Source organism: Phaenicophaeus curvirostris, chromosome Z, assembly GCF_032191515.1.
Source record: "Phaenicophaeus curvirostris isolate KB17595 chromosome Z, BPBGC_Pcur_1.0, whole genome shotgun sequence".
NCBI lineage: Eukaryota > Metazoa > Chordata > Aves > Cuculiformes > Cuculidae > Phaenicophaeus > Phaenicophaeus curvirostris.
In genome coordinates this window covers 62,082,704-62,226,882 of record NC_091431.1, presented here as the reverse complement: position 1 = coordinate 62,226,882, position 144,179 = coordinate 62,082,704, and the positions used below count along the sequence as shown (strand labels likewise).

The window sequence follows — 144,179 nt, the reverse complement described above, 5'->3', positions numbered from 1 at the left end:
ATCAAACTAACTGCAAAATGATATCTGAAATTAAGCCTTCGTTTCTTATTCAAATATCAGAAAGGTATTCTGTACAGCAGTCAGCTCTCAGAAAATGTGAATAGATACATTAAAGGAACAGAGAGAACTACTTAGTAAAAGAAGGCCACAATTTCACCACAGGTAGGTTTGTGCTGAATGCTAAGGGTTATTATTTTCATGTTGACACAGGCAAGAAAATGAAAACCCAGAAAAATGGAAAATTTTAGTAATGTTGGTTACCAGAAAAGGTTGTATCTCCACGGTCAAAAATAAAATATGAAAAAAGCACTTTTAGGATGAAGATCCAAAAGTAACTCTTGTTTCTGAGGAAAAAATAGAAAACAAACATGACAGCCTTATGTGTATTTTTATAACGGCACGAGGAACTTACATGGCTTTACATAATACGTTGGCCTTACTGCATTGAAATAGCGCCTGCCTAATACTGTAAAATTAGAAACAAACTTCAAGTGCATTTCTTTCAGGAAGCACTTTGAAACATTAATGCTGGCATTATAATTTAAAAATTTACCTACATTTTGCCTTCTGCTATAAATGAAAATATTTCCTGCATGCGCTTTCCAGTTTCTCCAGAAAAAAAAAAAGAAAATAAACCCAAAGTATTGTTGCTTTTCTCATTGAAGTCCCATACGCTAGTCCTGAGCCTCCTAGCTGAGCGCCCCCATGCTGCCCTTCAGAAGTGCCCACTTACATTCTCTTACAACAACTAGTCTGAAAACAGGGAATTCACTCATTTTAATATGGTCTGAGGTCTAAGAGAGTTTTCTTTTTTTCTTTAAAATCTCAAACCTACTCTTCTAGTAGGTTTTAGGAGTCCATAGCATCACAAATCACTTCTGATCTATAGCAAGTGAGGAGAGTGATTAGTTACATCTTTAATTTTGCCACTAATAAAAGAAAAGCAGTTCATGAGTGTGTCAGCTACAGTTTATGGTCTTGATATCTGCTGTTTTAAAGACAGTTCATGGTTACAACAAGGGGCATTTCAAAAGGCACACTGCATTTCTCAAAATGAGGTATAGACTCATGCTGAAAAAATCTCCATTCTTGGTTCCATCCCAGAAAACACAGCAATGGTGCAACCTCACAATTGTTTATGGCAAGAAATCCTGCATTTCAATGCACAACATGCTTAGAAGGAAAAACACACCCAGTAACTATAATGCTGCTATCAGAACAGGGCTGAGAGAAGACTTTGCGCCACTGCAATCTCGGGTCCTGTGGATGAGAAGCTCAACATGCACCAGCAATGTGCTCTTGTAGTCCAGAAAGCCACCTGTGTCCTGGGCTGCCTCAAAAGAAGTGTGTTGAGCAGGTCCAGGGAGATGATTCTGCCCCTCTGTTCTGCTCTCACAGTACTTCACCTCGATTACTGTGTTCTGGAGTCCTCAGCACAGAAAGGAGTTGGATCGGTTAGAATGAGTCCAAAAGAGAGCCACAAAGATGATCAGAGGGCTGGCTCACCCCGATAAAGAACAAGCTGAGAGAGCTGGGGATGTTCAAGCTAGAGAAGGCTCCAGGGAGACCTTATAGCATCCTTCCAGTACTTAAAAGAGGCCTACAGGACACCTGGGAAGGGGTGTTTTTATCAGGGAGGGCAGAGACAGGTTGAAGGTGAATGGTTTTAAGGTGAAAGAAGGTAGATTAGATAGAAAGACTTAGATTAGATATTAGTACAAAATTTTTACTGTGTGGGCGGTAAAGCACTGGAATAGGTTGCACAGAAAAATTGCAGAAGCCTCGTCCCTAGAAGTGTTTAAGGCTGGGCTGAATGGGTCTTTGAGCAGTGTGGTCTAGTGGAAGGTACCCCAACTCATGGAAGTGGGATTCGAACAAGACAATCTTTAAAAGTCCCTTCCAACCCAAACCATTCTATGATTCAACATACAAGTCCCAACAATTACACGCACTTCTCCATATGCTTTAGGCATTACAGTAAAAAAAATCAGTCTTCATAAAAATCATAACTTTCAAAGCCGTTTTCCAAGAGTAAAGATTGGACCAATGAAGCACAATACAAAACAGGGTCTATGCCATAATGCAGCTTTGAGCAATTTCTTCCTGTTCTACCTTAATGATCCCCTAAGGTTTCAATATCTGAGTACACAGTAAGAAGCTGCAATTTTCCCTTCATACTGAAGTCCTGGTTTTGACTGGAACAGAGGTTAATTTTCTTCCTGTCTGTTGGTGGTATATTGCCATTTTAGATTCAGTATGAGAAAAATGATGGTAACACATTGATGGTTTTAGCTGTTGCTAAGTAATGCTTGTACTAAGTCAAAGACTTTTCATCTTTCCATGCTCTGCCAGTGGAGAGGTGCACAAAAAGCCGGGAGGGAGCACAGCCAGGACAGCTAAACTGAGCTGGGCAAGAGGATTCTATGATTCTATGATACTTGGATACTTAATACCATATAACATCATGCTCCAAAGTTATGGTCTTGAGATCTGCTGTTTTAAAGACAACTCTTGGTTACAACTTCATCAAGTGGAAGGTATCCCTGCCCATGGCAGGGGGGTGACACTAGATGATCTTTCAGATCCCTTCCAACACAAACCGTTCTATGATTCTATAATTCTATAAAATGTGTAGTTGACCAGGGCGGGACAATTGCCGCTCAGGTGAGGGCTGGACCTTGGTCATTGGGTGATAGGAAACTGTCCTGTGCATCACTTATTTTGAATAATTTATCATCATCATCATCATCAGGTGCTCTTCTCACCTAATGTTTTCAATTTAGAAACAGGCACTCATATTCTGTAGCATCTTTAGGTTCATTTTTATTGCTCCTACTCACACATGCACACAGAGATAAAGGTGAGACGACATCTGTGCAGTTTTACTGCAGATGAAAAATTCAACCATTTCTGGAAGGCCTTAACACAGAACTTCTCGAAAGATTTGCAGGTGACCTGTTACACTTCCTCCAACACTACTTTAGCAAATAAACTGATGCAATACTTTCCGCTTTTAGCCTGGGACTATTAAATGCTTGCAGTGCTGATTTGTGGAGGCATAGATGTGGTTATTAAAGTTCAAATGAATACCATATTTCTATTAACTGGAAAATTATACTGAAACACTTTTTAAACATTAAACGTAGTGAGAAGTTGTTTTAATGGTTAGGAGATCATACCCTATGTTACAAGATGTATGCTGAACGCCTTCTGCAGATGCAGAGAAAAATGGTTAGGATTTCCAAAGCTTACCCCAAACTGCTTTCATCATGAGCTAAGGGTTTTATAAAGAAGATTAACAACAGAATTAGAAGCTGAGACTAGAAGCCGTTATTGGAACTGGTTTTGTTCCATTATGACAAGAATTTGTCTATCGAGATGAGTTGTACACCTATAAACATACATAGAGCCATACATCATAAGTACCATTTTACCAAACTTAAAGAAAGTATTACTACACACAAAAATAGAAGACTAAACAATAAAAATGCAAATTACAGAGCTTCCAGGAGGTATTTATTATGCAGCAAAAATACCCCCATACTCCCATAATCAAGAAAGTTGAACTTTTGCTAAATGTCTGATTTGGCATAAAAAATAAATGAAGAATGAAAATAAACATTAAAAGGGGACTAATTAATATAAATTAGAAGTTAGAAAACACATACAGCAGAAAGGAAAAGCAGGAGATTATAGAGAAAACTGTAGCTATCAGGTTGAAGAATCGGAACAAGATTTCATAACAGTATTTGAAATAAAAGAAACCCTCTCATTGTAATAGTTCTACTTCTGGACAGGTTTAAACCTTCCAGAAGACTCGTTAAGAAGAAATTCTGCCTGCTGATACTTGTTTCTAATAAAGATTAGAAGAACAAGGAAATTTCAGAAACAAGAGGTAAAACAACGTTAAGCAAAAAAAACCCCACTAATAAAGCACTTACTCACCAGGGATAAGAATTACCTGCTTCTTAGATTTCTAAAAGCTGCAGACAATAGGAATCATAACTGGTTGAGGACTTTTTGAGGAAAAGTGTCAGTCACTAGATTTCCAGGATTGGATGCTATCCCACATTTTCAGAAATAATTTTCATTTGAAAATAAATATGAAGTCACCTCTTTGGTTGACACAAAATTAGGGATGAAACAAAAAAATCCGAAGGAAGCAGAGTGCAGCCACAGATCACTTGATTGAGCTGGATTCCTTCAAACTAGAAATTTAAATAGGTGTAGATGAACAAAGGGAGGGAGAGTTTCCTAGAAACAGGAAGTTTGAGGTGGACTGGGTCTAAGTGGACAAGGAATTCCATAGAAATAGCAGAGTGATGTAGTGACAGAACAGTAAAGCAGATGTGACAAGAAAGAAGAATTCAAACAGAGGGAAATAGTGGTACTGCCTCTAGATGTAAACTGCTGACAGATTAATGTCAAATTAATACTCCCTTACAGACCACGTTTTCAAGAGATTGTGAGAACTGACAGGCTACAGGAAGGTACCTCAAAAAGTCTTCGGTGGTGGAAACATGTCATACTGAGGGATTTACTCACAACCGCAGAGCCATTCAAAGCAGCCCAAAAGATGGATCCACTTGCTTCTTGCTCCCAAAGGATTTGAATGCAATGTGTAAGCCTTTTAGAGATGGCCTGAGTGCCCATGGTTGTAATAACAACCTAAAGATTCATTCACACAGTGCTAACCTGAAGGGGATTCAAACGACACAGGAAAAACAACAACTTTGAAGTTTGAATATAATCCTGAAGATCAAAAACTTTTAGGATATAATTAACCCCCTTACAGTTGTTCAAATACCCCAGATGTCGTTCTCACTGTTTGCTGGTCATCTTAAAAGATCTTTATTTTCTCATCCACGATGTCTTCCTTGACCAGTATTCACACAACTACACTCCATTTTCAGTTCTGTATGGTGAGACATCCACCATTAGGTAATCCATTGGGCAAATACTGTAGTGGTTCCCAAGGCATTTTATTACTGCACGTTACCACAAAGAAAACGTGCAGCTATGGGCAACCACCACAGAGTTATTGTGATCCTCTGATCTGTCCCTGTGAGTCAGAATGAGGCAAACCCAGTGCAACCACAAACTCTTTAAAGCACATCTAAGCATCCACTAGATGCTCAAAGGATTAACAAAGTCAGCTACCCAAGAATGAAACAACTCGTCTTTCAGCTTTCCTTTTCTTCCCACGTAGAATGTTTGGGATAGGCACAAGGTAACATTCAATGAGGCTGAAAGAGAAAAATTGATACTATCAAGTTGTCATTCACATATTCTCAGACAGTGCTCAAACTTTCTTCAGAAAAGCTTTTGGATGAATAAAATTGGCAAGAAATTGGATGAGGTAGCATTACAGTCAGAAACAGGAGACAATACAGGTTTGCTGAACAGTAGTTTGCTTTAATATGGAATGATCAAATGAAGTTCTTATTTCTTCTTCTGAGATAATGTTTCACAAGCATGAGTAAGCAAAATAAATGCATTTTTTAATATAAAAGCTATCATTTGTAGTGGTGTAAAAAAGGAATTTACATTAAGCTGAGGGAACTTCTTAATTTCTTCTCTATGTCTGCTAGGAATAAGAACAAAATTATAATACATGTTAAGTTATGAGCTGGTAATTGGGAAGTCACTCAGTGACTGGGATGGCAGACAGAAGTTGATAGTGAAGCAGTGGATCAGTAACAATACACAAAGTATTGCCCTAGCTGATCAAAAAATCACATAGAGTGACAAAGAAAAGAGGAGAAAGTTGTGGAGTGGAAGTGAAAGCAGAGCATATTCCACACAACTGTGTCATCAGCAAGTAAGAGCAGGTGTTTCAATGACGTCAGTGAGTTTAACAAGCAAGTTTTGAGTCATAATTATGGCAGCAAATCCCAGTAATCGTGAGTTCCCTGACATAGTCTTGATGCTACTGTGTACTACAGAATATGAAGAACAATACCTAGAGGAGACAGAGAATGAGGCAAGCCTCTTACCCAGTCAGTAAAAACAAACTCACTGTGTGACCCATTCAGTAGAATTAAGCCAGATATACTAATAAAATAAAATAATAAATAAATTGAAATCTAATTCACCATATTACTTGTAGATTTTTCCAACCTCAAACTGTTTGCTGGTAAATTTGATGGTGCTCAACCTTCTCAGAAATCCACTACAGTTCCCCCACTCTCCTTTCCTGAGGTACCACCACTTATCCTTTCAATTCAATAATGTAGGAATTATTATTGACTACAGTGTCCCATGCCTCTATCTGCAGATTAGATCTAAATTTTAATCACCCTTTCCTTGTGACATTTCTACAACTTTGCCTCTTTTATCTATGTAACTAGCTAAATCTCTGCCAAAGGCTACTGTCTCCCATGTCAGCTACTAATTCCCTCCTCCAGCCTTGCCCAATTTGACTTGCTTATATCAATTTATTACACTATTGTCAGCATTTTGGCTTTTCTTTCATTTTGACCGGTTAGCTTTCTTTCTGTACGGCACCACTGACATTCTTTCTTTGTGATAGCAAGTATGGACAACCTTGTTGACCCAGAAACAAGAGGGCTAGGAACCACAAGAAACTCACCATATCCTTCAGAGAGTGGAGTGGAGAAAGAGTATAGTTCTGCAAAGACGACAGTGTCTCCCTAGGAGACCCACAGCTCTGTCTGTGGTTTGGGGTTAAGCTGGGTTCTAGCACTATCTCACAGTGCCAACTTCAGAAACTCTTGCTGCCTACTTTCTCCCATAGAGAGGAGCTGGGAATGGTCGGCAGCCCTGAAAACATGACATAGACCTAGAATGGAAGCCATGCTTGAACAGGTCAAGAAATGCATGTAGTGTGTTTGCTTCACAGAGCACCTTCAGGCTCATTATCATAAGGATGTTGAAATTTCAGCCATAGCTAGACTGTCATTTAATCCTGCTGCTGCTACTTATTAGATGCCAAGTATGTTTTCTTTGTGCTTCCCTTTCTGCGTGTAATCATCAGCTGTCTTTTACTTTAAATTTCCACAGCTGTTTGGAGTTTGTATTTATTTTGTCCCGTATTCATGCAGGACCTGGCACAGAGGAGGCTGAGGTTCCAGGAGAGAGCTTTCTCAGTAATTCAAGCACTTACCTATTGCTGGCTTTTTCATCAGGATGTATTACCACTTAAATTCCAGAACATTTCCTCATGCACTTTCTGCCTACATCCCTTGTGATTACACAGCACAAAGAGTGTGGACACTGGCTCAGTAAAACTGGCTCAATAAAAATGCTTAAGTAGGAGGTGTTTGCATTTCTAAAGCAGTATCACCTTAGTTCACACTTCTATATTCACCCAGTTTCTTTCAGTTGCAGTTAATCTCCTGTCTAATACTACTGTGACTTTCCTTCTGGTCTAAATCCACCAGAAAAAAAGTTTTGTAGTGGTTGAAAATGCAAAAGTCTGGCATGGCTCTGAAAATTTGAGTAGGGAACCTAGCAGAACATTACCATTGTGGATCTAAACCAACCCCTTCCTTAAGCCCAAGATGGGACTGGCAGATTAGCCAGGAACAAGTTAAAAACATGACCTGTGAATGTTGATACAAGCCATGTGCTGTGATTGTGCAAAATGATCTTGTTAAGCTATTGCACTTGTAGTTCAAGGCAGGGCTTGGCAGCAGCAGCTAACACTAACTTGTCTGCACTCAAGGGAGCAGAGCACATCACACTGAGACACCTGAAGCTGCAGTATGTTACAGTAGCAAATTTGAGGGGAGGGTTTAAATTCACCACATAAAGGTTTTCATGGCCTCTTGCTGCTCTGATTTTACTCTGTCGTCTTCAGCTTTTCTGCTTACCCTTTGTCTCAGCAGACAGGAGGTGTTTTTCTTGTCAGCATGCAGCTCTCAGCCAGGTGTTTACAGAGCAATGGTAACTTCTGAAAGCCATTTTAGAAGTAGAAATCTAAAAAAAAAAAAAAAATTAAAAAAATAAATAATTGAAAGAAGGAAATGGATTTTTCCTACTATCCATTACTGCCTGGATGCTAATAGCTTTATCCTAACAGTGGCTGAGAATCTCCTGAAAGGAAGTGAGTTCCTTCATTATTTTAATGAAATCTGAGTGCACTCAGTGCCTTGGAAAGGCACTTGACACCTCACAGGAGCAGATGCTAAATGCTCAGTACATTAACCGTCTGACTGTTACCCTCAACCTTTTTGATAATTGGGGTTATTATAAATGCCACATGCTGCTGCTCAAATATTGATAACTCCTTTCTGACCTCTTCTAAGGAATATAAATAACTCATTAATCATCTCTTAGTTATCTTCTGCAAATAACAATACATGGACGCTTATCTTGAGCTTTTTATGTAAACAATATTCGCTGTCTGAGAAACTAACAGTCTGCTATAACCTGATTTGGCAAACAACAAATACTCCATTTAATGCTTACTTAGCAGCTTTCTAAAACTGTCCAGATAGTTCTTTTAAGTTTTTCTGAGCAAAACAGCGATTTTTCATTATGAGACAGCTTTCTTCTTTATGGTAGATGGAAGAAGCATTGAAGGCACACTAATAATGTATTTTCAGAACTTTTTCCTTTTCTGTGGAGGAAAAAGCTGACATTGAGGATTTCTTCAAAGTTTGGTAAGTATTTGGAGACAGTGGTTTATTGGTATACAAAACATCTATAAACATACCCCTGTGGTATTGGAGAGGGCAGTAAGAATGAAATAAACTCCAGTTTTCCCAAACAGGAAGCAGCCAAACTCTGTTTACCCTCAGCTACATTTCTGCTTGGGAGGCAATGTACAAAAAAAAAGAGAAAAGTATTTAAGTTGTTTTGTTCAGAAAGTAGCTTGGAAGCTTTTCTATGTGGACTTCTACTTGGACAAGTATGAAAAACTATGAATCAGAAAAGCCTAAAAAGGAATGGTGTTTTCCCACATTAATCAATGCATCGATGTGTCAATAAACCTATGAGGCTGTGGAAATTTACAGGAATTTGCAGACCTTAAAACGCCTGAAAGACCCCAATACATTAACCTACTGCGCCACCTAGCCCTGCCTGGAAGACACTGCCCGCAAAAATCTATTGGGGTAGGACAGTGCATCAACGAAGAAGTGTGTTTGAGTACACACTGAAAAATTTCCCTGGGTATAATACTCTATTATGACGGTTGAATTTTTCTAACTTGTGTTTCTTGTCTTGGAAAGCTTTGTAGCTAAATCAGAAACGCTACTCTTCTAGAAATAGACTTCACCTACAAGTCACAATATAGATGTCAGAGAGAAGAAAAACACCATGCTGTTGAAAACACCATTGCTAAGTGATCCAAGGCCAACCTTGTGTGTGGCCTGCAGCCCAGTGCAAAGAGACTCTACCTCAGCAGAAAAGCCACCGGTCAGCAGCACTTCATTTTCTCAGGGAGGCAGGGTGAACAGTGAAGACAGCAGAACTTTTCTCTAGTAAAAGTTGTGTCATCATCAGAGGCTTGCTGATAGCATTAGGGCTGGGATAAGTGGTGCAGAAATGCCCATAATCCCCTAAAGCATGGACAATACTTGTGAGTACGCTCACAAACAGCTCTAATAAATTCTTTGGGGTGCTCCCTCCAAAGTCTGCCTCCTCCCTAGTTAATGCTTTTCCTCTAGCACTAGCAGCCACAGATCCTGACTCCTGGCACTTCACTGAGTGGACGGATGTTCTCAGTCAGCTACTCCAGAATGTACTTCTAATGGCTCATCTCATGCACAACCGAGACTTGCTCAATGCAACACTGGCTTTGCAAGAGATTCTTCTGTTCAGCATGGCAGATAGGGAACACTGCACCAAATGTCAGCCATCAAACCACAGAATCTAACCATCCAAAGAATCAAAGCTGCAATTCTCTGTAAATCATATAGACAATCTTTTATACATTATGTAAGGCATTCACATTACACCATCTCCTATCGTGAATTTATGAAGGATTTATTATTGATTAATTACCTTACCCATTCTCTCAGTACACACTGAAGTTTCATCCAGTAACTGCACTATTCACAGTGCACATCTTAAATATCAAACAATCTCAGCTTTCTGAGATTGGTACACTAATGTACCTAAAATTTTGAGACCTTCTGCATGTGAATTTGTTCTTTCTTTAAACCTCATGCATCCTAAACCAGACTCTGAATTTTGGGAGCAGAGGAAAGGGATAACTCATTAATTGTCAGTGATGAGAGTGTGAGTTTCTCCTCCTGGTACATCCACATAACACCTAGCATTTTTTTGGTTTTCCTTTAAATGCAGTAGGTTTGTCATTCCGAAGTTCTCAACACCTTATAAAGGAAGGACTCTGTTGATGAGGTATTTTGAGTTACACAATATCTAAGAAAGCTTACCTCTTCTTCTAGGGCTGGCTTCTGCTTTTCACAAACCTTCTACTGAGCAAGACTTTCTAGGAACAAGGCTGCTGAATGCAGAAGATTAAGCCAAGTCATGAAACAAAACAATTTTTTTTTTCATTCATATCACCAAAGGGTTTACGAAGCCTATTTTCAATTCATTTTATTGACTACTATGAACTGATGTATAAGCAGGTATGTAAAGGCAGAATTACCATTTAAAGAAGCTGTTTTCAGTTGTTTATTCATTTGAAAAACTCACTTGGGCTGGAATCTCCTATGCCAGTTGTCTGCTATAGGCTGCTGTATGTTTTTTTTTAAACTCCAGTCCAAGGACTTATCAGCTTCTGAGAATGACATTTAAAGGGATTCCGGAGACTCTTTAGAGCTGTTTCACTATCCTAAATTCCTGACACAGTGGAAATCCCCACACTGATTTTAAATAACTAGCAGAAAGACCTGAAAGCATCTGGCTGCAGCAAGCCCATACAATCTGCTAGTCCAGAGTTCTGTTTAGTCTACAGAATGCTGCAACTGTGTGTAAATCAAATAACTCTCTCATAGGCTAGGACAGCATAGTACTAATTTGTGAAAGTGGAACACCTATGCAAACAACTATTTTTTTGTAGTAAGCCAACACTCACCCTGTGGGAAACAGTCCTTAGCTTCAGTCCAATCTGTGTAACTAACTATCTGGCAGAGAAGCATGCCTGTACTCCATCATGTTCTGACAGTTGCTTGTTGTGTCCCAGAACTCAGAAATGACCTTAGGCTGGTCCCATGCCACCAGAGTGACTTCTGCAAACAAGTAATTTACGTGTTATCTCTTGCTAGCTGCTATATCCAGTTGGAGTGCTGGATTTTTCATCTGGAAGTGTTACTATGCATGCACAGATATGGCCCCAGAGTTCATTCTTACATTCTTTTACCCTGAAAATGCTGGGCATCATTGTCTTCTTGCCTCAATGCCATGTCTGATTCTCCTCTGGTTCCCTCAGTTTAATCTGCGCTGAATAACAATGGGTATCAACTAGAGCTCCTTTTTTATTATTTGCCTTAGTGGGAAATATCCATGATTTCTCCAACAGATACTGGGCAGAAGACTTCATATCTGTTCTTTCATCAAAGTGAAGGTCCACAGCAAAGCAAGAATCCACGGGGAATCTTCTTATCCTCCTTCTGGATATGCCCAGCTCCTTTATATAATCACTGAAAATGTGCTGTTGTATCTGGACATGAGAAACAGTGCTATACATACATCCTGAATTTATTGCACTCTAATGCAACCATCAAGTAGCCTTGCTACCACTATGATTGATGTTTTGCTCACACAGACAGAAATCTTGGTCTCCATTATCATCCTAGCAAACCTTCTCACAGGAAAAAAGCATGTGTCCAGAATATTTGAGCACACAATCTCAATATATGACAGTGGAACAATTATTTTGTTTCAGTACATGTGCTGTTTACTCTCCCATCCTGAATCTTCCATCACACTCTTAATATTTTATTAGTACAATGCTCGGAATCAATTTTAACGTGTACATTCCATGTACGTTCGCTCTTGCTGTCTCTTCCTCCAGCTTACCACAAGATGGTAGGAGAGTTTCTCCTAAGCAAAAATAATTGTAGAATCATAGAATGTCAGGTTGGCAGGGACCATAACGATAAATCTGATCCAACATTTTTAGGTGATATGTAGTTTCAAAGAGATGGCCCAGCATCCTGTCAAGCTGAGTCTCAAAATTGTCCCATGTAGAGGAATCCACCACTTCCCTGGGGAAATTATTCCAATGTTTAACAGTTTTCATGGTGAAAAATTTTCTTCTGGAATCCAGCTGGGATTTTCTCAGGGGCGACTAATACGTATTACTTCTTGTCTTTTCCATGTGATTCCTCGTAAGAATGGAATCTCCATTGGCTTGGTAGACACATTTTATGTGTTGGTACATGGTAATAAGGACTCCCCTAAGCCTTCTCCTCTCAAGGATGAACAAACTCAGTTTTCTCAGCCTTACTTCACATGGTTTAACTTCGACTAGGTTTCCTAGACCCCTGATCATCTTAGTGGCCCTTCTCTGGACTCTCTCCAGCCTGTCTGCATATGTTTTGTATAGTGGGGACCAAAACTGAATGCCTGACAAGTGTTAAGTAGAGCGGGATAGTAACTTCTTCATCATGTTGGACTTTTTTGCTGCTTCAGTAAATTTTGGTCATGTTGAGCCTATTGTGCACCAAACCCCCCAAGTCCTTCTCCACACAGCTGCTCTCCAGCCAGGTAGAACCCAGTCTGAGCTTTATTCCAGGGTTATGTATTCCCAGGTGCAGAACCTTACACGTATCTCCATTGAACATTATAAGCTTCCTGATTAGCCCATTCTTCCAGCCTGTCCAGGTCTTCCAGGAAGGCAGTGCTTCCCTCTGGAGTGTCAGCCTCCCACCCAACTTGATATCATCTGCAAACCTCATCAAGGTGCAATTTGTACAGATCAAGCTCCTGTAACAGTTCACACCAGTTCTTCATTCACTGATGGTGGGTCTGTGTCTGCATCAACTTGCATGTTTGTTCCCATGACCAGGGGCCCAAAAGCACTGGTAAAGGCAGAGATGAAGAAGTCATTGAGCACATCTGCCTTTTCAGCACTGTTGGTGAATAGTTCACCTTTACTGTTTAACAGTGGGCCAAGGCACTCCTGTTTCTGCTTGTTGTTAACATAATCTGAAACCAATACCACTAAGTGTGTTGAATTTGGGAGCCAGAGTGGATATTTTGAATCATAGAATCATAGAATGGTTTGGGTTGGAAGGGACCTTAAAGATCATCGAGTTACAATCCCTCTGCCATGGGCAGGGACTTGTCCCACTAGATCAGGTCACACAAGACCCCATCCAACCTGGCCTTGAACACCGTCAGGGACAGGGCATCCACAACTTCCCTTAGCAACCTGTTCCAGTGTCTCACCACTCTCATTGTGAAGAAATTCTTCCTTATATCATGCCTAAATCTGCCCCTCTCCAGTTTATACACATTCCCCCTTGTCCTGTCACCACAAGCCTTCATGAAGAGTCCCTCTCCAGCTTTCTTGAAGGCTCCTTTCAGGTACTGGAAGGTCACTATACAATTTCCTCGGAGCCTTCTCTTCTCCAGCCTGGACAAGACCAACTCGTTCAGACTGTTCTCCTATGGAAGGTGCTCCAGCCCTTGGATCATCTTTGTAGCCCTCCTCTGTACCTGTTCCAACAGTCCCATATCCTTCTTGTTTTGAGGATTCCAGAACTGGACACAATACTCCAGATGAGGTCTCACAAGAGAGGAATAGAGGAGCAGAACCATTTCCCTCAACCTGTTGGCCAGGCTTCTTCTGATGTAGCCCAGGATACAGTTGGCCTTCTGGGCTGCAAGCACACATTGTCAGCTCATCTGGAGCTTCTCATCAACCAGAACCCCCAAGACCTTCTCTTCAGGGCTGCCCTCAATCACATTGTCCCCCATCATGTACTGGAATCAGCGATTGCACCAATCCAGGTGTAGGACCTTGCATTTGGACTTGTTGAACCTCATGAGGTTCTCACAGACCCACTTCTACAGCTTGTCCAGGTCCCTCTGGATGTCATCCCATCCTTACGGTGTGGCAACTACATCACTTAGCTTGGTGTCATCTGTAAACTTGCTGAAGGCGCACTCCATCTTGCTGTCAATATCATTGATGAAGATATTAAACAGCATCGGTCCCAGTACGGGACCCTGAGGGGCACCACTAGTCATGGCTCTCCATCTGGACTTTGAGCCACTGACCACTACTCTCTAAATACGACCATCCAACAAGTTTCTTATCCATTGAATGGTCCACCCATGAAATCCATATCACTCCAATTTGGAGAGAAGGATGTTGTTGCAAACCATGTCCAAGGCTTTACAGAAGTCTAGATAGATCACATCCATTTACCCATGTCCACTGCTGCAGTTATCCCATCACAGAAAGTTGGTAAGTTGGTCATACAGGATTTGCCCCTGGTGAAGCTGTGCTGCCGTTAATCACCCCCATGTCCTCCATGTGTTTTAGCATAGCCCCTAGGAGGATCTGTTCCATGATCTTCCCAGGCACAGAAGTGAGGCTGACAGGTTGGTAAGTGAGGCTGACAGGTTGGTAAGTGAGGCTGACAGGTCAGTTTGGAGTGTAGTCTCTTTGGGAAGAGTCAGTAAACTACACAGTCATCTAAAGAGGCTCCTACACGGATGCTAATTCTCCTTCTGTAATCCCATCTTGCTATCAGTAACCTGAAAGTCTGAATACACCTGGCATCTCTTTATTCAAGTTTCATGAGCACCTAGACTTCATATAAAGAACATTGTTTAAGCACCAGGAGCATAAAGCTTGCAAAAATGCTTTTAAAGTAAAAAAACTGGGGGATGTGAGGGGGTAGGGGTGGGATTTCCCAGGAATTTCTTTCCCAGAAAGTATGACTATTGAATGTTGCATGCATTTGCCCCTCACAGCAAGATCTTGAGGTCACACACTTTTAAAATGTGAAGACACACAGTCCTTTTACAACAGCCAACTGACCAAAGTGCACAACCTGAAAGTAAAGAGAAAGATTCAATTCTCTCTTTAGTGGAAAGATGTTCAGCACTGTTTCTCATGTACAGATACAACATTTGGAACAACATCAGAGAATTACTAAAGGCATAATTTAAGGATGGTGTAAATGGAGACAGTCACTGCTCTCCAGTGAAGGCTATGTCATCTTAAGAAAGACACAGGAGCTCTTGGGAGTTAGAGAGGAAACCTACTTGTTCCTTGTGTAATCCAATGGGAAAGAATGGTTCTGGAAAATGAGCAAGTCAGAATTTATTTACTCAGAGAAGAACTTAGAACTTAGAACCCCAAATAACCTCAAGGCCATAAGAGCCTAAAATGTGTAAGTAGTTACTAGTTAATGATGAATTCATTACTGTGCTCAGCTGAACACATTTCTAATACCACTAGAAAACTTTTGTAGCTCTGCCATCTTTAGTTTCCAAATAGTCAAAAAATAAACATGGAAGGTCTAAAAAACAAATGAACTTCACATATCTTAGTGTTCACTGGGGAAGTGAGCCTTGTGAATAAAACCAGAACTGAAATTATTAAGCTTTACGTAACAGTTTATATACATTAGAAAGTGACTTGACGTTACATATTAAAGATAATGTTCGCATTTCCTTACATTTCACTGTTTTTTCATCTTACTAACAATTGTTTAACTTGGACATTTTTGTGCAATTATTACTTAATGGCAAATAACTATTTTCCCTTCAGTAACCTCATAACTTACTTTTGCTATTGTGCATTTCACTTTTAGAACAAACTTGTTACATATTAGCTGAGATCATATAAGATTATATACATATAACACTTTCACCACCTCTTGTTAGGAACCACGTTTATTACATATCAGAGATGTGCCTGGAGGAGAGACTGTTGCTGGGACCACGTAAGTTTGGGTAAAACATATTGCTATTCAATATAAGCTCAGGCCTTGCCCTGCAGTCACCTACCACAGGCACAGTGGGAATGTCTAACAAAAGCTAGAAGCTTATTTGTGTATGACGCTTGGAATGCACCCACACAACAAGTGCAGAAAATTATGCTGTTGCACTCTCTTACATTTCATGAGGCTGTTCAGGTTGCCAGTGAGGAATCCTAGCTTTGATTCTAAGCTAAGAAGCCTATTGAGAAGCAAGAAATCTTAGCTCAGTCCAACATTAATATGGCTATACTATTTCAATGATATTCTTCTACAGCTGTAAAATGACCCAAATTAATCCCAGAGGAACTCTACAGATACTGCTGAAAACCTTGTCATTCTGTCTGCACTACAAAGTACACCTGAGATTCTTCAGTTCAGTGCAGTTCAGCTCAAGGACTTCACTGTCCTTTGGCTTGAAAAAAGTATCCCTGCAACTATTGACTCTAAATAGAATTTGTTACTAGCTGGAAATTAAATCTCACTTGAGGAACACCGATTATGAAAAACAATGATTTGCTTTACTTTGATTTTGGAAGTTGCCACTGTGCAGTCAGAAAGCAGTTAGCAGTGGCTCACTGTTGAGAAGGAACAGTGTCTTGAGTGGAGTTGGAAAGATCTGCTCTGACTCATAGCAGTCAACTACCTGGTAAAACAAAAGATGACAGGAGGCTAGAAGTGATTACAAGCACATCAGAAAACAGGATTAAGATTCCAAAGAAAAATTGTGTCTCAATAAAAGAAGTGGAAGGTTGCAGTTTTAAGCAGAAATAATTGAAACGAGCAGGGAATAGCTGCCAAGATAAAATTATTTGTGGCTTACAGAACATTACAGGTGAATCCTTAACAGTGCTCTGCTTCTGAGGATATGGCAAGTACAAAGACAGATAGGAACAGAAGTGTAATCAGTAAGTAAATCTAGTGTGGATAAGGCTGGAAGTACTGTGTTCTCCATTTCTTCTTTCAGAATTGGACTTGAAAAGAGATGTGAATAATGGTGATCATGATCAGCATTTTTTAAACCACTGAAAGAATTGAGCTTGTTTAGTCTAGTTAGTAATCTTCAGTATTTCAAAGGCCACTGCACAAAAGGAAAGAATAACTTGGTCTCCGTTAGTTTGTAGGCAGATAGTAGTGGGTATAAAGAACTAGTAAGTACTTTTGGTTTACATTTGAGAGAACTTTCTACCACTAAGGATAACTAGATCCCAGGCAGAGAATGCCTTGGAAGGCAGTGGAGTTTCTGGCAGTGGAAGTTTTTAAGCAAAAATTCTGAGAATTAGGATGCGAGTGTGGTTCATTTTGCTTTGGGGCTAAGGAGGGCCTCTTTCACACTATGTTAGATGTAAATTTATAACAGAAAGGACTTCCTTTTTTTTCACATAAATTACTGGTTTTAAATAAAAATAATCAACTTATCTAATAAACCGTCTGGAAACTTATGTGGATGATAATTAACTAACTAGAATCCAAACCTCTTAAAATACAGACTAATATTTCTGCTTCTACTTTGGATAACATAGTAAAGGAAAAGTTTTACATCGTATTAGTCAATAAGGAACTTTTCAACTACCCCATTTCCCTTGTTTCATGTCTCTAATTCAGTGCCTGACAAAGGCACTCTTTTGTACATTCTGTTTTCAGATATGTTTTTTTTGTTTTCCTTTGAAGTGGTTCTGTTAATGTAGATCACATTGTTCTGATAGTTTACTTTTTTCCTGGCGGATGGGTAAACCTGAAGATTACCTTTTTATTACTCATCAGGGGCAAATTTACCACACTGTGTAAGTCATTATGAGTGGAAAAATTGTTAGCATACCATTACCAGAGGTAGATTTTGTAATGATGGAAGTAGATTGTGTAACACTATGAACTCCTTGTTTAACATGGATCTCAATAAAAAAAAAAACAGTTTAGATGCCAAGAGGCTACAAACCTTCATGTGTGAAGAGGGAAATACTCTATTTTAGGTATAGATGATAAAAAAATAATGAAAAATGTAAAAAGACAGCTTCAGGAGACCCTGACTTCTAAAGAGGTCTTGCAACTCCTTAAGTTCTGTCAGATATTCATGACAAAAGGGTGCTTTGATCTCACCTATGGCTAACTCTGGCTAGGGAGAATGCTAGAGAGATGTCTAGTTTGGTCATCAGAACTCTGATATTTATAGGGACAAAATCTTGAATCCCCAACTGTGTTAAAGCAGGGACAAGCAGCTTCTGCGTGCAATTGGTTGGGAAATGGAAACTCCCATGATAATGAAGGCTGGAAGCTGCTAGCACCAGGATGATGTCTGCATTCCTGGTTGCAGATCTGTGACTACAGAATAAGCTCTGTGTCTGAGATGCAGATGAGGGCCTGTGTAACAAAGCATGAGAAGAGCCAGCTGAGCCTAGGCATGTAGAGGGTGAATCATAGTGGGAGGGTCCCTGCTATGGCAGACAGAAGCTCTTATCTGCTGATCTTGGATATTATCTAGATAGGTCTTCTGCTTGCTGGGGGCTTGGATCCAGGAGGTTGTGGAGAGACTGCTCAGGCTTCCCTGGCACTGAGATCAGTATCTTATGCTCATCTTTCGGGCACTGAGACTAATATCCTGTGCTGACCTGCCATGTGGGCACCAAAGTTACTGTGAGGTGAGACACTGAGTGTATCAAGCGTGGCCACCTGGCTCTGGAGGTTAGGCCCAAGGGCAAAAGGGCTCACCCCAATCCTGTAAAGTGAAAGGGAAATGTGTCCTCAGTGAGTGGAGAATTCTGTGCATCAGAACATGTTTGCACAAGTGGTGTCAACAGTGAGGAATCTGCTTTTATGACCAAAGGACTTTGGCTGATGAGAGCAAACCGACTAAGTGGGGCCAAAGAATCTTTGCCAATAGGTTACCCATCCTGACAAGAGCTTTAAACTAGGAATGATGAGGAGACAGATGGTGACTGACAATTAAGCGAGGGAAGTGGTAGACTGTGTTGGCGATCAAAAGGTACTCACCCCAAGTTTATGCACACAAGTAAGCAAGCTGAAAGACCAGCATTATGGGGAACACCCACACACTTTGGGGGGAATTATCACACCTAGGACCCATCTGTCTGTTCACACCAATGAGCAAATAGAATGCATTAGACAGCCCTTTGTGCTGATACAGGGCTATGACACTGCCTTTATTCATCAGCAAGAAGGCTGTAACACTATTTGGGCTCCCCAGTTCAAGAGAGATGTTGAGAAACAAGAGAATATATAGCAGAGGGATACCAAGGTTATCAGTGGCCTAGAGAATATGAGCTAGAAGCTCAGTTAGTTTGCCAAGAAGAAGGTTAAGGGACCATCTAAAGGCAAGACAACTACCTGAGAAAGCAAAGTAGACAGGCAAATTTTTTGGTGGTGGCATATAGCACAAGGTAACAAGAGGCAACAGTCACAAAGAGTAGCTTGGGATGCTTAGGTTAGAAATCTTTGCCCCGAACTCACCTAGGAAGGTTCTGAAATTGTCTTTCCTGAAGGTTTTCAAAATCTAGAAGACAGCTTTAGTCCTGCTTTGAATAGGAGTTGTGTTATGGCTTCTCTTGGTATCAGGAATGGATGATATAGACCACTTAAAAAAACACCACCAAAGGTTTCTGCAGAAGTGTTTTTATTGAAATATGATGTTGTAAAAGTCTGACTTAAAATTTGATGGTAAGGTTCACTCTATTAATTACAGCATAAAGGAAATAACTATGATTCAAAGTCATCAAGACAACCAAAGTTGCCAATACAAAAATCTTACAGCACTGTAATACCAGCTAATGTGCGGTACTGGTTACTTATCAGAGATCTGCTGTTAGTAGGAGGTCTCTCCACCTCAAGAAGCAACCGTGAGAGGTGTCTCAGCTCAAGGGGATGCCATTAATATGCATCTGTCTGCCTAGCAGAAAGAGCTCAAAGAAAGCTCACTTAGGCTGTCATATTTATGAAATAAAGTGGTTGGCTTGTACTTAAATTACATGTAGTTGGAAAGGTATACATGAGACTCCTTGTACCCATAACTATCCAAGTTCCTTGATAAACAGTCTGGGAAAACCCACACTCTATTCATGCATTATTTGCATGATCGGTGTTCCAAACTCCTATGCATCAGTGCTTACCACTTCACTCTGATCCTTTGTGGGTTTTCAGAGAATTGATTGGAACTAGAGAAGTTCTTGACCTCTTTACATCTTAGGCATTCTTCTCTTTTGAAGCCCATACCAAAATACTGCCAGTGTGGTTAATGGATCGAGTGCATCCATCACATTCACTCAGTTCATTCAGGTACTTTTAGCCAGGCACAGAGTATCTGTAAGAAGAATATATATAATTCAAAATAAAGCCATTAGTTATCGGCTAACACAACAGAGAAGCTAACTAGGGTTTAATGAGCTATTAGACTAAGCATTAGCATACTTGCCACTTGTGTTAAGCTACCAACAAGTCTTTGCTGAGCAGGCTTATAAGTCAAAAGGGGAAGGGTCACTTCCCATGGCTCTCTGGAAAGGATTCCTAGCATCGCCAAGCCGCCATGCTCCACCAGCTCCATCAACACTATGATTCCCAGCTAGTACCCAACTAGACCACCTAGCCTGACCACGCCTCCCCAGGTGATTTTTTTCCTTCAGGATTTTATGATTTTTCACACCGATACATTCCCTCCAAAACTCTTGAACTACCAACAATCTCATGTCAACAGCCCTACTTCTGATTGTACTTTCAACTTTATCTTCCTCGAGATGTTCTCAGAGCTCTCATAGCAGTATGGACCAAGCTTAGGTAGAAATAAGCCATCACAGTTTATTGCTTTAGTTTTCATTACTTGATGATACACCATTTTCCCCATCATATCCCTTAAGGTACAAAGCCTCCATATTTTATTTATTGCACATTATTCAAATACAGAATTGATAAAATTTCAGTAAGCTTTTCTACTTATGCTGTTTAAAACATTAGAGGAAAGAATTTACTAGGATATTACACACAGCTGTTAATAAGCAGAAGGAGAAAAAAACATTCCAAAATTTTGGCATCCAAGTTTAGACATCTGTGATTTGCATTTTCAGTAAAACTAAGCAGTCAGATGACCTTTCATGTACGTACTACTCTGAGTTCTGATTCAACAGTTAACGTGCCATTTCAGTGCCTCCTAACTGGCACACAGGCAATGAAAAATGAGTAACTAGTGACCCTTTGTGAAAAGTTCGGTTTACATGACTCACACAACAAGCACAGGAACTCTGTGGAAGAAATATACGTAATTCTCCACAATAACGTTCTGAAGAATAAAATTGTCCTTTCACTAGAAGTCAATTGCTTGTCTAGAAAGGAAAAACATCATAAGAAAACGGAAAACCTAGGTAAAGAAGCAGGGTGTTGCTCAACTGATGGAAGCATGAGTCAGCAGTGCAATACAAAGATGGGGGGAACAACTGGTTAGACAGCAATTCACTGGAAAAGGATTGAGTTGCAGAAGTGGATCACAAGCAAACTACAGTTTGGGCAACACTACGCTGTTACCAAAAAAAAAACCAAAAAAAAGGCAAACTATTTATCAGGAGGTATAAAAAGTAATATAGCCTGCAAGGCAGAACGTTTCCTAGTCCACATCCTTCTGAGGAAAAGCAACCAAGTTTTGAGAATTTGAGACAATTCAAAGGAGAGTAAGGAAAACAGTGCCTTAGTAGGTATGTTATGTTTACTCTACAAACTTAGCTGAGGTAAAAGGAATTAAGAGACAGAAGACCTCTTCTACGTAAAAGTGCTACAAACTGGAGAAACCTTCATCACAAACACCCTGAAAAGGATAATAGGTTTTAGTAGAATGTTCTTATGGCGTCATCTTTTGATGGAAGCAGTGACCAAGGCATCTTGCAGCACACTCTACCTCTCGGAATGTCTTGCCTGTCAGATGGAAAGCCACAGCTGAAGGGCAGAGCAGAAGGTTCAGTGAACTCCTGATCTCCCTTCCTGCCTTACGATCCTGCGATCTGAGCAGGAGTTTGGCTGTGTGAGCCATAACTTTCTCTTACGTGGTTTCTGAGAGGGATTTTGCCCGACAGCTGCATGCAAGACAGTGACACAGCACCAGACCCGCTGTGACCTCAACCGCAAGACCTGCTGCCAGCACCAAGCCACCTCCTCACTCTGCCTTGGTGGCCAGAGTGTCCATCCCTGTCCTCCAGGGCCAGAGGAAGGAAACACAGGAACTCTGATGCTTGGTGACACCAGAGGCACAGGCGCCTTTGAGACACCACTCCTACGTGTGGTTTCTCACTGGCGTGGGAATGGGAGTGATACAATATATGGAATATTTTGATGTAAGCTGAAGTACAGTTAAGTTTTGTCTAAGCAGTTGTGGTTTGAAAGTTAGACAGAGTGTCCCTCTGATAGCATGTTTTCTTTCTCTGATAGCACATTTTCCTTAAAACGGTGTTTTTCAGACACTGTCCTTCTTTGAAAATGATAACGTATTGTGCGAGAAACGATTTGTACTAAACAGATGTCTCTTCTGTAACCACCTCTGTTTGGAATCTGAAAGGCAAGGTCAAGTAGAACCAGAGCCAGCTCCAAATTGGCAAGAATTTTGACTGTTGCAAAATTTCATAGAATCATCAGGTTGGAAAAGACCCACTGGATCATTGAGTCCAACCACTCCTATCAAACACTAAACCATGCCCCTCAGCACCTCGTCCACCTGTCCCTCAAACACCTCCAGGGAAGGTGACTCAGCCCCCTCCCTGGGCAGCCTGTTCCAGTGCCCAACGACCCTTTCTGTGAATTTTTTTTCCTAATGTCCAGCCTAAACCTCCCCTGGAATGATCTTGTAAGCAATTTGGAAAAGGATGGGTCAGGGATATGAAATTTCACAGATTTCACAGAATAACCAGGTTGGAAGAGACCCACCGGATCACCGAGTCCAACCGTTCCTACCAAACACTAAACCATATCCCTCAGCACCTCGTCCACCCGTGCCTTAAACACCTCCAGGGAAGGTGACTCAACCACCTCCCTGGGCAGCCTGTTCCAGTGCCCAATGACCCTTTCTGTAAAGAATTTTTTCCTAACGTCCAGCCTAAACCTCCCCTGGCGGAGCTTGAAGCCATTCCCTCTTGTCCTGTCCCCTGTCACTTGGAAGAAGAGGCCAGCACCCTCCTCTCTACAACGTCCTTTCAAGTAGTTGTAGAGAGCAATGAGGTCTCCCCTCAGCCTCCTCTTCTCCAGGCTAAACAACCCCAGCTCTCTCAGCCGCTCCTCATAAGGCCTGTTCTCCAGCCCTTTCACCAGCTTTGTTGCTCTTCTCTGGACTCTCTCCAGAGCCTCAACATCCTTCTTGTGGTGAGGGGCCCAGAACTGAACACAGGATTCGAGGAGCGGTCTCACCAGTGCCGAGTACAGAGGGAGGATAACCTCCCTGGACCTGCTGGTCACGCCGTTTCTGATACAAGCATTTCCTAACGTTTCATAATATTAAAATTAGAGCTTGGAAAGTAATAGAATATGCATAAGATTTCTGGGATAATTATACCTATGCATGTAAGTGGGAAATACATTCAGTAACAGCCTTTGTCTCTTGCACACGATCGGTGGAGATCACTCCCGCACGGTGCCCAGGTCCCATGCAGGATGCTTGCTTTCTAAAACTCCGAAACGAGCCTCGGAGAGCTTTATTTGCCGACATTTTTCGGTATGGGGAGCACCGTGAACTCTCCCGCTCGCCCTCCCTCGGGCGGGCAGCTCCAGGCGCCGTTCCCGGTGCCGGGACGGAGCGGGGCGTGGGAAATTCCCGAGGCGCTGGCTCAGCCGGCGGCGGGAGGAGGCGCCGCCCTGCCCCGCGCCTCCCTTCCCGGCACCGACCGGCCTCCCCGCCGGCCCCGACGGGCTGCTCGGCGGCACTAGGTCGCTTCTGCGGGGCTGCCCCCCCATTCCCTCGCCGATCCCCCCCGTTCCTGCGGAGGAGACCCTCTCTGAGAGGAGCTCAGCCCCCTTCGCGGAGCAAAATCCACCTTCTCCACCCGGGCGCCTGTGAAACGCTCTGGAGGAGCTTTCGCTTTGAAGTTCAGCCTTTCTGGTGCCTGTTAAGCCCCTTTCCCCGTCTTTTAAGCCCTTTTACCGGGCATTCCCTGGCACGGCGGGTGTGGGAGGGCTGGAGGGAGGGGAGCTCCGTCCTCCCGCTGCTCCTGCATTCTCCAGGATGCCCGGCGGCACCTAACGCTGAATTTAACTCGTTTTAGGAGCCCCCCAGCCTCCTCTGTCTTCAGGATGTCACAGCTTAACTACAGCAAATAAGCTGCTGGTGTGACGTGAGTGAAGTTTAACGAGGTAAGTTGCGTCGTGGGGTGAGGGGGCTGCTTCTGCCAGGTGATTAGGTTTGGGTTTAGCATCTCTTGATACTAGGAGGAGTTTACTTGCTCGGAAATGCAAGCCTGGACCTTTAAATCCATCTTACAAAGAAAACTGTTGCTCCTCTTTCTTGCTTTCTTGCTTTCTTTTCTTTCTTTCTTTTTTTTTTTACACAGCTGAAATCTGCTGTTTAACCTCAAACCCATAAAAACAAATGCAAAACCATAATAAATTCCAATGTGGTTCCTGCGTTCTTTAGAGTCTGATTCTTTATTTGGTATAATATTTTTATCTCTCTTTTTATCTAAATATTGCATGTCTGAACAGTCCCGACTTCAACAGGGTAAACCAGATCCTTACAGTATAATGAGTGGATTGTGCCTGAAAACATTGTAAAATTATTCTTCCTGTAGCTATGAGTCACGCCACCATGTTATGTGATTCCTTCCCTACAGTCCTTAGCATTTGCTTTCTAATGGGGCAGGAGTAGTCTTTCAAAGTTTGTTGAGCACTTCATATATTTGGATCCCATTTTTTTACTGTTTAATTGCTTCATATGACCATGAAATAATTGATGTTTTTGCATTTTGGCAAAGCTTTGTAGAAAACCAATGGCATGTAGGAAAAAGCTTTTTAATTATTGAAAAAGAACCCAACCAAAACCATAAGATGAAGCTTTCCCTAAGTGATCAAATGGTTGTATGCCTGTCAGAACTTAATTATGGAAATTCCTTTCTTCTACGTGCGGCTTTTTAAACTTGTTGCTGACACATTAGATTGCAAAGGCATACTGGGAGCATTCAGTGTCTCATTTTTTGTCCTAAGTGTAATTGAAATGGACTTTAAAATTGCTTGGGAGAAGAAAGCCTAAGTATAAGGACTAAAGGAAGGGTTCATCTTTAGAATTTGGTATCTCATCTATTCTTTTTTTCAGAACAGTTCCAAATTATATTTTATATAAGTAGTTGTGATGTTTATTTGCAAGAGGGATCTATTTAGTAGTAGGATGCTCTGGCAGATGCTGCTTTACCAAAACTCAGTAGTTATTGAGTGGTTTGTCAGTGCTCCCTGTTTCAAGTGAAGCTGCCTCAGTTGGATGTCAGCTCTGAACTGTTGATTTTGCAAGGGGTATCATATTGGGAATTGCACCAGTCAGGAGAGACACACTTCAGAGTGGAATCTTTGTACTACTACAGTCATTGCCTTGGGGCATTCTAGCTCATTTTGGCACTTACCTAGTTATCTGATCATTTAAGAGGTAAAAAAACCAAACAACCACCTTCAGGGTGTGAGTTAGGCTTCTTATGGTCTGGTTTACTTTCTTAGGGGTGCCTCTTTCTCTTTGGTGGCTATGGAAGGAGTTTCTTAGGTTTTGGCACTGAATACATCAGTTATGTTACTGACCCTTTACTGCATGCTGTGAATTTGAATTGTGACTCCGATCCTCAGTCTATCTGTCTATGAAGTAGTGGGAATGAGAACGTAGGATGGAAAAACAGGATACAAGTCCAAAGTTTGTAGTGCAGTCTTGGAATTATAGAATAGTTTGGGTTGGAAGGGACCTTAAAGATCATCTGGTTCCAGACCCCTTATGATAAGAAGGGACACGTCCCACTAGATCAGGCTGGCAAAGACCCCATCCAACTTGGCCTCCTCTTCCATGTCTGGTTTAGGAAAATTTGTCCAGTCAATAGTGTTGATGACTTGGTGTACTCTCCTTTAAATAAAGAAAGTTTTCTGCACCCTAGCAGCTGAAAATATTTATTTTCCCAGACTGTGTACAAACTTCAGTTCATTTGAGGATGTGAGAGATGAGTTGCAACTGGCAGCTGTTTTAAATTAGGAAAGTAAAAGACACAAAAAAAGGAAAGTTATCTGAAGTATGCCTTGAAATATGTAGCTTTAGGAAGATTGATACAAACCAGATTAACTCAGTAATCAACTAGTACTAGATGTTCATAGCAGAGGCTTCGTTTTCTTAGATCCACAGGTATTCTAGGGACTGCAGCAGTATGTGCACCATAAAGCTCCAGCTCCCAGCCAATTACTCCTGAATACTATGAGCCTGATCTTTAACGAGGTTTCTTTTGAAAAAAATCTGAAAGATTTTGAAATGTTTCTTAGGCATATTTGCGAGATGAATAATGGGAATTTTTTTTTCTCTCATCCATGACATCACCAAAGCATTGGCCTGGATGCAACTTGGGGGGTCGTCTAAGGTAGCCTGTTGCTTTAAAGAAGGAACAGTTTATCTGAAGATATTTATTTAGACTATTCATAAACTCCATTCTGAAGGAGATTTCACCTCTTCACCTCTGTGCTGTTTCTACTTCTTGAGTGATTGCACTGTAATTGTCAGGTCTCAGGACAATTCCTGAGGCTGAATATTGTTGCAATTGCCTCCAGGTCTCAAAAAAATTGCTCTGCTCTACTGATTAATTTCAAGTTAGGCTGGGGAGTCATGAATCTATCTGTACCTGTTTTATCACACCCCAGGTTGCATTTTTCCAATGGGAAGAACTGCAAGTAGAGTATGTATTCATGAGTTAAAAAAATTTATCAGTTATTCATGATACAGAATAGCAAGACATCTTGTCTGCTTTATATCCCCCACAGATGTTGAATTTTTAGAAGGGGGAAGAATATAGAATAAAATAAAAAAATTCTTACTCTCCTAACTTCTATAGCGCTGACAGATCATCCTCAGTTCATGGCTTAATATTATCCCCTCTTTTATAGATAATTTCAGAGTGCATCCCAATAATCATATTAATCACAGAAACTAGTATTGTAACTGCTGTTGTTAATTATGACAAGGAATAAGAGCTTAAAGGAGTGATTATCTCCTTCTGTTTGGCACTTATGATGCCGGTATAAATAACTGTGTCCAATATGGAGCTCACAGCACAATGAAGACTGACAAGCTGGACTGAATCCAGCAGAGAGACACTGGGAAGCTTTGGAGGCTGGAGCACATGCAGGAGTCAGCAAAGGAGCTGAGTTTGCTTGGCCTTGAGAAGAGAAGGGTGAGGGCAGCTCTAGGTTCTGTCCTCACATGACTAAAGGGAAGTTACTGAGAAGACAAAGCTAAGCATTTTGCAGAGGTGAACAGCAAAAGGGCAAGAGGAATGGCCACAAATTGTAGCAAGGAAAATATAAAGAGAAGAATAGGAGAAAAATTAATATATGACTATAAGGAGGAAAAACCTTTATAGTGAGGGTGGTTAAGTGCTGGAACAAGTTGCCCAGAGAAGTTGTGGAATCTTCATCCCTGGAGTTCTTGGAGTTGGACAAACTGCTCTATGATTCTGTGACAGAACAGGTGGGCAGGGAGGTGGTTGAGTCACCTTCCCTGAAGGGGTTTAAGGGACAGGTGGATGAGGTACTGAGGGACATGGTTTGGTGTTTGATGGAAATGGTTGGACTCGATGATCTGATGCATCTTTTCCAACCTGGTGATTCTATGATTCTATGATTCTAAGTGCTAATACATAATTACCTTAATGACAAAAGTAACTAGAAAGGAAAACATATTGAAATATGTGTCTATAGTTCGTATTCAAAATCACTGCATGAGAGCTTCTTGTTCTTACCTGCAATTCATGCAAACTAAATATGCAGACCCTCCTGGTTGGAATATTGTGACAAATAATGGCTTCTCTGAGACTTAACAAAGAAAGCCAGCAGTGATTCATTCTCAGATGAAGAAGTGTGACATCCTGTTGTGGTATTTCTTGAAAAACATCACTTCTTATCTTTTCACACTGGGAAACTTGAGCCAAGCTATTCACCAGAAGAATGGTTGTGATTGTTACTTTTCTTCATGCTAATACAATTAAGTCACGAGTTATGCCACTGAACTTAACTGACCAGCCTTCTATTAAATTGCTCTTAGAGTAGGGAGTCAACTCCATTCACTTTAAAGACAGTTTTATTTTCACTTTTGTCTGAAAAAGAGCCTGTGGGATTTGGCTTTGTCTCCCTATTAACTTCATATAATTCATAAGAGTAACAGCCTGCTGAAGAGTTGCAAGAAGTTTTGACATAATCTGCCTTGGAAAGACTTCTTTTTGTGTCATTTACATGCCACTTGCTGCTCTATAACAAAGAGCCATTCTATCATGCTAATTTCAGACAAAACATATCAAATTATTCTTCCTTTTAGACACTACATTTCATTAGGTGATTAAAAAAAAGTCTGAACTTAGAAAATCTATAAAGAAGTGGATTTATCCACATCAGTTCTTGGAACAGTGTATTAATTGCGTGTTAGTTAGATCTAGGTTCTCAAAAATACTTAGATCCTTTATTCATGTTGATTTTAGTATTCTCCAAGTATTTGTGAGGATATTGCTAATAATAGCAAGGAAGGCTGCAGAAGGTTATACATTAGGCAAGGCACCCAGTTTTTAATATGGGGGCCTCCATGTGAAGCATTAGTGCTCACAAGATAAAATTCAGGGCACATTGCAGCAAGGCTGCTTCTTGTGAGAGCTGAGCCCTGGGTTGCAGTGCTGCATGCAGGATTCTTGTACATTTTTCATGTGACCTTTGGAAATGTGCCGAAAATAAAAAAAAGTTTGAAATGTTTTCTTTATATCCACTGGAGAGATTCAGAGCTTCTCAAGACCAGTGAATTTAAGGCAGGGTCATTAAATGTAAGTGTCAGTGGTTCTGAGGTATTATGTTAGAGGTTATCTGCTAAGAATAAATTCTGGATTGAGTCCTTGGGTATTCTAAAATCGGTAAATGTTCTGTCCTTGGCTTTAGTGGGGATGGAAGTTCATCCTGGTTATCTGACCTGCTAAGCAGATTCAACTTCTGTTGTGGAAGCAGTAGCAGAAGGCTTTATCAGTATTCTACACAGCTCCAGCAATTTAAAATGTGTTAGTAAAAAATAGCTGTATCTATAGTCCTGTTCCTGTTGTTTGGACTCCTGTACCCGCTGTGCCTGTTTTTTAACGGTACTACTGCTGAATGTTCACTTCTCTCTTCTGCATGGAGGAATTTTCAGGTGGTTCATGTCAGGAGATCTGACATACCATCAGTCCCATGGGACTGGGCTGTGGAAGTCAGGTGGAGTTTCATCCAGTCACAGTGTGAATGTAAAAGCTGTAAAAGGAGTGCAAGACAGCTGTCCGGTGCTTCAGGTGACAGTTCTTTCAGAAATGGAACTTGCTAAGACTTTGATAAGTGTGTTTCAACTGCAGTCTAACAAAAGCCCTCCATGTAGTGTTCTGGGTGCTAGCAAAGGGTGAGGCTATGCTTGCTGAAGCATAGCAATAATTTCATGTTTAGGAATAAGTGTTTTTTGCATCTTTGATATTATTTTCCTTGTTAGGATGGATATCTTGTTACTTGTGCAGGAGGAAAGCTAAAAATACGTCAGGACAAACTTTTGTTTTAATATTATGTAGAAATAAGTGGTGGGAAAGCCTTCAAGAGGTTATGTTCTATTTATTTAGATTAAATTGCACTTTTTGTGTGTATTTTCCCCATGCTGTAACTAGGTCTTAAGACCATGAGTTTTTAAAATTCTTTATCTTTCTTTGTGCATTCTTCCTGTGTCTCTCTTAAGCTGCCCGGAGTCCATGTGGTTGGGTTTATATTTATTCATTCCTAAACATGGTAATATTATGTGAACTGTTCTGGCATGCATTTCTTCTAAAAGCAACAAGTAAATAGAAATGTCTTATTTCCTCCTAAGTCTTGTGCAGGAGGGGTGGTTGAATGATGAATCACTTCATGGTTCTGGCGGTACTGCTCCCCTTGAAGACTTGCTACCCAACATACACACAACAAGGTAAATGTCTGAACATTTGGCTTTTTTCCTTTTGAAGCAATCTAAAACAACTGAAGCTTTGGACTTGCTCATTTATTTCTAAGTCTCCTGTGATTAAGCAACATGTTACATGGTTAATCTAGTTATTAGCTTTGGTAAGATGATGAAGTAGCTTGTATAGTTACCTTCTTTAACCCCATCATACAAAATTACCTGTTGAGTCAATAACTTGCTATGATGTGATGCTAAAGTGTATTTATTTGTCTGCTTCCCCTCTGTCTCATATGTTTCTGAGCTGTACTCTGTAATCTTCAAAGAATTAATTTTCTGTTTGATAATTTCTATGCTTTTCTCCCCTTCCCTTCCCTTTCTCTTTTCTGTTTGTCTCATCTATGGAAACTTTAGCACTTCTGTTGGCTCTTTTCTGACTGTGCCACAAGATTCCAGGACCAGATTTTAATTTCTTACGCTTCATATATGTATCCAATACAAAGAAAAAAGCAAAATGTGTATTTGGCAGGAACAAAGTTGAATATAATTATAAGTTTCCAGAAGGCTGTGTATTTTAAGATAAAAGTGGTGCTTCCACGCTCGCTTCTGGCAGTAGCACTGGGTATGACTCCATTAAAAGAGAAAAAAAAAGGAATAGTTAATTTTGATTTAATTTTCTGTGACCACCATTAAGGAGCAGGAACTTACCAGACTATAGTCTGCATGATAGATGTTGCATTGGCTTAAATCAGTTGTTGAAAGAGGGGTAGGTGTAGGGTTTTGTATAAATTTACTACTTATCACACTGAAGGGAGTGATATATCTGTTTCAGACTTATATTTGCCTCTTTTCAGCCTTGAAATTAATGTGTTTGTACTCCGTTCACTCAGGGTGCCAGTTCCTCAGATTTGAGAGTCTGTTACCAATGCTTCTAAAGTGGCAAAACGTCATCGTGCAGGCAAATCAAAACAGTTAGTGCATTGCAGTAACTTGGAGCTTTCTTAACACCTGCAGCTGTTCAGGAATAAAGTTAATCCCTGTTGTTAACTGTAAAGCTATTCATATAGTTTTGAGTTAGCTTTCAAGTTAAGACAAGTCTTCAGATGCTTTGGTTATTTAACTTTGCTGGGCAGTAAGATTATAATTGTGAATGCTACAAGTATTTCTACCTGTGTAAATTACTAAGTTACATGTTGTAATTTGGAGATCTTAGATATATTCTTAAATATTCTGTGTTCTTTTTTCTGTTTAATGGAACTGTGTATAAGCCTGGATTGGTGATCTAGACTCTCTTATGCCAGGCTCTGAAGAAAACAAAATTGTGTGTGACCCGAAGTGATGTGTCATCTAACTGAAAGAAGATAGTGGAGGGTCACTCATAAGGATGAAGAAAAACAGAAACTAATGAGACCTTTGTTGGTTTTTTTGTCAAGTTAATGAAATGTGGCAGGTGCAAATATTCTCCATGGTGAGACAAGGGATGAAATGTTAGTTTGGACGAAAAGAAACAGATGTAGAGAAGAGAGGCAAACTCATAATCAATGCAGTAGGCATAGTAGTGACACTTGCAATGAGAATTTGCTATAGGATGAGCAGAAAAGAGGATAGAGAAATTGAGAGGATACACAGGGCTTTCTTTTAATGGTGTACCCTGAAAAAAGGTAGAGATTTCTGCCGGTTGGCTGGCTTTTCTTTCAGGCATATTTGTTTCCTTTCCCTAGGAGTCTTACTTTGTGCCTGTGAATTCTGTTGAGAGAGACTTAACTGGATCCCTTTCTTTAGGTTTGTTTATAATTTGTGGGGCCCATCTATCTCCCCCAGTCATACATACTGGAGAGGAACATTACAGTAAATTCCTTAGCATAAGTGGGGTTTTAACAGACGTTATCTTGTTTTGATCATGGAAATCTGTGGAATGTGGGGAGATGAAATATGTCTTGGCTTACCATCTCAAAATAACATGATTTGTTTTCTGTATCCTGGTATCAACAACATGAGTCTCTTATCGCTTTCTTTTTTTGCTTCGAAACTGTCTGAATCTGCCTTGCATCCAGCCACTGCTGTTTCAGATCTGCTTTGCAACTTGGCTGTGTTTGAAGGACTAAAGCATAAATAAATATTAATATTTTTGCATCCTTTTTGTGCTCCTAGAATCCCTTGTGTTTCCAGTAACGTACCTTAATATTTCCAAGGATCTGGCTCTTCAGCAGCTGCTGGTGGAATGGGATGTTGGCAAGCCAGCTCATGATACTGAACTGGCAATGTCTTTTGAAATACAAGTCCGTCGAACAGGTGTAACTACTGCTACGTGGACGGTAAGTGTATTTTAAAAAATGGTACATTAGTTATTTACAATATAAAGGAACCTAAAGTAAAGTCAATTTTTCAGATGCATATGCAGATAGCTTTGCTGTATAGGTTTATGATTTACAACATAAATTGTACACCTCCATATTTGACTATATGCCAAACTTGGTCTAAAGTTATGCCTAGTTTTTTTGCAAAAAAAAATATTGGTTACTGTCTCAGATGAAGAAGTCATTTCCACCTGGGCAGAATGTAGATACGCCTTGTATACCCTTATTGAGGGATTATGGTGGCAATACTTTGGACAACTGTTTTGAAAGGCCTCTGTTTCCCTTTCACAGTATTTCCCCTTGGCAATATCCCAGAAAAATCCCATTGCTCCTAAAGGCAGGTTTTTTTGTAGCATGATTAATACCTTTCACTGAGGACTAATGGAGCATGAGTCACGTGCTTCAACTCCTCCCACCTTATGAACCGAATGATAGTCTCAGTGTGAGTGAAGCCTCTGAAGCCCTGTGCTTGGCCCGGTTAGCAGTTATCTTATACTCAGCTCTTCCAGTCAAGGAAGGAGTAGAGATGTCTCTTTTGCAAAGTCCTTATCCTGCTAGTTTTCCTTAACACCTAAACAAGCCAAATTTTCTGAGGAGGTGGAAGAAGTCAATAAAATAAGATGGGCACTGTTTGGAATCACAGCTTACTCTGATCAGCCAGACTGGTGGTATTTAGTCTCTGGGTCTGAAGAACCAGATCTTCACTGCAGATGAGCTCTGTGCAGTTCAGAGGATTTTGACCACTTACGTACTTAGAATAGGATTTTTAACACCCCATGAGTAGGTCCAACCTTGAAGTCAGAAACTGGGGCCATATAGCTACACATAATTGAGTGGTTTTTTGGAGAATCCTTCTTCAAACCTTATTAACTTTATGGAAGAAAGGAAGTTTTTCAAATTTAAGGACACAGTCTGTTCTGTTATTCATAGTAAACAAGACAAGGGAAATAAACAAGGTATATTTTTATATCACTACCACACAGGAATGTATTTGCTTCTTTGTTTTTCTGAAGAATGTGTACAAATAAAGAAACTCTGCAGGTGTGCTTGTACCAAGGCACAGACATGTCTATGTAACTTCCAAAACAATGACTACGTCTCTCAATGCTATCACTGCCAAATTTAATTGTAAACTGCAGAATTTTTTCTCAAAGTGGTGGTATAATGAATGTGCAGGTGTTGCTGATAGGAAGGCTGTCCTTCTGTTCTCTTCATGGAACTGTAATAATTTTGAATGTATTTTTTCATGTTTCTTGTATGTGCATATTACAGCCATCAAGTATTTTTGGGGAATCAGCAGGTATTTTCTGACTCTGCCTCTCAGTGATAGTAGTACTGTCCTCAGATGCTGTGCCTTTGCACTACAATGAGATATCATCTGCGTAAATCCTTACTAGCAAGTGCAGGTCCCTGCTGTTAATCAGAGCCAGATGTATGTAACTGAGAGCATTAGACAAAGTGCACTTAAAGGCATCTGCATCTATGCATGCTATTACTCATGTAAGAGAAGACACCAATAATGCGCTTAAAGTCTATGAGAGTGAATCCATTTCGTGAGAAGCAGGGACTGACTCACAATGATGGTGTCAGAATCAAGTAGTCTTGCCAGTGTATCAGTCACTCCACCTTGGCTCATAGAGATTTGTAAGCAGTTGCTTAACTTACTTGTTACTTAGCGTGAGGTCACATGTAGTGAGTAAGATTTCAGAGATCCGTTCTTTCAAAAGCATTTCCCTCCTTTAAGCTTTCTCTCTCTCACTGCTTTTGTTTCTACTTCCAAACTGTCTACACATTGCTCTGTTTTCAATACTTCGTCTTACTGGCCTTTGTTTCTAGGCATTTCACAATGTCACACTTGATAAATCAGTAAAGCCTCTTCATTGGGTATGGAATTCTGACTTACCTCTGGAGTGTATGTCACACTCAGTGAGAATCAGGAGCAAAGCAGAAGCATCGAAAATCTGGAGCCAATGGAGTTCATGGAAGACTGTCCTAGGTAAGCTAAACAAGACTGCAATATTGGTTTTATTTTGACCAGTACAAAGCTAGGTTTTAATTCAGTGGTGACTTTTAACAGTGAAGTCCAATTCAGGAGTGATGGCATCAAGTCACGAATGCATTTTGAACTCTTCATCTCTAAGCACTAGCCAGCTCTGGTTTAATTTTTTTTTTTTTTAATTTTTTTTTTTTGGCTTGGCAATAGTAACAATGCTTCAGCCATTATTTCACTTTGCAGACTTCCTTCCTTTCTTCCTCCTTTTTCCTTCTTTTCTGGCTCACACATTAAAACAATGCAGTACACAGAGTGGCATGGGATGTTGGGTAGGGTCTACTGTAACCAGGTCAGACACAGCCTGGCTCAAACTTGGGGAAAGGAAGTGCATGGTTATGGCTAAATCATTTGATGCATGTGTTGCTTTTGATCGGGGAACATAGCTTTGATTAGTATTAAAGAAGCGGAGAGAGGGGAGCAAGTCAGCTCCTTATGTCACTTGAAATTAACTGTTGTGAATTATATGAGAGTAAACAGGGTGAACCAATAATGTAATTAATGATATCATAACCCCCTTTTCTTTTCAGATTACAATATCTTACTGGAACTGTTTGGTTTCCGGAAAAAATGATTTAAACAAAATATATAGTTATATGTAAAACACGTAGTTATATAGCTGTATATAAACATAAAAATTATAAATATATAAAAGTATAAATATGTAGTTATATATAAATTATATAGTTATGTATAGAAAAAGTACTATGGTGATTTTGTAGAAGAACACTATTGTTTGGAGCAGCAAAGGCTTTTAGTCATGGGAGACAGCATGGGTAGTAGAAACATCACAGGTCTGTACGCATGGATTTGGGCGCATATTTGTGGATTGTGGAATCATAGAATAGTTTGATTTGGAAGCAGGGACACCTTTAATTATAACAGGTTGCTCAGAGCTGTGTTCTACCTGATCTTCAGTGTTTCCAGGGATGGGATATCTACCACCTCTCTGGGCAACCTGTGGCTGTGTTTCACCAACTTCAGCATAAAATTTTTTTCCTTATATCTAGTCTGAGTCTCCCCTCTTTTAGTTTAAGACCATTACTCCTAGTTGTATCACGACAGGCATTACTAAAAAGTCTGTCCCCATTTTTCTTACAAGCCCCTTTAAGTACTGAAAGGCTGCATTAATGTCTCCCTGGAGGTTTTGTTCTCCAGGCTGAACAACCCCAACTCTCTCAGCCTGTCCTCATACCAGAGGTGCTCCAGCCCTCTGATCATCTTTGTAGCCCTCCTCTGGACCAGTTCCAACAGCTCTATATCCTTTTTATGCTGGGCATTCCAGAAATGGGCACAGTACTCCAGGTGGGGTCTCATGACGGTGTAGCAGAGGGGCAGAATCACCTCCCTCGACCTGCTGGCCACACTTCTTTTGATGCAGCTCAGGATACAGTTGGCCTTCCGGGCTGCAAGTGCACATTGCCGGCTCACATTGAGCTTCCCATCAACCAGCACCCCCAAATCATTTTCTGCAGGGCTGCTTTCAATCATGTTGTCCCCCATCCTGTATTGAAACTGCAGATTAGCCTGACCCAGGTGTAAGACCTTGCACTTGGCATTGGTTGAACCTCATGAAGTTCACACAGGCCCACTTCTCCAGCTTGTCTAGGTCCCTCTGGATGACAACCTGTCCTTCTGCTGTAACAACTGCACCACTCAGTTTGGTGTCATCTGCAAACTTGCTGAGGGTGCAGTCGATGTCGCTGTCTGTATCACTGATGAAAATGTTGAACAGCTCTTATCCTAGGACAGACCTGTGAGGGACAGCACTCATCATGGATCTCCATCTGGGCATTGAGCTGTTGATCATCACTGTCTGGATACAACCATCCAACCAATTCCTTATCCACCAAACAGTCTCTCCAATTTAGAGAGAAGGATGTTGTAGGGAATCATGTCAAAAGTCCAGATAAATGACACCTACTGCTTTTCCCATGTCGACTGGTGTTGTGACTCCATCATGGAAGGCCGCTAGGTTGGTCAGGCAGGACTTACCCTTGGTGACGCCATGCTGACTGTCTTGAATCACCTCCTTGTCTGCCATATGCTTTAGCAGAGCTTCTAGGGGGATCTGTTCCATGATCTTCACAGGCACAGAGAGGAGGCTGACAGTTTGGTAGTTCCCAGGGTCTTCCTTTCTACCCTCTTTAGAAACGAGTGCAGTGCTTCCATTTTTCTCGTCACTGGGGACTTCTCCTGGCTGCCATGACTTTGCAAATAGCATAGAGAATGGCTTGGCAACCACATTAGCCTATTCCCTCAGTATTCTGGGATACATCTCATCAGATCCCACAGAGTTCTGTTTGTTCAGGTTCTTCAGTTAGACCTTCTCTTACAGTGGGAGGGACTTTGCTCCCCAGTCTCTGCCTTGTGGCTGACCCACTCAGGAGGTGTGGGAAGAGAGGTCGCCAGTGAAAACTGAGGCAAAAAAATTTGTTGAGTACCTCAGCTTTCTCCTTGTCCATTGGTACTAGCTTGCTAGTTGTATTCATTAGAATGGGTACACTTTAACCTTTATTTTCCAGCTGTATTGCTTATAAAAACCCTGCTTATTGTTCTTTGTGCCCCTTGCCAAGTTCAGCTCCAGCTGTGTGTTGGCGTTCCTGTCCCTTCCTTACACAACTGGGCAGTGTGTAAGGATACCTGTCCCTGCTTCTACTGACTGTGCATGGTCATAAATTGCCCTTTTTCCTTATGTTATATAATGGGAAATAGAATGCAAGACTCTCCTTTCTTTCTCACTAATTACAATCTTGGAGATTTTATTATTTCAATTGAAATTGGATAGGTAACAAAGACACTATTTCTTTGTCACAAACTGATTTAGAGCTTTCTGAAAAATAGTCACTCTAGACTTTATCAGACTTTTAGAATCTCCTCTCAGAAATCTGATCCATCTTCAACCTTCACAAAACCCTGTGCTTCACTTAAATCCCACAAATTCTTGTATCCAGCAAGGAGTCCCAACATTGAAAGTGGTACGTGTCTCATTCCAAGTTGAGTATCCCCTTACTGATCTGATTGATTCAACATTGACTCTTCTTAGCTGAGCTCTGCATGAACTTCAGTACCTAATGCTCTTCAGACCTGTGCTCATAATCCTCAAGAGCAGGCATTTTGGCTGTAAGTACCAACCCATTTGTAGGTGCAGGAGGTAGTGTTCATTTGTAAAGGCAGTTCTTGATGCACACTCTTTGTTTCCCCAAAGAGAAAGGCAATGAGATGGATTTATTCTCTTATGTAGTTTGTTGGACCACATTAGATATTTATAGTTTTAAGAGAAGTATAGAATCATAGAATCGTAGAATAACCAGGTTGGAAGAGACCCACCAGATCATCGAGTCCAACCATTCCTATCAAACACTAAACCATGCCCCTCAGCACCTTGTCCACCTGTGCCTTAAACACCTCCAGGGAAGGTGACTCAACCCCCTCCCTGGGCAGCCTGTTCCAGTGCCCAATGACCCTTTCTGTGAAGAATTTTTTCCTAACGTCCAGCCTAAACCTCCCCTGGCGGAGCTTGAGGCCATTTCCTCTTGTCCTGTCCCCTGTCACCTGGGAGAAGAGACCAGCACCCTGAAGTTGATCTTTATATGGGGAAACATTCTAAATGAAAGTCCACAAATGGATATTATAATATTAGTAGATGCTTGTGTAAAGGCTCAATTATGTGTTCTGGTTGAAGGCTACTGCTATAAGCAGATTTTGAAATGATTTATTATGTATTAATTTGCAGGCCTGGACACCTCAAATAACAGTGGACCGCAGATCTTTCCAAATGAAAAAGTTATAGAAGAAGGGTCTGACATCACTCTTTGTTGCATCGGAAGGAGAGGTCAAATCATTAAGGAATTCTTTCTAGACTCAGCAGATCACGTTTTCAATCACACAAACAGTCAACTTGGACTTCTCACTGTGAAAAATGTGGCACATCAAGAAGTGCCTCACATCACGGTCTACTGTCAGGAGTCTTGCAGTGAAGCTCAGTGCCATGATCATGCAATTTTATTCGTGGGTAGTAAGTGAATGCATTATTTCAGTTCCATTTTCCTGTATTAAGTAGATAATGGCTGTGGGGAATAGGGCAAGAAACAAAAAACTTTGCTGTAAGTTGTCATTATCCTGTCATGTCCATTTGAATGCGACTTAATGCCTGATTTCATATTTGTACACTTGCATATAAGAAGCATTAAATGTGTTCAGATTAATGTCATTAATAGATCCCAGGACAGTTGACTGATTTTTAAGTTTACCTACCCAGAAGTTCAACTTTATTGTCTGTGTGCTTGTAGTAAAAAATCAGCACAGCCCCTGTTTTGAAGGCTAGTAGCAATTTTTACAGACAGAAACCAGTATAGATGAAGTTAATGAATGTATGAATATAACAGAAAATGACAACATATGGACGTGTTTGGATTGCAATTACTTTATGGTGTTATCCTGATTTTCTCTGCAGAGTGGTTATTGAATAAGTGTAATTGAAATAATCACATCTGTAGTAAAGCAGACTTTGTACATAACCATTATTTTGAGCTTGTTAATATAGTAAAGTTTGACATTTGCCTTGACTGCCATTCTGTTTGTGGTTTTTTGGTTATTCTCTCTGACCAGAGCAACCTGATAAACCTAATGATTTTTCCTGCCAAACTCAAGACATGAGAACAGTAACATGTACTTGGAGCCAAGGAAGAGAGACCTATCTTTATGGACGTCATTCACCAAAATACGCTTTGTTTGAAGAGTGAGTCTCCTCATTGTTATAATAACTCTGGCCTGAGTAGTATGGAGCAGTCACATTCTTTCCTTTAAAATCTGTATGAATGCTTTTATCCTTGTTGCAATTAGCTGCCTGCCTCTTTCCAGCTTACTGGTCAGCTTACTTAACAGAGTTTGAGTGGTGCAGAACTGCTCCGAGATATGTTATCCGTAACAAAGTTGTGGGTCCACCAAACCAGGCTTTGTTTGGGAAAGTTTGTTATTACCATTTTGTTGGGTTAATTTGTTTGGATATCCTCCAGTAGGTATGTAGACACCCTGCAATCACGATTTAGATAAGATAGAAGAATAACATAACTTCTGGGTAACACACAGAACAGATAACTAGGATTTAATCAGTCGGTAGGCTGAATATTAGTGTATTCACAATCCATTGACACTAGTGCTGACTGTAATGCTGACTCAAACTGATGTTTCCCAGCTAACCCTCAGTTAGCCTGATTAGCTTCCCTTATTCTTTCTCTTTAAAATTTCATGACTTACATGCTGTTGTTTTCCTTCTTGAGTCCTTAAACTACTGACAATCCTATCTCAAAAAAATGCTACCATTTCTATAATTTCAGTGGTGGTGGGGTGTTGTTGTTGTTTATTTTGGTAAAATCTCTCTGCAGGCTTTCTCACATCTTGCTCTCAGTGGTCTGAGTTGGGTTACACAACTGTGATCAATCAGAGCTGGTCTTGGCTCCTTGCTGCAGGGGCATCTACATGGAAAGGAAAAGGGCTTCACAGCAGGGCATGCAGAGAAAGGGGAGCTCATAAAACATTACAGATGCCTCATGATCACAACAAACTTTCATCAGAAGAACTCAGCAGAAGCCAGGTCATCATGGTGTATACCTTCATGGTCTCTGCATCGTTATGATAGTGATTTAAAAGTGGAAGGTTACAAGATGCAGTTGAAATTGCTGTTTCATTTAAAAGCATGGTGGTAGACATGAATAGTTTGATTCTTGGCAAATAAGTCCTTAGTTTAGAATTCCAGTGAGGAAATCACTAAAAGCAATTTAGCTGCATCTTAAAAGGATAAAGTAAATTTAGCTAAATTGCTATCCTTTTAAGATAAGTTCTATCTTAAAAGGATTAAGTGAACTTAGACTTCAAAGAAAGCTGTATTCTAATTGTATGAATACCTATATTCATCCTACATCAAGCTAGGGGAAAGAAGTGGGTGGCTTCTTATAGTCCCCCTTGGCCTTATTTTTTATGATGCTCTATTTTGTTGGTCTTCAAAATATTTCAACATGTCAATTCTACATCATGGAAAAATGTCTTTCTCTCTTTTCCCACCTCCCCCTGCCACCTCTTCTTTGATAGGTTTTCCCAAAAACCGGTTCCTTGCACAGTAAGTTGTTCTAAGCAGTGCTCATGTTCTTGGGATAGAGGCAAACAGAGAATCTGGAATATCACAGTGACTGTGGAAAACCCATTGGGAAAGAAAACTGCCATGGATAATTTTGATGTAACTCACAGAAGTAAGGTCTTTTCTATGTCTTTGTTCAGGTTATTTTGTTGCAGGATTATTTTGGTTATTTTGTTGTCCTTCTTCTGATCTTAATACTTGAGTGCTTGATTTTTATCTTCATGATTTTTATTAGTTATCTGCCCTGTGCTGTAGTTACCTGCTGTCTGTTCAGTTTCAGCTTTGCGAAGTTGTGTTAGCAGTAGAAAACTGATTCAGTCTAAAGGTCACATTTGGTTATTGAAATGACCCCTTACTGCTTCAAAATTTGCTGCTTTGCTGGAGCTGGTTCACAGTATAGGAAGCAACATGATACATGGATATAAAATGGGAAGTTCAAGAAAAATATCTATGTAGATTACTTGGGAATTCAGTCCTTTCCCCAAAATATTATTGCTGATGTTAGCATCTCTAAAATAAAATGGAGATGCATGTTTTGAAAAGTGGGTAAATGAAATTACTAACACTTCTCCAAAGGAGGTAATACAGGTATAAACAGCTATGGCCAAGAAAGATGTGATAGTGCTGACCTGTCTTGATACTCATGTGGGACAATAACATCCACTGTGCTGGTGTGAGGAAGGAAGAGGAGTTAATCATCAGTGAAATGAAATGGTTTTTGTATGAGCTGTAACTGATGGTTGTGGTTCATACTTCCCTACTAGCTGTGTCTGTTATCACAATGTGCCCCAGATCCCATAAGTTACAACTTAACTCCTGCTTCAAAACACCTGGGTAATTCCTCTGTCATCAGAAGTATTTCCAGTTTTCCTTGTGTTCTCTAGTCCCATCACATCTCACTCAGTGTTCCTGAGGTCTTGCGGTCTTGTGGCTGCCTTAGCTGTTTGAAGAAGCAGGAGGCAATGCATGCTCTGCTTGGTTTTAAAGCTGATGGGCTGATGCATGAGGAGGCTGCTGGCGTGGCTGCTGGCGTAACTGCTGCATTCTGGCAATACATCATTCCTCAGAGACACTGATTACAGCTTCGCTAGACACACTTTTCCATGTAACTTTAGGAATGTGTGTTAAATGTTTGTCCTTTTAAATTTGTCTCGGAGAGGCATGAGAGTTCTAGAAGTTGATTATTTAATTGTTTGATGGTGGAAGAAATGGAGCAGGAAGAAAGTGAAGGAGTAAACTGTAGTGAGATAATACAATGTTATAAACTGTATTTTCAGACGAACTCGGGCTAAAACAGGTTATGTTCAATGTGCTAAGTACATTAAACTTTTACTGCAATTTTCTTTTTCCAGTTCTAGTGACTGTTACAACTTAAAGAAATTATGTATGATACTTATGAAGGCTTAACCTTTTAAATAGTGATGTTGTAAAGTTCTTCATGTTTCCTCTGATTCTGGACATACTTACTGTAGAATTCTCCCTACTTAGAGGATAGTAGCAAGCAAAGAAAGCTAAGCCAGTTGTTTCCAATGCTGCACGTGGTAGCTGGGACCTTCTATATCAAACAAAAGCTCCTTTAAGTCTGCAAGTCCTTAAAGTGTAATTAATGGTCTGTGAATGGACAAATGGCCAAAGTTGTCAACGTATCACTCACTTGCATTGGAACGTTTTGTTCATTACAATTTGATTGATAGTATGGGAGAACTTGAGACCTGCTGCTCTCTCTGAACAATGCGTACATAACAGTGAAGGATCTCGGAAATCTTTTGGGAGAAGTAGCATTGGCATTGTTTACCAGTGGGATACAGCTGGCAGGAGCCATTGTAAGAGTTGTGAATACAATTTCTGGTGAAGAGGCTGCTCACTATGCTACAGCAGAAGCTTCCATCAGGACTTGGGTCAGAGAATTTTTCTGTATTTGCAATAAAATCTCTGACTTCTTTTGTCCTAGAATATTTCCAAGTCAGCACAAGGGATATTTTTCTAACCTTGTGTAACATTTACTTATATTTGCATTCTGAAATTGATTTTTACTAGTTTATGTCTGCTTCTTCTAGAATGGCAGAAAAATCTGTATTCTTTAGTTGCTTCCACTACTCAGCTAACATGACTTAAAATACTTCTGCATACATTTTATGTTTTACAAAAGCTAACTCAGATTTTCCGTTGACAGTTTATCCTGCTGCACCTTTCCAGCTGTGGGAAGAAAGCACAGATACAAAAATCACACTATATTGGAAACAGCGAAACAAAGGAATTGAACTGTTTTGTCAGGCTGAAGTGCTCCAACCTGATGGGAAAGTAGAACTGGTATGAAACCTGAATTTCATACACAAAAACACAGTGAATCTCTTTTTGATGTGAAATTAAAAACAAATTCCACAGCAATTTAAGTACACTCTAAATCTTGTGAACAAGCTGATGTGCCTGTTTTCTGGATATGTTTGCTCCTAAGGTCCACACTGATGATGTGGTCCACATGAGTAGCCCTTGCTGGCACTAATTCATACTCCCAGTACTTCCTGTACCTCTGGCTAAAGTGTACAGTGTGACTGGTTTGCATGTATGTCTCTGTCTTTTGCTGGATGGGTTATGAGATTTATTGAAGTAACTGAAAGTACTTATGGGCCTTATAATTGCTGTTAGCGATTGCTGATCTTGATTTCTTGAGTCATATCATCTCACACACAAATAATGGAAAGATATTTTGAAGGCATTTTTGTATTATTCCAAAGAGCTTTATGTGTTCTATTGACTGTACTTGATGGTAGTGTGTCTGGTTTCTAATAAGGGGGGACTCCAGAACAGTTTCTCTTCCTTTCCTTTTCTATCTTTGAAAGATTATTTGGGTAGATTCCTGGTCCTGTTCCACCTCTTATGCAAAAAGTGAGGTTTGTTGACTCATTGCATATAAATTGTGGTTTCTCTGTAGCCCTTTTCTTATGAGTGCAGCTTGCCTCTAGAATATTAAAAGGCCTTATGAAGGTCAGGAGCAAGCTGTGGTTTGCCTTAAGGGTGTTGCTCAAGAGCTGTTAGTTCAAATGGCTCTTTCAGTTGACCATTGCAAGAAGACATTTAGAGGAGAGGCTTAAAAGCATGTGCAATTATTAAGTCTTAATAGAACTCACCTTGGCTCTTATGGAGGAATGGGGAAAAGACTAGGGGAAAAGAATTGAAAGAATAGGTAACTGTAGGTGCTGTGAATAGAGCTGGAACAGCATCCTACTTGCATCAACTGAGTAAGAGACCCAGACTGTGTGAGGATAAGTTCCCACTGAATTTACTCCTTGATGTAAAGGGTAATCATTTGGCAGGTTGTCAGTGACTCCTGCTTAGATAGTTACGCAGAGATGGCTTGCAAACCTCTTTTTGCATCTCCTAGTCTTGGGATCTTGCGACCTTATGTGTATCTTCCCCCCGGTCCCCTCCCCCATTGTTCTATGATTATCTTTTCCAAGTCAACCTAACTGGCTGTTGTAGGGTTAGAGGAAGGACTGTTTTTTTCAAACAAAACCCTCTTGCTAATGAAGCTGAACTGAGGTCTGACTCTTCTGTTTTCCTGTGTTGCAGCATAATATTTCGGATACGTATCTCCATTATCCCAGAATCACCCTAAGTGGACTGCAGCCTTACACCGAATACACAGCTAGAATACGCTGTGGGGCTGCTAAGCATTTCTGGAGGTGGAGTGAATGGAGCAAAGCCCGAAACATCAGAACAAAGGAAGCACGTATGTCCAGCCTACTGAGAAGGGAAGCTTGAGGGATGTCCTTTTCTACCTCTGTTTGCTCTTTGCTACTCTTCTTGTGCATGTGTAGCTAAAACAAAGGCCTGTTGAATGCGTAAAATAGAAGAACAGCACACTTTAAGAAAGTGACTTCTTACGAAACTGGCATCCTACATGCCAGTCTCTGCCATTTCATCTAGTGCAGGCTGTGGGAAAGCCAGTTGACTGGGAGGATGGGCAGACGGAGTAACAGTGTTCTGTGAGGGCTGAGGGAACTGTGCAGAGGTGGGAACAAGCATCTGGGAACTGCAAGCAAAGAGAGATTTTCTGTTTAGGGAAATGAACCAGACATTCATTCAGAAAGAAAGAATGAAGGGAGCCAGAAGTTAAAGGATATTTTGGCAAGACCTCGGAGTGATGGGGAAAGAGAGGTTTTGAGGGTGGAGTTTCTTCAAATGGGGGGAAGCAATTAAACAGTTCCACCTTTCTGCACCTAGAGCACCTTTGTTCTGCTGTTTATTGCAGCTCCATCAGGCAAACTGGACATCTGGAGAGAAATTACACCAGTTCTAGGGGGGCGGAATGTGACCTTGTTCTGGAAGGTGAGACATGGGTACAGAAACTTCTCTCTTCAAGAGAGGTTGGAAACTCCTCCAATGAATAACAAGTCTATGTGCACTTTATAGCATTTCAGTATGAAAATGCTGAAGTATTTAAGACAAATATTATATATAACATATTTTAGAATGTATGTAGCTGTATGTGTGCTGTCCTGGCATTTTAGATGTGTTCCTCTGTTTTTCTAAGCATTCATAGAATCATTGTAGAAACATGGAATAGTTTGAATTGGAAGGGACCTTACAGATCATCCTGTTCCAACCCCACTGCCATGGGTAAGGACACCTCCTGCTAGACCAGGCTGCTCAAAGCCATGTCCAGCCTGGCCTTGAACGCTTCCAGGGAGGTAGCATCCATACCTCACGGCGTTCACACAGGCCCACTTCTCCAGCTTGTCTAGGTCCCTCTGGATGACAACCTGTCCTTCTGCTGTAACAACTGCACCACTCAGTTTGGTGTCATCTGTAAACTTGCTGAGGGTGCAGTCGATGTCGCTGTCTGTATCATTGATGAAAATGTTGAACAGCTCTGGTCCTATAACAGACCTGTGAGGGACAGCACTCGTCATGGATCTCCATCTGGGCATTGAGCTGTTGACCATTACTCTCTGGATACAACCATCCAACCAATTCCTTATCCACCAAACAGTACACCCATGAAATCCATGTCTCTGGACATGAGAGAAGGATGTTGTGGGGAACCATGCTGAAGGTGTTACAGAAGTCCAAATGGATAACATTCATTGCTTTTCTCATGTCCACTGATGTGGGTGTCCTGTCATAGAAAGCGTATAGGTTGGTCAGGCAGGACTTGCCCTTGGTGAAGCCATGCTGGCTCTCTTGGATCACCACCCTCTGCCATGCGCTCTGGAATAGCTTCTAAGAAGATCTGTTCCAGGTTAGTAGTTCCCAGGGTCCTCCTGTCTACCTTTTTTGAAAACAGGCACAATGTTGCTAGTCTTCCAGTCTCTGGGGACTTCACCTGACTGCCTTGACTTTTCAGATATTGTGGAGTGTCCTGGCGACCACATCAGCCAATTCTCTCAGGACTCTGGGAAGCATTTCATCAGTCCCATAGACTTACGTATGTTCAGGTTCCTCAGGTGATCACCAGGCTGGGCAGTTTCCTGGTGATACTCAGCCCGGGCTCTCAGAAGGCAGCAGACTTCCTTATGAGTAGGGTCTGTGTGACAGATTGGAACTTCCGTTTCCCTCAGCAGGGAGTCTCCTACAACTATGACTCGTCTTTTCTTCCTTGTGGTGGTTGTATTGATATGGTCTTGGCCCCTCCGCTGGAGTAGAGAGGTTGGCAACCACATTGTCCAATGAGAGGTTCTCCCCTGTCAATGGACAACGGCTGGAGCCTTGTACCTACTGTGCAGGGGCACCTGGGGAGGCATGGTCAAGAAGGGGGTTCACTTGCTGCCCCATTTGTGGACTAGCTTCCACTTATTGCTTCCCTTTAAGTCCCTGCCTACATCCTGGTGGGGGTAGGATGCTGAATCCCTTTGAACAGGGGCTTTTCCCAGTGGCGGTCTCTGTTCATGTTTCAGGGAGCTCAGGGTGTGTTCTCTTGCTCAGACTCCCTGGTGCTCCTTAGCCTCTCCACTTCTGCTCATGGCTCTGCCATCAGGCTGAGGAGGTTCTCCACCTGCTTGCACATTACACAACTGTTGCCCCTGCTGCCCTACGTTTCCAGTGCAAGCTGGTGGCACTCTGCAGCCTGAGACCTGGAGGGCTGCATGTTTTCCTGGGAGCTCAGGCTGGGTTGATGCATCCCTCTTAGCAAATGCAGAGGATGCAGCCTCCTGCCAGGTGGAGACCATGGCTGGGCTCCCTCTCCCCAGCTGAACTCGCTCCTTAGCTCAGAGAGAGACTGCGCCTGCCCTGCTCGCCCTCCCTGCCCAAACTGCTGTGTGAACTGCCGCACCACAGCATTCTGACACACCACACCATGTTTGCCTGTCCTGTTTGCCACACTCCCAGTTGGTGGTGGTCCCTAAGGGTGGCTCCTGTATGGCAGGGGGACTGGCTCTGTCACCCTTCCCTCAGTCCTGGATGAGTTGGTGCGGTGTCAAAGTTTGTCAGGAGCTCATGTTTCATCTGCACTGGCTAAGGGGAGGAGGGAGGCTGGGCCACTTTCTCTCTCTTTCTTTCTCACTCCCCTCTCCCTGGGCTTTTTGCCTTCACGGTTCTGGCTGCAGTTTTTCCCCATCTGGAAACTTCCCCCACTGTGATCATCTGCTCTGGAAACCTTTGCATCGGCGACTACCACTATAACAAGACAAATCCCATTAATGACATTTCTGTGTTTCCATTTCAGCCAGTAATGTGTGCATACATGGAAACAAATGATTATGTTCTTAGACAGTTAATGCATCCAATTAGTTATTTAAAATTCTAATTGCTCCTTTCATGAATTTTGCCAAAAATTGACTAAGTAATTGATTGCTGTTTACCCACATAATTTTTCTTCAGCAAGCACCAGATTTTCAAGCAAATGGAAGAAGTATTTCCTATGAAGTAACCTGGAAAAAAGTAGATGATGATGCTGAGGCTGAAAGTATCTCCTTTTCATCAGTCTACAATAGCACAAGGATTTCCATTGATAACCATTCCTACAGAATCAGTATCAAGGCAAAGAATGATGTTAATTATTCACTTCCTTCAGTATTGATCATCCCTAGATCTACAGGTAACAGCAGGAGTATTTTCAGCTTAACTCAGATGCCCATTATGAGAGTTTTGTTTCCACCTGTTTTAAGTGAAGTGATAATTTATCATCTTGGGGTAACAAATTAACCTGGCCTGTTAACTCACATCACTGCTATTTGGAAATTATTGCTGTATTTTTGCCTATAGGGTGATAAATTTATGTATATTAAGCTCAAAAGCCTTGATCCATCCCTTGCAACACAAAATCTCTTCTCCACAGAAAGTATCTGCAGAGCAAAACACATTTAGCCTTAAACTAAGACCTCAGGCCTGCAGCAGGTATTGTGAAGGTACAGCCAGTGCCTCACATGGAGCTTTTTGTGTGTGATTAATATCTTGTGATTTTCTGTTCCAGTTTTCTGCAGTTCAGTTATTTTTATGAATATATATATAGTAATAACTACTGGATGTTTTTTGAGCTTTTAGCATAGAGTTTTCAGCATGTGAAAAAGCCCATACATCTGACAGGGAAAGCATACAACTAATTTACGCTTGTTCTAACAACGTAACATAGAAACTATATTGATCTTCATTTATGAATCTGAGTTCTCATGCAGTAAAGTAATAGAGACTGTTTTGCTCATTCCTAGGCGCTGAAGCAGAGGTCAGTGGTTCAGAGCTTAAAGAAGAACAGGTTAATGGTACAGATGATGGTATTTTTATTTCCTGGGAACCCAGACATCAATATGACAGCTACGTTATTGATTGGTGCAACTATCCGATGTTGCAACCTTGTGATTTGCAGTGGAAGAGATTTGGGCCCAACACTTCCAGTGCTCTGATCAACTCAGGTGAGAGCTGAACAATTTTTCTTTCTGCTACCTGTGCAGCAGTCTTTCATGCCATAGACATTAATTCAATTGAGGAAACAAATCCTGTGGAATATTGAAGTCTGTGCAGTGCAGGTGTAATTCTTCGAAGGCGTGTGGTATCGTGTTGTGCCTAGCAAATGAATTAGACACCACAAATGAGCCAGCACTGTTAAGCCTTGGAAGACAGCATAGTGTTTTAGAAAAGTCAGAATAGCATTTTAGAAAAAATGCTCTTTTGAGTAGCTTGTACTAATATCTTGGAGAAGGATGGTTAGGTTAATGAAGGAGTTAAAAATCTTATGGCACGAGAGATGTAAAATGGAGCTGTGCCTTATCTGTAACATGGGTCAGAAGTTTAGACTTGGGCAACTTAACAACCGCTGGGTAGTGAGCAGTTCAGTGCTGTCAATATGCCAAAAATAAAAAAGCGTTTCAGCACCCGTCCTTGCTTAGGTCCAGTTGTGTGGTTTTTATCACAGTGGTGGCCGTTAGACCTTAGTCCTTTCTTGCTGTGTGAAAGTTCGTCAGATATAGTTCCACAGCTGTGAGAATGTAGCCTTAATGGAATCTCCTGGGCTGAGAGTTCACTTGGGAATGGAACATGTCTAAACAAAATTTGACTAAATACATTTCAATATGCAATAAAGGAACTATACTTCAGTTCATACAAACACATGTGAGTCTGCAAAGTTTTTGAAGTAAGGTGTGGTACACATCTAAAAAGTGTTCAGCTCTTCAGTGGGTTGCACTTGGTTAATTGAAATGGGAGTGGGTGTTACTGAGGATAACATGGAATCCTGATGCATGGGTACATGCCTGCGTTAAAGAGTCCAAAATACAACCTTTGTTTTTGCCAGAAATGGAACTATTTTTCTCTTTGATGCATTCAGAGTCTGTTGTGGAGTCATCTTGAATATGTTAGTGCAATAAAAATGTATTAACCTCCCCTTGGTTCTCTTGTTTCAGACAGAATAAATGTGTTCAGTTCACATTAGGCACACTAAGAATTGGTTTACTCTGTCTCTCCTTCAGTTGCTTTAATAGCACAATAGCACACAAAGAAGATTCCTAAAGGATTATAGACCTCTGTAGAAAGCAGTTAAGTAAAGAGCAAAACCAAAAGACAAACCATAACCTGTTTTTATAATCAGTTCCACTATTTTCTAGATGCTTTTGTTCCGGGGGTGAGATACAACTTCCACATCTATGGATCTGTGGCTAATAGAGCCTCCTTACTGGAGAAGAAAACTGGTTATCTCAGGGAACTACGTAAGTTGGCAACATATTTAGAGTTTGTATATATGCTGAATTCATCTATCACAAAGAGAAAGATTCCACAGCCTTCCTCCTGCAACTAGCTAAAAATGTACATGCTGTGTTATTTCTGTGTCATCAGTGAAGCATTTAAAAGTTGTGCAACAAGGTGTGTGACGTTCAGGATATTTGACTAGGTGAGTGACCAGACAGGAGTCCATGTTAATTAGAATAGCTGAACAAAGCTGTGATAACCACTCACTGCTTTGTGTATCATATGGACTCTTTGAAGGCTCTGTTTTTTTTGAAGTGCTTTGGCCTTGTTCAACTTCTAAATCCAAGTAAGATATAAACAGAAATGCCACATGGGAATTCAGATGTTTTTCAAGTGAGACAATAAACATTCCTGAAGAATAACAGCAAGTTTAACTTGATTTTCCTTTTTTGCAGCTCCTCTGCTTGACCCTATTGTGGAAAAAGTTGATCTCACTTTCAATGCAGTAACACTGTCTTGGGATTCTTACCCCACAAATGAGTCACAATATGGTTTTGTAAAAGGCTACCATGTTTATGTGTCACCTATAGAAGAGAACTGCAGTTTGAAAGGATCAAGAAAACATGTTCTTCCAGGTAACTGAAGTCTGGGATTTAGGAATTTGTGTCGTTGATAGAGGTGAAAGACTTTGTGGCTCTTGCTGATATTTGCAGTGTTTTGGAAAGTTCACCTTAGGCAGGCAGATTGGGTCATTAAGCAATATGCAGTCTTGAACACCTGCTTTTTTTGCTTCCTTTCTAATGCTTGAGGTGCTAATGGGTCGAAATGGGTTGTGGCTTTATACAGATTTATAGCCTCCATCCTGTTGTCCATGGCTTCTTTTAACTCTGATGTGAGTTCCAGAAAGGATTCATGCAATATTCTAGCAGGAGTCAAGTTTCTGCCACTTGTGATCTGAGTTCTGGATGAATTTTGAAAACATCTGTTTGTGGTCTACTTGGATGAGAGTCATAGGAAGCATGTTAGTTTTACTAGGATTTGGAGTATTTTAGAAACAGATGGGATGCAATTTTTTTCCTTCAGAATTGGAGCACTGTGTAAATTCCCCATTTAAATTCTTCTATAGTGAAGCTATTTGTGGCTGTGCATTACAGTGGAGTTCCTTCAGCAGAACTCAGCTGTGGGATGGCACAAAGCCATGTTTAAACATTTATATCTGATCTTCCTGCTCCCCATTCAAGCCTGCTCCAGATAACTTTGCTCTATTACAATTTTCAGATGTTTCCAATATACTCAGATACGTGTTTTTTCCTTGTCTCTTCCTCCAGCTGGGTCGTGTAATCTGTCAGATCCTTCTGCTGATTAGTAGTATCAGGCTGAAAAACTTAGTTTGAACTGAAAGAGGCTTATGTATGAGTTCCTGTGAGAACTAAACTAGTGACAGAAGTACTATAATTTTGCAAGTAAAGACTTTAAAGTGTTTAAATTGAAGATTTCCTGCTTCCTGATTGTCTGAGCTAGTAGACAAGGGGTGTGACAAGGAACAGGAGGAAAAAGATAACTCTTTTCTCCCTGGGGTCTGGGAGTTGCACGATTGAGAAGCAAAAGAGGTTTTTTTTTCAGACAGATATTTCTTGATATCTGTTATCTTCAAAGAACTTGATCTAAGCTTAAGGGATACAGGATTATTGTGAAAAGAGAAATGGCAGAATCTAAATAATTCTGTTAAAAAGCTCTACAAAAAGGAAATTAAAATAAGCAGCTGCCAGTTTTGACAGCAAGTTATGAGGTGGTCTCCCAGAGGATGGGCAGTGTTGTGAACTGTTCAGTTAGAAGGGGTGTGAGTTCAGCCCAGAAGCAATGAGTCAGGATGTATCATCCTTCTCAGAAGCAAGTGTGCAAATTACAAAGAAGGTGGGTGGCAAATGTTCTGTTATTTCACTGGTGTAGTGATCTCAGTTAAGCTGATTTGTAGCATTTTTGGGAGATATTGCAACCTTTCAGTTACATGGGGCTTGCAAGAAAGATGGAGGGTAACTTTTTACCAGGGCCTGTGGTGCTTGGACAAGGGTAATGACTGTAAACTGAAAGAGGGTAGATTTGGATTGGATGTTAGGAAGTAATTTTTTACTTTGAGAGTAGTGAGACACTGGAACAGGTTGTCCAGAGAGGTTGTGGCTGCTCCATCCCTAGAGGCGTTCAAGGCCAGGCTGGATGAGGCTTTGAGCAGCCTCGTCTAGTGGAAGGTGTCCCTGCCCATGGCAGGGGGGTTAGAACTGGATCATCTTTCCAACCCAAACCATACTGTAGTTCAGTGATTCTGTCTTATCTCTTCCATTTTAGATGGTTCGGTCCTATGTAAATATACAATTGAAAATCCAGAAGAAAAGAGATACACTGTGAAAAACCTGTTGTCAAACACAAAATACAAACTGGTGGTTAAGGCTTATACAGGTGGAGGAGAGACTCCCATTGGTAACTTCATATACATAGACACACCGTTTAACTGTGAGTATTGTCTGTGGAAAACTTGTATTCTAGCAGAAGGGTGGGATGATTTAAAAAGCTAGAATAATCTTATTTTCTTAAGCAAAAAATCTTTATTTCAATGTAACATGCTCCTGAGATACGATCTGCCTGAGAAACAAAACATGCATACCAACACACCATTTTACTACTTTTAAGTAGCTGTGTTTGGGATTTTTTTTGAATGAAAATCACTTTACATACTCATTTAAGTCTTATATCTTTCTGGGAAATATCTTTATATATGTACTTTCATATGACTAGTGAGTCCTGTTTGCTAGAATATGTTGAAGAATTGCATTTGGATTTAAGTATTTTTCTAGTATGGCAAAAACTACAGACCTGTGTGCAATCTGGTAATATATTTGTGAATTCGTGAGCTTACAATGCTGATTCTTACTCTCATCAGGATTTAAATCCATTGCCAAGTATACTCCTTCGTAAGTCAATAAGAAAAGGTTGTTGGCTTGAGCATTGTAGTGTGCTAACTGTGCAGATTTGATCATAAAAGCTGAACAGGAAATCACTGTAGTTCTCTTCCCTTGAAAATACCACTCAGCAGTTGTGGTTGTGAAACTTGTGATCCAAATCAGAGATGCCTGATTTTGAAAAATTTATTGGAGGTGGAAGTGAAGGGGGAGGGGCAGGAATGTGTGGAGCATGGAAGGAAACTTAATGATTTAGGCTAACTACCAGAAACAATGCCCTTGAAGAGGCAGTTTTGCCTCTCACACTTGTGTTCCAGCTCTCATTAGCCAACCTTCTCTTGTGCAAGCATGGACATTTGTACAGCTGTGCCAAGAATCAAAATAGGGGCTCAATTAATGCAAAAAAGATAAAAGGAGAATGTAATGTGTCTGTTCCCTGTGGTGGTGTGTGGTAGGGACACACAAACTTGCTGATACAGGGTAAGAGAGCACTTGCTAAGGCAGAGGAAGGTTGAGCAGTAATGAGAGCCTCCCCTGGCCTGCTTATAATAGTCTCAACTGCTTGTGAAAAACAGCCCAAGGCTGTGTCTCCCAGCTAGAAGGCAATAGTGAGATTCTTGTGTCAGCATAAATCCTAGGAGATCATGAACTCCTGTGTAGTCTCTGTCTTGCTATAGTCCATTCATACCAGAGGTACAGATGTTCTGTCAATGTCTCACTGTAAAAATCTGTCTTCTTTGGGAATCTCAGAGGAAACCTAAAACAAGTAGCTAACTGAAATTACCATTGCCATAACTTCTGGAAATTTACCCTTATAATTAAGATGCCAGCATGAGGACAATTTGAAAGGGATCTACTAAGAATTGAATTTTGGTAAAGGAAATCCAGGTCCAAAGATTTACAGCTGTTCCCCACACACCACACAGTTTTACTGCTGAGTTGGTGTCAGGTATCCCATGTGGGCTGGATGCTATTTTTGTCCCAGATCTCAGGCTATACTGACTTCAACAGATGAGAAGTTGAAAACAAATTTTTAAAGTATTTTTCTTTCACAGCAAACATGCTGTACCTTCTAGTCCTGCTAGTGATAGTTCCATCACTAATAGCAGCTATATGCGGCTTGAAGCTGAAGCGGTAAGTTTTAATGCATTTTTCTATTGTAGACAGAGAGCATAACTATTATAATTCACAAACCACAGCTGCAGCTTGTTGCTTCCAGCCTGTTGTAGGGCCTCATTCATTTTTTCCTTCGGCTGTCCAACTGTATGGATGTCTTAAGACTTATTTGGCTTGCGGCATTTCTCAGACACTCATAATCTCTTGCTGTTTCTGTACACATCTATGGGCGGCTTGTGCTGGTACAACATGCTTTGATGAGAGAACAAAAGCCTCATTTGTTTTGCTGTCTATTTCCAGGATGAAAGAATGCTGTTGTCCTATAATACCTAGCCCTAACAAGAGCAAAGTGCTGTCATTCAAAGAGTTTAAGGTAAGATCACTGAAAATCTAGTATTTTTAATTTTTCAGTTGATTAGTAAAGTTTCAGAAAAATATTTTTCTTGTGTTGAATATTTAAAATGAGTGACTGTTATTGTACAGAAATTAACATAATTAGTGTTTGATGGGAACGGTTGGACTCGATTATCCGGTGGGTCTCTTCCAACCTGGTTATTCTGTGATTCTGTGATAATTTAATATGATCATTCAGTGGAAAATTCTGCTTTTGATACTATGTGATTCTGCAGTCTGTTGCTGCAAAAAGTAAAAGCATAATTGGACAATAAATGAAATCTTTTGATACAGTAGGCAATTCTTCCACTATTACTGTTCAAACCTGCACAGATGAAAAACCTGGCTGAAGTCTTTGAAGTAGAGGGACATTGTTCCTTCTTCAAATGCAGTCATATTTCAGTTAATTAAAAAGAAATCTCTAAATAAATACTCTGATAAATCCTGTGTAAAATACAGCTTCCCTTGAACATTGTGTACATATGTTTTCCTTCAAATTCTGTTCATTTACTTGAAAAATCCAAACTAAAAAAAAATGTAACACAATATCGGAAGTGCTTGAAATAATCACTCCTTTTCCTTTATTGGCTTCTTTCATTCATTTTTTGATGATTGTCTTGTAGACTGGTCCTGAAAAAATACTGAAACTGCATGACTGCATTCCTGACATGCTAGCAGTGGACAGTAATGCTAAAGCCCAGAAGTTACATCCATGGAGTCAGTTGTCTTCAGCAGCGACAGAAGATAAGATTGATGTTCACAATTCTTCCTGGATTTACAGTAATGAAAATGAAGAGGGAGACTTTACACCCACACCTACATCTTCTCAGACTCATGCTTGGTTTGAAAATTTTGCTTATTCGTCTCATCTTGCAGTTGAATCTGATCCGTATCAAAGACGAGAGACACTAGATGCAAGCAGGCCAGAGCTGTCACTAGGGCTGTACCATCCACACTACTACTTTGATATTTTTAATGAAGATGCTGCCTCAACGCCCAGAGAAACAGCTGGCAGAAAGGGAAGTCTGAGATATATTTCACAAACAGCTGTGCACTGCCTAGGGAGAAGGCTTTGATGTAGTCTTCTCCATTGAATCCATCCTGCGTTTGGTTACACAATATAAATAAGAATTTCCAAATCCACAACTTCTTCTTTTGATGAAGGCTTTCACAAGCCCAGCTGCCCTAGTTCTGTTAATGCTGCAAAGCTATTGCTTCAGGACTAGTTTAAAAATACTGACTAGTGCACAGGAGCAATGTGTGCTACAGTTTCATCACAACGTATGGGGATTATGTAATATTTACAGACTGTTTTGTGGCCTGTATTATATAGAAAGCAAGATCACAGTAGTTTCTCATAGTCTGACGCAAAGAGCTACTTAGGTTTTGCAGAGATTAAGCTTTTATTCAGAATGTAGAGGTGCCAGTTAAATAATCAGGTAGTTTGTTACGCACAAGAAGTATATTTCATTTGCAGTATTCTGCGTGATCTTACTGTGTGCTCTGCCCCCGCCTAGCCAGTGTGCATTACATAGTTGTGCGTGGAGCATTACCCAGCTTCGGAGTCTGCCTCAGCCCACAGACATCAGAGAGGGAGGTTGTATTTTCTTTCTCAGATGAAATGAGTCTGCATGGAAGGATTACCTACAGTCAGTGCAGCACATTACTGAAAGATTAGAAGGAACTTTGACTTTTCTAGGAGTGGTACCCTGCGTACCAATGATTATCCTGCTTTTATTCCATGTGTCTTCTAACTACACTTGGTGGGTAAAAAAGCACAGAAAACAGATTTTTAAAGTACCAGGCCCCTATCAGTGGGCTCTCACTCCCATTTCTGTTAACTGGGGCTCCTCGCATGCCTGCCTTCTCTACCTTTAAGAATGACCCTTTAAAATCCTGAACAAAGTAGTGTGGATAGTTAAGTAGAAAGGAACTGTTTCTCCAGCGTGACAGCTGTTTCCAGAGGTTTTACCAGGGCACTGCCTCTTTGCTTCTGCACATGAACTTAAGTTCTTCTGGCATTAACCCCTCCATTTAATCTAGCAAGCCCCAAGCCACCAGGTAAGCACAGTAGTCTGCTGCATAGGTGTATGAATCCAGTTTGTGAAGAACATCATATTCACTCGCACTGCATAGCAGTTAGATCTTACAATAGTCTGGCATGTGTTAAAAAAAGAACATTTGTATTTTAACACTCAGAAACGCTACAGTAGGCAGCAGTTAATTTGGTCTTGCCTTTTGATTTTAAAAAATTTTACATTTGTCATGAAGCAGAACAGTTGGAATTCTATCTTGAAAGTCTTATCAGATTAACCTTCATAGTGCACAATGAACCCTTTGGTTTTGCCTAATTTCGCTGTCTGGAATCTGTAACAAATAGAAAGCATTCAGTTTAAAAGCAGAGAATAAGCAAAGTTCTTGGAAAGGAAAAAATGAAGTGTTTTTTAAAATTTAATCTTCAAATAATTTGTTAAAATGCAGTTACTCATCTTCCTTATGTTTAACTAGCTAATCACACTTCCTAAAAACTAAGCAGCTGCAGACAGAAATGAGTTTTGATACTGAACCACATCTAGGTTTCATGCTGTTGGTTGTAGATACCATTGTAACGTCCATGAGCTGTGTTGTAACAGGAAAACCAACAAGACCTTCCATAGACTTTGGCTGAAAGAAGCATTGACCATAAACAGCAGAAGAATTCTTCCAGCAGGCAAAGGTGAGGTACACACAAAAGCAGATACGGTTAGTTGTAGTTCAGAGGTATTCACTTTACACACACTATGCTGTGTCCAGGTATAAGTTGCACACAGATTTAATGAAGTAGAAAAAAACTGCAATATGGTCCTTCCTTTCAGGCTTCAAGCAATGGAATAAAGAAACACGGTGGGTCACATTTAGCCGAACTGCAGTTTGACAAGAACAGGGAAGTAAGAGCAGGCTGCTGGTGTTCAACAGAGACTTCCCAGAGGAACTTTTCCTCCCTTTACCTGACTATCATTTGCGTTACAGTGAATTTTAAAGTGGGATACCATGCTATCTTTTCAACTTCAAACATTTCTTTCTCCAGACTGTTTCATCACATCACATATCAAATACATATTGAAAAGCTTTACTGCTAGACAAAAGGCCAATAAGCAAGAGCTGTTTTGCAACTACTGAAATAGAATTTAGCTGTGCATTTTTTTGGGAAAAAAAAAAAAAAGAAAAGCTTGTTTGGTTAAAAAGGTTTGAAAGGTATCCTAAATCAAGTTACACATCTAGAGAATTCTGAACCAGGCAAAGTCATGAGTATCTCACAAAACATTTTAAATTTCAGCATGCTGCATTTCCTCATGTCAGAGGACAGCTGCAATAGAGTGCAAACTCTTGCTTTTGAAAAACCTACTGTCACTGGAGCTGCAGTAACTCAGCCCAGGAAGTGAGGGATGTGCAGAGGTGAGAGTGACACAGCCAGTTCTGCCTTAGTGATGGTGGGTTGAGGCCCTGGGCCTGATGAGTTCCCACTTCAACTCCCTTGGTCTTCCCTGAGGAGGTCCTGTACTGATAATACATCACGATCTTGGAAGCAAGAGATGCATCACTATCTTGGAAGTAAGGAAACTCTGTATCAGTACCAGATGGCCTGGGAGGTGATAAGAAATTAGCTCCCCTCTATCTAGAAACCTTTCCGCATGGTGGCCCTGATGGGTGGTGGTTCATAAAACCACCTGTGCTTAAATGCACACAAACAGAGGATTCCAAGGAGGGTAATGCCCTACAGCCTGTGCACTAGATGTAGAAAGGCAAGTATTTTTGTATGGGTGGGGAGGCACATGTAATTTTTGGGTTTTTAAAGACATCTGCCTTTGCAGTGATGGTTTAATGAGTTCAAATCATTAAAGCTGTCATTTTCATTTTTCACAGCTGTTGTTGAAGTGCTAATACTTAAGCCATCACATAATGTAAAATTATTATCAGTATGCCAAATTTTTACAATAAAAATTTTGTACAAACTACTGAAGAGTCTGCTTCCAATTTTATAATACATCTTACAAAGCATGAGTGTAAAATATATTTTTGACAAAAAATGTTTATTTGGAAAGCTTTAGGTTTGTTCTAGATAATTAGTAACTTACAAATATAAATAAAATGCCAGCCCATTTCTAGTTGCTGAGAGGTACATATGAGACCAGAACAACTATAAGAAGTTTAAGTACATTTTATTAACAATGCATCCCTTTGATAAGATTATGCTTCAGGAGGCTTTTAATGCCCATTGACATGAACTATACACACTATACAAAAACAGAAAAAAAAAACCACACAAAAAAAATCAAGGTGGGCAATACCATTTTGGGACAAGCCTCTGTTTAAATTATACACAGCTCAATGCAATATTCTTACAGAAAATATATAAATAGTTTTTCTTTCTATGTTACAGTTATACAATATAAATCAGATTTCAATGTCTGTTCAGTGACCTACAAACACTAGAACCTCCAAATATGTAGCAGCGTGTTACTAAATAAAAGAAGACCACATAAGACAGGGAGAATTAATTAGCCTTGAGATTTTCCTTGATCTCTTCCCTCCTCAGAATGATCAACTTAGATAAATCTCTTGCAATACAGCTTTAGGGATGCTGACAGCCCCGTATTGGAACAATTTTTCCATTAGGTGTACAAAATGTCTGCCTCTTCCCCCCGTAGACATTGCATCTTGTGCTAAAACACCCTACTCAGTGGCAAAACGGCATGTTATGCTTTTTGGCATAAATTACATTTATCAAAGAGTGTATTTTACAAAGCAACTCAAGCAAAATGTGCAATTTCTGCATGCTGTGGCATTGCTATCCATCTATGTTACAAAAATAGTCTAAAGAAAATCCCCATTCTTTACTCAACATACAAATCTATTGAAAGCAAAACTACATAAGGAACCAGAATCAGGAGTTAAAGAGAAACCAAGGAGATGAGGGGCTTCTAGCAAAATACAAACATAACTTCTAGTATGTTCCCAAAGATATTTTACAGTTCTCAGATCTTACTCTCATCTACTATACCTTTAATAAGCACAAGGCAATAGAATTGTAACGTAAGTTACAGGACCTTCTGTCAACTGGCTCCAGTGAAGCTCTGAGTAACAGGACTTCTGAAGAAAAGAAAATCTCAGAGATGCTCCAAAGCCTGGCAAGAACTCTTCCACTGTGATCACTCAGCTTCAGACCACATCCACTTACAAGGTAACACCAGCTTCCTGCAGTCCAAAAAGCCAAATACTAAATCCAAGACACAGAAGCAGCAACAATTCTTTCATCTCTCACAAGACTTTGATTATCATCTTTTTCTCGTGTAGCTGCCTTTCTTCTCAGACACCTAGTAAAAGTGCTATAGGTTTTTTCAGTCTCTCACTGCAAGTTGTAATACCACTACATAGTTTCAAAATAAAAGGACAAAAGGATGAGGATTCCTACTGCTACCTTTTTAAATGCTTATATGGCCAGCTCACTTCAATCTGCACTGTGCCCTAAACTACCAAACACTTCAGTGCTTTGTTGTGTCTTGGGAAAGCCAACACCAAAAGCCAATGAGGGCACATTCAGGGTATGTATATCAAGTCAAATCAGAGCTACCAGATGGCGAAAAGCGACTGTTTCAAATACAAAATGCCAAGGGCCCAACTTACAAGTTGGGCACCTCAAGACCTAACTATCTCCAGCTTCAAGTGATGTCAACAACAGCTGGGGGCATTTGGCATCTCTGAATTTCAGACAGCTGAAAAGATCTCTCTCTCTTTTTCTCCCTAAGGGCACACACAGCACCCAGCTTTGTACTTCTCTCTCCTCAGTGGAGGGGAACAAGCTCTCTGCCCTTTGGAAAGGGCTATCCCTTTCCACTAAGATACTAAGAAAATTAGCCAGCTGATGTAGTAAGCTGAATGTGATAGGCTTCACAGCCAGTCTCTCCTTCCCGCAAAGGCTTTCGCATCAGAGCTGACTATTACATGTTAGCACGTTGAATAATTCAGATGTTTTCTTTGCCACAGCAACCAAACTGTATTTGTATATAGTGAAAGATGAAGCTATGCACTTTTTCTGTTTATTTGACAGTATCACCAATTGTTTTGATGGGAAAAATACAAAGCAGGTGGTCTGTCAGCTTCCCTTGCAAACCTTTCCAGAAGTGGAAGGAGTCTTCATCAGGGTTAATACAAGCACAAATTTTATTTACTATCATTTTTCCTTTGGAGTTTTATCATGAAGCAAATAAAACCCCAAAGAAAGAACTCTGAAAGGGATATTTTAAAAAAGAAATACATAGAATTAGAAATTCACAGTTTATAACTAGGCCAATATCAAATTCCTTCAATAGCAGTATCCCTTCATTTGCCAATTGAAACATTAATGTGAGCTTAAAGTAAATACGTAAATTAATTCTGGAAATGTATGTTATGTATAGTACAGAACTTACATCCTTGATGCTACTTGTTGAAATCTACTGACACTCATACACTTTCAGAAATAAATCATGTCTTATAACTGAATTTGCAGCCATAATTTGTACATCAAGTTTCTGTTGTCATAGATCCCCACACAAGCGAATACTTCAGAACACAAGTATTTCAGGATGGAGCTTCTTTCAGAAGTAAATATTGACATCACTTTTGCTTACCTTTTTATAAGAAGAGGTCTTTCAACAGAGCTTTCTACATTAAGTGCTATGGGTTAGACTGGTAACAAATGAACAAAGGTGTTTTTTATAAAAACAGGTGATAAAACTTGTTTATTTTGCTCAGACTGCAGAAAATCTTCATGGAGTTATTTGCTGTAACCCCAACTAGTTATTAAAACAAATCTATTATACTCTAGCCTAACTGAGGTAGTGTTTGAAACTACTGTATAAGATATGCTAGCCCCATTTTTGGGAAAACTATGTTATTCCTTTGGAGTTTATACCACTATTTGGTCTACTGTGACTGACATTTTGGTTTTACAGAAGCATTTATTTCTATGACCACAGAAGTCCAATAATTACTGGTGTGGTATGTTTTCAGAGCATTTCAATCACGCTTTGACACACAGACATAATGTTTGTGTCACTAACCACAGAAGAGTTTATTTTTGCTCACTTTTTTTAGGGGGAACTCCTGAAAAGATAATATTAGGAACTGAATTTAACTATGCGCAGCAACTTATAATCTGCTTTACCAGAAACTGATGGTGTGCAGTGCACATAAGAAGTCAGTGACGTGATAGCTGCAAAGCAGTGCTTATACAGTAAGATGAAATTTCCAATAAGAACAAATAAATTGTACCTTTCACTAGGAATCATGTTTTACTGTTCACAGGACTACTTACTGAACTCTCCAGTTGCATGGCTAGTAAGAAGACGATAAATTTTGCTTATCTTCACTTCGGTTATTAATCTGACAATTATAAAAAATGGTTAAAGTGAAAGGATAAGAGTATGTTCTACTTAGTACAGTCCAGCTGAATTATTCACCTATTTCAAAATCAAAGAGCAATCCTTTCTCTTATAGGCATTCTAACAAAGATGGCCATGCTACTGTATATACACATTTGCATATATTTATATTACCTTTGTATAAAGGCTTCTGAATCTTTAGATCACTGATAAAAGTGATGGGAATACTTACTTTTTCTTTAAGCTTGCACTCATTAATTTAGAAACCTCACTAGTGATGTGATAGAGGCTACTATTTCAGTCATTAACAGTCACTGTATCATTTAACTTTTGCAATAAATCTTAATACCGACTGAAGTACTGCTGCTCCAAAATTTGGTACTTAAGGCTATTCACTACAACTATTAGTGCTACCTGATGCTTGATCACTCATCCATTGAAAATTCAAATAAACCTTTGTTTTTATAAAAGGCTGTTTCCACAGAACCTGGGAAATACTCATTATTACATCTTCTCACAAAAGCAGCAATGATTAAATGTCATCAAGTTTGGTTTACACAATATTCATTCATCTGATGAAAACCATGCTTTTTAAAGGATTTTAGTTAAGAGTAAGACCAACATTCATACTACATGAGCATGAATGCAGAAACTGCAAACACATGCATATCATTCAGGGAACACAATCTGATTTCAGCACTTAAAGTTTAAATGATTTGTTATTTAAAAAAAAAAAAAATCGAACTGTAGTGAAAATCCTAAACTGGTTCAGATAAGATACATGTATGTAAATGTCACGATATTGGACAGACTGCTAATAAAATGATTTACAACTATAGAAATAGTGAAATAACATAATGGAAACCTCAGATTCACAGAGGCTTTTCTTTCTGTCTGAAACCCCCTAAGTAGTGTTATAAACAATACAAAATCCAGCAGATGAGGGCTAATCCCCTATATAGTGCCCATGACTAAAGCATGGCTCCCCATTGAATGCACCCTCATCTGTGATTCCTGGTATCCAGGGGTTAAAAAGCAAGGCATTGTTCTGCTTCACTGGAACAAAATTGGAAGTTAATCCAGAAAAAAGTCTCTGCTTGTTGTCCTATTTTTTTTAACTTATGGTAGAAAATTAAACGAAAACTTGTAGAGGTGTTCAGTGCTCAGCTCTTGCATATACTGGTAATTCCTATTATTAAAACTATGGTAATGTTTAATAACTCCCCAAAGGGCTCAGAAGACTGGGGCAGTAATTGGCTAAGGAATAAAAAGTTTTCAGTTCAGTCTTCAGGTACCAGTAGCTTCTGGAACAGTCTAAAGGATGATGCTCCAAGCTTTTTATCCAGTCAGTCAGAGGTTGTTTGAGGATTTAATATAGTCTATATATGCAGAGTACTGCGCGAGACAGTTGTCAGGATTCAGCTGGTGTATTGATTACTGGCTGCTTTGTTGGCGTTGCTAAAATAGCCTCTGCTTCTTCATGCATCTAGAAGAGACACATGAATTACTGTTATTAGAGAGAGAGACACCATAAAATGGTTTCCTTTAAGACACAATTGAAAGCATCTATTATTCAGAACATGTGATCTACACCCAGCTGGCACATTTTGCTGCATTCAATGCACATGATCCCTCTACTTACTTGTAAGAACTGTACATCTTGAAATAGCTCCTGAATGAACCTTCGAGATGGAAGTCGAAATGTACAATGTGCTAACAAGTAGGACACCTCAGAGTAAAGGCATATGTCATCGAATGCTTGAGGATACTTCTCCTTAATTCTGAAAAACAAGTAAAATAAAATTTTGGAAATCTTTAACGTATTCCCATCATATCTTAAAAATCTGTTCAATTAGATTTTTTTCGTCATCATTAACAAATAAGTAGTTTTCAGTAACAGGAAACTCTGGATGAAATCTGGATCTGATGAAGCAAGAAAACCAGAACAGACAGTGTTATTTTGTACCAAACTGGAAGAAATCTATAGTAATGTGATGATACAGAATATATAAAAGTTGCACATAAAAGCTGGTATCACCTCATCTTAAACTAACAGATATAGAAAGAGAACAATATATCAAGGAATTGACATCCACACATACATTAGTAACAAAAAATATGGAAAAACTAAATTTACTTGGTTTGGCACTTCTGCATTTTCTTTTAGCAGTTTTATGTTAGTTTCAATGCCACCAGCCCACAAACTTACAGGTTTTATTATAGTATTTGGTTCGTTGATTTATAGTCCTATAATTTAACATGTCTTTTTTCTATAAGTTAAGTTCCACCAGTTGTACTCTTACTCAAAACAGATTTGCATTTCTCAAGACATTGCCTTCAATTTGTTATTCTGCTTGTTTGATGTACATTATTTGACACAAATAAAAAATAATTATTGTTTCTTTTTTAAAGTTGCGTGATATACTTGGTACATAGTGAAACTTCACTACAGTCAAATTACTGATTTTAAAAAGACTGGTGAAGAGTAAGAAATTAAAGACAGAGCAAAAATATTAAAAGGAATACCTTTTGCTTAGCATTTATGTTACATTTAATTATTCATTCCTATCTGCTTGACAATTTTTTGAAAAGTCAGAAGTAAGGTTAATCACTGTCCAAGAGATCTCAGAGAATATAAACAATTAGTGTTGCTAAAACAGCTGAAATGTATTGAACTTACGTCAGAAGTCCAGTTTCATGGCCCTTAGTTCCTACTGAACTACTCAAATTGATTACCAAGCGTAAGACTTCTTTCCGTAGAAGTATCCTGCACACCGGTGTATCGTCTGGGATTGATTTCACTCCTAGAAACATTAAATAGTATAGAGTTTAAAAAGAACAGTCTTTGATTGTGCTCATCTTATGCCACACAAGTTTGTTGCAGCTTTCTACAAACGCACACACAGTTACGTATGTATTCTGAACTCCTAACATACTTCCACTGAAATGAGAACTTTTAGAAAATACTATTTTCAGGAATTTTTACATATGAATATTTTTAAAAAGGTAAACTACCGTTTCATAAATGGAAAATCCAGTAAGATTCAAACACAGTGCTGTCTCTACCACTAAATAACATTGCGAATTGGGCAAGTGATTACCTGCTATATTTCTATCAGATGCTGGAGAAGTTAGCAACCAGCTACTTCATAAAAAATTATGATAATTCAAAAAGTTAAAACACAACCCTAAAAGTCCTCCTCCTTAATTCCAGCAGTGTAGGGAAAAAAAGGCAACCGATTTTGTTGTAACGTTGGACACAAACCTATTTAATAACCTGCAGAAATGCAGTACAGCAAAAAGGAGAAGCCTTTAAAAGTATTTCTCCCATCTTCTATAACATCACGGACAACGCAACTACCTTCCTGGATAATTAATCATCCAAAGGTATTTTTGGGTTGTCATTTTTATTCTTGTTCTTTTATTGTGGGTTTTTTTGGTGTTTTTTTTTTGTTTTGTTTTAAATAAATGAGAATTACTTTGTTGCACTATGCATAAATGAAGTATTTTTCCACAATATACAAAAAATACTTTTAAGAATTACAGTCTCTAATAATAATAAAGCTTTCAAACTTACCTAGTACTAGTTCTGTACTTTTGGTACTGCTAGCTGAACCATGGGATACTGCATCACTGCAGCCTGAAATTCCAGAAAATTTGGAGGAATGCACATCTAAATGATTGTGTATGGTCTGCCCACACCAGTCAGTATACGGAATGTCTGAAAAATCTAACAAACAAGATGTTGCATCTTTGGCATTTATATTTAGCCTCATTTCAAATGCTTTTCTTATTTTCAACATGCAAGACACTGATACACAAAGTACTATGCATATAAGCCAGCTGAGAACTAGATGTTATGATTTTAGACAAATCATACTCAAGTACATCTAAAAATTACTTAAAAAAAAAATTTTAAAACACTTGAGGGAAAATAATGAACTCTTAGACACTGAGGAAGCCTAAAAGCTGTTATCACACAGAGCCCTTCTTTATATAGCCATGCTCTATTCCACATCAAAAAGATGCTCTTGTACCTGTGTGGTTTTTTTTCCTCTTAGAATTATCACAGGTGTTGCAGAAAGGGCTCCAACTTCATCAACAGAAAGATGTGACAAGTAAGATAATTCCAGGAGGTTTTACTATCCGCAGCCACCCACATTTTGGATGCACAAGATGAATATAAATTCAAGCTGTAGTTAACCACAGAAAAGTATAGGTCTGAAGGGACTTCTGGAGACCACCTAGCTCAACCCCTTGCTCAAAGAAGGGCTCACCACAAAATGAGATCAGTTTGCAATGTGAAGAGTTTCCCCTTATTTTCAACTGGAACTTCTATTCCTACAGCATGTATTTGTGGCCTCCTGTACTGCACATCTCTGACAAGAGCGTGGTACTGCCACTTGCTACTGCCTCTTACGCTATTTGAAGACTACAACTGGGATTTTATTTGTGATATTGTCTCGATACTGAACTCAAGCTCAAACTCAGCTCTCCGGGCCATTCCTCACCCTTTGTACATACTCCCCCTTGGGGTCAGCACTCTTTATATCTTACTACCAGAATGCTTAACATTGTTGTTATACAGTAAGGATTCAGACTTTGATCTCTTCAGCAGGCTGGTTGGTGAAGTCTCATGGGAGACAGTACTCAAGGGCAAGGGAGCCCAGGAGGGCTGGGAGCTCTTCAAAGGGGTGGTCCTAGCAGCTCAGGAGAAAGCCATCCCCGTGGTCCGGAAAAAAAGCCGGCAGGGGAGAAAGCCAGCTTGGTTGAATAGAGAGATATCAAGAAGAAAAGAAATGTTTATGGCCTCTGGAAGAAGGGACAGGCCTCTTGGGTGGACTACAGGAGGGAAGTGAGATTGTATAGGGAAAAAATCAGAAGGGCTAAGGCTCAGCTAGAAATTGGATTGGCCAAGTCAGTGAAAGATAACAAAAAATCCTTCTATAAATACATAAATAATAAAAGGCGGACTAGGGAGACCATACAGTCCCTATTGGACACAGAAGGAACAACAGTAACAGGGGATGAGGAAAAGGCTGAGGTACTTAATGCCTTCTTTGCCTCAGTCTTTAGTCGTAAGGAGGGTCATTCCGTCTGTGTACAAACCCAGGAGCTAGAGGAGCATAATGAGGCTCCCATGATCCAAGAGGAGGTGGTCAGAGCCTTGCTAGCCCAACTGGACACCCACAAGTCTATGGGGCCGGACGGGATTCACCCTAGGGTACTGAAGGAGCTGGCGGATGTGCTGGCCAAACCCCTTTCCATCATCTTCCAACAGTCCTGGAAGACTGGGGAAGTCCCACTGGACTGGAGGCTGGCTGATGTTGTGCCCATCTACAAAAAGGGCCGCAGGGAGGACCCAGGAAACTACAGGCCTGTCAGTCTGACCTCAGTGCCAGGGAAAGTCATGGAACAGGTGATCTTGAGTGCTATCATGAAGCACATGCAAGAGAACCGGGTGATCAGGCCCAGTCAACATGGGTTCACAAAAGGCAGGTCTTGCCAGACTAACCTGATCGCCTTCTATGACAAAGTGACCCGGCTACTGGATGAGGGAAAGGCTGTGGATGTGGTCTTCCTGGACTTCAGCAAAGCCTTTGACACAGTTTCTCACAGCGTTCTGCTTGAGAAACTGTCAGCCTCTGGCCTGGACAGGCGCACACTCTCCTGGGTGGAAAACTGGTTGGCTGGCCGGGCCCAGAGAGTGGTGGTAAGTGGTGTGAAATCCAGCTGGAGGCCAGTGACAAGTGGGGTTCCCCAGGGCTCAGTGCTGGGTCCAGCCCTGTTCAATGTCTTCATCAATGATCTGGATGAAGGCATCGAGTGCACCCTTAGCAAGTTTGCGGACGACACTAAGCTGGGTGGAAGTGTCGATCTGCTGGAGGGTCGGGAGGCTCTGCAAAGGGATCTGAACAGGCTGGACCCCTGGGCTGAGTCCAATGGCATGAGGTTTAACAAGGCCAAATGCCGGGTCCTGCACTTGGGGCACAACAACCCTATGCAGTGCTACAGACTGGGAGAAGTCTGTCTAGAAAGCTGCCTGGAGGAGAGGGACCTGGGGGTGTTGGTTGACAGCCAACTGAATATGAGCCAGCAGTGTGCCCAGGTGGCCAAGAAGGCCAATGGCATCTTGGCTTGTATCAGAAACGGCGTGACCAGCAGGTCCAGGGAGGTTATCCTCCCTCTGTACTCAGCACTGGTGAGACCGCTCCTCGAATACTGTGTTCAGTTCTGGGCCCCTCACCACAAGAAGGAGGTTGAGGCTCTGGAGAGAGTCCAGAGAAGAGCAACAAAGCTGGTGAAAGGGCTGGAGAACAGGCCTTATGAGGAGCGGCTGAGAGAGCTGGGGTTGTTTAGCCTGGAGAAGAGGAGGCTGAGGGGTGACCTCATTGCTCTCTACAACTACCTGAAAGGACGTTGTAGAGAGGAGGGTGCTGGCCTCTTCTCCCAAGTGACAGGGGACAGAACAAGAGGGAATGGCCTCAAGCTCTGCCAGGGGAGGTTTAGGCTAGACGTTCGGAAAAAATTCTTTACAGAAAGGGTCATTGGGCACTGGAACAGGCTACCCAGGGAGGTGGTTGAGTCACCTTCCCTGGAGGTGTTTAAGGCACGGGTGGACGAGGTGCTGAGGGATATGGTTTAGTGTTTGGTAGGAACGGTTGGACTCGGTGATCCGGTGGGTCTCTTCCAACCTGGTTATTCTGTGATTCTGTAAACATCCATTACTGGATTATCTTTTCATTACAGACAGGGCAAAAAGGCATTTCCTGGTTTTGGCTGGGATGGAGTTAATTTTCCTCACAGCAGCTAGCATGGGGCTAAGTTTTTTCGATTTCTGCTGAAAACAGTGTTGATAACACAGGGATGGGTGGTACAGCTGACCACAAGGATATTCCACACCACATGATTCCATGCTCAGCAATATAAATTTGGGAAGAAGAAGAAGAAAAAGGAAGCATGTTTGAACCTATGGTGTTTGCCTTCCCAAGTAACCATTACACATGGAGACAGCTAACACCTGCCTGCTGATGAGAAGTGGTAAATGAATTCCTTGTTTTGCTTTGCTTGCATGTGTAACTGTTGCTTTACCTATTAAACTGTCTTTATCCCTACCCGTGAGTTCCCTCAACTTTAACTTTCCGATTCTCTTCCCATTCTCATTGGGAGGGAGTATGCAAACAGCTGTTAGTTGGTGGTTTGGGTTAAAACACAACAGGGATGTAACTGCAAGCTGTGTAGAGGAGGTTAAAAAAATAATTCTGAATCTGATCTGAATCCCAGAAATTAAGGCTCAGCTACAACTCCTTAGATTTCCTCAGTTTTTTTTTTATGGTACAGACATGCTTTGAAGTCAGACTTTTTTAATTTGAAAGCAGTTTTCAGGATATGGATTCTAAGTACTGAATGAGGTTTCAAATCTTATAGTTTAATAAGTTCTTAAAAATATTTTAAAAAAACATGCAGGCCCCCTGTCATGGATCATGGAACAGATCCTCCTAGAAGCTATCCTAAAGCACATGGAGGACATAGAGGTGATTAATGGCAGCCAGCACAGCTTCAACAGAGGCAAACCCTGGATGACCAACTTAGTGGCTTTCTATGATGGGGTGATCACTGTAGTGGACAATGGAAAACCGATGGATGTGATCTGTCTAGACTTCTATAAAGCCTCTGACATGGTCCCCAACAATGTCATCCTCTAAACTGTAGAGATGTGGATTTGATGGGTGGATGGTACGGCGGATAAGAAACTGGTTGGAGGGTCATATTTAGAGAGTAGTGGTCAATGGCTCAAAGTCCAGATGGAGATCCATGACCACTGGTGTCCCTCAGGGGTCCATACTGGGACCAGTGCTGTTTAATATCTTCATAAATGATATTAACAGTGAGATTGAGTGCACCCTCAGCAAGTTTACAGATGACACCAAGCTGAATGATGTAGTTGCCACACCAGAAGGACAGGGTGACATCCAGAGGGACCTAGATAGGCTGGAGAAGTGGGCCTGTAAGAACCTCATGAGGTTCAACAAGGCCAAGTGCAAGGTTCTACACCTGGGTCAGGGCAATCCCTGATTCCAGTACATGATGATTGAGAGCAGCTCTGCAAAGAAGGACGTGGGGATGCCAGTCAATGAGAAACTCAACATAAGCCAGCAATGCGCACTCGCAGCCCAGAAGGCCAACTGTATTCTGGGCTGCATCAGAACAAGCGTGGCCAGCAGGTCAAGGGAAATGATTCTGCCCCTCTATTCCACTCTTGTGAGACCTCACCTAGAGTATTTTGTCCAGTTCTGGAATCCTCAATGTAAGAGCTGTTGGACTAGGTCCAGAGGAGGGCTACAAAGATGATCTGAGGGCTAAAGCACCTTCCCTATGAGGACAGGCCCAGAGAGATGGGCTTGTCCAGCCTGGAGAAGAGAAGACTCCGAGGAAATTGTAAAGTGACCTTCCAGGACCTGAAAGGAGCCTACAAGAAAGCTGGAGAGGGACTATTCATAAAGGCTTGTGGTGATATGACAAGAGGGAATGGATAGAAACTGGAGAAGGGCAGATTTAGACTAGACATTAGGAAGAATTTCTTCACCATGGGAGTAGTGAGACACTGGAACAGGTTGCCAAGGGAGTTTGTGGCTGCCCCATCCCTGGAGGTGTTTAAGGCCAGGTTGGATGGGGCCTTGGGTAACGTGATGTAGTGGGACATGTCCCTGTCCATGGCAAGGGGATTGGAACTAGATGATCTTTAAGGTCTCTTCCAACCCTAACCATTCTATGATTCTATTCTTCCTAGCAGCAGTAGAAATCAAAAAGATGGAAATGACTGTAGAAATATAATAGTTTACGCAGTGATCTTACTAAGGAGAATTAATTTCAAGTTCAATAGTTAGTAAGAAAAAAACCTTACAGATTTATCAATTTTAAAGACAAACAAAATGTAATGCATTCCTTCAGTTTTATTACAATTCCCAACAAGGAACACTAACCTGTACGATTATATGGAGAGTTCACTTTGTTGTTAGGCTGATAACCCAGTATCTGAATGCAGACACAGTAAAGGCAGTTCTCATCTGTGTGCTCCTGTAGCCCTGTATCCTCTGTATTTTCTAAAAACTGAGAGGCATCTGAATGGCTTGTGTTCATTATTTCTGTGAGACTGATCTGTTGTCGGAGCATCTGAAAAGGGCTTTTTACAACATCACTTGTACCTGATGGAAGACCTGTAGACAAGCAATTAGACACCAGAAATAAACCAAAATGAAGCCAACAACATAAACTTTTCAATCCTTTTAAAGCTGGGAAGGGAGGTGTGGGTGCATGTAGACCTTAAGACTTTTTGGTTTTTTTTTTTTGAGTGGTTAAACTCCCGAAATTGCTTATGTTGGGAAACACAAGTCACATTTTAGCCCTCTCTTATCATATATAGCAAAATGTTGCAAGAGACAGAATACAACCTCTAAACACACACACGCTGTAAGAAGATATGTGGCAAATCCTGATGATACATCAACACTAGTAACAGTAATACCCTTGTAACGCTAATACATGACACGTTTTCATAGTATCAACCAAGATTAGCAGAACAATATACCAGATATTTAAATCACACATGCACCAATGAACGCAGAACCCCAATAAAAGAAACTATGATTTAGTGCCTGTAATAAGGCTAGGGTAAACAATGTGGAAAGAAACTCAAGACACTATACTGACATGCTCTTCCCTGGGTGGCAAATACCAGCAAATGCAACTTTGAACAAGGGTTAGCTACTACCAAAACCAGGAAAATCAGCTTTATACTTTACATTAGCGACACAAAAGAAAGAAAAACCAAAATTAGTAAGATATGTCTATCTGGCTGCTCACAGTCCTTATAATAAAGTTCCAGTTAACTAAGTGGCAAGGTAACAGCTACGCTACACTAGACTACTTAAGGACCAGTTTCAATGCTTCTTTTTCAGTTATCCTACTGAAAAGACACACTGATACATATTGCCCTACAGATTTCTGACTACCCTGGAGTAAACAGGAAGCACATTCCAGAACAAGCCATGCATTACAGAGCATTTGCAATCCTCTTGCACCATGTCCCATCACCTCTATTGTTCAACTGCCACAGAAACATCAGAGAAAGACAAAATTTACTTTCTGAAATACACACCTAACTAACTCCTTCATTGCTTCCTATAAATTCACATGTAATCAAAGGGAAGTAAAAATATAACAGCTCAATATGTGCAGGCATACCTTTTTTACCTTTGCTTGTCTTTTACCATTTTCTTTAATGCAATATCGCTACCAGCCTCCAATTACCATTAGCTCATTTTAAAAGACATGCAGACTTTCCTCCTTCATTTATTAGAACAGGACTAAGCTTATATTGCTCTGAAACTACGCATTATCTCAAACTGAATAAAACAGTGAGTTAACGGCCTGCTATCCTGAATCCAGAACGCAGCTCTCAATTTAATAGGTAAAAATAACTTTTTCTGTGAAGAAAAATACAAGGAATAAAACAACACCCAATCTCATCCAATGTACAAACGAACAACAGAAAGGTACAGAAGAGGAACAAAAGCAGTACCTCCTGCATCAGGTGCAAAGACTCTAGTTCCACGGTCATCAAATGGAGGTGCGGTTTTCTTCTGGAAATAAGGAGTTTCCTTTACCTGGAATATTCAAGTGAAAATTAAAATTAGCATAGGTGATAATCATATACAATGGAAAACCAGCTTTGTATGAGACAACGAAATGTTACCCATTTTTCATTTCAGGAAAGAGATCTAATTAGAGGAGGAAATCAAGAATGGGCTCAAAAGTACTAAAGAAAAAAACCACACATTTGTGAACGAAATTTTTTTAAGCAAGGCTTATAAACATTAAGTAAACGTTAAAACATAGTGCTGACAGACTGCAAAGAAACCAGTGGCTCAGTGGCTTAACGATCTGTCCGTGATCACTACACCACTGGAGATACCCAGAATATCTAAAAAGTTGCCTGTAAGACGTAAAGTTGAGACGTCTCAGCTGTACAAAAAGAAAGATAAGAAACATAGGTAACAAGATAAGGTAAACAAGATAAGGTAAACACAATTACGTCACAAAGACTGAAAGAGAAAGAAAAAGCAGTCTTTGCATGAAGGGAGCAGAGCAGTAGGTACAATTGAATAAGGTGCTCAAAGACATGTTTTAGTAGCAGATAGGAATGGCTGGTCTTGATCATCCAAGAGGTCTCTTCCAACCTGGTGATTTTATGATTCTATGATGGAAAATCTTGCCTTTGCTCTGGCTTTAGTATTTTTTTTAGATTAGTAAGAAAGTAATTCAGGTTTGAAAGGAAAAGACTAAGTAAACTAAAGATAAGCCACTGATTTACCTTTGGCATACACCATGACCTGGTTTTGTTCATTAAGTAATAGCATTTTAAACCTTGTGATGCATAAGTTAGATAGGAACGTGCTTTAACAAAGTATGAAGAGGAAGGCAACTGATAGAACACTTAAAATAATTTGCTTTGACCTCTATCTGTGGGGTTAAGTAAAGACAATATAATTTTTGCTATGATGATATACATACAAATAAAGTAATATTTAATCAAGATCAAGGTAGCAGGAAGTTAACTATGTGATTACGTACATCATTTACAGTTGACCAATGAACACATCAATTAGTTGGCTAAAAGAAGTATTAGATGTCAGACTAAGCTAATTTTAATACAAAAGCTAGCTGTCAACTAGAAATCATAGACAGCATACTTACGATACCATTGTTTAATTCTAACCCAGACTGTCATTATTGCCCTAATCATACAAAATATACTAGCACTTTTCTTTAAACAGGGTTAGAAAAGAAACTCCTGTTTTCCAAAACACATTCCTTGGAAGTACCACAACAATTTTTCCACATTTTTCGAGATGAAAATGCAACAGTTGACTATCTTAATTTGACTGACAGGTAAATTAACCCATTAAGTTAGCACATACCTGAAATATTTCATTGATATCTACTGGGAGAGCAAGGCCAATGTAATCATCAGAGCTACCATATGTAGCATTCGAAACCATGGAGCGAACAGAGGAGGAACGCTGAAGTGTATTTTGGTTAATAGGGCTTAATAAATCTTCTTTATCTAACGATGCATAACTCAAAGCTTTCATGAACCTGTAACATTGAAATAATAAATCACAATCTTGATAAATGTCTCATTTTCTGGCACATTACAAGTAAGGAGTGCTTATACTAAGACTACCCTCAACTTCTCATTGTAGAGCCCAGAGCTTGTTACTCTGTCAAATTATAGCTATAGGCTCACTGCCTTTTCTGTCTCATGTTGTCCTGCATGGTTTGACAGCTCCCCTTGTAAAGCTTTTTTTCTTGGAAGTCCTGGATCAGAGACTTGAACGACAGCAGGATAACACTTCTGCTTGAGGGGCTGCCAACCCTGCAAAACCATAAATTTTCTCCAACTTACCATGCTTCAAATACTTGTAGCCCAGACATGGTCAGTAAAGATTTAGGCTTTTAGATTGCTAACTGCTTCATTTTGAAATACCTATACACTGAATGTACCTCCCTTGGATATTCAGGAAACCTAAGCTGAGCAGGCACATCCCTGCAAACACAAAGCTCAAACTTGCTAGGGTACCAGTGATGCAAGCAAGGAACATTTTTTTTTCTGTACTCTAAAAAAGCCCCAGTGTGAATGTGCAGAAAACTAATTACAGTAGTAATTACTAATTAATTACTACTAAAACAGTAGTTTTCTTGCTGATAACTAATTCTGACCTTGCTAATGACAGTTGCAGTGGACTTATATACAATAGAAGCCAAACTGTACTTCAAAACAATAAGAGGAAATGGCCTCAAGTTGTGGTAGGCAAGGTTTAGAGTGGATATTAAGAAAGCATTGGAACAGGCTGCCCATAGAATCAGTGCAGTTACCATTCCTGGACATATTTAAAAGACATGTAGACGTGGTGCTTAGGAACATGGTTAAGTGGTGGACTTGGCAGTGTTAGGTTAACAGAATGAACCCAAGAAATTCTTCTGAAGACTTACAAAAAATAGTCTTGGTAGACAAAGTAACAGAATATTTCTTTCCTATTTACAACTTAAACATCAGTTAAGGGCAATATTTAGCTAGAACTAGTAGCATAATCTGAAATTAAAAGGACTATAATAATTTGGTAGAGATACTCAGCAGTAACCAGTAAGAAAGACACATATTAGCTACACCATAGTCTTTCCAATCAATTATAGTACTAACCAACACAAACTGACAATCTCTTGTAACATGTACGTCTGCAATTTTTAAGCCTTTTCAGAGATAGGGGAACACAAGACATTTCAGTTCAATATTAAACTGGTCAGCTTAACCACCGATGTAAGAGATCGTGAACAGTTAAGCATCAAGAATATTGCTAAGTATTACATTGCATGCAGAGCATCATGATAACAGTCCGCTGCAGCAAGGCTGTCTTGCACATCAAGAGCATGACTACAAGGAATGGTACAACACTGACAGTCACAACAGAACCTGTACTGCCACTGAGATGTCTGAAATGTTTCTGCACTAGCATGGGATGACAGTGACAGAGCAAGGAAAAGCACTTCTGATTCCAGGGTAGTGTAGCTTTAACTAGTGAATCATCCTTAATTTAATTAGCACACTCACTCTACTTCCAGCTTAACTGAACAAAGGGAACAACTTATCTTTTATGGCATCTTTGCAGAACCACGTGAAAATATCAACAAATGAATGTTGCTCTTAATCAGGACAAACCCACCAAGTAATAAAAAGGCACTATATACACCCAATGGCTACACAGAGTGCAGTTCACGGACCGGGCAGTTGCTGTTCCATGCAGCAGGCAAATGACTAATGCTACTCTCCCTTCTCTCATCTGAGAGAGGGTATTTCAGTAAGAACAGAGATAGAAAGTGTTTTATTCCTTTTAATAGTAATGTGAAAATCCAAGTGCACTAGCTGAAAGATAATTTGAAAGGAAAAAGTTGGTCTAAGGGCTGTTAAGACAAAGTTGTTAACTGTTAAATGCAGCTGCTGGGAACACTGTCAATGTTATGACCTATATATCTTATGTAACTATCCAATTAGTCTTCAGAACATTTAATATTACTCAAAAATAAAGAGATGACACTGTCACCTAAAAATAAAAGCTATGAATAAAATCTTAGCTCTTAGTTGTAGCTAAGATGCCAAACTGACATTCCTATTAGGGGCACCAGTATCTCATCACTGCTCTCAATGTCATAGTAAATACAGATATAGTGTATTGGCAGGAGTTCCTGTCCTAAAAACCTCACCAAGCAGCAGAAAAACCTCTTCCAAAACACAGCACTGACTACATGGGCAATTTTGTGTGATTGCCACCATAGTAACATTAGCAATGTAACTGCATTTAAATACTAAAAAAAGTTACACAGGAAGAAAATGTGATAAAAGGAAATGTTTTCTTTTGTCAGTAACAGCATTAGAGGGGCTGAGCACAATTATGAAAACTGGCCTTCTCTGACAGCACTTAGAAAGCTGAGAATTCTCTTTTTACTATTCTCCCAATAATGATACAACTTTCACTGGAATTATGAAACATCTTGCAACAACCGTCACTTTCAGGTGAAGTTGGAAAAAATATAAGAAAGATACTTTCCTTATTTAATTTTTCTTAGAGCTTTAAACTAAGCAATGAACACATAATAATCTCTTACCGGCTTGGGGTTAACCGAGAATCCAGGCTTCCAGACTTCATGGTAATAGTGTCAGTAAACAGCACATCCTTTGCTGGAGATGCTAGGGCTTCAGAATGAGACAGTGAAGGATGCATCCTCTGCTGTTGTAAGCGTTTTAGTGTAGCATAGCCAAAGGCATCTCGAGAACTTGTGTAGCTGAAGTTATAGTCAGCAAGACTTTTTATCGTAGCAAGAGAAGGAGCTTTAAGAGACTGGGCTCTTCGGGGAAGAGTATGAGAAGACCCTGGAGGTACCAGGGATACCGAGTTGGATTTTGAGAGAGGCAGATGATTAGACTGCGGTGTTGAACAGTGACTTGGTTTAACTGTTTTTGTGCTTACCACAGTGCTCAAACTTCCACAGTCAGTATCTACATTTGTAGTGTCCACACCCACAGTCTCCCTAGAAGGGCTAGAGCTCATTGAGCTTATGCCACTTGTTGTGGTATCCGTATTAAAACTTAAACTACGACTTTTGAAATGTGTTTGTGTAGTACCATCACCTATCAGCCTTTCTCTGCTTGTGTTTTCCCGGTGAATTTCATTTCCAAGACTTTTTGGCAACTTCAAATCATTTTCTCCAATACTTGGGGTACTATCATTGTCTTCCATGTGCTTACTTCCAACAAAAGAAGTTTCCAGTCGTAAAGTCTGGATTTTTGGAACTCTGAAAACAGGGTTGAATTCTTCCCCAGAAGGTTCTGTTACCGTACGATTTCGCCTCAGGCCTGATTTACTGTCAGATGATGTCAGCTTTCCTCCTTTTGGATCACTGCTACTCCTATGTTTTTTATTAGGCAGAGTAAGAGAGTTTAGAATGCGATTTTTCACAAGCCTACTAGAAGAAAAAAAAGGGAAAGGACTACGGTCTTTGTCCTTTGAAGGTCCAGGTCTGTCATAAAATATTTGCTCTGCATCTTCAGTAATATCTAGGAAGAATGTACTAGTGGAAGTACTACCAAAACGGTCATCCTCCATGATGAACATACCTGAAATTATATAAGACTTTGTCTTGGAAAATGGACATTTCTTCAAAGTGTATAAACTAGGCTGTGAAAAAGTAAACAATTGTATAGAAGTCGAAGTGGGAGATTAGGTGATTTACTGAAATTTTAATTCAAGATCCTCTTCTGCAGAACTTAATAGTGTAAACAAAGTATCTTGAGGAATATGTGAGCTGAAGGTCTCATTGCTTCAGAAGAAAAGCCATACTCTTACTTCAGTGCAAATATTCAGCTAATAGGGTTTCTTCTGAAAGACCTATAAGCCCCTTTAATGGTATTGAAGTATGGTATACTAGATTTAAATTCCACAGCAAAATTAAAAGATATTACGATACTCAAACCACACAAGAACTGAAATACAGCAATATTGTGTGCATATATACACAGACTATTTGTATTTATGTTCTAGAATATTCCTTTGAAAGCAACCATGTAAAGGTATCTTAATAACTAAGCATGGAGATTTCTGCATGACTATTGCAGCAAGCTGCAATGACTTAACATAAAAACTAGTAACTTGCCCTGATGTTACAATTCCTTATTTCTACACTAAAAGTAAACCAAAGACTCTTCTCTTCCCTTTCACTCGTCTACATCTCCCTGAACGTATACATTTCCATCCCCTTGCTTGCATTCTTCTTTCTTGCAATAACACCCTTACACCATTTCCCTGAACCTCCACCTGCCAAAAGGCTGGAAAGAACACAAAATGCTGTTTTGGGTTTGAGTTTGTTTGTTCTGTTGCATTTGTTTTGTTGTACTTGGTACTTACTTGAAGGAGCAGATTCGCTTTCACTGTTATGCCTAGAACTGGTGGACTCAGAGTTCAAGCTTAGAGTGCTGGGTATAGAAGAAAGTTCATTGCAGAGCTGTTCCATGTCATCAGGGACCACCGGCCAAGGCTGTCTACGACTGTGCCTCACTGCATCCCAGTTGTGATGCTTCAAAATGTCACATCCTTGTTTAGTTTTGGCTATTAGACCAAGCACGTAGACACAGGTTCTGTATTTAATGTATATATAGAAAAAAGAGCAACAATAATAGCATCTAATTTAACTAAACTTATTTCTCTTTTGAAAGGAAACAATTTCAAAACAATTAACGAGAAACTTCAAAAAAGCTTCCCAGAAGCTTTTTATTAATTTTTATTTGTAAAACATTGGAAACTTAAGAAATGGACTAAAATATCTGAGAACATTATGTTCAAAAAAACTTCCCTAATTATTATGAAAGCCTGATTAAATATGGTAAACTATCACCTTTAAAAACACAAACGGAAGGACAAACATTAATGTAGCAGCAATATTAGGCAAAAGACCATCTCTATGCTTTTAAAGACCCCAAAAAGACACTGAATAAAAATTACAGAATGATAAATTGATGCTAGAGAAATAAGCAGATACTAGTTTGTTTTTTTAAATACAAAGAGAAGTACTACGTATCTTTTTCACAGGTTACATTTGCTTACTAAATATTCTTTAGGACTTCCTATACAATTCTGCGACTGTAGAGGACTGAGATCAGTACTCAGTCCTTAATCAACTTTATTAACAAATTTCCAAGTAACCGCAAAAACTATATTAATGAGAATTAGACAAGGCTACTTGAAAACCTATTGCAACTACTATCTATAAATATTATGTATAAATCAGACACACATACCCTCTAACAGAGAGAACCTCACAATGCTGAGCAAGTGCCATTATGTCAGGAATCACATTTTCCTCTTGAAGCAAGTTAAGACCCCAATTTGATGATCCAATATTGCCCTGGAATAAAAGTTTGTCAAGAAAGTTTTGATTTGGATGTGATCCCTATCATTGTAAAGCTTTCAAAATTTTTGTCTGCTGGTAGTACAATTTCAAGCCGCATCTTCTCAAAGCAAAGGGAGATTTAAACACACTTTTTTGGCATTATCTAGTCATGCAAAACAAAAAAAAGAACTATGCACACTTTGTATAATATCTAAAACTGATCACAATTACCTTCTATATATTCCCCACTTAACCAGTTCTACTAGCCAGTGGTATGATCTTGGTTTACTCATTTTATATTCCTCTTGCACAGGCATTTTATTACTTATCTATAGTATCTTCCAGTAATTGTCACTTCAGACAAATATTCCAAAGTAAACTTTGGGGAAGACAAGAAAAAAACAGCTGAAAATGTGGCAAAGCAAATTTAGAAGTCTAGCTTGGAAACACTAGGTTTTTGCCTACCCCAAGTACCAAGGGTGTCATGACCATATATATTCACACACATTAACAGCAGCAGCAAGCTTTCTTCAAGAAACACTGAGTTTTGGACCACTGCAGTAAATATACTAAAATCAGATCAAAGCACTTGTATCTACTGTTTCCCTATTAATATTGTTGTTACATGTGGCAATTTGTTAAAAAAAAAAAAAAGACAATGTGACTATCTAAAAACTCAGAACATCAAAAGTAAACCATATGTGACCGAAAGTCCAGTTAAGGTACAGAACACCAACCCCAAAAACTCAAGATGTTTCATGACAAAAACACCAATAACTGATTCTTGGGGATTTTGCTTAGTTATTTCAGAATCAAGAGTCATAACAGAACTTAAATAACTTATTACTAACCAAGGCCCAAAGGGCTGCTTTCAGCTGCTTAATTCCTTCCCATTTATCCAGCATTGGGGAACGAACAGTGTAACTTAGATCTGTAACAATACTCTGAAGAAGAAAAACAGAAGGAAAAAAACAACCTCAGCTGAAAATGAAAAGATTCAAACAGGTTCTCTTGCATTTTTAAGAAAAAGTAAAGCATTAATTTAAAAGCATGCATCCTAAAATGAATAGCAGTTGAACAGCATAAATTAACAGCAATGGCAATTCAAGTAGAAAATGTAACCACTGATTGCATCAAGTCAATTCAGATTTTGTAAAGGGAACAGATCTGATTAACACAACGCAACATAAACTTTCTCTTTGATATTTCAGCTATCATATTCAATAAATTACATCATCTTGCACACCCACATAAAAAGTGAATTAATTTAAGCAACCATGAACTGGCTTAAGGTTTGGTTTCTTCACTTTTAAAGATATTAGAAAGAAATTTTATTCACTCATCACATTTTTGTATGTATAAAGGATAGGCACAGTTTTACTTGCCAATATACAATTCACTCACTCAGACTGAAAAATAATTTCTACTGGTGAGTTACTTTCCATTCTAGGATTCTGCTAGCCATCTCAAGAAAAATGTTGCAAGGTATTCACCCAATACTTCAGCATCAGGAAGGAATTTTCCATGACACTTGATGGCAAAGACTGTCTTCACAACTTTGTGACCCCATTTAATTTAATACTTTCATAACCAACTTATTTTGCAATGACTGTTTAAATGCCATCTCTTTTAAAACATTGCAGTACTCTTTAAAATCCTTCAAGTTATAAACAGTTACTATCCTCACCTGAGACTCCAATAAATGGCAGCCCGTTTTATGGTGCACCAGTTGGCCATAAAGGTGAACTGGCAGGTAGACATGTGGACGCTGTAATCTGGCAGAAAGAGAAATCATATGCTTTCCCAACAATTCTGACATTTTCTTTTGAAATAAATTACACTGTAGTGTAAGGCAATGAGTTACTCTTGAAACTTTGCAGAAGAGAATTCTTTTTGAGAACTCAGAACAGAAAAGAATTTTTCAGTTGGAAGGGATCTAGAACAACCATCTAGTCCAACTGTTTGATCACTTTAGGACAGACCAAAAGCTAAGGCACTTTAAGGGCATTGTCCAAGTGCCTCTGAAACATTGACAGGTATGGGGCATCGACCACCTTTCCAAGAAGGCTGGGCAAGTGTTTGACCATCCTCTTGGTAAAGAAATGCATCCTAATGTCCAGTCTAAGTCTTCCCTGGTGCATCTTTCAACCATTCCCATGGGCCCTAACACTGGATAGCAAGGAGAAGAACTCAGCACCTCCTTCTTCACCTCTGCTCCTCAGGAAGCTGTGGAGAGCAGCAAGGTAGCCCCTCAGCCTCCTTTTCTCCAAGACAGAGAAACACTAAACTCTCACCTACTCTTTATACTATACGCCTTCCAGACCTTTCACCAGCTTTGCTACCTTCCCTGGGATGCATTCATATTCTGGGGCCCAGAACTGCACACAGCACCCAGGGTGAGGCTTCATCAATGCTAAATACAGTGGGATAACCACTTCTCACCAGCTGGTTCTGTTGTGACTGATGCACCCCAGGATGGGGTTTGCCTTCCTGGTTGCAAGGGCATTGCTGACTCCTGTTGAGCTGCTGCCAACTGGCACCCCAGAACTCTTTCTGCAGGGCTGCCCTCCAGCCACTCATATCCCAGTTAATACCCGTGCCCACTGTTACTCTGAGGTGCAGAATCCAGCATCTAGATTTTTTAAATTTCATCTCATTAATCATTCTCCAATACTCCCATCTACTGAGATACCTCTGCAAGCCCGTCCCCTCAGGAGGCATACTGACTATGCCTGATTGCACTGTTCTTTAATTGCCTTTCAAAAGTACCCGGTGTAATTTTATCCATAATTTTTCCAGGAACTGAGCTTAGACTACCAGGTCCATAGTTCCCCGAGTCTTCTCTTGGATGCAAGAACTAGTTACTATTGCAGAAGTGGAATATTCTGGCTTGAGCTAAAGGAAAATCAATTTTCTAAATTCAGTTAAGTCTCATTTAAGTAGCTGTATTCTTGAAAGTTGCAGACAGATAGCATGTTTTTCAGTCAACTTGTTTTCAAACAGCGCGGTTTTTTTTCAGACACCGTTCTCTTGAGAAAAGATCATGCCTTGTCTTAAATATGATATGTGCTGAACAGATATGTCATCTTCCATAATCATTTCCATTTGTTTGTATTCTCTCTATCTAAAGAATGTAAAGTCAGAAAGAAAACTGGTACTGCACCAATTAGTGGAGACTTGGCTGTAGTGAAGATCATAGTAACATTAAAATGAGTCTTTGTAAGTAACAGAATATGCATGAGATTTCTGGGAAATGTTACATATATAGAATCATAGAATAACCAGGTTGGAAGAGACCCACCGGATCATCGAGTCCAACCATTCCTATCAAACACTAAACCATGCCCCTTAGCACCTTGTCCACCCGTACCTTAAACACCTCCAGGGAAGGTGAATCAACCACCTCCCTGGGCAGCCTGTTCCAGTGCCCAAAGACCCTTTCTGTGAAGAATTTTTTCCTAATGTCCAGCCTAAATCTCCCCTGGCGGAGCTTGAGGCCATTCCCTCTTGTCCTGTCCCCTGTCACTTGGGAGAAGAGGCCATCACCCTCCTCTCTACAACCTCCCTTCACGTAGTTATAGAGAGCAATGAGGTCTCCCCTCAGCCTCCTCTTCTCCAGGCTAAACAACCCCAGCTCCCTCAGCCACTCTTCGAAAGACCTGTTCTCCAGCCCCCTCACAATCTTTGTTGTTCTTCTCCGGACTCGCTCCAGAGCCCTGTAGATAGGAAATATATTCTGTAACCAGCTCTGGTGTCATTACACGATTGGTGGAATTATCCCCCCTTGCGTCTGCCACTGTAATAAACGATACTTGCTTTCTAAAACTCTAAAACTAGTATTAGAGAATTTATGTGCCGGCACATTCAGTATCATCTGAAGTCCTTCCTGTAAAGACTGGCTCACTTGGAGTCTGCAGGGACCTCTCCAAACTCCCAAGACTTCTGGAAGATGATTAGAAATGTGTCCTGCCATTACACCCACTAGCTCCTTCCATACTCCAGAAGGAATTCCATGAGGCCCCATGGACTTTGGAATATTCAGCTGATACAGGCCTTTTGTGTCTCCTCCCTGCATATGTGAACTACAGGTCTTTATTCTTCCTGTGAAGCACAACCTTGATTCAGGGATCATAAAATTTCACTGTGGCCAAGACAACCACCTACCATCACATCTCCCACAGGTCCTCTTCTATTCAGAAAGAGCAAGTCCGGGAGGTCGTCTTTCCTAGCTGACTCACTGAGTATTTGTGAGTATTTCCAAGACCTGCTCATCACCAGAACTATGATATTCCCAGTGGTTGTCTGAGAAGTTGAAATCCCCCACAAACACATGGGCTACTGATTCAGAAATAGAATGCCTTATCAGTGCCAATACCCTGGTTGAGCAATCAGTAGTAGACATGTATGACACCACCTCCTTTATTTCTTGTATTCCTCCCACAGTGACAGCTCCACCTTGCCTACCCTGCCTACAGCCCTCCATCCCAGCACTGCAATCATAGGAATCATTCCACCAAGTCTCACCAACACCAATGGTACTATAGCTCTGGGAACTGACTAATGCTTCCAGACCATCCTGCTTCTCATACTCAATGTGTTGGTGTACACACATTTCAGACATGCTCCCAAGTCCTCCATGTGATGAGGAGCAGTGTAAATATTTCCCACTGCTACTGCCACCCTCAGGCAATACCATGGCAACCCCTGCCTTATCTACTGCAATCGTTTTGGTATCCCCTTCACCCATCGATTTTAGTTTAAAGCGTTCTTTATCAGTCCTGCCAGATCACACTCACAGATGTATTCTCCCAGATTTACCTTTGGTTGCTCCGACGAACATAATTATCACCATCAACAGGTTTGCGGTATGTTGTAAGTGCTTCATTAAGTTGTTCTTCAATCAATTCAACATATTTTAAGTTATATTCCTAAAACAAGACAGCCAAAGTTTGACATTAAACATCCAGCGGTTTTATTTTACAGTACTTTATAAGGAAGCAATAATTGAAGTGTTCCTTGAGGAAGGCAAATCTTTATGATTTGAAGGTACGGCTCACCAAAATTCCTGCACTTCATCTGTACACTGAATCTACAGAGTCAACAACTGTTTCCATAATTATGTCAGTAAATGTGTTAAAAAAGGAAGGAAAGAAGGAAATACATCACAACTGACTCTAACTCAAATAATGTTAGACCACCATGCATTTCATTATTCCTACAGAAGTGACAGCTTACAAATTAGTTAAAAAAAATTGCCAACAAGAGTGAGACCAAGCACTTCTAATCAATTATTAAAACAAACCAATGTATGAAGAGTTGTATTCTACTCACAACAATAGTCTTATGTTCCTATTCACCTCAAAACAGCATAAACTATTTCTATCCTCAAGAACTTTATATTTAACTAATAAGCAACAACCAGAGGTAACAGGTATCTTAAGAAGTGTTACTCCTTTTACACACTTCTCTAGATAAGATTTTGCACAACAACCTATTTCAGAAAGTCACTATACTCCTTAAATGTTTGCTCAAATATAAAAATTACATAAAAGGCCTGGGTAAATCAAAAGCAGACATGTATGAAAGAGCTATAAAGCTGCAAAGTCCCTGCCAACCTTTTTCAACTAGACTGTAAGTCATGGAGATAATACAAACATTGCGCATTTATATACATGCATTGCTACTGTCAATACATTTAAAAACCTCTGACTTCTTAAACCTACATATTCATGCCCTTCCACCTTCTAGTATCACATGCACGTATTTTATTCTTAGCTTTACCTTTTGCCATTTTTCCATTTGTTTTGTTACATAACCTCTTTCATTCAGATATGAAAACCCCTTTGGAATAGACAGAAACCTGTAAAATAATATCAGACAGTTAGTACTCCACTTAAATGATGTAATTTGAATAAATACAAGTACTTCTTTGTTTCCACAGTATAATGAAGTCAAACATCATAGTCAACATTTACCTTAGGAGCAGAAGTAAACCCTTGTCTCCAAGATGAGAAAGAGCTGGTTTCATTTGGATAAGGGCATGAAGATTGGCCTAAAATAATTAAAAATGCCAAAGAAGTATCTGAGCACAATATATTCTGAAAATTACCAAGTGCATCAAGCTGCCAGCAATGAAGCACGTTTTTCACAAAAGGAAGTATCAAACACCACTAACCTCATCCTAATATTATACACTTTAGGTACCTTCTGATATTAAACATGTATTATTTCACAAGAAGTATAATGATCAAAATAGCTGATCTAGCCTGAATTAACATTTAAAAGTAGGCATTAATCCAGAAGTCTACATACTTGGCATTAATACCACAGTATTTTCACCAAGGGGATCAATTCTATAAAATAGTATAAAGCCCAACAATGACAATAAAAAAAGCTACACCATCAACAGCTTTCTGCATACATCTACTTTCATACAGATCGAAGGGGTAGGGAGCAGCTTACATAGCAGCATACGAAAAGGAGAAGAAAGAGGGAAAGGATGCTCACCTTGTCTTCACATGCCTCATCTAGAATATCAAGTGCCTCAGAAGAAATAGTTTTATTTTTATCATGTAACTGGGTCACCAGTAACTCAATCCCCCAGTTGCTGAAGAACTCTACATTAGCCCTCAGCAATACTCGTAAGTGTTTTGTTGCATACAATCTGCAGCTCTGCAAAAGTAAAGAAAACACTTTTTTAAATGGAAGAAAAATAGCTAACACAGTTAATGATTTATCACTTTAAAAAAATACATTCCAATTACCATATTTTACAGGAAGGAGCTATGATGCACACTTATGCATTAAAACTACAGTCTATTAAGGCAATTTCTATCTTATCAATTGGGAAATTTGAGATCACAAGTAATCTAGTCACTGCAAGACTCTTTGGAAAGCCCTTATCAACTAGTCATTCACTGTGATAGCACCACACAGACACTAGGATCAGCAGTAAAAATACCTTGTAAATGGCCAGTGCAGCAGCATGCACTTTCATGCATGCAATGTTTTGCAAAAAACTTTAACAAGCAAATATTAGAACTTCTGTGGAACTTTTAATAAGTTTTGAATAGTTTCCCAAAAGTATCTGATCTTCAAAACTTCTCAGAAAACTTTCTAAATATTAAAACGTTATTTTCTATAAGACAATTCCCAACACTTAAGTTTACTGCTATGAATTTCCCCAGGTGACAGCAGAACGAAATATCCTGTCAGTTCCTGTACTGCTGTTCAAAACTTGCTGAATAAACACCATAAACCGACACCATTTTCTATTAGAAAAAAATACACAAAAAATAGAAGGAAACAGGCTTAATCTACAAGAACTTGCAGTGCCAGAGTAATCCTGACTATGTACGCTTTCTAGTAAAGGTGTTATCTATACCTAGACAAGCATAGCTGGAAAAAAAAAAATCAGGTACCCAAAACAGTCTTCAGTCCCTACACCTTTAAGGCTATTATAGTTATAACCAAGTTTATTTTCGATATGTTGAAATACAAATGATCTATGTTGAGATGTATGTGAGTATCTGTACTTCAAGAGATATGTGAATTGGTCCAGGCTGGACAGCACTACCCAGGTTAACTCTGGGTTCTTCTCCAGAAATACTTAGCAATTAGGAGTTCCAAGGAAACTAGAGCAGGAAATACAGATGTGCACCGTTCACTTCAAAAACTTTGCCTTGTTATTTCAACTTCAAATATCACGTGTGTAATCTACTTATTCAATATACAGAGGCTTAATTCTTGAAGGGGAGGCAGGAATGATGTAAGACGTATACCAAGACCATGAAACAGTGACTTGCAATTCTGACCTAGGCTGCACAACCGTTCAGAAATAGCTTGCACTACATTAGTGGTGTGCCTCGTAAGTGGAACAGACGAGTAGCAGTGTATTTATTAAAGAGGAAAATAAAAGCTATTACGCTGAAACAATCACTTGATCTAGATGCTACGCCTACAGAATAATCAATACTATCAAACCAGAATCCAGGGTCATGTAGTTCAAGTGTTAATCTGTCTATAAGGAATTGCTGTTACTGCTATAAGTACATTGAATATGGTACAAAGAGAACAAAAGGTAATAGTGGTCACTTCCACTTCCTGGAATACTTCCTGAACACGAATTAATCTATCCAGATAGCTAGTACAGAATCAGAACAGTGTTTATCTTCTGTTTGGAGAAACAAAAGATAAGAAAAAAATTCATGACTGATGGGACAATAAAATGGCAAATAAAACCCACTGCAAGTAATTTTGAAACAATGAGCTAAAGTGAAAAAATAATCTCAACTTTACAAACAACAGACTCTAAGCCAGTTCTTTCCAGACAGGGATAGGACCTTGGGGCTAATATTAGTTCTGTGGAAGCATCATATGTAAGCTGAATGGCTGCAAAACCACTGTATACATTTCCTACACACCTGAAATGCTGGTGCTCTTCCCTCACAAGAGGCCCATTTGCATGAGGTAAAAATAGCTGGGAGGCAGTGGAAGGCACAGAGCCAGTAGCCATTGACATGAAATGAACTTCCACAGTCTAAATTGCTCTTAACTGACAGTCATTTAACAGTAACTTAGAAGTCCCATAAAGACACAGACCTGCGTCCTCACAACATACTGATTTCTTTTTTCTTGCTTGGACTAGGCATAAACGAACTTTGGATAAAGGATATCAAAGTCATCAATTCATCGAAAGATTACTTGATTACATCAAAAGATTCCGTAGGAAGCTTCAACCTCTCATTCCTTCAGCCCTATCTTCACTACATTTAAACCCCCACTCTTTACCCTTAAGAATTATCCTATATTTGATGGTCTGAAAGAATATCCTATATTTCTTTTCCTTCCCTCTAACTCTTCTAAAATACAATGAGGCATTTAAAGCTAGTACCTATCTCATTCTCTCTTGTATCCACTCTAGAATATATTCTGCCTTGTCCAGGCAACAGAGGGATAGCTCTCCCTGAAATACTGGAAGCTCTCACCAGTTAGATTTCAACTGACTAATTGTCATTTCCCTGGCATCAATGCTTGCCTATTATGTCACACCTGATTGATTTCGCTTTTCTTAGAAGTTCGTCTTCCTCTCCCAAGCCTACATAAGTCTGTATTTTACTTCCATGCATCATATTTGAATCAAAAATACAAATCCCAAGGCCTATTTCTGAAAAAAACCTGTTTTCCTTGAGCTATTGCTTTTTCTCAGTTCCAATACAGTAACTTCAGTCATCAAAACAGTACATAGCACTGGAAGGTCAACTTGTTTATTACTGCTAGAAATACACATTTCTGTCTGTCAAAAATGCCTTCACAATTGATTTAGGATGTCCACTAGTCTAGACTATAACTTTACACTTGGTTTATGCATTTAAAGGCTTTAACCCCCTTCATACATGAGAGAAACCTCTATTTAAATGACTTAATTCCTTGAGCATAAATATAGTGTATGGTGTGAAGCTCTCAGCAAATTCAAATGCTACTTGAGAAGGGATTTCACTTCTCTGAATACAAAAATAAAATCCCTTCTGAATATATAATAGCTTAAAAATAGTCATACACCTTGAATAAAAAGTATCTAGTGGCAAATAACAATGGAACATAAGTTGAACTGAACTTACATCAGTAGCTGCTGTCAGGATTTTGGAAAGAATGACTCTCGCTAACCCATCTCTGCTGTAATCCAAACTGGAAACAGTCAATTTTAACAAGTGATCCTGGTTCTTCAAAGAACAAAGATTAAGGAGACTGGGGGGAAAGCGGCAAGAAAAGATAAAAATTAGTATTTCAACCCACTGAAACTGGTTTGTTTATTTATTCAATCAATAATTTAAATTTAACTACTTTGAAGTAGACTTTCCTTTCTATAAATGCAGAAGGAAATAAGTTCTTGCATGAAATGGAATAACTTCAAACTATTACAGCTATTAGAGTCAAATGAGAACCAAATAGTTTTTTGGGCGAAAAAACCCAAACATTTTTTCTAACTGCTCTCTAATAATTTTGCTAGCATACTTTAATTAGTGATTATAAGTACAGAAATTAATGTTCATGAATTTCTCAGTATAAAACATTCCGTATAGAAAGCTTGCCATAAGGTTAGCCTTGTTAACTGCCTAGACTTTTTGATAAATCAAGTGAAAAATCAGTGAAATTCTTGCAGTTTAATAATCAATGAAAACAACTTACTAAAAAAAATAGACTACACAACATTTGAATTGTTGCATCAAGTTTACTGTATTTAAAATAAACTGACATAAGTCACTAGCACATTTACTGTGACAAAACCAGTAATTTTATTTGTACATGAACAAAATTTTGAGCTTCACTTAGATGTTGGTCTGAAATTTAGGTATAACATCCATTGGACTGATGGTTAGGTATAACATCCATCATCACATTTCACAAACAGCAAGATACCTAATAGTTTTTTGTGGTTTGTGTGGTTTTTGTTTTGATTTGTGTTGTTATTATCTGTGTTTCAATTTGGTTTTGTTTTCCTTTCTTTTCAGTACCATACAATATTTCCTGATATTGACTTCCGTCAGACAGGTGTGGGCAGGAAAAATCTATTATGTGACACAATCACCTGTATCTATTCAAGTAATGGTAGACTAAAAGACCTCTTCTTAAAAAAAAATAACAAATCACCATCAAAATCCTGCACAACTGGGGATCTTTGCTTCTAAGTCAGTAAAAGAAATCCAAAGTTTTCAGCTTTACAGACCGTGGTCCTCATGCACCATTCACTATTTTCATAATTATTATATCCACAAGCACAATTCAACGAGAATAAATGCACTCACCACTGAAACACATTACATTTTTCAAGCATTTTCACTCCATGAGGGTGACAGGAGAGAGTACCAAAAAACAGAAAGTAGTGCTGGCTAAGGGTAGTTAGTAATCCATTATTTTGAAGACTACGTTCAGGTTTCATTCCTGACGAAGAGTTGAGCCAATGTACAATATCTTTAACCAATTCCTCCAGGTAACCTTGTCCGTCCTAGCAAAACAAAGAGTAATAGCATTTACTATTAACAGAACTGGTTTTCTCTTCTTCATTGGAATCTGTAATTTTAATATTTTCTAAAATGTACAAACACAATACAGACAACAAAATAAAAATGCTGGCTGGCAAACACAATTCAGACTCAAAAAAAGGTTCAATGCAAATAAAGGTTTAGCTTGAAGGCATCTTGTAACCAATTCTATTCTTGCCAATAAAAGGATTGTTCCATGACATTTTCCTCTGGCCTGAAGCATATGAGTCTTTGGCACAAAAGAAAAAAGGATGTAGAGAAAGGAAGAATCTATAGCTTTTTTTCTTCACAACTTTAAGTGGCATTTATTAAAGTAGAAGTTACATCAAAATACAGCTTTAACATAGTCTTCTTTCTCAGTGTCTCACTGAATAATTCAAAATTTTAAGTTGCATTTCTAAATCATGCTGATCATTTTATTTTAACACCCAAAGTTTACAGAAGTCTCCGCTAAAATTAAAGTTATTCCTCTAAAGGGCATGCAGCAGCACTACCCATTCTACCTCCCATCTTGTAGCCGAAAACTTCTTACCTCTTCTGATTCAAGAAGAAATTCAGTAAATTGACAACCCACTACAGTGAGCTGCTTAGCCTTGGCATAGTCCAGATCCAGGTTGGCATACAGTTTACTGCTAGGCTTATAAAAATATAGCAATCTTCTTACGAACCTATAGAAAGTAAAAAAACAATTAGCTATTTTTCAGTAAGATGACAACAGCCTCACAGTACGAACTGATGCTGGTAGAAAAGAGATGTTATCACAAGATTAGCTAATAAGCAATAAATTTTCAACAGTTATTAAAAGAGTAGCAGTAATGTATACCCAGGCATGATTTCAGAGATGCAGCTGTACTGCATGTTATAAAGGTTTTTTCATATCAAGACTTAAAACAAGTGAAGGAACTCAAAATCTATGCTCCTACAAGCCATAGCTTCCTTCTCATTGTCATGCTTATTATTTGTTCTGCTGTAATTTGCCCTGTGGCAGGCAATACAGCCTGAGTTTCACATTGCAGGAATCAAAAAGCTCTCCCTTGCCAATTCTTAACACAAAAAAATAAAACATACATTTGTGCTTTAAAATAACATGCAATGTTCTGTCTGAAGGCAGATATCTCAAACACTATTAAAACTTAAATAAAAAAAATGAGAATAAGCCACTATGTCCAACTCTGAGGAGACCTTAGAGCAACTTTCCAGTACCTGAAAGGAGCCTACAGGACAGCTGGAGAGGGACTATTCATAAAAGCCTCTGGTGATAGGACAAGGGGGAAAGGATATAAGCTGGAGAAGGGCCGATTTAGACTAGACATGAGGAAGAACTTCACCATGAGAGCAGTGAGACATGGGTACAGGTTGCCAAGGGAAGCTGTGGCTGCCCCATCCCTGGAGGTGTTTAAGGCCAGGTCGGATGGGGCCTTGGGTAACCTGATCTAGTGGGACATGTCCCTGCAACAGCACTTTAAAGTCATTAAGGCATTTAACCTACAATCCTACAGAAAGGATCAATGAACAGTTGAATTTTTACACTAATTCAATCCTAAATTTTCTTCATTTATTTGAAATTAATGAACAATACTTGAGTGAATCCACCACATTTGGAAAATAACCCTTTAGCAGAGAGTACAGATTGGTCAGTAATGTTTAGGGAAGGAAAAACACGAAGAAATACAAATGCTATTTAAAATTATGGCTACGATTACAATAAGACTACCACTTATTCTGTGATCACTAATAAAAGCAGTCTGATTACTTTTACCGAAAATTTAAACTGGAGCAGCACGAGCCTTTCAGTGTTCCAGGATTTTCCTGAGATTAATGTATAAACAGCTTTCTATGCCTACCAATGCGGAACTATTCTTCAAAATAATTTAATCAAATCTATTTCTGAAATGTATGTTAAAAGGGACATCCAAGAACTAATCAATAACACTATTACCTCACATGCACAAAAGTAAAAAATGTCTTAATGCAAACATATGTGAGAGGAATCAGAACTGTACTGTTTTTTTCAAATCACAAATGCATCCTTTGCCATTAATAGCAACTAGAAATAACTTCCTCCTGGTTATTGATGAAAGCTGTAGCTATACAGCAGTACAACTGTACACCCATTCTGTCAAAACCTGTCAAGTGCTGACATCAAACACTACTGTATGAAATATTCAAGAGGTAATACTTTAATGTTCAAAATGAAATAAGGTAATTGCAAAGCTGGTATGATTCTTTATAAGGGAATAAAAATACAAAATATCTGCGTATAGAAAAGAACCTACCGAAGCTTAAAGACTTGTTTATTTAGAGCAAACACTGCAATGTAAATTTTATTTTTGCTGCTTACCTACAGATTTAAGTTTTAGAAATGCAAACTATGCAACAAACTTTACTGCTATTTAAAACAAAGTTTTTCCAAATCTTTCTTCAAAGGAGGTCCACAAAATTTTTTACATACCTGTGCAACTGTTCGTCTTTATAGTTCCTTAGATTTACATTTGGCCACTAGAAAAACAGCAAATATAGCATTATATGAAACTTGTACATCAATCATTGATTAGTCATTACAATTTATTCATTTCTATTATAGCTGTTTTTACTTAATAATTAGAAGTCTAAGAATTCCTGCATGTAATGTTACCCATAAAACTCCCATATTTTACTGAAAAGCCCACACTTCCTGCTCCAAGAACAGTTTGATTTTTTTTTTCTAGAGAAATACAGGGATTGTCCGTTGCATCCAATGTGTACAAGGCCACAATTCTAATGAAAATAAGCTACGAAAAGCTAATGAAATATAAACAATTATGTTCAGATTCTCTTCTCCAAATACCAGATTTTTAATATGGATAATAGAGAAGTAATTTTTTGTTATTTTCATTATTAATCTCTCTACTTTATCAGTCCCTGAAAAAATGTACAGGAATGTTTTCTCTTTAAATCTTGATGATGTCTGTCAACATCAATCCTTTTTTTTTCACTTCTATCACCTCCGTAACAACACAGTGAAGAAAACAATAAGAAAATGCTAGTAGCAGGTAACAATGATGCACAGAATGACAAGAGCTATTTTTGTTCAAAGACTACACTGAGTACTCACTCAGAAAGTTTTCTACCTCAAAGAAAGTATCTTTTCTGCCTAAAAAGCAGACAGTCTCTTAAAAGTTGTGCATTAAATATATTTAAGATAACGCCTTCCCCTGTCAGAGTTATTTCCTTTATTTTGCAAAAAACAAATTAATTTTGTTATAAACTTGATGCTATGGGAGTATTTCTACAAGTTCAAAACATACAATGGGATTGTTTACTCCTCAAATCTTCATGCGGCTCAATCTACACATCTGAGGTCTGATCTATAACCCACCTCCAGCCTTAATCTTCAGCTCATGTTATGTAAAAATATCTGCTATGAAACTGAACAAGACAGTATTCCTGTGTAGTTTTGATTAAGCCTACAGTTTTAGCAGATTTAAAGTCATTATAGCTAATTCTGTAAGTCTTTGTCTATATAAATAAAGTTACGTGAAATGTACTACACGCTTGATACGGATGTGAATTTAACTGCAGTGTATTTTTGCATGTAGTTTAAGGATTGTCTACAAAGAGACTGTATCAGCACTGATAGAACCCATGGCATCCTAATCTGAAATAAAACAGATGATGGGATGCAGGATGGAATTAATATTAAAAAAAAAATCAAAACTCATATGTGAAACTGAGACTTTTTTTTTCCCCCACAAACAATTTCATAGAAATATCATGTCCTTTTTAAACTCACCTTCAGTATGGTCCCTATTAGATTCCAATTCCAGTCAAGGTTCTCTTTATGATTGAGTACTTGGCTGTCTCGAAGATTCATTACAAGTGCTTCTTCTGTGTCCTGGAACACAAACATGAAAAACTACAGTAAGCTTCATTGCATTGTTTTTTTCAGTCTTGTCACATGATATACTTACTGTTCATGTAACAATCATTAAATGGGACATGCTCCACAGTAATTCACGTTTGAATGTAAACTGCATGGTTGTAGTATTGCATTATGAATCTAACAGCAAGAGATCAGTCCTGTTCTTAAAAAGCATTAAAAAAAATGGTAACTTCACACTTTAATTTCTAGAAATGCCATACAGCAACCATAATTAAATGAAAAAAATACTATAACAAACTCACATAAATGAATGTGAATTAGATGAGAGAGTGAAGCTTGGGGGGCAGGATCTAAGACTCCAGAACAAGATGTCAAATTCAGTTTTGCAAGATCAATAATAGCAGTACCTTTAAAATAAAGATGTCTTTCTGCACACGGTACTGATCCCTTTTTTGGTGCGTTGAGATTGCCTTCTGAATAATGTGATCTAAATGGAGGCTGTAAGGTTTAGGTCCTCTTTTCTTCATCTCATGAAAACGTTTTAAGCAGTTGAGTGCAGCACTTGCTCGTCTAATGGAAAAAAATATTGCAATCAGTATTTGGCAACTTATCAAACTGAAGAGCAACACTGCTACATATTAAGTAAATAAACACAGCTCAGCAAATAGTTAACCAATAATTCCAAGCAAATAGCATTTTCTTGATACAAGTTTTCATAGTCCTCAATCTTGTACTGAAATTAAGCAGAAAATCATGTTTCAGGATTTCTAGAATTGAAAAACACCTAGAGGTGCCCACCACAGTTCACAGAAGATATTGTAAAATTTAAAGTTGGTAAGGTATTGTGAGATGTCACAGTAAATCGATGTTCTGCAGTGAAGCTGAGAATCGAGGGGGCTAGCTTCAACTGTTTAACCAACTATTTCTTGTAAATGTAAATTTTTCTTTTTTTTTTTTGCCTTGGAGGGTTGCAGGAGTATCAGTAGTACCTGTCCTGCTCTTAATACCTAAAGAGTTCAGACAGTGTGTAATAATTTTTACAGGAAAAGATGGAAAGTAATAGAAAAGACAAGTGACAAAGGCAGAAACAGTTAATTACAAATTAATGGTAGTAGAAAGTGAAAAAAAAATCTGCTGAGCAATTAAGACAAGGAAGTCTAAAAATGAGGTGGTAAGTCTACCTTTCTTCACCATAAACAGAAATTCTCATAATGAAGACGAGTTGTTTTTTTTTAATTCTGTCTTCAAAAACCAACGTTTGAATTCGGTCACTTAATTATATTATGAAAAATTAACCTGTAATAGGGCTTGTAGTTTTTCACAGTATGAAATAACGCAGTGATAACCAAAAACAAGATCCACAAATAAAACAAAAATACTACTTCTACAAAATCACTTTCTTAAAAAACACAGGAATTTTTACTACTGTATCAGGTACATTTACAAATCCTCCAAAGCAAAAAACCTGCAGGTAATCCTCATACCCCTTCTGCTCTTCAACCTTCCTCTTACTCCACAGCTTTGACTAAGTGAAATATTCTGTGATGGAGCTTTAGATATGCCTTTTTCAAAAAGTTTTCACACATGAAAAACTGATTCATAAGCACTCTTCAAAACTAAAATGCCAAACAGCATTAAATTTCTTAAAAGCACTCTAAAAGCAGTTCAAAATCTCTGTAATTTATCACTCACAACAAAAATAGACAAAATTTAAAGTTATGATGTACTTATCAGAATACTGATCTGGCAAGGCAGATAAGGAATGGCAAGAGTAATTTTAAAAAAACATTTCCCATATTTTACTACTAGAAAAAAATCCGAACACACTGAACTGAAGTGATCTTCTACAAAGAAACACAAGTAAGAACACTGAGTTCTCAGAAACACTTTTTAAAGACAAGGGAGCCTATGAACCTATACGCTTCTTTCCTCAAGTTTAAACTCTGTGAAGTACACAGGAGTCAGTATTTTATAACACTTCAGAGGCAAAATTGCAAAATCAGTAGATGTGCAGAGAAATTATAAAAAAATAAGTAAAATAATTATAGGTTTTCAACATCCCCAAATTCATTTTTTCCTAGTTCAAAGAGGAGTTAAAAGCTTTTATAAACTTTTAGTGAGATGCATAAATATATCTAATTTGATTGATACCACAACTGCCAAACAGTTCCTTACTATTGCTTTACTACATGCCACTACAGAATGCTGCACACTAAATTTAAAATTTGTTCATTCACTCTTATATTTTAATAGAATTGAAAGGAACTGAAAAACGTTATCAACACAAACTTTGAACAAAAGCACCAAAGTTTTAATATAATTACTATGTAACATAGTAATATGTTAATTGAAGATAATTACCATTTTCTTCTGAAGTTTAACAAAACCAAACTACAAAAAAAACCAGTTCCATGTCACATTAATGACGACTCATTGATTTGGTCTATTACCATTAAATTAGCTACAGATAAATAACAACAGAAGAAAAAAAATAGTATAGGCTTTTTTAGTTTTGAAAGCTCAATTGTATCAAAATGCCAAAAAAGAAGTGTGAAATGATGAAGTGGTCAAAGAAACAGAAGTTCAGATATTGCTTGGTCAAACAGTGTCTTAGAATTTACTTATGAATAATTCTGAAGAAAAAAAAAATGTATTTGCGCTTTTAAATAAAGACAGCAGTGGTCTCAGGCACCAGAAAAATTATTATGTAGGCTTTCATTCAGCTGTAGGGAGAAAAGGAGATGTAAATATTTTTGCTTTTAAGCATAACTTAGAATTCTTACAGTCTTTTCTCTTTCATGATGTCAAAAGATGCTGCCATATTCATTAGCGTTGGTAAGCAGTGCAGGTGGTGGCTGTGAGAATGAGGAAGAATTGTGTTTGCCTGAAATACACCAGAACACCAGTTAGAATAACATTACATCACATCACTTTCAGCAATGTCTTCAGGACTGACATTTGAAGAATCTACTACTTCTCACAAGACTAATAAATGTATAACAACAAAACTACTTTTTGCACAGTGTCAGAGCACAACTTACACATACCATTCTGAATATTTGGTCTAACTAGTCCATCTGAAATACAACTGAAAGTAAAAAGAAAACTGTAGATTTCAAAGCCTTCTAATCTGTATTGTTTGCACTGGTGTTTTTTTTTAAGTGGCAACTTGCAGAAGCATGCAATGCATCAGCTATTCTTATGTCCTGTGTATATAAGTACTAAAAAAAAAAAATCTAAAATTAGAAATACAATTTAAGTTGAGGATTTCTATTAAAATCTTTCAGCACAGAAAAAAAATCTGATTCATTAACACAACTTCCTAAATTACTCAACACTTAACTGCCTTTACTTTGGGTAACACATGCAGTTTCACAAATAATTTTGGAAACTAAAGAATAACGGAGATAAAGAAATTACTTATAGGTCTTAAAACTAAATAAAGTACAATTTTTTTTCAGTATTTTCATCAAAGGTCTAATGAATCATGTCCTCAAAAAAATAAAAAATCTCTATGCTTTGCAGCATATTCAAATGTCAGTTACAGTAACTCCCATTCAAAATCAGAAAAGGAGTATATGTTACTACAGATTCCTTTGTTTAAACTACATGACCGAATACTCAAGAAATTCAACAAAAATTTTAAAGAAAAATCACTGAAAAGACTAAAGAACAGATTTGTTGTGGTTGTGATCCATCCTGCTAAGCTGAGATGTCATAAATGACTGTAGTAACAAGTGATCCTGTAGATCAAGATTGTGGTCTTGTTTTTTGAGGCATTAATCACCACTGAAATTAAGTCTGGTGTCTGAAGATGCAGACTATGTCTGATAACTCACAAATTTTTGTAACACAAAGTTCTATTTCACAGTCTTAGCGTGTCTAATGAAGTAGTCTATTTGGAAAAAAAGATTTTAAAAAAACCACTAAAAAATTAATCAAATAGTGTGTCGATGCATATACTATTCTGGTCATCAAGAGTGGATGCAAAAAATATGTTTTGCACGAAAGGTTAGTCATATCACTTTACACATGCCTAACAGCTCCTTGGGAGGCTGAAAGGTAGCACTGAAGTATATATGAAAACAATAGTATCCTCTTTATGCCAAAAACATTTAGGTTAAGAGAAAAAAGCTACTGTAAAACATATGTTAGGCAGAAGGAAGGGGTAAGAAGTAATGTACCTTCAGCTTCAGCAGGGGCCACACACGCCAGTGCTGAAAGAGCACTCCACCAAGCTGGAGTTAACTGAATGAACGATAGTATCAAGTGCCCCAGCCACATCAAGCTATACAAAATTTCATCTGCCTAGGCTGTTTGGCACAGTTAAACACACTGCCAGAGGGCTAGCAGCATTACAAGAAAAGCAAAAATAGGCAAAGGTCCTTTCCTCAAACAGAGTAACTGATGTAAATTAACCCATTATTCTGATGAAAAGTAGATGTTCCAGGTTCACAACACAAATTCAAAGCTACAATAGAAATACCTATTTACTACTAGTTACTAATACTACTTTTTCTCAGAAAACAAAAAAAATACTTACCATGTGCAAAAGTTCTCCTAAAAGGATAGTTGCTCTAACAGATACATGGTCATCACTACTTGTGATCACTTCAACCAGACCCTTCAGAAAGTTAAAAAATTATTACAACACAATGTACAACATCTTATTTTAATGTTTATATGAAAAAGAAATAGCGAGCATCTATTTAACTGAAACTTACCTCTAGCAGTCCATTGGTAATAAAAGCAGAAAGCACTAAAGCCAAATAATTATCCATGAGATCAGGCCTAGGGAGAAAAAATTATGGAAACAATTCAGAAAGCTCATTTCTTACTTTGTCTGCAAGAAAAACAACAAATATTTTGCCAATATCACCACAAACCAAATCTAATGTTTATATTAAGTTCATCAAATGCTCACCTAGATCTGGCTCGATGGGGTAATATAGTTTTAGCTTCAGCAGCTACAAAGCCATCAGAAAGTCTCCAGCAGTCCTGAAACCTGCTTGGATCTAGAACAAGAGAGTATAGACAATGGTAATTACAACATCAGATCTTAGAGTTATTTTAATGGCTGTCAGTATGTAAATAATAGTTCTTTCCAACAAATATTATTTCAGGTTCCAACACACAGAAAATTTTGTCAGAAGGGATCTCTGACAAATCATCTAACCCACACTCCTGAACAAAACAAAGCTAACTTCAAAGCTAGGAGAAAGACTGTGTCTAAGTATCAACCAAAATAATGATATTTCAAATCATAGAACACATTAAACAGCAAACACTGTAACTCCTACAATTTTAACACGTACATCTATATTATTCACTTATTAACATGAAACACAGATTAAGCTTTTATAATCAACTGCATGACAGAACATTTACAACCAGAGTTTAGAGAAGAGAACAAACGGAAGTTTGAAACTTGTTCCTTTTGTGCTCAAACTTTTGCGCTGTGAGACAAAGCAGAAGATACTCTTGGGTTTAGAATGGCATAGCTCTAAAGATAAAATCACAACTCTCCTAAATACAGAGACATCAAGAAGCATACACTTGCTGTAGGAAAAGTAAAAGTCTGCTAGAAAAGACTTTAATAACTTCTCAACATTACTAATGCTTCTAACTCTCCAAAGTAGTCTAATTTGTAGTGTGTTTGAACAGTCTTTTGTATAAATCCTCCATTATGCTCCACTGCTGGTCTTTTATCAAACTTAGAACACTTGACAGTTGATAAAGAATTTTAAACAAACTTCATAGCATTCAATCAAGTCAGTGATAAACAGTTAAAATTGATGTAATTTACAATATAAAGGAGACAGTGAAAAGTTCAAATTTGAAGAAGAGCTTAATAGACAGAATTCTTACCTGAACTGGTTCTAAATACTTACCTACACTGAGAAGTGCCTCAATAAATTCTTCTGCAATAACAGGTAGAGGAAGGCGAAAGATATCATAGAGAACTTCAAGTAGCCCTCGCTACCAACAGAAAAAAAAAAACAATACACACACAACAGTAATTTTACAGAAAATTGTCCTTCTGTTCACTATTAAAATCAAAGTTGAGATTTCTGAGTACTACAATTGGTATATTTGTTTCAGTGTTTCCTTTTTTGGTAACGTATTTATTTTCATAAACTGAAATTATCACCAGAAGTAGGGAAGGGAGTTGTTTACTTTAAAACTGTGCCTTATTGTCAGTATGAATTCCACAGAAACTCAGGCTACTTGGACTACACATTTTCAGAACAGTAAGTGCTGCCACCATCAACTTGTTGGCTTAACAGGTAATTGGGAAGAAACATTTTTATTTATCTCAGATTCAACTCGATTGTGTTTTAAACTTGTAACTCAAAGTGAACTTGCTTTGACTTATGACAGAGTATAAATTAATTTACATATTTTTCTCTCCTCCATTCCCCCTTCTCAGACATATAGGGTGTGCCTCCATTCTCACAGGAATTTTAAAATGGAATTACAGGCTCAACCCTGGGTGTCAAATAATGTCAAGGGTAGTGGTATCATTACTGGAGTCTGTTTAAACTACTAAAATGTTAAAATATTAAAAATATTAAAAATGTTAATTATATCAGTACTAAATATTTATCACCTACCCGTATTTCCATATTTGGTATACAGAGTACCCCAATAAGAGACTGAATCCCCGAGTTTCCAGGTTTGCACAGGCTGATAATACCTAGAAAACATCAAGCACATAACGTTTACTCACCAAACAAAAAAAGCATTAGACACACTATTAAATTTGATTTCCAGTTTGAGGAAGGTTACTGATGACAAAAATTACCCATCATAAAACATTTTCACTTTTATAATGTTATCACCTTTCCAATCAATATTTAAACTTTTTAATCACAGTACTTGTTTTTTCTTTTCATTAAATCCATAGATTTTGCCTTTTTTTATTGTGAACAGTATTTTCAAATGATCTGCAAAAACAATATTTACATGGAAGAAATGTCAGAATGAAAAGACAAAACTGTTAGAGCTGTGAGAAGCTATAAAAAGATCAAAAGCTGTATCTTAACCTAAAAATCATTCATAGCCTTCTAATCTAAAGTGAATTCTAAGCAACTAGTTTAAACATCCTTGGGATAACAGCCCATGCACCATTTGAAACCATCGTTTCCCAAATTACCAGTGCTCATCTCCAGAAGTTTCAACACAGTAAATTTAACCTTGCATAAAATCTCAGAGCCTCTCTTATAATTTGGTCCTTTTACACTGTTACACAGTGTAAATTTACACTGTTACACAAATTTACACTGTGTAAATTAATGTGTAAATTAATGTGTAAATTAATGTGTAAATTAATGTGTAAATTAATGTGTAAATTAATGTGTAAATTAATGTGTAAATTAATGTGTAAATTAATGTGTAAATTAATGTGTAAATTAATGTGTAAATTAATGTGTAAATTAATGTGTAAATTAATGTGTAAATTAATGTGTAAATTAATGTGTAAATTAATGTGTAAATTAATGTGTAAATGTGTTACACAGTGTAAATGCTATAGAATAACACCTAAAGCTAAAACTGACATTCAACCTCAATTACACATAATTTCTTCATTAGCAATGTGGCTGCAAAGACAGTAACCTTGCTCATTTCCTTGATCGCCTCATACTTCACAGAATAAATTAAAACTTACAGAAACATGTTATCTAGCAAACAAACAAGTTTCTCCAAAATGCAACTTTAAATGAACAAAAGGTGTGTAAATCTGGATTCTTTGTCTTACATATGATAAATAAACCAAGACCATGATTTGTTAAAAATTGCTAAAATATGAAAAATATCACCTACTCATCTATTGATTTTCATTAATACAAATTTAACTTTAATGATGTGTGCTCTATGTGAACTTGAAAAAGAGTTCTCAGTTTCAAAAATTCCATGTTACAAAAACTTAAGATACACATGTGTTGCCACAGACAAAGGGCATTTAAATACATTCCGCACTTTAGGTGCCTCTTCCAAGAGCATAAGGCAGCCACGTACATACAGCAGTTGACTGTGTAAGGACATTTTTGTACTAAAATTATTGAAGGTGTTAGTCTCCAACATAACAAGCAATATAAAACCAATGAATGTGTAACAGTGAAAGAGCCATGGCAAGTAATATATTCCAAGACAATTGTTTCTTCAGTCACTTGAACTTTCAGGCTACTAGTTCTAAGCATCTAAGTAAGGGGAAAGGCAGCAACACTCCTATCAGAAACCGCTGCCTAAAAGTTTGAAAGTTGTCACAAACTTCCTCATTACACAAGTGAATATAAATTTGATAAACTCCTGAAGGATACATGGATATTGAATTAAGCCTAACGATCACTGTCAAAACAAAAAATAAAGCAAACAGTCTTACAATGAAAAAGGCTGTCTACGCAGTCTGAATCTTCCCTTAATCTGAATCTTCCCTTCTTCTTAATTTCATATATTGCAATATTGCAGGGAAAGGACTTCGAAAAATAAAAAAAAAATGCTTTTTCAATTCAGAAATGTCTTCTACGTGGACAGTTTGTGACTTTTCATGTGCAATTTCCCTCCAGCTATGGCGGAAGAGCTGGTAAAAAGCAGGTGCTAACAGAATCATAGAACAGATAAGGGTGGAAGGGACCTTAAAGATCACCTAGTTCCAACACCTCTGCCACTGGGAGGGACATCCCACTAGATCAGGTTATCCCAGGCCCCATCCAACCTGGCCTTAAACACCTCCAGGAATGGGGCAGCCACAACTTCCTCTGGCAACCTGTTCACTGCTCTCATGGTGAAGAAATTCTTCCTAATGTCTAGTCTAAATCTGCCCTTCTCCAGTTTCTATCCGTTCCCCTTGCCCTATCACCACAAGCCTTTATGAATAGTCCCTTTCCAGCTTTCTTGTAGGCTCCTTTCAGGTACTGGAAGGTTGCTATAAGATCTCCTCAGAGCCTTCTCTTATCCAGGCTGGACAAGACCATCTCTTTCAGCCTGTCCTCATAGAGAACATGCTCCATCCCTCAGATCATCTTTGTAGCCCTCCTCTGGACCCATTCCAACAGTTCCATATCCTTCTTACATTGAGGATTCCAGAACTGGACACAATACTCCAGATGAGGTCTCACAAGTGAGGAACAGAGGGGCAGAATCACTTTCCTCAACCTGCTGGCCACACTTCTTTTGATGCAGTCCAGGATATGGTTGGCCTTCTGGGCCGTTGAGTGCACATTGCCAGGTCATGTCAAGCTTTTCGTCAACCAGCACCCCCAAGTCCTTCTCTACAGGACTGCTCTCAGCCATGTTGCCCCCCGATCATGTACTGTAACGGGGGTTGCCCCAACTCAGATGTAGGACCTCACACTTGGCCTTGTTGAACCTCTTGAATTTCTCACAGGCCCACTTCTCTAGCCTGTCCAGGTCCCTCTGGATGACATACTGTCCTTCTGGTGCGGCAACTACACCACTCAGCTTAGTGTCATCTGAAAATCTGCTGAGGGTGCACTCAATCTCACTGTCAATATCATTGATGAATTTATTAAACAGCGCTGGTCCCAGTATGGACCCCTGAGGGGCACCACTGGTCACAGATCTCCATCTAGACTTTGAGCCATTGACCCCTACTCTCTGAATATGACCCTCCAACCAGTTTCTTATCTGCTGTACCATCCACCCATCAAAACCATACCTCTCCAATTTAGAGAGAAGGATGTTGTGGGGCCCATGTCAAAGGATTTACAGAAGTCTAGACAGATCACATCTGTTGGTTTACCTGTGTCCACTGCTGCAGTCACCCCATCATAGAAAGTCACTAAGCTGGTCATCCAGGATTTGACCCTGGTGAAGCCATGCTGGCTGCCATTAATCACCTCCATGTTCTCCATGTGCTTTAGTATAGCTAATAAAACTACTCTGTTGATATCTCTTCACACAGGTAAAAACTTTTCTTATTTACCATCCCATAACAATGTCAAAGGAGATTCCTTACGATATAATGTTATTTTCAACCATCCTCTCCTCCATCAAGCTTGAAGTAATAACATCATGGTACAATTTACAAGGTATCCTATACACATGTCTTAGCAGCAATGTAGGAAGGTATTGGTAAAAATTAGACACAAAATGAGATGCATTCTCTGTTTAAACAAACACTCTTTTAAAATAGAAAGTAAAATTTTCCAATCATCCAGCTTCAAACAAACAATCTTACCTGCCCATGATCGAAATGCTGCCACTATTCCCATTTTACTAGCTAGGAACCGTGCTTCTCTGTCTTCCCTGTCATTAGAACAAGTACAACAATACAGTTAATTACTATTAAACAGCGTTACTAACAAAGCAAGTACGAAGTAGTTAACTGAGATTTCAGATGGTGGCCAAAATTCAGAGTAAATGAAAACTTTTACGTTAGGCATATATGTGTGTCTATGTATTTATGCAGTGTTTATATACACACATGAAACTTAGACTTTTAAAATATTGCTATATTTCCTTTTTCAGAGGAGTTTCCATGGCAGGAGGATAGCATCACAAAGTAAACACCTGCATCAGGTGAATCACTCTGCACTTCCACTGACAAGAGTCCACAGCAGAGACCTAAAGATTTGGATCTCATGCAGCTACCCAGACCTAAGCATGTAATACTGTTTGATAATTAAAAAAAACCTGAATTCCACTTAGAAACAAACAATCGCCGAAGATCACTAATCTAAACTTCTTCACAAAGAAGCTGTCAGTTCTGAGATAAGACCAGGTTATATTCGAGGCTTTATCCACCTGGCTCCTAGAAGGTCTTAAATATGAAGGTTGCGGGACCTCTGCTCCTGACTTCTCCCCTTGTATGAAGTTCACATCTCTCATTTCAATTTCTCTGTTGCTTCCTGTCCTCCCACATTCCACCACCATGGAGGGCTCTGGCTACAACTTTTTAATAACATCTTATCTTACAACTTTTTAGTAACAACTTATTAGAAAGGCCGCTATTCAGGGGAGGGTGTCCCCTAATGTTCTCCAGGCTAAATAAGCCCTTTAGATGTTAATTACTTAACAGTATAACAGGAAATTGCATTCTAACCTACTGTATTCATCTTTAAGTAGTTTAATACTGGGTCATTGCTTTATTTTCACTTTGGAAAGAAAAATAGTTTTATTCCAATACCATGAACACAACTGGTATCACAAGTAGCAGGAGTAACACTTACTTGAGTTGTCCTTCTGCTGTGTCTGGATTATGCCTGTAGTGAAAATCTGTGTAAGGAGCTAAAATTCGCTAAACAAAAGAAAGACATGCATTACTTTCACATGTAAATACACGTAAATGGGTCTTGCCCTTTCCTCAGTCCCACTCCAACCTGTCATGTTATTCCTGCTTTATAAATCACTATGCTCTTAGCCAAAAATGTTGTATTTTAAACATTTTTTTACTAACACAGAGGTTGAAATATGAGATGAAAATAAAACATTTTTAATTAACAAACATGTTTAATTTCCATCGCTAAAAAAATAAAACTGAACCCACCTCTAATTCTACATCTGCTCGCACATACTGTCGGGTCTTTGGATGATTAATGAGGTGCAAAACTGTAGTTATTAGAGCCTCATTTATTCGGCTTAGCTGACAATCAATCACATTTTTCAAGATGGTACTTAAACCACCCCGAAGAGCCACCACCTCGGGATTCTGAAGTGCTAAATAAAGAAAAAACATCAATTTGGCCAGTGACAGGAAAGAAAACATTTCACAGATTCCATTTTGACAAACCTGTTATCTCTTTAGTACATGTATCTTTGTGTTCCTGATCTGCTAAGGCACATGTAAAGCTTTTAATGGAACTGACTAATACTAGCAATAAACTGAGATCATGGATTAATTTACCATGAGCAAAACCACTGGTCAGTCACCACTGTGCAGCAACTTCCCAACTTATTTCCAACCAATTTTCTATACAGTAACTTCAGGATTTGCCTGCAAAGAGATTTTGTGCTTGACTAGACCAATATGGATAAAATCCTTAGATTAGGTTATAAAAGAGTATCAGACTCTTCACTTCTGTAGAAAAAAAGTTTGTATCTCAAAAAACACTGCTGAAGCTTTTATTGATCGATTTTGAAAAAACTTTTAAAAATCACCACCCACATACTATAACCCACTGTCCAGACAGCTTTTACATGGACACAAATACTGACTACCAGAAGCCAGCTAACCACAGTACCCACGGTAAAAATTTTTGAAGAAATAGGTTCTCTTGTTCTCTGAACTCTTGTATATTTGCCAGCATTACATGTACGGAATTCTCCCTACTTTCAGCTCATTAGTTGTAGAAACATCAGCTGCAGCAGTGAAGCATTTTTAAGGTAAACAAAATAACCAGCACATCTTAAAGGAAAGAACAGCACCCAAAATCTTTAGGTACATCCCTTCAGAGGCTTTAAGTTGAAATGATTTTGTTTTGTATCAAATCAATGACTAAAAATCCACGAAACTGACATTACTAACATTCAAATTCTAATTAATTATTAAACAAACACCCTTAATTTGAATAAAATTTACTTAATGTGAAGAGAATAAGACAGCTTTCAGTTATCTTACCTAGCTCACAGATAATGGCTATACATGCTCGAACCATCCTGTCTCGTTCTTGAAGACCATCATTTCCAACTGCTATCAAAGAATTAGTAATGGAACTGGGGAACAATGAGGCATTCACAGTGATCATCTGTCAAAAATGAAAAAAATCCTTCTGGTTTCTTCATTGTATTTCTCTAATATACTCAGATTCACCAGCATTCCCTTTCCTAGATATAACCAGACAGACCACTCTATATATGACTTCATTGTTTCTGGTGAATACTCAAAAGTAATTTTGTACTTGATATTTTCTTTTGTCAATGTACTTTATCATTCACTTCCTAATTCATTTTTTTTTACTTAAAACAGGGTTGACAAGTTTACTGTTGCAGAGAGAACTATGGCTACCCTTTCTGTATTTTGTTCAAGTTTTTCCTTTTATCGACAAAGAATCTATCCAATGCCACAGAGCAGATTATGTGGTATTCTAGAAGATTGATCCCTACTACAGCAGATTGTTTAATACCTATCTGATTGCTCAGATTAAAATCTCCTGTTTTGCAGACAGATCCTTAGATTGCTACAGACTACTAAAAATGACAGTCCACAGAAGAAGCTGCTGTAGTATTTGGAAGGCAGTTGTCAATAACATTCCTATATCGTCTTGCATAGTACTTCATCTTCCTAGAACTGCAGAGTAATTCAACTTCATCGTAAGTTACACAGCTATGGCACAAGACTCAACACGCTCCAACCCCATCTCCTGTCCTTAAATGCACCTTACACATTTTAAGCTGAAAAGCAAAGATGAAAATGAGACCTGCATCCATTAATCAAGTCCTACTTCAATTAAAAAAAAAAAACAATAAATTTGAGATGGAACAGAACAGATTTTAATAGCCAATACTCATTTACACAACTGAAGAGGTCCTGCACCATAGGAATCCTCAGCTGTTCATTTATGACAAGTAGAATTTACACCAGATTTAAAGAGCAAGACCCTGTGCAGACATTAAAGGCAATTATCCCACTTCAAAACACCCAACCAATATCAACCACACACTGCCCTCCCTTAAATAAGACTTCAACTGCTATGGCTGACTAGCCCTTTTGTTTCTAAAACAAGCAGGCTTATCTTCATTATTTTTTCAAAATGTTGTCCTTTATCCTTTTTTACAGCTGCTTTCAATGCTTTATATCTATTTGCTCATACAAAAGGAACTAATTGTTTCACCTTCTTTACAGAGGGGTTTAAATGAGAGAAGATCAACTATTATGACAAATATATTGGAACATTTTAAGAAGTTTATTTTGAATAAGTGTTTTTCAGAAACACCTTGCCATACACAATGTTGTCACCCACAGAACAGGAAGCTTTTAAGATAGGACTCAAAAAAAAAAAACCAGAACAACAACACACTTCCCCACCCACACAGTCTTTCACTTTCACAACAGCATGAAGCAACAAGAATTAGCAAAAGAATGCATTTAAGTATCCTCTCTACAAAATCATAAACTCTTTTTCTACTGATATTGACATGTGCTTAGCTGAGGACACAAGACTCTTAAAGCTGTTTTGATTCACTGTTTTCTTTGGGTTTAAGACAGAAGAACTAAAAATTTATTTCTTATAATATCAAATCCCAACTACAATAGTAGAATACAAATTTTTATTTGCTTTCACTCTGCACTAGGTGTTGAAATGCAACTCTAAAGACCAAGTACAGGTGATGCAAGGCTACTTACATGCAGCTACAATGAAATAGGCAAAGACTATAAATTTGGACTTTAAAGATTCCTTTAAAAGAGGAGAAGGAGGAAGGTGTTTCATATTGTACCTAACTGCTTTGAAAAACAAAAAAAATCCTATCTAGTAAAATATTAATAAAACATTAGTCTTATGACTTTTACTAGATGGAAAAACACTTTCTAAAGCAACTTAACACCATCCTTTTCTTGGCTGAAGATGCTGCTGAATTGCAAAGCTCTAACTAGGAAACGTAGAAGTGATTACAGTCAAAAGAGGCTGAGCATTTAAAGTCTTCATAAAATGAAAATTAGAAACCAAGTTTAAAATATTTAAAGTTGGTTTTGTTTTTCTTTTCCTATACTATTTTAAACTGCACTTTTAAAATAAGTTTATCATTAAGTGCCTTTTATAAATACACCTAACAGCACTGATTTTGTATTTTGTTCTGGTCTACGAAAAGGAAGAGAAGAAAGAAAATGTTTTAATTTGGAAGTTTTGTATCTGTGCCGTTTTTATATAGGAATTTTTGTTATCAAAGATGATGTTAAAGAATTACACCCAGACTCTGAAAACAATAGTTCTGTTATGTTCGCAGAACATAGTTCAGTTCTCTTCCATGAATCACAGTGAACTACCTCCTGTACAAAGGAATAAACTCAGATTGTTTTATTTGTGATTCATTTTTCTATTCCAGACCTTTATAAAATCTTTTAAGAATCCTGGTATCAAATCACCAAGCCCAACACGTTGAGAGATGGGAGAAAAGCAAGAGGAGGGCAACAAAAACACATCCAGGACACATGTCATAGTATCCCTTGCGGGAGTTTCTGAAGTACTGACTGCTCTATGCCAATGCACACTCACCTGCTGTAGCCCATACAGAACATGGAAAAGGTGTTAACTTTACTAGTAGCCAGGTTGGATGGCTTTTTGTTTGTCTGACAATGTCTTTTAAGAAACAAGGATATTCTTGGTATCAAAAGATGTTAGGAACCATCTTTCACTGACTTAGCTCTCATCACTAAGAAATCACCAGCTTCTCCGTACAAGATGTACATTCCATGCATGTACATCCCACATATATAAAGGACCATATAAAGGACCAGAGGAAAAAAAGCACTGGCGGCCAGCCATGTGATTTTTTTAATGCTTATCTGTTGGGATAATTTTTTCAAATCAAACTCACAGACTTATTCCTCTTGCTTCCTCTTGTTTGATTCAAGCAAGACAGAAGTCTGCTCAACTAGGAAATGATGAAGAGTCCAGGAATAATGAGGACGAATTTCTGACCCAAACGAGACTAGTTAATTACGTGTTTCCATTTCATCTTCTGATTTCAGTTCTTCTGGCTCTATTTTGAAGCTCATTTTTTAAAGCTTGTTATCACAGACTTTTTATAAGCTATGCTTTCTTCAAAGATTCATTCCTTAATGTCTGTGTTTTCAGTTTGTTTGGCTTTGGGAGTGGTGTTGGTGTTTAAATTTAAGAACTCTTTTTGGTGCAATTGCTGATCAAGCATACTGTCTCTTCTCTAAGACAAAAGCCAACCACACTTGTTACGAGAAAAAAACTGCATACCAAACTTCCAGATTTCCAACCAAATTAGATAGATATATATAGATAGACATATATAGATATATAAAAAATCACAAAAATAGAATAAACACAAGCAGTGCTCCTAGAGAACCATTCTTCCAGCTACTTCAAACTTTGAGTCTTTGGTAGTTTTCCCTAAGAAGCTCAGTAGAAACAGAAGAATAGAACCACCATAAAGAACAGTAAAAGCCCAGTACAAAGACAGTATACTATGTTGCCCCCCCAAAAAAACTTCAGTAACTCTTAATGACAACTTCTCTAGGATGAACTTGAAAACACAGCTATCGCAGCTTCAAACATCTCATATCCATCCATCCACATTACAGTAACCACCACTGACTATGTCTTATTGTGCATCTGAGAAAAGAACTGATAGCTTCAAAGTCTATGGATAAAGCAATAGGGCTAGAAGCATCTCTTCAATTCATTTATCAATGGCAGCACGCCACTTCAGTGCCTCATTTTTCAAATGGCAGAAAGTTTTCCAGCCTTGATTCGCACATGCTTAAACACACTATACGATAAAAGTTAAATCATTAGATAGTACTTAATAATATGGTTCTTATACCTTTGCATGCATCATTTGATAAGTTTTTCTGAAGTCTTGTCCAGAATGACCCCTATCAAAGGAAAAGTTGTAGGACTTTTCTAGCCCACAAGAGATTCTCAGTGTAAAATACAAAGATCACAACAAGTCTCAGCACTACCCCTTTCTTCTCCCTTTTAAATTATGAGCTGCAATGGCTTCTCACATGGTAAATTAAGGTAAGGTATTAAGAGACTGGATAAAAAAGCCCCTGCTGATGGAGAAAATCAGGAGACAGCCAACTATGACAGGCATAGCTGATAAGACAACATGTAATAGATTTTACCTTTCTGACTAATCGAAGTGCTTGCGTTCTTTCTACTTCATTACTCTGCTGTATGTCAATGCACCTAAAATAAGTTAAAAAACACATTTTATTTATAACAACACTAACTTTCACGTTAACTGTTACCATCTCGCATTAGTATATTCAATTGAATAAACAGAAGAAAGAATATCACAACTGATTGTTTAAAAATTCTGCCTTTCAGCAAGCACACTAATCACGATTGGTCAATTAGCTTCAGTTTATACTTTTCTTCCCATTTATCTTCATTATAATTAAATCACTAGAATTTCTCAGATATGCAATGGTACGATGTAACAGCTTCAACAAACAATTTTCAGAGCCAGCTGCACGTGACATTTCAAACAAGACTAAACATGAATATGAGTAATGTTTCACATCAACATATTTCGTGTGTCTTCTCAGATCAGAAAAGTCCTTTTGTTCCAACAAAATTAAACAGCATGCTAAAACTGTTTATGTGTATATATACAAGACACATATCTGTACCAGTATAATAAATCCAAAAAGATTTCAACAAGAAAGCACTAGAAATGCTAATATTTACATCAAATCATCATGCTGATCTTACTATGTCATTGTGAGTTTGCCCTTTGGTATTCTTCTATTGTGCCACGGGTTATACTTAGATTATAAATAATTGGGCATGAACTACTTTTTAGCCCTGACTTTGTACTAGAGGCCCCAAACACTATGATAACAAGAATCAGAACAACTCCCATAAAATAATTTGAGACATGAAAATCAGTGATAGTTCAACCTTCTAATAACACTGCAGATTAATTTATCACTAACAGCATTTACGACTGAAAAACACAGAATTGTTTTAGATTACTCACCACATGTCACGTATAAGATGGCATTTTATATGGATTAGCTGGTGTAATGTGTTATCTTTCTATTTCTAAAAGATGTTATTCATTTTGAAGATAAATGGCTTTTATAAAACTATGTATCAAGAATGTAAGAGGATAAGAAAACAACTTTTCTTACCAGTCTCAACCATGAAAAAGCAAGTGATTTACAATTGTACAGTTTACAAAAGGAAAAGAAAAATTACCTGGCTATCAAGTAATCCACTTTCAGTTTTAGCACCTTCTGGAGAATATTGGAGTCTCGAATGAGATAGCGGAGGGCTCGCAATCCTGCTGCTCGCACCTCTTTTGCTTCATTTAGTAAAGCTAACCTCAGACTACAAGGAAGAAAACAACGGAGACAAACAATTATTCAGCAGCAGGCTGCTTTACTATTGACACGTAACTTTACTATTTGACAAGAGGCTACTCTATAGTCTTTCAAATAAAGAAGCCTGATTTTAAAAAATAAAGTTTCTGCACTAATCTTCTGTCTTTGAGATAACCATGTGTACAGTCTAAAAAGCAAACCTTCACCCTGACAGCAGACACAGACGACATAGTAATCTGAAAAAGCCACAAACCATTTTCCCACCCCAAAATAACAGCCTGTATATCCACAAAATGATATATAACCAAGACCCATATACGACTTATTTGAGGAAATAGCTAAGCACAGTATTAGTTCAAGAAAATTAACAGGTAGGGAACATCTCCTCCTCAGCTACACTGCCAATCCATAAGCATGAGCCCTCAAAACAATGCCTTGACACCAAACAGAGACAAATTTGCACTTTAAGTAATTTATGCAACTCATATAAGGTGTTACGGCACCATGCGATGTTTACATGAAATATGAGAGAGTCATAACTTAGGCAGCCCCACACAACACATTTCTACAGACTTCAATTTACCACATAACCAAAGCATATTTCTCTGTAGACAAATTTTGAAAGCATTTTGCTCACATCAAGGTGAGCTTTCCTAAATATAACTATTATCATAATGTAATTTCCTAAATTCACTATCTAGGTAAAAAGAAATGAGATACTGAAGGCCTCCAGAGATGGAAACTGGAAGTATTAATAGACACACTTTTGAAGGTCCTCAAAAGATCTGCCCCTTTTCCTTGATCACAAAGTGAGGTAAACCACGCCCCGCCCCCAGTGGAGCATTTTAGTAGGATTCCTTTAGTGGACATCTAAGAATGCAAATACTTCAGTCAGACTGAATTTCTACCTAAACAAATGGCTTGCTTTATTTTCTTTTTTTTTTACTCTAGCATCATCACACAAAGTAATCAGCATTCCAATCTGCTAGCCAATGCCAAAACTGTTCTGAATCCTTCTGGAGATTAATCAGCCTAAGTAAAAGTAACTAATATAACAGGAATCTGCTTGTTATTTAGATAATGCAGAAAGGCCACAATGCTGCATACAAAGATGAACTTAACGTTATTTTCAGCACCAAGTAGGGAATTCATTCAGGAAGGACACCTTTGCTGCAATATAAAATGTGATTCTTCACATAAACTGTCCACTGATTCCATTTATTGTAGGCTAGAAACAAGTAAGAAACAGATTCTCAATACTATGAGATTCAGACAAACTCTTCCACTAAAAAACCCGCAGTAGAGGAGATTTATTTCCAAAGCCATTAAAGAAAAGTACAGAAGTTACACTTCAACTGTGCTAAGCAGGTAACATATATTCTTTAGATCATAAATTTTGTCTCTACTTTTGTAAACTTGCAGAGATGTGTGACAGACGAGTACGTAAGAATCAGTTCTACTCAGTGGTATTTTTCTATTTCTACTTTGACCTCACAGTTTACAACTGATTTGGATATGCCAGTTTAAGACACTTCAGCAGAGTTTCCATTTAGTGCAGAAGTTACCCATTACTCAATAAAACAGTGTTGTTGCTATGCATGACATATCTGGATTAGGACAGCCAAATACTGAATCTGAATTTTCTTCTGCTCATCAAGTAAAGTACATTACTTTTGTACTTCTTGAATGGCAGGCCAAAATAATCTTTAGACAAATACTTTCTCAAAAGCAATCAATGCTTTGAAAGCTTGTTCTACTATTAATGAGAGGAAGATATTCTTAATTTGTAGACGGAAGTCAATTTAAGAATTGGCAACAGTGAAATCTCTGCAAAGGACAACACTATCAAGCACTCAATTTCCAAATGCAGAACATACCAAAAAAAGGATGTGTCACTGTCTGTAAACAGTAAGAAAGCAATGAAAATATATAACTAACCGGAAAGATACAGACCTAAGATAAAGGCCACAAAAATACATAAAGGTCCAATGAAAGCAATGACATAGAACTGCACAAGGCTGAACAAACACCTCTTCATTAAAAACAAAAGGTAAACAAAATAACTTAGCAGTCAATGACTAAACTGCAAAAAACCTGATAGAAACCTGATCTCACAAAGAAAATGAAGACATGTCACAGCAGGCAGAAAAGAAAATATATAAGAAAACCCATGTGTGTCTGTATGTGTCTACATGTTCTGACTTCTCAGCTGCATCACAAGAAAAAAACTTGAAAAACTAAAGTTGAACTGTGGATAACTCAAAATGAAGAGGAGAAAGAATGAAGCAACTAAGAGACCAACACTGGTATGACAGAAACAAGCATTTTCTACATACTATGTCAATACTTTAGGGATCTCATCAAGACTCCTATCCTAAAGCCTTTCTCCTTATACAAAATATGAGTTAGTCTAAGAACTGAAAATGATGGAATAACTGGAGGAAATATACCAGCAAGTACTATAAGTGGCCCACCAATCTCCACACTCGAGTATTTAGAAGGATCCTTAACATGAGCCATTTGCATATATTTTCTAGCACTGTTATAAACGGCAGTGGCCAAGATGGAGAAAAGGCAATAAACATTAGTCTGTTCAAAAAGGATTCCAAAGGACATCCAGAGAACTGTTCATGATCTTAAGAAAAAAAAAAATCACCTTAATATAAAACTGGTTAGCTATGTGAAACACACAGTACTAATATACACAAACTATATTCTACTAATCTTTTGAAAAGGAATTATTACCGTTCTGTATAAATAGGCATGAGGTGTCGCTAATGACTGTATTAAGGAATACAAAGACATATATAAAGTGATGAAAAGTCACTTAACAAATCAAAATCTCAAAAAAAAAAAATAATTCAAACAGCATACATGAAAGTAAAATTTCTATCCTGACACTTCTATCCAGGTTCACAATCTCCATTTGTTGGCACTACTGAGTATACAATTCTTGATTTGGAGAAAGCATCAAGGCAGAAGTACAGAGGGCAACGTAGTTTATGTTAATGAGAATAGGATGAGGTTATGAGAAAGTTCAAGAGAATTTAAAAAGTATCTGTATGCATAGTTAACAAGATGGTGGAGAAAATTCCAGATTGTTAGCTGTGACTTAATGCACACTAAGACAAAATGCTGTGTTACAAACCCGTAATATATGGTTCTAAAATAGGCATCAGATCAAGACAATTATTTTAATATGCACAGTCCATGTGCATCTGTGGCTGAAAGTGCCAAAAAGACATCATGAGTGCCTAAGAGAAAAAGTAAATGCAATACTACTTGCCTTGGTATTTCAAGTACCACTACAGAAACAAAAATAACTTCCTAACACAGCATTAAGGCTGATAAACATTCCGACTGATAAAGAGCCTAGTGGAACTCACGAAGAATCAAATAAGAAAGGATATTCACTGTAGGGCAAAATTTTAAATCTGCCTGAGAAATTGATATTTTATTAAAATAATCCATCCTATAAATAATTTTGAAGAACCACCAACCAGCACAATTCTGTTTGATAAAACGCGAGCATTTGAGTGATATTCTTGAGTTATCACTCAAATGCTTGAATTATCACTCAAAACTAAAATTATCACTACAGCAGAATAACATACATACATGCACAAAATATTTGCTTCTTATATATTACAGCCAACACAGGAAACATAGGACAGACACAAGAACGACACTAACCAAGACCACTTTTCTTCTACATGTCTATTTTTTTTTGAAGCCATTAAGTATGTGACTATTTTTCTTCACATGTCTGATAAGAACATTTTCATCTCTTTCTTATTAATACCTGTAATTATTTTTTTACTAGCCCATCTTTCTGCAAAATTCTTCCTATGAAAGCAAACACTAATGTTTGCATTGCCTTTTAAGATTTATATTTAAAAATACTTGGTAAAAAATTCTGAAATTATACTCTTAAGTAATGCTTAGTCCCATCATAAAGCGCTATCATAAATAACGAATAAGATGAAAACCTACTAAAGCTGACAGCAAAATATGCACTCAGAAAAAATATACTAGCATTTTTTTCACTTTTTAGTTCTAGCAAGGAAAATCAGTTCCATTTAAGAAAACAACTTACAATATCACCACAAGAAATTACACAATTTTTTCCAACATTTTATATGAAGATTGGCTAGCTTTTCTAAGCTTGCTTTCCTAAGTCTGGTAACTAAGTTGAAAGAACACAAAATCACACTAAATACTAGATCACAGTTGTTTCTGCCACCAATGCTGAGCCTCAGGACAAATTTAGAAATGTCTGTATCAAAACATAGAAATTCTGAAAATAGGCACGTAGTTACTTTTGACTGTCAGAAATGGTAACAAAATATAGAATTCCACTTCAAAGTAAATACTCAAGGAATTTGACACCAAATTAACATAAAAGGTTTACCTTTAAATCCTGATTCTACATCTAGAATACACTCTAAATTCTATAGGTGCAAATTTTTATTAAAAGTTAAGTGCTTTCTGCAAGTATTGAGGAATTTAAAGGTATTTTTACATCTATGAGGAACATAATAAAGAAATCCAGACTTTAACTTCAAGGCTTTTCCCACTCATTGCCTAAAAAGAAAAGAACGGACTTCTTATTTACTCATTAAAGTATTTTTAAGGCATATGTTTGCACTATGAAATTCGAGACACAGTAGAAATACAGTATTCTAGCTCCAAAGTATGAAGTTTAATTGTTCTAGGTGCAGTTAAATAAGGTACCCTAGCCTTGCTTTAGTGCTCCTTACTACTTACCATATTATGATGCTGTCATATGTAAACCCTAGCTTTTCTTCAGCATGGCCAGCATTACAAAGAAGCTGAAAATAAAAGAAAACATCTATTAAATATAACTCTTTAAAAGTGATTATGTCAAACTGTAGATGAAATGCTTTCAAAAAACACCTGAGGAATTTTATCCACAGCAAAGGGAACCATACTAACTTCAGAGTCCCATGAGAACTTCAGTATTCTGTTTCTATACACACCAGACACACAAGTCCACGGCCTATCATATTAGAGAAAAGCTTGCACAACTGTGTAAATTGCCTACTAGTCAGTTTTTCATCTTCAGATTGCTCCTCTTGCTGCCTCTAAGCTCTTTTCAGAAGAGCCCCTAGTTGGCCAGTTGGTAACCTGAGCAAAGATGAAGGACTAAAGAAGTCAAAGCAGATCTGCATTCAAAAAGAGAGTTCAGGTGAGAGTTTTGAAGCAAAGATTGACACTGATGGTCCACTGTCAGGTTTTGCCACAGCACCACAAGCATATAAAAAAATCAGAAGGCACTCCCAATGGTGAGTGTCCCATAACTGACCTGTCCCATAAATGGCCCATGCCAGGTCTGCAGACTGAACCATAGATCTTGAACCTTTGAAAAAATCACTGCAAAGGCTGAATTCATGCACACAGACACCTATAGGCTGTCACAAATTCTGAATAGTTCAACCAAACCTATCCATTTTGAACACAAGAGTGAAGATTTACAGGTGCAGTTTTTAAGTACTAGACCAATCTCAAAGGACCAATCTAGAGCGTGGCAATGTTCTAGCCTCTTGACGAAGTCTTCTCTAAGCAAAGTTGGTGCTGTTCTTTGCAAAAGCAACAAAAAAAATTTCTAGTGATTTCATTTACTACTCCTAGCTAAACTTATAAAATACTTTGCTATCACATCCAAATCCCAACGCACTTTCACAAGCACTCCCAAAAGCTCAAGTGACTAATACTGATTGCAATAGCTTTGCACTTTGTACTATCTTCTCAAAATAGGCATGTGTTCAGTTCTGAGCCAGCACGGTATTAAGTTTCTCCTCAGCGAGGAATTCAGGAAGAGTTTGTGCTAACTAGTAAATACCCCTGCTCTGAAAGTATTAAAACACATAAACCCCTCTGGCATGTTCTTCGTATGTATTTACAGCTAAAAGCAAGGAATTTATCATAAACTAAAACAGTTACATTAAAGCTACTGTGAGTTGCAATATTTAACATGTTCCATACTCCCATTCTGCTCACCTCCATCTGAAAAAACCAGCATGTTGCACAGAAACCCTGGTTTTAAGTAAACTTATTAACTTGATGGTTTAAATGTAAACAATGCTTAGTTTTACGCTCAAGAAGAACATATTCTTCTGAGGCTCTCATTACATTAAGAAATTATTTTTCATACTGTGAGAAAAATGCATAGTAATAATGTTGAAATCCAAAGTCATTAACTGGACATATTATTGAATTGTCCTGGATCATCTTCATATTTAGGATCAGATAATCCAAGTCGACCGAAATATTTTGGATTTTGCCTTTCTCTTCAGTATCTCTAACCAAAGCTGATTATAAAACATAAGGAAAATTATTACATAACCTCTTTTCCCCCACCTTTCAAATGTAAGTGATAATAAAACTAGACAATTGGTGCATTAACTGGTTATGACAGTATGTCACTTCCTAGCATCAATCTATTTTTATGCCATGTTGTGGATTGCCTAAGGCCACCACTGCTGCTTTAGCATTTCTATTGACATCTTGTGAACTGTAAAAATTGGCTGGCAGAGTGTGAGCAAAACAGTGTGAGAAGATAGTGAGTAAAAACAGTTCATTGTTCAGTTTCAGACAAGTACATCAATAGTTGTTCAGGCTCATCATTTATACAGCTAAACCCCTCCCCATCATTCTATCTCAGACATAAATGAGCAGTCCTAATTTAACACACCAGATTGTCCTCAACAGTCTTTTCCTACTCAAAAAAGAAAGCCCACAGAATTATAATTCTGATGTACGTAAAAACATTTTTGAGAAAACTGCTACTGTGTACACTATTACATTTCTGAAGCAAGTCTCCTATCATTACACTTACCACTGGTTTGTTTCTGTGCGGTCCTGAAATGAAACTAAAGCAGATGACATGTTTCAAGAACACACCTAGCTGGCTGCAATTGCTAAAGAGCATTCAGTTCACTGGACTAGCTCTAGTCGAGTTGTCAGTAACCACTCCTACCAAACACATGCAGTGTGGTTATTAGCACCTCAGTACAACTTTTTTCCTGCATAAATGTGCTCCCACTGTGCAAACCCTCACTGATGTAGCAAGAAACTTGACCTTTTCTCAAAATTCAGTCTTTAACCACTTTGTTATATTGTATTCAGTCAGTTTAACCGCTGTGTGAGTACAAATCTCAGAAAGTGCTCTCTATAACTACCTGAAAGGAGGTTGTAGAGAGGAGGGTGCTGGCCTCTTCTCCCAAGTGACAAGGGACAGGACAAGAGGAAATGGCCTCAAGCTCCGCCAGGGGAGATTTAGGCTGGACATTGGGAAAAAATTTTTCACAGAAAGGGTCATTGGGCACTGGAACAGGCTGCCCAGGGAGGTGGTTGAGTCACCTTCCCTGGAGGTGTTTAAGGCACGGGTGGACGAGGTGCTAAGGGGCATGGTTTAGTGTTTGATAGGAATGGTTGGACTCAATGATCTGGTGGGTCTCTTCCAACCTGGTTATTCTATGATTCTATGATAATTTTTATCTAAGTGGTTGATGTTGTCAATGCATATGTGTGAAGTATTTCTCAGAGAATGAATAGACAAAATTGGCTAAAAAAAGTAAGAAGCAGATCAGCTATTTTAGCTATTATTTTACTTTCATTCCAATGGGCCATCACTACTTATGTACTGGCTTTCTTTGCAACACTTACACATGGTAGTGTGCTTCCAGGATTTCCAGCTAGAGAAGAATTTAGAAGACAGACAACAATATTAGAATTCAAAATGTTTCAGTGATTTTAAAGAAGTGACCGAATTCTGTGTGGCAATTCAATCAAATAAAAGCATCAGCATATCATATCCTTTGGGATACCACACATTAATAGACACAAAAAGCAAAAGGAGTTCAGCAGAGAAATACCAGATGTCCAGAAAACAATGTTCATCAAGTTAATTACAAAAAAAATTTTCAAAAGGAAAGCAAGATCGGTAAGTTACAGTAAACTGTAAACTAAATGAGTTAATGTGATGTCATTTCAGGGAAGAAAAAAAAATTGGAAATATTAATAGGACTGCATTATATTTGAAACTTAGACTTTTTTTACAACTCCACAGTCTGCTCTCAAAATTGCACAAAGAATAAAGTTTTGGGCACCCCATTTTAAGAGCAGAGAAACTGGAAAAAGTAGAGCAGAAAAATGTACAAGGCAGCTAGAACACATGCTCATGAAGGCTGAGACATGAGGTTTATTTAGTCAAGGGGAAAAAAAAAAACCCTTGTAAAAGTAAGGTTCGATTGATACATGTTTAGAAGGGGGGGGAAAAAGTCATGGAGGCTGCTATAAAGAAAATACTGTTCAGCTGGTCTCAATGGTTTGGGTATTTACTCAGTTATAAATGTCTGGTTTAAAGGGAAAATTTTGCCACTACCTTCTCATTTCACCTTCAAACAGCATTAAGTAGGTCAAAGATTCTGGTCAAAATGCAGTGAATTTTGTAGATGACTGAATTCCTGACAAGGCCAATGAACTGTCATATGTTTGTGTGTAACAATTAGTATGCATGTTATTGTAGTAGAACCTGGTAGGCAACCAGTAATAGAACACAAATCTGCTTTTGGCCACACATCATTATATTTCTCTAAAATAGCAATGGATTTTTATATCATGTAAATGCCTGGAATGAGGCAAATATAATATGAAAAATACAAAATGTATCTCATATATAATATGCATATATTTTTTATACTTAAACATAATAGTTGTTATATATACACAAACACACGGAGCATACTTCGCCTGTTAACCATCTATAGGTCAACTCTCAAAATTTTTTCTATAATAGTCTATGAATGGGAATAGCAGACACTCTGAGGGTATGATTTAATATTAGGACAAATTTGTACTTATGCTAGGCCAGACTGACTAACTTACAGTGAAGGTTTTTTTTTTCATGTTTACTGTCAGCTATGAGTTTTCATGCTACTTAGATGAGTCATAGCAATATGAGTAACGCATCACCATGTCTTGGAAACAGTAGCTCAAAACAACAAAACCACAGGAGGTCAACAGCACACCCAAGTTGAGTGCACTCCGAGACCACTCAAATTTATATTTGACAGAACAGCCACAGCAATTAATAGGTAAAACATGATTTATCCTATGCATCAAAAATGTGACTATACTGCTGTTTTGGAAAACAGTTTGAATCATCACTGGCAAAATCGATGAGGATACTACCTTGTAGATCCTGCTCTTAAGACAAACCCCTACTGAAATTGCAGACTCTGTATTTAGACCCACAAGCAGGTTTCTTCCACAGCTGTATGCCTCTAAACAATATTCTGCTCCTAACCACTATACACTTCATCATGAGATTTCAAGTTTTGCCTATAGTGGTTTAACTGCTTGGATGAATGCTACACTGAGTCAATACTGCATTCAGATTCTAAGGTACTTGGGTATTGCAAAGGACGACTGAGATTCTGAAACAATGGACTATGAATCAGACGGAGAGAGAATCCATTAAAGCATATAGAATAACAGAATGGTTTGGGTTGGAAGGAACTCAATCCCTACCCTAGTGAAATTTAGCAGAATTTAAAAAGCTAACAGATATATGATTTTAATCTGCTCAAAACTAATTCTGTCATTATTTAATGAGGCTGTACTACCCTGCTTTATATTTTCCTTATAAAATGATGCTATTCAATTGCTAAATTTAAGCATGTTTATTTTTGAAAGATAGAAATCCCTGTAAGAATATCTGTGTATCTTTTTCCTCTTCATTATTTCAATACATTTTTAAATTTAAAAAGGTATAAAGAATCTCTCAGAAGCTAACAGTAGGATAAACCTTCTATGAAACGGATTCCAAATGAATATTTCAAATCCAGAAATTATTTTCCACAAAGTAAACACAGTTGTAAAGTTCCTTCTGGTTTTCAGTATTTTATCACTTACTACTTCTCATGGGGGTGGGGAAAAACCCTAAGAAGTAACCATAATGTTTTGGTATTAATCAGCAGAAGCTGGGAAACTTCAAAGTGCTTGCCTTATGTAGCTGGCCGTATAAATGAAAGATGCATAATCCTACTCATCTTAACGAAGCCAAAGGCACATACTGAGCTTGGGAATGGCTAAGGACTGGAAGTATGACAGATCACTTAAGAACAGCTCAAATCCTAAAACAGTTTTCAGCCCAAAATTCAGGTTAACTTAAACAGAAGGTTTGAAAGGAACAACATTATTTTTGTCTAACACAGATCAGGTAGTGCTTCATAAACATTTTTGCCTACAAAACTGCAGCTTCTCTTAGCAGGTGATGAGCAGCAGAGGAGAAGAAAAATTTCTACTTCTGCCACTGCTGCAATTCAGAGCTAATCATACCTTTCCACTGCCTGAGTATTATTAGTGGTTTACTTGACATAAATATATGTCCCCAAATCTGCTAGGTGAGAATGAGCAATGTTCTGCAGTCAAATAGGCAGGAACATGAACGTTAAAAGTTTTTACTAGGAAGTAATTGCTAAAACTTGATTAAGGAAATGTAAGCTTTTGTAAAATATCACATATAAAGTATAATCTGCACAGTAAGAATGGGTACAATTCATGGTAGAAGACCATAGTAAAAAAAGGAAATAAAACCATCTCCCCCAAGCTCCAGGCTTTCACTCTTAACCACTGGAATGAAAAACACAGAACTGTTCCAACCACAAGGCAGACGATGTAACACAATCTGCAACTGTTATTCTATTTTCATAACTCCATTTACAGTTCAAACAAAATTGGGAAGAGCTCTAAAATCAAATGTACAAGTTATAAATTTATAAAGCAGATATTCCAGGGAGAAGAAAATTAGAGCAAGTGCTAAAAATCAGAGCAGGATGATAGTCCTGTGAGTCCCCAGGGTCACTGATTCAGTATCACAGCCACATTTCGAACTACAGTCTCTGTCTTCAAAAGCCATATTTAATTTTAGCAAATAATTTTCACAAATTCATCATTTCTTGACAGCTGTTAAGTCCAATTTATTAAAATTTTCCTTATATTTTCCAATTTCAACACCAGGTAAGTATAAGGAACAAGTAATTCAAATAGTTGTTTATGGAATAACTCAAGTTTTTTCAAAATTGTGTTTTAAAAAGAATGTTTAGTTCATCCTTTAATTCTAGTATGCCTATTTACTAAGTTAGATTTATAGGCGCTTAACATCCATTTTTCAGTAGTAAAATCAACACTGTTTTAAGACATATACTTTCACATACTGACTTAACGACTAGAAATCATGAATCTGGAAACCTAAACCAGCTCTTTAGTTTTAAGGCAACTAAGGAATTTCAAAGCACGCATACTTCAAAGACCATCATGCATATTTGTCCTTCTCATGTCAATTGACTCTCCAACCCCATCCTTGAGCATTCATTCTTTCACTCGAGATTCTCAAAACCGTAATCTTGGTAATCTTTCTCAATGATTTGTTATCAGTTCATCTACAACAATAATAATCTGAGCCTTACTTTACCCACAAAGTTCTCCACTACTACTTTGTTTCTTGGCTATGGCTGGTAATCACAGAAGTACAGGTTTCACCTTCAAGCATGTTGCCCTATATGTAATGTTCTATCAGAAAGGTGGTCAATTCATCAGATCCTTCCGAGCATCTGTGTAACACTCACAGTGAAGCTCCGAAGTCTCTTGGCTTAATGACTGCAACACACTTTTTCCTTCCCTTAACCAACTGAAGACCAGCCCAACCACAACCATTCAGTATGCTAAAAATACCCTTTTCCTAGCACACCATGCCCACCTGCCATCAGTCTTTTGAACTCCTCTCCATGAACTCCTACTTAAAAAATGCTACTTTGGCTCCTTCTGAAGGGCTTTCATGGTCTCCTCCTTCAACCTACTCTAAATGTTTAATTCCTGTCTCCTATAAGACAGCTTCCAACATATCCATCATACTTTCACAGCAAGAATCTGTCACATTCCCATGAGCTGGGTGCAAGTATTTGGAAAAAGCACCTAAAAATGAGAAATACAGAATGTTTCTAGAAGTCACCCCTTTAAACCTGTTTCACTATGAAATATGCAACAAAACTTTATGGCTGCTACTCTATAGCACCCAAATCACTGCATATTGTGTTTACTGATACAGTGATCCCCCTCACCATACTCTGCCAGTTTACATCCAGGCAGTCTGGCATTTCACATTTGATTCAATTCTCTGGAGCAGAAATCAATATTTAGACCTATTCGTGCAACTTAATCCATTAACTGATAGATACTTCAAGCTTCTAAGCATTAAAACACTAAAAAATTCAGCTAGTAGGACATTTAGACAAACTTCAGCAAAATCCTGCATTTCCATGTTTACTTGTCCTTATTTGTTCCTTTCCCATGCTATGCAGGTTTGAAGTACTGTTGCATGATTGAAGTACTGTTGCATGATTGAAGTACTGTTGCATGATTAGACCTCATTGCTCTCTATAACTACCTGAAAGGAGGTTGTAGAGAGGAGGGTGCTGGCCTCTTCTCCCAAGTGACAGGGGGCAGGACAAGAGGAAATGGCCTCAAGCTCTGCCAGGGGAGATTTAGGCTGGACATTAGGAAAAAATTTTTCACAGAAAGGGTCATTGGGCACTAGAACACGCTGCCCAGGGAGGCGGTTGATTCACTTTCCCTGGAGGTGTTTAAGGCACGGGTGGACGAGGTGCTAAGTGGCATGGTTTAGTGTTTGATAGGAATGGTTGGACTCAATGATCCAGTGGGTCTCTTCCAACCTGGTTATTCTATGATTCTATGATATTAAGCTGTTTCATGAATCCCCCAGCTACCACCTGATAAGAGTATATAAAAAAAACCACTTTGCCTATATTATCATTTGTTCTTTACCACCTTTTGAGCTCTTACCTTAGTAAAATTATTCAAGTGACCCAGTTTTCTCATATTTGAAACACCTTGTAACTTGGCCACATTTTGGAGAATCTCTCTCATATTATCACAGGGTTCTGCAAAAGAAAACAGATTATTAGCAGATATAGCTAAGAACATCAAAAAAACTAAACATGCATTCAACATGTAGCTTCCTACATACGACAGGTACTTTCATGCTCTTAAATAAGAATGCAGATCATTTTTACCTCAAGGAGCACAAACTTGAGCTATGCTCAGAACCAAAGCCAGGTACATTCAAGTTCTCTATGACAAATGCTAGAGCACATGGAGGAGAGAGACCTCCATTTTAAAGCCGATTTCAATCAATGTCTTAGATTCTCGATTGACAAAGAAATCCATTTATTGTCTGAATGTCAAACCCTAACATCTTGTAAGTAAAAAGCTTTACCCATAATCCCCTTGTAATCTAAAGGCAAGAAGTAAACATAAAGATAGAATTAAAAAGATATCCCATTACTGCCACATCACAACTTCTTTTTTTTCCTTCCAGGCCAAGGGGTGGTGAGATTTCAGGAACACAGGACTCTCTTCTGCTCAACATATTAAACTCTGTCCATGATTACTCAAAAATCACTAGATGGCTAAGGCTTTCCAATGACATAGGGAGTGAATCACAAGCCAAAAAAAAAACCAACACAACCCACAAACCAGGATTCAGACACTAACTGATCCCCCTGCATTCCGCTGAGAAACGGGAAAGGTATACTTAACATGGTGAGAAGACATAACAATGCCTTGTGTTTGGGAATCAGGATAGGAGTTGAGACATAGTGGGACAAACAGCACAGAGTGGGCTGGGCACAGAGACCTGTACCCCGAGCTACTGTAAAAGAAACTGCAGTAAGCTCTGCACACAGCAGTATTGTAGCAGGACAGTTTTCAAAGGGAGATACTCAACTGCAGGATTCTCATGCAGTCTTTGATTAGACACTGGGTGATGCTCACTAGAACATTTCCAACCACACTGTAGTCTTAAATGAATGAACTATCGAGACTGATCTGGAGATGTGAACTATTAGGAAATACTAAATGATCAAAAACACCCCAACATTTTGTTACATAAATCAAAGTCTTTAGAAAAAGCAGTAAGAGTCCAAACACCAGACTTCTAGAAAACAGCAGGGAAAGATTTGGGGAGGGGAGTTAGTTCAGCACTAAGTTCAGTAAAAGAAACTTGCTTACTACTGCAATATGAACAGCAACAGCTGAATTTGTGATATACAGCGTCTTATACTTCCCTGTTCATCCTGAAAAGACATTTGTATACTTTTCATTATTCAAAGGAAGCCAAAAGTGTCAGAGATGTAAAGAAAGCACCTTCTTCAACACCTCTCTACAAACCAAGACGAGTTTTTTTAATCAACTTACTTAGTTTGGAAACTCAAAAAACCCAAACCATATTTGGAAAAGCAGACAAAAGTAGCAATGTCATCGGGATATATCCAGAACACGTATGGAAAGACGAGACCCCATACTTGCACTACCATCAGGAATATAAGACAGTATTTAAAGATTAAGACACCTGCAAATAGGCACCTGAATTAAGGTGTGTAAACCTGCAAACCCACTGTAGTCAATGGAGATCTCAACTATCAGCCAATGAAATCGAAAACAATTAACTTTGACTGCAAGATGTCTGCTCAAGGGTAAGGCGAATCAATTGTATTGACTACACTGCTTATAATGAGACTTTAGCACATGCACAGACATGCTTCTGCCACCCCACATAACTGTGGGGTTGGTTTTTTTTCAGATAAAGGATCAGCAAGACTTTGGGAAGATCACAGGTTCCTAACGGTGGGCAACAAGATCAGTCATCACCAGCTTCACGTTAAATATCCTTTTCAACAAACCTAAGTCACAGCAATAAGCAAAGTCAGCAGTCAGATACACAGCACAGAGACACTGACATTGCAGAACAGTATGTGCAGTGAAATGAAACATTCAATAACTTCAAATTTAAATTGGAACATGCATATGCATCTTTTTTAAGTCTACCTGCAACCCAGACAAAAAAAATAATAATCTTTGATATGATCACATAAATTAGAGACAGTGAAAAGTTTCACTAGATCCATTTCAACTTCAAGATTCCTCTGTACAGTTTGATTTTCCAGGGCTTAACATAGTATGAGAGGTTTGCAATGGCACAAGCCATAGAAACAAGAGAACAATATAAACACTGAAAACATGTAGGCTAGGGTAGTTATGGCACTAGAAATAGTTTATATCATAGCCCTTGACTTCAACGGAACATAATACGAAAGGAAAGTGACTTCCTCATAACTTGGTATCTCTGAAAATATAGTATGGCTGATTTCTATGCTTTGGCTTGTTTGGGTAATGGGTGGGAGTTTCACTGGCTAACAACACTTTTGGACTGCAACATACTCCATTATGTCACAAGAAACATCCCAGGTGAGCAGCTTTAGAGCTCTCCAGAATATTCTACTTCAATTCTTTGGAGAAAAAGCAGAAATAAAAGCTTTTCAAGACAACTGGAAATATGCTTGTAAGTTTTAATTTTTAAAGTGCAGATGGCTATACACTGCAGGCAGATCTCTACCGAAACTGTGACAACAGGAAAGATTACAACACTAGTCCAGGAAAATTCTCGTACGTAACTGGCAATGAACATTCAATGAACTGAGCATTTTCAGTTACCTGATAAAGCGGGCACTAACTCAGAAGCGATCAAAAAGTGCTGTGCAGAAATGCAGCCAACTTGCACGTGAATAAATCAAGACATGTTGACACTATTACTTCCCATGTTAGCAATTTCGTAGCAATAGCCAACTTTTACAACAAGGCTGCCTAATTAAAACACGCAGTAAAGCCATCTTACTCTATGTCTGTATAAAAACTGCAGTTTTCCTCACATTGTCCTCTTTCTACTGAGGAAAATTCATTCCTAGACTGACAGAAATGTCTGAGGAAAATCATCTTTGTAGTGCTTGGCAGAGCAAACAGTATTTCCCAGAAACTTCACTAGCAGGTATTTGAAGTAAACTGAGGACACTAGTATAAGATCTACAATGCTGTGAAAAAATTGAGAACATGACAAACATCACTACTGAATTGATAATATTAATACAGCAAGTTAGCTGGCTTACACGTCAATAATATTAACACTAGTGCTGTGGAAAAAACAAGACAGTGGACAAATAAATACCCTCTAATGGCAAACTACCTCAGAAAGAACTAAGATTACAGAAGCCTCTTCAGTCAAACCTTATCAATCCAACTCGTTTCAAAATTCAAAAGAACCTTCTTTCAAAATATCTCTCCCAAAAATGTTAACAAAATAATTGTGACATATTAACTGCAAGGAAAGATGGGCTATTTTGCTTTTCTTCTTCTGAAAATACATCATATATTAGAAAGGAATAGAAAATTTACTTGGTTACACAAGCCCACTAATTTTTAATAAAAATATGGCCAATAGGGAAGGTAGGCCATCCTAAAGGTACTACATATGTGGCAGATTTAAAAGAATAAAATCAAAGTAATGTGACTTCACAGATGGAGATATAGTCTGTCCCTTACATGGACATGGGCTTGAGAATAGACTCAACACATTCTGGATTCTACCAAATAAGCCATGTGGCTTTCTCATAATCAGATCCAGCACTTCATATTTTCCTCTCAGAAACTCTCATGCAATGGTGTTGAAAAACATGGATTAATGCAGAAACGGAAAAACATGGCACAAAACCAGAGACTGATCTCCTAAAAGAAGATGGACTTCACATTTTATTGTCAATCCTAACGCATGTTGGTGCTAAGAAAGACTTCTGGGGTTTGTATTTCTGCAGGAACCCTGTTCAGATCACTACTGCAAAGATTTTGTAGCTCATTAACCCTTACTCTTCAGCTCTTCAGAACGTCTTACTTTTCTATCTGAAAATAAGACTAAGAGAAACTTCTTTTTATAATTTTAAGAACCCCTCAAAAAGTCTGCTTTTCCCCCTGACTTCTCATATATTACTGTGATATTGACTCATCTCAAGACGGCCCACAACAACCAAATATCTTCACATTCTTTCCTGTAGTGTTTCTGAGGGTGGAGTTGTGCAAAATGACTGAGCTAATCTTACAGCTTTTTTTTGTCGAGATACACAACCTCTTCTCTCTGCTCTCTCCTGCTGTATGATACACCCTGTCCTTTACACTAGTCCAGCACCCACTGACTTCACATTATTCTGCTAACTAACTCAGCAGAATATTTTTCATCCTTTTGCCTGCTAGGTTTCTGCTGTGTTACTGAGTCAAATTGAATACTAAAGTCTTTCAGAAGTTCATGCAGCAGTGGCTGTGTCACTGAGCCACCCACAGGTAGAGTGGTGGAAGTAGGACATACCCTTTCCAGAAGGGGCTCATTAGAAAAAGTTAGACTTTTTTTCTTTTAGCTGCACTTCTACATGTCGCAAACTGTCCTGATTAATGTACACAAAGCCACCTTACTTCAAATCTCATCTAAAAAATTGATACATAAAAATTTCAAGCCAGCACACTTGTGTTCTGCAGCAACAGCTTAGCTTTGCTGTTCATTATAGTCTTGTTTTCTGTTCATCTTTTATTAGAAATTGACCACTTTGAAGTAGCACGTGTCTTTATTCTTTGTACTTTTGTTAGACTAAACACAGTTTTTCTCACCCACAACAGTTTTCACTGAATATCATGCAGTACAAATAATGATAATCTTTAGCACAGAGTGAAACTGGTGTTTTTAAAACCCTACCCTCAAGAATTCCATGTTTCTCCACACCTTAAAGTAACTTATAGCTGCACGTATATTAAAAATCTCCAAAGTTGTGTTGTTTATTTGGTTTTAAACTCTCATGACCTTTTAGGGCTTGACTCTTTTTTTTTCACGCCTTCAGGACTGTGACATTGTTTTTCCCCAGTGAGAATCATGATGCATTCTGACAGATCCCATTCTCCAGAAAAAACATCACAGAGCTCTGGCTACACAAAACAGCTCACACTCCATATAATGCAGGGATGAAACAGGACCAGCAACAGCTATATTAGCACAAGTGACGACTCCTCTCCCGAGAGATTTGGCAGCACTGTTTCATCAAATTCAGCAGGCCAGCAGCATACCAGTTCACTATTCTGCTATGCATATGTGAATAAAAAGCAAACAAAAAGAATGATAGGCTTTATCACACAAACAATTCAGTAACTCTGAAGCCAACCATAATGACTTTAACTGTGGAGTGCATATTTTCTATGCATCACTTCGCAGATGCCAGGACAGTAGCAATACACAGGAACCAATATAAACCCTCAAATGAGAGACTGCACTAGCAGCTGATATCCACACTTACAAGAATCACAGTACCAAGAAATAAGACACTAAACATGCCTAAAGATATCTCTTAAAGAAGGAAGTTGTACTTCATCACAGTTAAGCATTTAATAACTGACCGAGGACACACAAGATATCTTCCTCTTACTGAAGAAAAGAATCGCAATGCAAATAGATGATGCCGGTGAACTCATTACACACCTCAACATTTACTACAGATTGTTAAAGTCTAAGTGCTATGCAACTGTATACTTCAAAGCTGCTCTTAGTGCCTTGTTAAACTACATGCTGCCAAAACAAAGAAAGTTGAGTGAAATGTACACCAACTAGAAACAACGCTCTATTCTCCATTTCCACTGAAACAGTCATGAGCAAAGAGTTACTAAAAGCAATGAAACATTAAAAATCAATTACTTAAAGGTGTCTATGTAAGCCTAGATGGCAATTAATCAGTCTGCTAAAACACTTTTTAGGAACACCTTTAATAATGAGATAAAACACCAATGAGAAGGCATACCCTGCCATTATCAACTTGCTGGGGCAAAAAAAAAATCGGGACAATTATATAATCTCTTATAACATGAGGTATTCTTAATTAACATCTCATTAAAAATGTGGAAACTGCACAGAAGAAAACTGAACATGTTCTGAGACCAATGGAAGAAGAGAAAGCTACACAAAGAAAACATACTGCATGACAGACCATTCCTGAATTATTTATATTGACACATCAAATCCCACTTTACCAGATACAAAAAAATTAACACATCAATGGTTTTATATTTACACTGTGATTTTTGGAAATACATTAATACATGTTTAGACTGAACGTATGCCTCAATTTACAAGGTAAAAACATAGAACAATTGTTCGTTTGTAATACCAAGTTTAGGCAGCTAGTATCACATTGAAAAATGTGATGAACACTAAGCCAGACAGACATGGTCTATGATCACTGTTAAAATTCCATTATCACACTTAAATCAGTTAAGTGCAAGATATTTTGCACCTGTATGGTGTGATGCCTAAGTTTTGCCAAATAATTCTTATAAATTTTAGACTCAAAACTCCACAGCATATAACAAATCTTAACAACTGAAAGCCTCCCCTTGAAATGTACATGTCACCAAAATCAGTAGATTTCTGCAGAATGTACGTAGGGATTTCACACATAAAGCACTTCAATTTGAATACAACCACAGAGAAACTCCAGTAACTCATGTTCATGAAAACTGGAAGAAAATAAAAACTATGAATTCAGATTATTTTCACTTTTGCTTCTTAAGAAAACTACAAAGAGATAAGAGTGGCTCAGTAATGCAGAAAAAAAGCACACCTCTCCCCTTTCATGGCAGTCAAAGAAAGTAAAAGAATCGTTCTTCCTATAACAATCTGGTAGAAATTAGCTTTACATCCATAAAAATGTCTGCTAACTAGAAAGCAGTGCTGAAGACAGTATATCCAAGGTAGGACACAGGAACCACTATAACCTCTGATATGAAGAAAGTCTGAGATCAGAATTACACTTAGGAGTCTAATCCTTCATATTTAGCTTGGTACATCCAGACTTGCACTTACATCATCCTGTAAGTAAACAGAAAAGTAAGGTTTAAGTATCTACTGCGATTGTGCAAATTTCTCTTTTGCAGATGTGCATAAAATACTGTAAATTAAAGGCTAATCTTTATAATTTTCTGAAGTAATGGATAAAGATAAAATCACAGAATCACTAGGTTGGAAAGGATCCCCTTGATCATCAAGTCCAACCATTCCCATCAACCACTAAACCATGGCCTTCAGCATGGTCTTTTAAACATCTCCAGGGATGGTGACTCAACCACCTCGCTGGGCAGCCTCTGCCAGTGCCCAATGACCCTTTTCATAAATTTTTTTTCCTGATGTCAAGCCTGAACCTCCCCTGGGGCAGCTTGAGGCCCATTCCCTCTTGTCCTGTCCCCTGTCACTTGGAAGAAGAGGCCAGCTCCCTGCTCTCCACTCCACAACCTCCTTTCAAGTAGTTGTAAAGAGCAATCAGGTCTCCCCTCAGCCTCCTCTTCTCCAGGCTAAACAACCCCAGCTCTCTCAGCCGCTCCTCATAAGACCTGTTCTCCAGCCCCTTCACCAGCTTCGTTGCTCTTCTCTGGACTCGCTCCAGAGCCTCAACATCCTTCTTGTGGTGAGGGGCCCAGAACTGAACACAGGATTCGAGGTGCAGGGAGATAGCAGGAAACAACACATTCTGGTGATGCAGTCACCTTGAAGCAATGGAAGCAGTTAAAAAATGGACCGCTTCCCAAATTACTTCTAACCAAGACACAGACTACATGTAGGAAAACCATCCTTACATCCTCACATTTGGCATTATGTTAATTATCCCCAGTGCGTCATCTTGCATGCCAAATTTGAAGACAGCATTGCTTTACCACTAAAACATTTTAAAAACAGGTTTATAGTTTAAATGTTATCAGCTTTTATATCATCTATGGTACTACTACTTAAACTGAAGCACAGAACAAAGCTGGATGTGCCACAAATTATTTTGAATCGCCAGAGGCAAATTTTAAACACCTTTCAACTTGGAAGACAGAAAGAGAAAACTGTAAGACCATTCCAAAGAACAGCTATGATGCTGAAAGTTAATTGGATAGAGCTTTTGATAAACTATTTTTTAAACACTCTATACCACTACACAAACTACTGTCCTGCATGATTTCTCTCAAAGACCAACTACGGAAACAATATTAACCCCAGGACTACATAAGGTACCAAGGCAGGCTTGCAAAAAACTGTTGTTCTTTAAATAACTTGTATATTCACAACAAACATGTGATTTAGTCCTCCATTTAAGCTTACAGTTAGGTCTTCAGCTCTCAGGAAGACTTGATGCTCATGCCAAGAACATTAGCAATCATTCTTAGCATATACAGTCACCACGTATTACATACTTACTCCCCTCCCTGGCCCCGCAACGGCCCATAATCCCATCTTTCTACAGTATCAGATACACAACTGTAACTACTGCACACTATGATGACTAGAACCAAGATGAGATTACAGCCTCCTAGCATACTCCAACCACCACTTCATAGTGGAACAGAAATAAATTATTCCAGAATATTGCTGAGGTCTAAAACTTTCTAGATGTTTGAAAGAAAAAGGGAAAGAAAAGAGAATTTGAAAAGATCACAAACGGAGGCACAAAATGCTGCAGGCAGGGTAACACTCCATAGCAGCATGACTATGCATTTGTTTGATCTGTTGTTCTACCCTCTCTGCTGCATAAATTACCAGCTACTGTCAAAGACAGGACACAAGGCTGGAGTAACCCAGTACAGCTGTTCTTGTGCTCAAAAGTCAGAAACAAAGCTGGAGGATAAGCCTTTCCCAGATTCACCACATTGGCTATGTTGGTATACAAATCAAATTAATCCCTTCCAGAACATCAACTATGAATCTGAATGGTGAATGCGAGTTTATGGTAATGGTTTAAAAAATTATCTTTGATTCCCCTAATCAATTTTCTTATTTTCTGCCACCAATCCTAGAAACAGAAAATTTAGGATAGTCATAGTTTGTAGTTGCCTTAACTAAAAGTATCATGTGACTGTTCCACATCATGCAACTACAGTTTGGTGAGCGCAACATGTAAATCTCCCTTCAGAACTACTCAAAAGAACACCGATCCTGTAATTCTCCGAATATAATCACACTGACAAGCAGGTTAATAATATTATCACTGACATTAGAAGAAAATTTGTGAAAGGGAGAACTATCATATCTAAGAATACTTTCCCAGTTAACATTCTGATTCTTCTCTGCATCATTTTAATTTGTTCAAGAACCCCAAAACATAAACCTTACCCAGTTAAATGGCCTTCACTGAACAACTCCAGGCTGTCAGGAGATAGCCACTGCCCCCGAAAATACCCCATCACATAGCATGTCATGTAAATAGGAAAAACCTAGTAGACCTAATTTGCTGAAGAAGACATGAAAGACAGTTTGGCAAGATATGGGAAGAGCAAAGTAAGAACATCCCCAAATTAAAGCATTAACAGTGGTACGTAACTGAAACTAGGAGTAATTCATAAATAGTATTAACTGTAGCAGGAAACCTTTCAACTGTGGCACATGTACAATGTGATAATTACCCCCCTTAGAATATTACAACCAGAAGACTTCAAAATAGTGCACAGACTGATGGTGCTTGTGAACTCCAGTCCCGGACTATTGATACCTCTTGCCCTTTCTCCTGAAAACATCATTTTCAGACAAGAGACACACTTACAAATTTCACAACAAGATGCAAGTACAATTCTTTACACACAGAAGACCCTTAATTCATTGGTCAACTTTATCTTAGGAAATTCTGTTCCACTCAAGTAACAGGCTAACCTAAAAAACTGAGTTGGAAATACCAACTTTACGGAAACAGCAAAATTTTTTCCATTTCTTTTTTTTGTAGTTCATGAAAAAAACCCCAGTAATTCTACCCATGAAAATCACATATGGTTTACATAAAGGAGAGGAACACATTCTAAATTCTCTAGATATGAGGTTGCTAAAGCTGAATTCTGAACTCAATGATGCTCAGAAGGTAGCAAAGAAAAAAATCCTACTTACAGGTTCTATGAGGTTTTTTTTCTTTAAAAAATGGTAATTTTCAGGCAACAGCTGTTCTTGATAATATTCTATTTTTATGAAGTAATTTGAAAAAAAACTATTTACAATCTGTGTACACTTCAAGCAGGGAGCCAATCTTTTATGCAGCTGAATAAAAAATCAATGTCTCTGCACTGTTCATCATACATCTTTATATGAAGAGATTAATAAAATTATTCTTTGTTATGCTCTTATGATTACCATACATTTTTCTGTAAATCAAAGCCATATTGTTTGGCGTTAAATACATTACCTCTATACAGAAGTATCTCCTACTTGTCATTCTGTAGTCTTAAAATCAACAGCTGTATATCATTTCACTATGAATAAAACTTATGCAAATAGGGTATAGAGATGTTTGGTTAAAATGAAAGAGGTACAAGTGCTGATAGTAGCCATTTCAAGCATGGGTGAGTAATCGCCCTAGCTCGTCTTTACCATTTTGCCAGTCTTTTTGTTCTAGACTAACAAGACTCAGGTTACTCAAGTGTCACTGATAAATGGGCACAAAACTTCACACTGCTTATCCAACTAAAAGAAAATTCAAAATCTTTGTACTCTTCATTTTACATCTCAGACAGACAAGCATATTTAACTTCTACATAATGAATAAATAAAGAAATTAGATGTAGTTTTCTGAAATGTTTCACAAGCAGCTACCTGAATAAATAGTCAGATAAGGCCAAAATTGTAGCAATAAGTAGCACTTAATGACCTTAAAGAGGTCTACATATTGAAGAACACGACCAGTAAATTTAGAAGCAAAATCTCCCCTTTAAGGAAAACTTTCTAAAGACGCTCCCACTCAGACTAATTTATTGACAAACTATATGGATTCCAAGGATATTGCTGTTGAGGTAGAATTTAGGAAAAGACAATTCCTCGTAGTATCTAGTTGCAGATCTATTCAGGCCACTGTTGAAATGCAGCTTGCTATACTCCGATGAATAAAAGAAGCAAAAGAACGAGTCCTACACAGCTTTCAGGTATGTACTAACAGTAAAACAGCCACATAACTAAGAAAATACAACCCCAAGCAGGTTTTTTTTGATTGCTGGGCTTGGGGGTTTCTCATTAGGTTTTGCAGCTTTTTTTTTAAACTCCGTTTTCTCACTCATGCATCTTTACCAGCATTCCTTCTTTTCAACAGATGCAAAGATTTGGTGAATACACTCATCGTCAATCATGTTCTGAAGTTCTGCTAATTCCTACTTTTTTACTGTTGAATTCTACCCCAGTTTCCTAACACCACAATAGATGGTTGGCAAATAAAAAATATCCATTACCACTGGGTACAGGAATACACTAACACCATAGATTCCTAAACCAGAATAAAGCAAAATGCATTTTCTTTTGACAGCTTAAACAATTTGTCAAGCAGCAGCCAGCTCTTCTGTAGCAGTGTTATGGCACCTTTTCTTCTGTATCAGAACTCATCACAGGAGTGTTGCTCAGTGTGCAAATTCATCTGCACTACACTACAAGCATCTGCCTACGTCCACGCAGTTAAAAACACTTCCAAGGAAAAGCAAGCCTTTTAATTTATCTAATCTTCTGTAGTTATCAAAGTCTTAAGTCACATGCTTTTATCTTAGTTACACAAAGCTCGCCGACTTCAAGGTAGATGACTTGTGTCATTTATTACTTAAAAAAAGTCTCGGGCAGGAATCTCAGTTAATATGAAATATAAAAAGCTTATCTGATTTTTCAGTACATTCCCCCTACCTAGTCAGCCATCACATCCACATCAGTTCTTAAGCCATGCTGTATCCCTCTTGAACATCATTCTTTCCCTCCTAGGTTTGAATGGATATAAACAGGTGGAAAACTGCCATTTTTCACCTTACCATTTCACTTCTTTTCACTTTGGAGAGACAAACTCTACCTGATGTTGATCATTTCTTCCAGTTTATTAGAGGAAAACTTCTGAGACTGACAGGTAATTAACTGGTGAAATACACATGAAGATCGTGACATCAGGCAAATATGTGATCTGTTTCTTTCTTGAAAGGCTGTCATTGACACAGCTTCCTTATTTACTGTAATTATGAGGGGTGTGTTTCTTTACACAGCATCTACACTGGATAGGCAGTGACAAAAAAAAATATTTCCTGAAACAAAGCATTGTGATAATCTCAAAGAGGGGTGGGGAGGGAAGGAAAAAAAAACATGAAGAACATTTATGACAAAGACTAAAACATTCATATGAAGAATGTGGCAGAAACAAAGAGATTTTGGTACTTCAACATTTTTAAGATTCAAATGATGGAGTGGGGGGGTAAAGCAGAATGCTCAATGTTTTGTAAACACAGCACTGCTTAAACACCTAAGAAGCTATTTATACCAACTGATCCAAATCTCAGAACAATCTCTTTTGTCAAATATAAATAGAAATCACAAGATATTAGAACAGCCACTTTATTCTCTGCCCTTATGAAGAGAAGTGCTGACATTTGTTGACCAATCTGAACCACAGCAGCCAAACGCAAAAAACCCACCCACAAAAAAAAATTTAGAGATGCCATACACAAAAACTTTAAAGATGGATATGAACACAGCTCTTGAAAGACATACTAGTGTCCAGCTCCTACAGATACCTTAATGCTAAGTGAAAACACTGCCTGCACCACCATTTCAGTAGTTCTGAGAAGTCTAAGGTTGTAAAAGCAGCAACAAAATAAAAAGCAAAGCCTACGGTACAGAAGTGTTATAATAACAAAACAATACTCAAATAAAGCACAACTGCAGACACAAAAGCTAAGTGTATGCCTTAACTTTGGAGTGCATATACTTAGCACCTCTAACTCTCTCACTTTTAAAACCTATCAAAAGTTTACATGTTGCCAAAAAGTTAGCAGTACACCTTCACTGGTCAGTTCTTAAGCCTCCTTCTATTAAAAGAACCCAATATACAAGAATAACACCATGGAAAATGTCTCAGACGTCAAGACCAGCTCAGTCCCCCTCCAGCTGTTATTCAAGTTGCCTGTTTTCAGAAAAGCTGAAAACAATGTTACTAATTATCTTCTTGCTCCTATCAGGGCTCCCTTACAGATTCACAACCAAGAGAGCAAAGAATCAGCTACTGCTACACAATCTGCTCTTACCCCAGCATCCTATAATAATGAAGGCATACTGCAAAGTGAGGGTGAAAAGTAAGGTAGCTGTCCATACATTTTGTTTCTTTGGCTACTTTTAATATACTGTTTCTACAGTGTGCTGCAGCCTCACTTCTCCATATTTTCAAGCCAGACCACCTCTTTATTGCAAGGTATGAAAAAACTTGAGGTGTTCTGTAACATTCTTGGCATTAGTGTAGAACTGCCTTGAGCCACCAAGGTAGTATACACCAGCTACCACCTCTGCACTGGTTCCTTCCTGCCTTGTTGCAAGCATGCCAAAAGGGAGGTTTTGCCTCCTCGAGGTTTCAGTATCAGACAGGCGCGGCAGCATCCCTCCCTGCTTCATCCATACCGATGAAGGAAGCTGCAAACAGTGTAGTCATCAAATCTCAAGCTGAATTTGGAAACAAAATTCACCAAGCCTTCTTTTACTATCCCACAAATAACCTTTAAAAATGCCCAACATTTTTGTGGGCTGTATACTGCAAATAGTGTCTTGAGATGTTTGCCCTCCATGCAATGCATCGCTATTTGCCATGTGAGCACACAATCAAATAAAGCATGGTTTAAAGCTATGCAAGAATAGTAAGAAAAGTAATACAGTTCAGATCTCAAAGTTAAACGGATTTTCTGTATCTTTCATCTTCACCTATATGATAGGAGGGAATTATAGACAACGGAGACAAAAAAAGGAAAAGTATTTTTTCAGATAACAGTAGCCATTCTTCTCAGCTACTTTATTCATACCCATCTCGTGCAGTAGCTAGAAGACTCAACATTTACAAAATAGAGAATTGGCTGTACAAGAAAAGCTTCTAAATCAAAGCAGTATCTTGTAGTGTGAGTTTATGAATAATAAATTAAAGTGCTGATGTTGGAGATAGGTAAACTTCAGTTAATTAGAGAATATCAGAAAGCGAAGACTTGCTCTCAAAAAGGAGGAAATGAAGACATACAGACATGAAGAGCACTCACCATCAGCAGTTGGCACCCTTTTACCTCTTCAAAGCTCCAAGAAGGCAAGGAGCTCTGATAATAGCCATTGGAGGCTCAGAGCTGGGAATCCTTGAAGGAAGGACATTTAAAGGAACCTGACTACAAATAAGTCACTGTGAGACATGGCTCTCAACTAGGCAAGTTCTGAACTACTAAGGCTCTCATGACACAAAGGCAAAAGCTGAAACTCCAGCAAAAGAAGAGGCATTGGTCACCGAAAAGGATAAATTAGGCTACTCAGTTACAGAGGTGAGTAAAGAACTTAGCAGTAAAGGAAGAATGTATTACACAAGCCTTTACAGCGCACAGAGCTTTCAGAAGCATATACAATTCTGTAATTCAGCTTGGAAAACCTGTAAAACATTGAGAAACCAAAACTGAGTTATGCTAAAAGCATATAGCACTTATTTTGTGGTTAAATACACAACCATGACCAATTCAATGCAAGAATTCCTACCAAATGCAGTAACCTGGTCAATAACTCCATTTGTCCTTTCTCACCTTAAGGAGTTATGAGCTTGATTCCAGTAGTCTAATTAAACCAATCTGCCTCATCCCACTGCTAATTTCTTCCAGATGACTACTGTGGGAGTTGTACTGGTGGCAAGTTTGTCCTCCTTTTCCTTTTCTGTTCTATTCTGAGAAGGTAATACAATACAAGGCCAAAACCCAACTACTCTGAACCCAAATTATTAACTGCAATTTTGTAATCAGTAGAACACACAGCATATGATCTTAAGTAGGGGCTAACCTGTATTTGCACAGCTTTTTCTTACTATACCAACATTATGCCCAAAAACATTTGGGCTGGGGACAATTCTTCTAGAGTTGATCACCCTTCCAGCAAACTCATTTTCTTAAAAAAATTATCGTCCCCAAAAGAGATTTATCAGAATCCTTTTAAAAGACAGGGTACTTGCCAGAGCTGACAGGCCAAGTAATTAAAAAAGAAAAAAAAAACCAAAACCAAAAAACACCCAAAAAAAACCCAAACAAAAAAGACCCAAACTGACACAACCAAAAAACTCCAGGAACAGCAAAAACCACAGATTTTACATTACCATCTTTAATCAGGCGAATTATGTACATATGTATTTTACGCACACATACAAACATAACGCACTATCATATAAAATGCCTTTCACAAACATTACTATATACTGTTTTTAAAAAAGAAGAGCATCAAGCAGCTCCAAAGACTAAAACCCTACTGTACCAGCCTTGGTAAAAATATCTAAGAGAATAACATGTTTTTATCTGGGAAAACACAGGCAGCTCTTAAAACTACAGTAGTAAAGAAAAGAGCAAGCAAAAAGCACACAGAGGAAGGTAAATCAGTGCTACAAGCAGCAAAGCACACCCAGAGCCATAACTGCAAAAAAAGCCAGGAAAAAGTAGGACCCAAAGCAGTACAAACAGGGCTAGCACTCTCCCAGCATCTATTATTAGTTCTGGTATACTCAGTAACAGCACTAGTCACTTGCATGGAAAGAGCATAGTTAGTACAGAGTCCACAGTATGGACTAACAAAGGTCTGACTTGTATGCTAAGTCATGTTCAACAAGCCATCAATAATAGGAACCTCTTTTTAAAAAGGCAGTACCAACATAACTTCACATGTTTTTAATAAAGAGGCCACCGTAACTAGAAGCATATGGCTGATGCTCTCCTTAAGGCAATCCTCTACTTTGCTCAAATCAGACAGATATTTCACATTAATCAATGCAAATTTCAGTTGTCTGGCAAAACAAAAACTGTTAGAAGAAGAAGTTACCAAAAATGAGCCCTGTGGAAAACTATGTGATCTGCTCAACACAGTGAATCGAAACAATATGTTACTGCAGAATTAGGGTAACAATTTACAGTACTTATACTAATTTCTTATATAAGTATTGTAACAGCAGGAAAAACAAACACTCATTGTGTTCAGCGTCAAAATCAAGTTATCATCTAGCTTAGTTAATGTCTTGCTGAGACTTTAACTTTTTCCTTTTGCTTTCTTTTTTAAGTGGAGTTCATACTTACTATGGATAGCTATGTGATTACTGATCGGTCAGCTGCAGTTTCTCTGACAAAAAAACAAACCGCTCACTTTTTGATAAGAGGTTCACAACTAAATTTAAAGCAGCTTCTTACTCAGCTGCAACCACAACAATTACTTATATTTTTTAAACAGAGACTATATATAGTCACAGCGCAAAACATTTTTTTCAATGTATTAAAAATTTATTTTTCATCTTATCCAAGAGCCTCTATTACAACAGGATACACACGAAGCAGTTACACTGCTACTACCACAGGTCTCATGGAATCAGCACGAGGCTGAGAATATCTTATGGAAAAAATCAATACCATAATAATAAGTCACCTATTGAATTCAGAGTAACAAATTTCAAACACACCGTATCTACAAACTACCACTCCAGCATTTAAATTTTGTGTAGTTCTTTCAGATCAAAACACTTCAGTATTTTACACATCCTAAAAAATTACTAAACCCATTCGCTGAAATCCTGATTCTGTACATTTCATAGACAGATAACACTGCTTACAGTAATAGCTGTGCCTTGTGTTTGAACTGTTAAGGCCTTTGTCCTACATTTCATTGATCAAAGTTTCACTTGTTTTTATTTTACAGACAGCGCTACACTAAAGCAACTGTATATTCGGAGACAGGGTGGCAGACTTTAAGAGCTTGTGTCTTTAAACTGAAAAAAAACTCAGTGCCTTTCCTAGCAACTAAAATACACTTGTAAATATGATATGTATACACACAAATAACTTTCAGCCCATAGTAAAACTATGTAATGAAAAAGCTCTAAACACAGCTGATACTCAGGAGAAAAAAAAAAGATTAAAGGTGGAGTTGCTGATACAGTCTCTCGCTAAGCTAAAAAGTTTACTGATGCTGTTAATACTTATGCTTCCTTTATATCCCACAACCCAATTTTAGTTCATTGACAATATACTTCCTCATAAAATGGATCTACTTGGGACAGCAGCAGTCCAGGATCTCCTGAAGCAGAACAGTTTTACTACAAGCATCATCTGCATTCCCTCACCCAGACGAAGATCTTCCGCCCCAGGGAAGATCATTGCTACTAGAGGGACATTTGTGTTCTGCATGGTGTTTAGCTCTTTGGTAGAATCTAACCCCTCCCTTAGCCTTCAGCAAGGGAACTACGCATCTGGGTAGGGAATGAGTTTGTATTTGTCTGAGACAAAATTAGTGTATAGCAGATATTATTGTTACTTCCTTCCTCTTATACCCTCCCCCCTCCCCCCATACATCTAAGACCAGTGAAGGATGTTTGGAGCAATTTAACGAGTAAACGAGAGATGAGCACCCGCAGGACTTACGGCGAGAGGCTCTGGACAAGCACCACGGCCAGCCAGCCTAGGACAGGCGGGGACAAACATCAAGGGACGGAAGCAGGACCGGCAGCCACCTTACAGGCGCGGGTCGGGCGCTGCCAACAGCCCCGTCCACAGGGCAGCGGCCTCCCCCGAAAACAAACCCGAAGGCGGCCGAGGAGCCTCTGCCCCGCGCCTGTGGTCGGGAGGAGCCTCGGCACGGCCCCGCGGGGAGGCTCCCACCCACGGGCCGCGCCGCCGGGCGCCCCCCTCACCCCCCCCGAAGCACCGGAGCCGCTCCCCGCCAACCCCGGTGCCCCGCAGCGAGGGCCGTACCTCGGGTGAGATCGAGGGGGACGTTCTCCTCGCCGCTGTCGTTCCGACCTGCGGGGACGGGGAGGAGAGAGAAGCGCGTTAGGGCTGGCGGGGAGGAAGGAGGGCGAGGAGGGGAAAGGGAGGAAATGGAGCCGGCCGGGCACCGGCAGGGAGCGAGCGCCGGCGGGAGGAGGGGGGTGCGTGCCGGCGCGGCCTGCCCGCGGGCCCTCACCTCGGATGCGGAGGTGCCTGAGCGAGCGGGCGCGGAGACTCGCCGCCATGTTCGCGGCCCCGCAGTCACAACACCGGAAACCTCGCGCGCTCTCGCGAGAAGCGCGCGCGCAGCCACCGCCGCCGCCGCCGCCGCCGCCGCCGCCCTTCCCGGCGCGAGGGACGCGGGGCGGGGCCGGAGCGGGGCCCGCCTCGGGGAGCCCGGGCCCGGGCTGTGAGCGCTGGGACCGCGCGGGGTTTGGGGGTTCGGAGGGCGAGCAGGCTTGTAATGAAGGCCTGGGCAGCGGGGGAGGGTGACCCCCACCAATCTTGTAGCGGGACGTGGTGTTTTGAGTTTTTTTTTTTTTAATGTATACAAATAAATAAACGAGAAAATAAATGAATAAATAAACAGATAACGAAATAAATAAATACGATTAAAAATTATATAAGTGTGTACATACTATGTAAAAAAACAAGCCCCAAACTTGAAAGCTGTTTACAGAATATATGTCGTGTTTAAATGCATACATATAAATATTCCTGGAAATCTTGTGTATATTCTATCGCTTCCCAAGGACTACTTTTGGTGTTATTATACAGTTGTAGAATCATAGAATCATAGAACCACCAGGTTGGAAGAGAGTCACCAGATCATCTAGTCCAACCATTCCTATCAGACACTAAACCATGCCCCTTAGCACCTCGTCCACCCGTGCCTTAAACACCTCCAGGGAAGGTGACTCAACCACCTCCCTGGGCAGCCTGTTCCAGTGCCCAATGACCCTTTCTGTGAAAAACTTTTCCTAATGTCCAGCCTAAATCTCCCCTGGCGGAGCTTGAGGCCATTCCCTCTTGTCCTGTCCCCTGTCACTTGGGAGAAGAGGCCAGCTCCCTGCTCTCCACAACCTCCTTTCAGGTAGTTGTAGAGAGCAATGAGGTCTCCCCTCAGCCTCCTCTTCTCCAGGCTAAACAAGCCCAGCTCTCTCAGCTGTTCCTTATAGAATCACTAGGTTGGAAAAGACGTCTTAGATCACAGAGTCCAGTAGTCAAAACTCTCACTAATCTGGAGCCTTGGCTCCAGCTCTCTGTCTGACCTTGCATTTGAGACAGAGAAAGATGCGAACAGAAGTGATTCTAGGAAAAAAACCCTGCATCTGTTGGGCACAGATCACACTCAACACAAGATGTTATCCTCTCCAAAAGAACACAGACTGTAACAGTGTCTGAAAAACACCATTGGAAGAAAAAAAAAAAGCATGCCATAAGAAAAACATGCTATCAGGGAGACATTCTGTCTAACTTTCAAAAAATACATTTACTCTGATGAACTAAAGCCTTTAGCTCAAATCAAAATA

General features: G+C 38.7%; 2 protein-coding genes across 4 annotated transcripts; one reads left to right on the top strand and one right to left on the bottom strand.

The window, feature by feature from the left end:
• The first annotated feature begins 23,799 nt into the window (after positions 1-23,799).
• On the top strand, positions 23,800-57,186 carry OSMR (oncostatin M receptor). Of its 2 annotated transcripts, XM_069880090.1 has the most exons (19): positions 23,800-23,952; positions 24,116-24,203; positions 29,932-30,027; positions 32,149-32,312; positions 34,191-34,350; positions 38,141-38,422; positions 39,016-39,145; positions 40,495-40,652; positions 42,714-42,850; positions 44,111-44,270; positions 44,793-44,869; positions 47,363-47,579; positions 48,190-48,390; positions 49,579-49,680; positions 50,116-50,295; positions 52,004-52,168; positions 53,670-53,748; positions 54,031-54,103; positions 54,747-57,186. In XM_069880090.1, exons 3-19 carry the CDS (start codon positions 29,955-29,957, stop codon positions 55,197-55,199), a joined length of 2,811 nt encoding a protein of 936 aa, XP_069736191.1. In that variant the 5' UTR covers positions 23,800-23,952; positions 24,116-24,203; positions 29,932-29,954; the 3' UTR covers positions 55,200-57,186. The 2 variants fall into 2 exon arrangements, with proteins under 2 accessions (XP_069736191.1, XP_069736190.1); XM_069880089.1 differs by lacking the exons at positions 23,800-23,952; positions 24,116-24,203 and having other exon boundaries at positions 29,902-30,027.
• A 2,782-nt stretch (positions 57,187-59,968) lies between these two features.
• Positions 59,969-142,932, bottom strand: RICTOR (RPTOR independent companion of MTOR complex 2). 2 transcript variants are annotated; one of them, XM_069880072.1, is made up of 38 exons: positions 142,844-142,932; positions 142,633-142,680; positions 124,804-124,901; positions 116,683-116,747; positions 111,791-111,922; positions 110,710-110,773; positions 106,513-106,639; positions 105,442-105,611; positions 105,125-105,192; positions 104,134-104,201; positions 100,547-100,629; positions 99,824-99,911; positions 98,857-98,947; positions 98,657-98,723; positions 98,476-98,556; positions 96,716-96,816; positions 94,340-94,502; positions 93,843-93,944; positions 92,523-92,569; positions 90,603-90,738; positions 89,834-90,033; positions 88,649-88,775; positions 85,536-85,700; positions 85,004-85,080; positions 84,810-84,888; positions 83,847-83,956; positions 80,716-80,803; positions 79,880-79,972; positions 78,937-79,043; positions 78,047-78,276; positions 76,251-77,259; positions 73,508-73,685; positions 72,109-72,193; positions 70,511-70,744; positions 65,104-65,256; positions 64,207-64,330; positions 63,169-63,307; positions 59,969-63,012 (listed from the first exon to the last, which is right to left on the bottom strand). In XM_069880072.1, the coding sequence occupies exons 1-38, from the start codon at positions 142,890-142,892 to the stop codon at positions 62,938-62,940; spliced, it is 5,121 nt and encodes a 1,706-aa protein (XP_069736173.1). In that variant the 5' UTR covers positions 142,893-142,932; the 3' UTR covers positions 59,969-62,937. The 2 variants fall into 2 exon arrangements, with proteins under 2 accessions (XP_069736173.1, XP_069736175.1); XM_069880074.1 differs by having other exon boundaries at positions 65,104-65,166.
• Between the last annotated feature and the right edge of the window lie 1,247 nt (positions 142,933-144,179).

Bases quoted from the DNA above. Each gene is read 5' to 3' on its own strand.
- OSMR (XM_069880090.1), top strand. From the start codon at position 29,955: ATGATGAATCACTTCATGGTTCTGGCGGTACTGCTCCCCTTGAAGACT. The intron at 38,423-39,015 runs GTAAGTGAATGC...CTCTCTGACCAG, and splicing joins TGCAATTTTATTCGTGGGTA to AGCAACCTGATAAACCTAAT. The intron at 48,391-49,578 runs GTGAGAGCTGAA...ACTATTTTCTAG, and splicing joins CAGTGCTCTGATCAACTCAG to ATGCTTTTGTTCCGGGGGTG.
- RICTOR (XM_069880072.1), bottom strand. From the start codon at position 142,892: ATGGCGGCGAGTCTCCGCGCCCGCTCGCTCAGGCACCTCCGCATCCGA. The intron at 105,612-106,512 runs GTAAGATAACTG...TTCTTTATTTAG, and splicing joins AGCCATTATCTGTGAGCTAG to CACTTCAGAATCCCGAGGTG. The intron at 72,194-73,507 runs GTATGTGCTAAC...TGAATATTCCAG, and splicing joins ATATCAATGAAATATTTCAG to GTAAAGGAAACTCCTTATTT.